General features: G+C 36.8%; 3 protein-coding genes across 3 annotated transcripts in view; 1 reads left to right on the plus strand and 2 right to left on the minus strand.

Moving 5' to 3' along the window:
* Positions 1-1,179, minus strand: part of LOC131036778 (cysteine-rich receptor-like protein kinase 2) — a 3,876-nt gene extending 2,697 nt beyond the window's left edge. Inside the window, exon 1 of the mRNA XM_059217838.1 lies at positions 1-1,179. This exon is cut by the window's left edge and continues 325 nt beyond it. Coding sequence (XP_059073821.1) covers positions 1-1,114 — 1,114 coding nt within the window. The 5' untranslated portion in view covers positions 1,115-1,179.
* A 29,459-nt stretch (positions 1,180-30,638) lies between these two features.
* Positions 30,639-32,381, plus strand: LOC131874456 (uncharacterized). Its single transcript, XM_059217839.1, has 4 exons — positions 30,639-30,743; positions 30,862-30,981; positions 31,095-31,631; positions 31,938-32,381. Exons 1-4 carry the CDS (start codon positions 30,639-30,641, stop codon positions 32,379-32,381), a joined length of 1,206 nt encoding a protein of 401 aa, XP_059073822.1.
* Positions 32,382-39,363: 6,982 nt separating this feature from the next.
* LOC131036761 (18S rRNA (guanine-N(7))-methyltransferase RID2) lies at positions 39,364-107,762 on the minus strand. Its single transcript, XM_057968744.2, has 10 exons — positions 107,455-107,762; positions 106,868-106,981; positions 106,300-106,375; positions 106,114-106,197; positions 105,921-105,976; positions 90,067-90,123; positions 87,746-87,795; positions 87,422-87,574; positions 74,412-74,544; positions 39,364-39,892 (listed from the first exon to the last, which is right to left on the minus strand). The coding sequence occupies exons 2-10, from the start codon at positions 106,964-106,966 to the stop codon at positions 39,728-39,730; spliced, it is 873 nt and encodes a 290-aa protein (XP_057824727.1). The 5' UTR covers positions 106,967-106,981; positions 107,455-107,762; the 3' UTR covers positions 39,364-39,727.
* Positions 107,763-144,179: the final 36,417 nt, after the last annotated feature.

The following is a 144,179-nucleotide window of genomic DNA, read 5'->3' on the forward strand; positions in this document are numbered from 1 at the left end:
ACTCAACTGCAGTGCCTTTCTTACAATCGAGACTAGAATAAAAATTGTAAGTCTCATACCTCACAAAACACCCGCTTAGAATATTGACTGCAGAATTTCCCCGACAAGTTTGGAGCAGGTTTTGTCCGGCAAGGAAAACACACTGGCTACATTCATCGGCGCTCATGTCTCTCCGGCACTGAGCCAGGCCATAAATTGTATCTCTGTGTGAAAAATTAGCATACCCTGTTTTAGCGACATCTCTAGCCAATGAATCGACAACTAGTTTCAAATCGCTTTTAGACGCGCTCTGCATTTGATCATTATTGCACACATTTTGAACAACTCTGGACTCTGACTGAATCGCCTGCGAGGAAGAAAGAGCTGCAAGATGAAAGAAACTGTAATTTTCGACACGTAGGAAGCAATTCAAGGTAAAAACTTGAGCTCCAGGAATTTCGCCAGGCAGCTCAGAAAAGATGGTGTCATAAAGACCTTCAAGGCACTGTTTACAGTCTTGGAATTTCAGGTCGCGCCAGCATTGTGCCAGAGAATATATTGTCAAAGCAGGAGATTCTACGACCTCTAAATTAGCACTGAAACTATTGCCCGAATTCACTGCTTGACTAACGAGGCCAGCTAAGGACTTTGCAAGTGTCGCATTAGGGATCGTTTGGTTTCCACTAGTCAAGTACTTTTGAGTGCCACTCTTTGCTAATGTTGAATAGAATCTGTAATTAGCGTATCGGAGGAAGCAACCGTCCAATAAAATGGATGCGGAAACATAGGAGAAACACTGACTGAGGAGAACCTGCTTGGCAAATGAAACGCATTCTCTGCAGTCAGAGGGATTCATGTCTCCTCGGCACTGAACAAGACCGTAAATTTCGAGCCCCTCCGATTCATCTCCATACGAGGAAAGGTTGAAGCCTGTCTCAGGAGCATTTGCAACTAATGAATCAACAACTCTCTGCCGGATTGTTTGAAAAGTGACCCCAATTCCCTTTATTTTCTCGCACACTGCTCCGCTACCAACAATCATTGTCTGTGGGTCTGCTGCTGCTAATGAAGCCAATAAAACCAAGGAAAGGAAAAAAATCTGCAGAATACCGAATTTGTATAACATATTCACCATCCCTCGGTATTTTCAATACACAGAGAGCTGAAAGGAGAGTTTTTTTTTTTGGATATGCAATTTGCACTTTGTAGATCATGGTAATTTTGTGACATAGAAAACAAGAAAAATTAAAGCGTTGAATTTTCATTGGCATGAGAGAGGGCCAGGTCCAGCCGACAAATTGACTTGACTCAAAGACTTTTTAAGAGCGTTGAATTGTCAATGGCCTTTTCGTATGAGATACGCGGCCAAGACCAAACGACAAATTGACCGAGTTAACGAACTTTTTATAATCAGAAGTGGCCAGGATCAAACCACAAATTCATTAACTTCATCGATTAAACTAAATCGCTATTCAAAAACAAAACCTGCTAGGAAACTACCAAACAAGAACAAACCCGGCTGGAAGTCAAAACAAAAAACTATGGAAATCTTGTACACGCATTTAAGCAGGCTGGTATCTACAGTAGTTGCATCCTTAAAAGTTGAGGTTGAAATGCAGCATGAATTGATTGCAGACCGACCCAAATGTATATGAGGAACGACTTTCTTAGTTTTAGGTATCAACAATTGACATGTCATAAAAGCAGGGTAAAGATTATATCAGTAGATTTTTACAATCCATTAGTCTATCTAAGTACAAGCTTTTGGATTTGGTTGTGTGAGTTTTTTTGCATCAACGTTTCTCCTTGTGCTCTCTTCAATCATCGTGATGTCACAGAGTGTGATCCGAAACGCTGATGCGAAAAAACTCACACAATCAAATCCAAAATCTCATATTTAGATTATATCAATTTCTCTTTCTAACAATTAATTTAAAGGGAAAGTTGAAAACTGACCTAGCTCGCTCATAGTCGTTGGATGGATGAGGAGATAAAAGGATTTTGATGGGGTTCATAAAATTAGAATTAGGTATTTTAGAAATCGGCATTTTAGTGACATTTTAATGATCTTATATTATAGAGGGTATTGATGGCATAGACACTCATCGTTGGTGTACAAATGTATAACATTGGCAAGTATAGGATCAATAATGGATGATGATGTTATAATTGTTGTGTGACATTTTCATACCTGCCCTTTCTCTACTAGGGGAGAGGGCCCTATACATGCACACCCTATCTTCACGCTTCTCAAAAATCATATGTGGACATTTCAAAATTTTCTCAAGTTTACACAACATCTTACTTGTCAAGTCCCCTACTTAAAACAAGATTTCAAGTCGACATGCTCAAATATGATGCCACATCAGCATGCATTTTTGTGAAGGTGTCCAAAATGGTCCCAAATTGTCATAAGACCCATAGGTGTGCACTAAGTCATGTTTACTTGTGCGCTGATGTGGCATCACATCACTCGTTATTTTTTGAATTTTAGAGGTACTTGTTTGGGGATAGGCATTGAAGTGACATTTTTAGTGCACCACTATTGGTCTCATTTTGCCTAAGTACTTTAGCATGTATTGGTACCCTATCACCTATTGGTCCATCTCCCCTAGGCGATGGTAGATAGAGACAAAATTTCATTATAGAGAAACATTTTATTCAATTTGATGGGAAAAATATTTAAAATTGTTCAAATTTATAGAGGATTTGGGAGTTCTTTTTAATTTAGGAAAATATTACAAATCGTTCAAATTTATAGAGGATTTGAGAGTTTTTAAAAATTTATAGAGGATTTGAGAGTTTTTAAAAATTTATAAAGGATTTGGGAGTTCTTTTTAATTTAGTCAAAATATTATATTAGAAATTCATTATTATTGAAGATAATTATTTAATGATGGTAAGGTAAATTATTTATTCCAACACTACCCTTAATTTCTATTGCTAATTGTTCCAACATCCACAATGTTCAAATTTTGTCTTAGATGCTCAAAATTCTCTTTTACCAATGCCTCTGTGTGTTAGTAGATGCTTAGCATGTATTACAGTGTTAGGATAGTTAGGTTGAGTGGTTGGAGATTAGTTAAATTAACTCTCCTAACTTTTCATATACATATATTAACATATATATAGATATGTATACATGTATGCATACATGTATATATGTATATATATACATGTATGCATACATGTATATATGTATATATATACATGTATATGTATATGTATGTATATATATACATACATGTATACATATACATACATGTATACATATACATATACATATACATATACATATATACATATACATACATATATACATATATATATATACATATACATATATACATATACATACATATATATATATATATATATATATATATATATATGTATGTATATGTATATGTATATGTGTGTGTGTGTGTATATATATATATATATATATGTATATGTATATGTATATGTATATGTATATGTGTGTGTGTGTGTATATATATATGTATATGTATATGTATATGTATCTGTATCTGTATCTGTATCTGTATCTGTATATGTGTATATGTGTATGTGTGTGTGTGTGTGAGCGTGTGCGTGTGTGTGTGCGCACGCGTGCACATATCAAATAAAATATATACCAAGTTTTCAGCACTCTATCTCATTTGGTATCAGAGTAGCTTAAAACAATGCAAATGTAATTTGTAATGGTTAGTGGGGATGGCATTCACTAGTTGTAACATGCAAACTAAGAATCAAACCCATTCACAACTACTTACATTTAGGAAATAACCCATAGGCCCAACTACAAACCTATGGTAGAGATGGGTGCAATGGTTGATTATTTCCTTTTCGTTGTTCATTGTTGTAATTGGATAAGATAAAATGATTAAATGCAAGAACTAGGGATAAAGATGCAAACTTGAGAATAATCAGCATAAATAGTAAACTGCGGATCAAATATGTAGACCCTAAGTTCAAATCTAGATATGGGAATCGGAAAGGTTCCTATTGTAGAAGTTGATGATCAACCACAAGAGGCAAGAATCATCTATGAGCAAAACACCTGTCACATAAAAGAGATCAAGCAAAGATTGTATGCTCTATAACAACTAGAAAATTATGTATTATTGCACAAAGAATGATTGAGATACATTACAATGAATGAATCCTTATAAAGGATGAATGAAACCCTAGGTACAAACCCTAATGCTAAAATTAGGAGAATTAAAGAAATGTAAGTATGAGTTAAATTAAGCTCAACCACATGCTAGAACTAATGCTAGAAAAGTGAACTCTAGATAATAAAAAGCACCTAAGTTTACCTTAAGTGAAAAAGTAATAAAGGACCTAATTAATAAATAATTAGATAATGTGTCCTAATTACTCCAACACCCCCCTTAAGATTAACTTAGGGATAAGCTAAAAATCTAATGATGAATGCAAAATGCATGCATAAATAAGTCCTGACAACTAGGCTTGATCTGGTATTCATGTACAAATCAATGTGAAGAACACTAATGAAGTCTCTCTAAATAGAGAAAGGGAGAAAAACAACATGGAAAAAAATCCCTAGATTCAAAAGAGAGAGATGCAATAAAAAAGGTACTACATGTGACTAAGATGAAGGACTCAAGATGCCCCCCCCCCCCAAAAAAAAGAAAAAACTGAATTGGTCATAGAAGTATGTAATGAATACCCCCTCACAGGAGAGAAAATAAGAGACAATTTATCCCCCCATAAGAGAGAATCTCTAATGCCAAAAATGTAGGCTCGAGGACGAATGCTGATGAAGATCCAAGAGCGGCAAACCAAATTCCTTCCCTTGGGAAGAAACAAATCCATGAAGGGAGATGGAAGGAAAAGTCTCATGATGTGTGTCATGGAAGACTTCTCAACTGTCCAATTGTTTGATTCAAAAGATTCCAAATCAACTTAAAGAAATCTAAACAACTGTGAAGATAGCTGTTGAGAAACCTCTAAAGGCACTAAAGATGGGATGACAGGAATTCTCAAACTGCCATCAAGGAGGAATGGAATATACGCAATCATGTCCCTAATGTCTAGAGTGTGTGAAGTATTAAACAATGTTGCAATATCTAGCAAGTACTCATACCACTCTGCTAAAACTAGAATAGAAGAATCAACCTACTAAATTAAACTAATCTCTGAAGAAGTATGAGGTGGAGGAGGATCAAAACAAGTCTCAGGAACCACTATGGGTGACTGAATATATTCAAGTGACCAAACCTCTCCTTATATTTTTGCTCCATTCTTGATGCATGAGAGGTAGGACTAGTCAATGGAGCTACATGCTCAATGCGAGCAAAATGAGGACTTATAAAACCATGATGGATGATCAACACTGCCAACTTCAACAATCTCTCTACTATGCATATCTTTGATGAGCATTGAATCAAGAGTGAACTCAACTGTCTTGCTTGTCCTACTGTGAGTAATCTAGTAGATGGAAAGAAGATTGGAAGATAATGCAAGGACACAAAGAACATTATTGAATGTGCCACCATCAACCTCAATAGAACCACTCCCATTAACACTAATGTAAGCATTATTACCCATCAAAATCTGTGGAAATGCATGATGCTCAAAATAAGAGAACATACCCTTTGATGATACCATATGAGGTGAGGCCCCTAAATTTAGAAGCCACTTAGAGGATTGAGAATGTGTCGATACAAAGAGAGAATGGTATATCATCTTGTCTTCACTACGTGCCATAGATGAAGACCTAGAATGTCCAATTCCTCAAGTGGTGGAAGAGGATGCAATAGATGAAGGTGACTAAATAATATATTATTCTGAAGAAATTATTTAAATTCATCAATTGGCTTTGCATAACACTAATTCTCATCATGTCCTATCTTGATGCAATAAGCACACTTAGGCTTGTCCTCCCTAGATGAAGACCTCTTGGAAGAGGTGGAAGAATCTGAATTATGTCCATGTGACTCTAAAGCTAGATGAGTAGATTGTGTACCTATGTTATTCTACTTATTTTGTTTCCATATAGGTGTAGGAGTCTTAGAAAAAAAAGGCTTGAGATTGAGAACTAGAAACTTAATCAAGTTGTGATAGCTTGGCTTTTTCCTATGTCAAGCTCTCACAAAACAGCTCAAATGAAGGCATAGTGAATGTGGTACCCAAATCATTTATGGTGGAACGAAATCTTGAATTAAAGAACTTAAATTGGCCTCAAACCTTGGACAAAATTAGGAAGATGCACTCCTTGCCGGTCTTCTGCTTGCCACAACCTTATAACTCTGATATGATAGATTTGAACTTCTATGAAAAGTCCTCAATGTTAGGAAATGAAGCAGGTTTCAATGATGTCAAATTTGTCTCTAACTGAAGTGCATGAAACTCATTAATACCCCTCAAAAAAATGCTCAAATTTGAGCCACGTAGCCCTAGGACTGGTGTAAGAATCAATATGAAACTAGAGACTTTATGAAATCTATAGGCCAATCAAACCCATAGCCTAATCCATCTTGTCCCTAAGCTCAAAGCTTTGAAAATCACTAGTCAAGTTGAGCCAAGTCTCATTTAAACAAGATTGTAAATCCATAGACCAAAGCAATTCAAATGGTCATTGTAGTCTTCCAACTATGATAGTTATGAGGGGTGAATTTCTCAATAGAAGGATCCACTATCAAGCTAGGGTTAGAGAAATATAGGAATTTGAAAGATGATGATTCTACCCCCCATAGCAAGAAAATGAACCCTTTTGCACTTTTATAAGCTAAAAATAAAAAAATCAAGAAATTACAAAAACTGAGATCATTGAGTACCTAGTGAATATTCTACAAAATTTGACTGCATATCTAAATAGAGGACTTTGGGAGTTTTTTGACAATATGCGAAAGTCTAAAAATGGAGTTTGTTTGCTTAAGTTATGTCTTCAGAAGTGAAAAACTAAAGGCTAACTTTGGAGGCTTGGTATGAGAAATTGGTGCAGAATCTGATCAAACCACTTCCATGAGCATATTGGTGTTGGAACCAGATTTTTAACGATATCTTGTTTTCCCAATTTTTACTCTATATGATGAAGTTATAAGCAAAAAACTAAAGGTACATTTTTGGGCAAACTAGGGCTAAAAATAGAGAAACTCTACTGAATTTAGAGGGCCACCTTTTTAGAGGTAATATGCCAAAATTAGTGGGTTGGCGCTGATGTCACATTTGTAACTACTTTTTGTAGGCCTACACATGGCGTCATGGTACAATTTTACCAAGATTTGACCTTTTTGAAGGTAGCTTTTGAAATTCTCATGCCTCCCTTTGAATTTTGATAAAAAAAATACAATTTTTTTTAAAACTAGAAAAGGCCAATGAAAGAAAAAAATTAACCAACACTAAATTTTTATAGACCATGATACACACAAGTATGGTCGTACAAATTTGTATAGAAATTAAAACCCACAAAAGAATCACAATTTTTTTTGCTTGTGGCAGATTTTCACGTTTGCATAGACATTTCTAGGGTTGTCGACTACTTTAAGTGTGATGGTAAGTTCAGTTTCGCTCCACGATGCCCATATTTTTTTATGGATGATGAATGTTTTCTTGATTTTTGTGCCCTTGACCAACTTGACCCAGCTTTTTAATTTCTTAAATTTTGATGAAACGACGATTGATCTTTGGGTTTTTTGATGCTATGAACATGATGGCAACCTCTGTTTGAGCCCAATATGCATTAAAAAGTTACCCCTAGTTGGATCCCTCAAGCACACGAACATGAACCTGGCATATTTGATGCTTTGATACCATGTATATGTTTATGAACAACCACAAGAGCCAAGAATCATTTGCAAGCAAAACACCTATCACACAAAAGCGATCAAGGAAATACGGTATACTCTATAACAACCTGAGAATTTTGTATTATTGCACAAAGAATGATTAAGATACATTACAATGAATGAATGAATCCTTACAAAGGATGAATGAAACCCTAGGTGAAAAACCTAAAGCTAAAATTAGGAGAATTAAAGAAATGCAATGTAGGAGCTAAATTAAGATCAACTACATACTAGAACTAACGCTAGAAAAGAAAACTCTAGATAATAAAAAGCACTTAAGTTTATCTTAAGTGAAAAAGTAATGAAGGACCTAATTAATAAATAATTAGATAATGTTTCCTAATTACTCCAACACCCATGTCTACAATTTGAGCTCGGAAGTGTTGGACCATGGGGCTAGGTGACCTAACCCTGAAGGTGTTAGATGCAGTTATTGGAAACAAATTGCAGATCAAAATGTCACTCAGAATATCCTCCAAAATTTTCGTCAAAGAAGCATCAGATATTGTTCAACAATTTCCATTGTCTAGGTTTTTCTGCTTCTTCAAAATCTAGTTCTCTTTGCCTCAGTCTACATTTTTGGATCTATATTCCATCTCTGCTAAATCTAAAACATGCATACACAAGAGAGAAAAAATCTTGTTGGGTTGATTGGGGTTTGCCTAAGTCAAACGTCGGGTTTGGAATTAACCCTATACTAATGAACGAATAGAAAAGAGAACTCACCCTTGTAGGGCAGATGTTAGATCTGGAAATAAATGTTGAATTGAAATGTGATACCTTCCTTTATGAATCTCCTTTGCCCTGAAGTCTTCATAAAAACTCTGATGTTGCTATGTAGAACTCATGCATGCCTTCATATTTAAATTTGAATATTTGACCTCTCCTTCATTGCCTTAATGGTTCTTGGTTGCTTCCTCAATTGAAATGATTGATGTGGAATGAATTCCTTGATTAGAGATATTTCAAATGAGGGGGTAAAGACTTGTTTTATACCTATCCTCATGAAACATTTTGAAAATTATGAAGAATGTCAACGTCAAGTTTCATTGCCCGCTCAACAATTTCTGATTGTTGAAGGATTCAAATTTTGGCCCAATTGGCTTGGATTATGCTGCCTAGCATCCTAGTCTAGGAGAAATAAATAGGGTACTAGGAACCCTAGTCTATTCCTTTTGGATTTGCCAGAGGTCAAGAAGTCAAATAAGAGAGTAGAGACCACAAATTTGGCACTAGTGTGAGTATAATCAGGCATAATCAGTGCATAGAAGGTACAAACACTAAAGATAGGAAAAGTAAGCATGGAATTGTATGAGGGTAGAATTTACAACACTACATTTAGCCTCCACTTCAGCAAGAGTATCAACTTACTCTCATACTCTTGATATAGTATAAAATAGCATCAAAAGACCTTCATCAAAATATTAAAGAGACAAGAAACACCAAAACCTCAACGACTTAGGATCTCGTCAATTAAAAACATCAAGATAAAAGGAGAAACACTTGAAGAGAAGTAAAGAACATGTGTCTTCTAGGTCTAGTAAGGAACTACTTACTATGAGCCATATACGAAGAGAGAGAGAGAGAGAGAGAGAGAGAGAGAGAGAGAGAGAGAGAGAGAGAGAGAGAGAGAGAGAGAGAGAGAGAGAGAGAGAGAGAGAGAGAGAGAGAGAGAGAGAGAGAGAGAGAGAGAGAGATGACTTCTTGGGCTAGTAAGGATCTGCTTACTATGAGTCATGTTAACACAAAGAAAGATAACAAATCAAAAACTCATTTTGCTAAATAATATGACAAAAACTCGACTGCAAAATGGGTGTTGCAACATGCACCAAGCACAAAGATTACAAAATAAAGGCTCAACTTGAAAAGTAATCCCATCATATCATGGTGTGTCACTCATCTAAGACTGTAAGAAATCTCAAGACATGCACAAAACTTGCATGTATGCAACATGTCTACATGTGAAGCACTATCATAAATTGCCATAAGAATCTTCAAACTTGGGTGACTACCTTACATGCAATTGTATTCCTCAACATGCAAGCACCCTCATGCATGCAACAACCTTTCATGCACATATGCCTATCTTTAGGTATAGCCAATTGTCATAATTTGTCATAGGTTGTTGTAATTTGTCATAAGTAGATGTGTCATATCTGTCATAGATTTTGTCATAAATTTTTCATTACATGTCACATGGCATTTACATATCAATAATCCAATATCCTCTAAGTGGGTCACCTACTTCCTCGTGTGAGGACAAAAACTCCATGTCACTTTCCCAGTAGGATGAAAAGTCATCATACCAACTCCCACAAGATAATGAAATAGTATGTGTGCAAACAAAATTATACAGTAGGCTAAGAAAATTAAATCAAATATTAAATAATGAATCCAATTATCGATGTTAGGACTTGGAAAGGTTGAGAAAACTTAATCTCAACAAATATTTCAACACCTGTACTTTCCATATATCAAATTTGCCATTTTGGGGATGGAAAGATAGTTCATTTTACTCCTTATGATGTGACTATTTGATAATTACAAGATCTTGAGAAGGTGGTTTCTACAAGGACAACAAACCAAGAGGGCTATTTGCATAGGTTTGATGGATTTGAGTCTTCATCAAGCTCATCACTTAATGATCACATGTAGATTTTATGAACAATCTTTGACATGAACAATTTGGGCACTTGAAATACATATATCTTCAATAGATAAGGACACAAAACTTGGTGAACGGTCTTCTTAGGATTCCTTATACAAAGGGAGTTTATCGAGGTTGTGTTCTTGTAAAATATCATTGGGCTCCCTTTCCTAAGGGTATGGCCACACTTGCTAATACACCCCTAGATTTGGTTCATAGTAATCTTATGCCATTCTCAACTCCTTCATTTTCAAGAGTCAAGTATGTGCTCACTTTTATTGATGAATTCTCACAACACACATGGGTGTACTTTTTAAGTACAAGAGTGAGGTTATTAACACTTTGAAGAGATTTAAATAATTTTGGAGAAGCAATTATTTATTTTCCTTTGATGGATACACTAAAATAATGGGGTGGAGTATGTCAATCAGGAATTTCAATATTTTTGTAGTGAGCATGGTATTTTTCATCAGCACATAGTTTCTTATAGTCCTAAAAAAATGATGTGGTCAATAGAAAAAAAAAAGACTTTGTGGAAGGTGGCCAATTGGATGGTTCAATCTAGGTCCATGGCTCTAGCCTTTTGGGCCAAAGCTATTAATTATGCCAACTATATTGTAAATTGCATGCTTCACAAGGCAGTGTGAAATATGATGTCCAAGGAGGCTTGGTCCCATTTCAAGTCTAATGTATACTTCTTTAGAGCATTTTTTAGTGAGGCTTGGGAATTTATTTTGGATGATTGGTGAAAAGAAATGGAGAAGAGTCAACAAGTTATTTTTGTTGGCTATTATGAGGATGTGAAGGCTTATAGATTGTTTGATCCTAATACATGAGAGGCTAACTATTATTGTGATGTTCAATTTGATAAGTTCTTCACATAGATAGATTGTACATTCATAACTACCTACTCAAACTTCATCACTTGAGGATGTCTTGCTTCTTGAGGATGATTCTAATGATAGTCTTGAACCACCTCTTCTAGATCCACAAAATAGGCCACAATGAGCTCGTACTACTTTTGAGGAGGTTGGTCCTCCTATTTGTGATCCAATAGAAACTTGTTGCACTAGTTCACAGACTTCAAGTGTTCATATTTTGAGTCATGTTGTTTTAGTAGATTCTCAAAGTTTTCAAATGCATTAAGTATTCCTAAGTAGGAGAGTCTTGTGGCTAAGGAGTATTCCTCTTTGATCATGAATCGTACTTGGGATCTTGTTCTTCTTCCTAAGGGAAGAAAGTTGGTTCGATACAAGTGGGTTTATTGTACCAAATATAGAACATATGCTTCTATTGACAAGTACAAGGCTCATCTTATTGCAATGGGGCTTATATAAGTTGAGTACATTAACTATTTTGAGACCTTTTCTCATGTTGCCAGTATGAATTCCATCATCTTATACTCTCCCTAGCTACATCTTAGGGATGGTTAGCATATAGAATGGATTTGAAGAGTGTTTTTTTTCATTGGGGTCTTCATGAGGGGATCTAAATTGAGAAACAACCTCATTTTGTGCAAGATTCTTCACTCATTTGTTAGCTTCATCGTTCATTATATGGTCTCAAACAAGCCCCCTAGGCTAGGTATGAGGAGATGGATAGTTTTATACTTGTATTTTCACATGATGCCATTTAAATCCTACCATTTATATTCATATACATGGGGAATATCTTCTAATTATTATGCTTTATATTGATGATTGGATTCTTACAAGGAGTTCTATTTCCATGATTCAGAGTACTCATAGGGAAATGATGCATCATTTGGATATTATTTACCTTTGTCTTTTCCATTATTTCCTTTGTCTTTAGGTTTAATAGACTTCTGAGGGGATTTTTCATTTTTCGACAAAAGTATGCTCTAGATTTGCTTCAAATATTTGGCATGGTTGATTGCAATCTTGTCCCCACTCCTTTTAAGTCAAGTGTTGAAATATCTAACAAATGCATTATTCCTCCAATTGATGCTACTTTATATTGATAATTGGCTGGCAATCTATTGTACTTGACACATAGTCATCTTGGTATGTCCTTTACAATTGGACTTGTCTCTCATTTCTTTAGAGATTCTCATCAAGAGCTTCTCAGTTTGTGGGTTTCTCTTACTTAAACTGGTTTGGTGATGTTAATGATCAAAAGTCCACTTTTGGCTTTTTCTTTTGCCTTGGTTATGTTCCAATGACATGGTCATGAAAGAAGAAAACTACTATTTCATTATCATCAACAAAGGTCGAGTATCAAAATGCATTATTGGCTAGTCAAGAGATACTTTGGCTTCATCAATTGATGACCAATTTTGGATTCCCTCATGATCATCCCACTACTCTTTGGTGTGATAACTTCCTATTTCACACAACTTGTGGAGCATTAACATAGTAAGAAAATTGAGATTCACATGCTCTTCATCAAGCAAATCATATAGGATGGTGTTCTCAACTTGGAGTACTTGTCTATGGAGTAACAATTTGTGGACATATTCACTAAACCTTTGGCATCACCTCATTATGTTCAATTGTGATTGATTCTTGGAGTGAAGGAATTTTTTGTGGGTGATCTTCTCGATCCCTTCACTTTTCAAATAAATTCTTTGTATGTTTTGTCTCCTCAAGTGAGGATTTTCTCCTTTTATTCATTTGTGAGAGCTTATTTGTACAAAGGTACATCATCAAGCCTTGTTATCAAGACCCGTCTTTTGCATCCTTCCATTAGTTAGTTCCTCCCTAAGTTGCACTTAAGGGGGTTGTTGCTATGAAAAGGGTTATTCACTAACCAATTTCCTTCTATGACCTACTCACACCTTATTAGTTAAGTTTGTTTAGTTAGGTTCAAGAGAAATATTTACATCCCTATCTATATTTGTCTCATTACATATGATTACGCCACTTGTCTTGATCCTATGCCTTCTTAGTTTTGACCTTGGCATTACAAGAAATGAACCTCTTTCAAATGGCAACACATATTATATCATGTTGTATTCTTATTTGGTATAATAACCTCTTCTATTATTTCTTATCTCTTGTGTGTGTAGGTTATTTGGAGTTGAAAATTGAATATCTTGGTTACTCACTTCAATATTTTCATTAATTGTCTCTAGCTTTTGTCTTATGTTCATTTATATTATTATTGATTATAAGTCTCTTGCATCATTCATCTGAAATATTCAAATATATGCTGGCACAATGCTCTCTCTTTCACTAGCTTGGTTGGTTTAATGTTATATCATATATAATGATCTTGGTGATATATTGAATCTTTTTTCATTTCTCTCCTTCCATAATATATCATTTAATAATTTGATGAACAAATCTTGTGAATTTATTACTTAATATTAGGCATATGCAATCGTTTAACAAAAACATGTGATTTTTTCTCAACAAAATTATACTTCTCATATTCCTTGAGGAGCTAGAGGAAATTGACCATTCCCCTTTTCTGATGTCATATTTTTGAAATAAAACTATTTCTATACTATGATATCTACCATAAACATGATGAGCATAAACTTATACTGAGAGGAGTTTGAATCAATATATGACAAACTTTTATTTAAAATTTAACAACCACAATAATAAACACACAAGATCCACATAATTAATAACACAAGATTTATGTGGAAACCCTTTCAGAGAAAAACCATGGAAGACTACTTGGATATATTGTTCAAATTTAGCCACAACAAATATAAAATGATTTTACATTCTTTGTAGGCACCAACCAACTAGAGACGTCAATCCTCACTTACATAATTTAAAGGCACCGACCTACTAGAGACACAAATCCCCACAACTAAGCACTAACTCAACAATAGAAACCAATCTCTTCTCTTAGGAAGCACCAATCTCTTCTACAAAATTTCACCTTTTAGATGTTGCTTCTTCAATAGATGATGAACAATTTTTTTTGCACTTTCATACTTCACAAACATTGCTCTATATTAAATATGCTCTGCATTAAATATCATATGGTCTATCTTCAAATGATAAAACACTTTCTCACACACCATATTTACATGCATCATCTTTTATACTGCAACGTCCTAAAATTGCACCCCTTGTAATTTTCGACTGCATTTAGGTCTTTGCCTTAGTGTTTGCGCCTCTCGGCCTAATTTGAGACCTGATTATGCTCACATATGTCAAAAATGTCATGAAACTCATAAATGCACCCTACCTGCACCTTGATCTTGCCCCAAATTATAGCAGGACCAGAGTAGAGTGCCCTGGTCCCCCTTAATGGGGACCTATCTTGGACCACTCTCCCTCTCCTAACTCAAATTTGTAGTGGGAAAATCCCCTCTATGTCGGCTTCAAGTCATAAAATCAGTCAATTAATCATACAAACAAGTATATAAGAGGGATTTCCCCTCTTATTTGAGGATCTAGGACATCTAAGGAAAATTCAATCAAGCATCCAAGCATTCAAGAGATCAAGCATTCAGGCATTCAAGAAAAATTGAGTATTTTAAGTCTTCCTTCAAGCTTTGGAGCAACAATAGAGTCAAGATTTAAAGCATTGAAGAGGAGATCATCATTCTACTTCATGAAATCATAATTCCATGTGGAGGAAAGAAAAAATTCACAAGGAGGTATAAGCATTGCATTTTCAATCAATTTAACATCCTCTGAAAGAGGAGGATTTCCACTTTCAGTCATTTCTTTTACATTATTTCAACCACTTGGTTATTCCAAAACCGAGGTTTGACCTAAAGGCAAGCCCCTATTCCCAACACATTTCCCTTTCCTTCTGTGTGCAGAAAGAAGGTTCGCATTTGTACTTCTGGATTTAAGCTTTATTTGCATAGATAGAAAAACCCTTTTCAACGCGCGAAAAGTTCGAAGGAACGATAGGAGGACGACCTGGTATGAACAAACGATCCCTACAACTTGACAAATTTTGTAGACCAACTTCAAATCATCTCAAACTTCTCAGATCCAGGTGCACAATTGAATCTCGAATCTATTGCTCACTATTTTCTCATACTTTGGCTTCGTTATCAGCACTTAGTCTTAATTCAACTAGACTTGCAAAAGAGGGTCAATTACATTCCAAACACAATCAATCTACTTAGTATTTTGTCCTTGCATCACTTTGGATTAGATTTAGTAGATTCATCACCCTATTTTGAATATAAAGTTTCCCCAAGTGAAAATTGAGCTTAGTGAATCCGCCTTTCCCCATGGTGGATTTACTAAGCTCTCAATTTTTCACTTTACATTTTGGCGAACCTAACTCCTTACACCCTTAATTCTGATTTTTGTTTTCAGATTTGAGTGCATGCAATTTAAAATTCAAACTTTCAATTATAAGCTTAATTTTCTTGCACTTTTCAAAAAAATTAGAGGTTAAATTCACAAAAACCCTAATTTTTAGATTCAAAATTGAGCTTGTGATTTGTCTAAATTGGATTGATTGTTTCAAATCTGAGAACTCTTCAATTTTACAACTCAAGTTTTCATTTACATATTCAATTTCGAAAATCTTTTAAAATTAAGTGGTTAAATAGAAAAACCCTAATTTTTAATTTTGAACCTATGGATTATGTAGATCTTAAATTAATTTTCAGATTTGGGTCCTTGCTTCAGTTTCAAAATTCACTTTCCCTCCTTACAACATTCAAATTTTTAAATTTAAATTTTTAAAATCAAGCGGTTTATGCAACAAACCCTAATTTTTAAAATTAAATTAATCTTGTCCAATTTCAAATTTCTTTAAGCATTTAATTGACTCAATTAAATCTAACGCCTCTTGTTGTACTTCTAAATATCATAAAATTTGGCCCTTAAGTGTGCCCTTTTTGTTATTCTTTCAATCAATCATCTTCTCAAACATCCAAAGTGTGTCCTATTTCGACCTTCAACAGTTATTTTCGCATATCTAGACATCTCCAATTTCTATATCCTTCTAGAATTCGCGTTAAAATCACAATATCTTGCTTCCCTGAAAATTTGGAAAAAAGTTGGCCAGACCAAGTGGCTACCTACTTGGTCCCGACCTTTTCTCCTCAAATTTCAAGAGTCTATTTTGACTGTATTTTACTACTCAATTCTAGAGATTTGTGAAATTTTATTGATTTTAGGTCACCCTATGGACGAAAACAAATTTGAACTTCAACATTCCAATTTTCAATTTAAATTTTAAAATTTAGTGATTAATTACATATACCCTAATTTTTAAAATTAAATTGATTTCTTCAACATTCTAGAATTTCAAAATTTTAAAATTAAGAGGTTAGATTTGGACAACCCTAATTTTAGTTTTAATCTTCCCTCCTTTCAAATTTTTAAAATTAATTGGTTATTTTCAGCCCTAATTTTAGATTTAAATTTCTATCTTCTAAGGGATAATCTCAAATTTAAATTAAGAGGTTATTTTGGCAAAGCCCTAAGTTTGAATTTTAAATTCCTAGGAGATTGCATTATTCTTTTGATCATTTGGCATTCTAAAATTCAAATTTTCAATTTCCCTCCCTTAGTGCATGAGTTTTACTACTATTAGTCCTACCTATAGTATCCTCGTAAGGAGAAGTTGTAGAATTAAGGCTGCCCAAGGTTTATTAACTGAGGAGATGGAGCCTAATTTGGCTATGTTTTTCAATGAGGATATTGGTGGTTCTTCCAATCCTACAGATATTCCCATTTATCCTCTTGATAATTCTCATAGTCAATAGGAATCACTAACTAGGGTATCCATTGACCAATTGGCGAATATGGACAATCAATTTGACAATCTTCAACAATGGATTAGTCAAGAATACCCAGAAAGTAAAGCTCTCCCATTGATTAAAGGATTAAAAAGAATGATTCAAAGTGATAAACATGGTGTTGATATCTTGCGTGATATTGCTCATATAGTTGATTCTAATATTATGCCTATGAAGAGTTGTGCTGAAAACCTAGGTTATACACAACCTCCTAGTCAAGTTAATCATTCCATTCCTTTGATAACTCCTATGACTAGTGTTCCTACCTTTACATCAAAAATCATGGCTACCTCTACACAAAATGCCATACCTACAAATTTTAGTCATGGGAGAAATACCTCTTCTTTCATTTATCCTACCATGAGTGTTACCCTTGTTACCCACTCACATTCATGACCTATAAATGTTAGTCAAGGGGGCAATTCCTTCAATCACAATTCCTTCAATCACAATTCCTTCATTCCTCCTATGAGTCTTCCATGTGTTACACAACCTTCTCCATTACCTACTTACCATAGTGTCCCACCTCCTTATTCAATCTCAATCTTTGGATAATGTTACTCCTCCATCTCAATCGCTAGTGTACCTCCTTTGTCTAAATATTTTTAAAAAGACAAAGAATTTACTCCTTTGAATGAATCTTTGCATAGCATTATGTCTTAGTTAATACAAAGGAATGTGTTAAAACTTCCCCAAATCAAACCAATTTATCCATCTAAGACAACTTCACCTTACTTTGATGCTAAATCCTTTTGTCAATACCATCATCAGCCTGGTCATGATACTGCAAAAATGTTTTTCATTGAGAAGTAAGATTCAATAAATGATTGATAAAAATACCATATATGTGGCAAGTGTGAATGATGAAGGAAACAAATTCATATCTCCCCCTAATCAAAACCTTCAAATTTTCACTGATCCTTTACCATCCCATTCCACTAATGTGATTGAGACTAATCATCTTACTTTCTCTCCCAATGATGTTGGCCTTGGATCTAATAATGTGGTGAACCTTGTGGAACAAGAAGAACCTCCTAAAGATTTCTGCATCACTTTTGATCCTAGTGAGACCATTAAAACACCTGATGGCCCATTATACATAAGTGCAAAAATCAAAGGTATACCTATTAGAGGAGTTCTTATTGATCCTTCTTGCATGGTTAATGTGATAACTAAAGAATTTATTTATACTTTGCAATTGCCTCAAATGATATATGATTATATTGATGTTTTAGTTAAAGTTCTTGATGGCTTCTCTTGTCCTACTATTGTTTATGTAACAATTCCTATTGATGTTGGCACTAAATGATTAGATGTTCAATTTGCTATCATTCCTACATCTGATCAATTTCATGTGAAGTTGGGACATCCTTGGCTCTCTTCCATGAAAGCGATCGCTTCTACTATTCATAAGTGTTTGAAATTTTCTCATAATGGTGAAATCATATCATGTATCAACCTACAATGAGGCATGGAGATGTTTGTCTTTTATTACTTTTGGTCTGAACAATTCCAGCCTCTTCAAGCTAGAAGTGATGCTCTCTTTATATCATATCAAAATTAGAAAAATAAAATGATTTTATCCTTGAGTAAACCTATAAATCCAACACTTTGCATTCCTCTTAATGATTATATACCCCTTCTTGAGTATAATATTATTCTTCCTCCTAAGGAAATAAATAATCTTCTTCCCAAAGAGGCACCTATTCCTTCTCTTAAAGAGAAGAGCATCCTTTCTCCTAAGAAAAAAGATATTCTTCTTCCTAAAGAAGAATCTATTCCTTCTCGTATGGATGATTCTACTCTTCCTCCCAAAGGTAGAGAAAATATTCCTCCTAAACATCAATATATTCCTCCTAAGGTTAGACCCATCCCTCCTCCTCATGATGGACTCGGTCTCCTTCCTACACCTCCCATTCCTCCTCCTTCATCTTATAGAGAGAAATGACTGCCCTCTCCTATTGTCCATCCTAAAAGACCTCAACCCATTCATCCTTCCCTAAATAAGAGACAAAGCCCATACCTTATGAACCTAAACCTCCTCAACTTTCAGCCAAAACTAGAAGAAACCGTTGTGCGAGAGAATGTCGACGTCGACGTCGTGCTAGAGCTCGTGAAGTTGTTTCCCAAAACATTTCTTCTCCTAAAACACCAACAATTGACATGATTCCATTTTCTTCTAAAACAAAAGTTCAACCTAATTCTCCAAGACACAAAATTCTTAAAACAAATAATGGTTTAAGTTATATTCCTAATAGAGAACCTATTCTTATAAATCTTGATGAAGAAATAGGTGAAAATATTGTTAATGATGAAATGTTGATCCTAATATTTCTGATGATGAATATGAATATGTTGATGTTGACAATGATTTATCTGCAAAATTTTCAAAAGCATTAATCCTATCTCCTAGCAACGAACAAAGTGATCAATCATTAGAGCATGGTCCTTGTTTGAACTTGTGGTAGCTCCTTCTACTTTTCTAGATGTGGTTCCTCTTGCGATTTGTCCACCTTCCCAAAATAATGATCAACAAGATCGAGGGGAGGATGATGTGCTTGATTAGATTCATTAGCACCGTAGATTATCTCTCTCTCTCTCTCCTCTTGCTTCTTTGTGACATTATTCTATTTGTTCCCCTATTCTTCTATTTGTTGTTCCTAGAGTTGTCTACTTGAGGACAATGCAAAACATTAAGATCTCTTTTGGTCTCTTCCATGTTGATGCAAAAGACACACGTGTTCCTTTCCTCCATGGTGGTTTCCTTTCTTTGGGGGATGAGGACAATTCTATTCATATATATATACATGATATACATGAGTTATCATAAAAAACATACTAACTCCAAAGTTAGGTGAAACCACCTCATGTTTTGTGTTTTGTGTTCATTATACTTTGATTTATCCTCTCTTGGGGGCTAAATTATTGCGATAACATGTTTGTCTTCTTTGGGTGTATCCTACTTAAAGCAATTGCTCCTGATAAGGCATGCATATTTGTTTTAATGTGGGGGCATACACTCCGCTAATGATTCTCTATTTTGATACTTAAAGTTACTTAGCTGACTTTGTCTTTGCTTTGTGATTTTCAGTATCTTCTTTTCATGACTCATAGTAAGAGAACCTTACTAGTTGTAGTCACGGTTCTCTCTTTCTCTTTCATGATCTTCCCTTTTACCTTATCATTGAAGTCGTAAGATCTTAAAGTCCATTGGGGGCTTGGTGAATCTTGCCTCTTTGATGTAGTAAAAGTCTTTCAATTTGAACTCCTTGTACTTTACCACGAGTATTTGCATAAGCTCATACTCCAGCTAAAGTGGGGGCTAAATGCAATGTCCTAAAATTGCAGCCCTTGCAATTTTCGACTACATTTGGGTCTTCGCCTTAGTGTTTGCGCCCCTCGGCCTGATCAAAGACCTGATTATGCTCACACGTGTAAAAATCTTCATGCAACTTAAAAATGCACCCTTCTTGCACCTTGATCATGTCCCAAATTAGGGCAGGACTAGGGCATGGCGCCCTGGTCCTTCTTAATGGCGACATATCTTGGACCCCTCTCCCTCTCCTGACTCAAATTTGCAATGGGGAAATCTCCTTTATGTTGGCTCAAGTCAAAAAATTAGTCAATTAATCCTACGGGCAAGTATATGAGAGGGATTTCCCCTCTTTTTTGAGGATGCAAGACATCTAAGGAAAATTCAATCAAGTATCCAAGCATTCAAGAACAATTGAGTATTTTAAGTCTTCCTTCAAGCTTTGGAGCAACAATAGAGTCAAGATTTCAAGCATTGAAAAGGAGATCATTATTATACTTCATGAAATCATAATTCCATGAGGAGGAAAGTAAAACTTCACAAGGAGGTATAAGCATTTCATTTTCAATCAATTCAACATCCCCTGAAAGAGGAGGATTTCCACTTTCAGTCATTTCAATTATATTATTTCAACCACTTGGTTAATTCCAAAACCAGGGTTTGACCTAAAGCCAAGCCCCTATTCCCAACACATTTCTTTTTCCTTCTGTGTGAAGAAAGCAAGTGTGCAGTTGTACTTCTGGATTTAAGTTTTATTTGCAGAGACGAAAAAACCCTTTTCGACATGCAAAAAGTTTGGAAGACTGATAGGAGGGTGACCAGGTACAAACAAACAGTCCCTACAACTTGAAATATTTTGTAGAGCAACTCTGAATCATCTCAAACTTCTCAGATCCAGGCGCATGAATAAATCCCAAATCTGTTGCTCATTGTTTTTTCATACTTTGGCTTCATTATCAGCACTTAGTCTTAATTCAACTAGTCAACTTACAAAAGAGGGTCAATTACATTCCAAACACAATCAATCTACTTAGTATTTTGTCCTCGCATCACTTTGAATTGGATCTAGTAGATTCATCCCCCTATTTTGAATATAAAGTCTCCCCAAGTGAAAATTGAGCTTAGTGAATCAGCCTTTCCCCATGGTGGATTTACTAAGCTCCCAATTTTCCACTTTACATTTTGGTGAACCCGACTCCTTACACCCTTAATTCTGATTTTTGTTTTCAGATTTGAGTGCATGCAATTTAAAATTCAAACTTTCAATTATAAGCTTAATTTCCTTGCAATTTTAAAAAAATTAGAGGTTAAATTCACAAAACCCTAATTTTTAGATTCAAAATTGAGCTTGTGATTTGTCTAAATTAGATTGATTGTCTCATATTTGAGAACTTTTCAATTTTATAACTTAAGTTTTCATTTACATGTTCAATTCCAAAATCTTTTAAATTAAGTAGTTAAATAAACAAAAACCCTAATTTTTAATCTTGAACCAATGAATTGTGTAGATCTTAAATTCATTTTCAGATTTGGGGCCTCGCTTCAATTTCAAAATTCACTTTCCCTCCTTACAACATTCAAGTTTTTAAATTAAGTGGTTTACGCAACAAACCCTAATTTTAAAAATTAAATTAATCTTGTGCAATTTCATTTTTTTCTTTAAGCATTTAATTGCCTCAATTAGATCTAACACCCCTTGTTGTACTTCTAAATATCATAAAATTTGGCCCTTAAGTGTGCCCTTTTTGTTATTCTTTCAATTAATCATCTTCTCAAACATCCTAAGTGTGTCCTATTTTGACCTTTAATGCTTGTTTTCACATATCTAGACATCTCCAATTTCTATATCCTTCTGAAATTAGCGTTAAAATCACAATATCTTACTTCCCTGAAAAATTTGGAAAAAAGTTGGCCGGACCAAGTCGCTACCTACTTGGTCCAGACTTTTTCTCCTCAAATTTCAGAAGTATATTTTGACTGTATTTTACTGCTCAATTCTAGAGATTTGTAAAATTTTATTGATTTTAGGTCACCTTAAGGATGAAAACAAATCTGAATTTCAACATTCCGTTTTTCAATAAATTTTAAAATTCAGTGATTAATTACATATAACCTAATTTTTAAAACTAAATTGATTTCTTCAACATTCCAAAAATTTAAAATTAGGTTATTTTCAGCCCTAATTTTAAATTTAAATTTCTAAGTGATAATTTCAAATTTAAATTAAGAGGTTTTTTTGGCAAAACCCTAATTTTAAATTTCAAATTCCTAGGAGATTGCATTATTCTTTCAATCATTAGGCATTCTACAATTCAAATTTCTAATTTCCCTCCCTTAGTGCATGAGTTTTACTACTATTAGTCCTACATTTAGTATCCTCGTAAGGAGAAGTTGTAGAATTAAGGTTGCCCAAGGTTTAATTACTAAGGAGATGGAGCCTAATTTAGCTAGCTTATTCAATGAGGATAATGGTTGTTCTTCCAATCCTGTAGATATTCTCGTTTATCCTCTTGATAATTCTCATAATGAGGAGGAATCACTAACTAGGGTATTCGTTGACCAATTGGTGAAGATGGATAATCAATTTGACAATCTTCAAGAATAAATGAGTCAAAAATACCCGGAAAGTGAAGCTCTCCCATTGATTGGAGGATTAAAAAGAATGATTCAAAGTGATAAACATGGTGTTGATATCTTGTGTAATATTGCTCATATAGTTGATTCTAATATCATTCCTATGAAGAGTTGTGCTGAAAACCTAAGTTATACACACCTTCCTAGTCAAGTTAATCATTTCATTCCTTTCACAACTCCTATGACTAGTGTTCCTACCTTTACATCAAACATCATGGCTACCTCTACACAAAATGTCATACCTACAAATGTTAGTCATGGGGGCAATACCTCTTCTTTCATTTATCCTACCATGAGTGCTCCCCTTGTTACCCAATCACATTTACCAACTATAAATGTTAGTGAAGGGGGAAACTCCTTCAATCAAAATTCCTTCATTCCTCCTATGAGTCTTCCATGTGTTACACCATAGTGTCCCACCTCCTTATTCTCAACCTCTTCCTTCATTCAACAATGTTATTCCTCCATCTCAATCCAACATGTATAATTTCAATCCTTCTACCGAAGCTACAATTAATAGGCTAGCCCAAACAATGTCTTCCTTACAACAACAAATAGCTTCTATGAATCAATCAAAGTATAATGTGCCCACATTTGATGTAGCGAGGCCATAATCCAATGACATTGTTACAGTCGTCTCTCCTAAACATGTAGAAGTCCTTCAATTGGAACTTTATAGTGGAAAAGGTGATCCCTTAACTCATGTTAAAACATTCCAAACTTTGTGTAGTGACTTTGCTCATGATCAAAGATTGTTAGCAAAATTATTTACTAGAACATTAAGGGATAGAGCTTTGCAATGGTATTGTTCTTTGCCTCCATATTCTATTACTTCTTTTCAACAACTGGCTAATGCTTTTATTCAACAATTTCACAATAACATTGGTCCTAAAGTTACTTTGACTAATTTGATGCATTATAAACAAGGTGTTAAAGAAAAAGTGACTGATTTTATTAGTAGATATTAGCATTTGCATTCTCATATTTATTTTTTTGTCCTTGATCAAGATATTCAAAATATTTTTATTGCTAATTTACAAAAAGATATTAGGGATAATTTCTCTTAATTGAGTTTACTTCCTTTCCACAATTGTGCACAGTACTTCACAATTATCAATTGATTGTGAGTCGATTGGAATAATCATCTCCTTCCATGGCTCTGAGTGATAAGGGTGTGTTGGCATTACACACTCCAAATTGTAGGTGATTGAAGGTGTTGTCATTGATGGAAACCTTGCAATCTTATGGCACCGGCAGGCACAGACACCGGCAGACTCTACACCGATAGATAGTACACCAGTAGCGACAATAATGTTTACCGACACCCTAACCGACAGGATTTTTATTATTGTATTTTGTATTTAATTGTAATATCTTTTGTAAGCCGACATGGCATATTGTAATAAGACTCATATATAAGTATGAGATCTTGTAGATCATTGTGTGTGAGATATATATGATAAGATGGATATGTAGAGTGAATATTAAGGCAGATTTTGTAGTAAGGTTTATGGTTATTGTATGAGCTTAAACCAGTACTGAACCTGGCATAGCAGATGCCTTTTATAACAGTACATTATATTGGATTCTCATAATCCATTTTGTAAGTCAGTGAGACTTCCTTTTGTATTTGAGCAGTGAGCTCTAGGCAGTTGGCCTTCCTGCATGTGCAGGCACATCATTGTAAGTAATATCCATTCATTGGCCAGTGAGTGAATATTGTGGGTCACAAATCCCACCGAGGTTTTTCCCACACCGGGTTTCCTCGCCAAAAATCTTGTGTTATGGTGTGCTTTCTATGTTGTCTTTATTGTTCATATTTACTGCATTAATTCTTGTTTACCGATACATTGTTTTGGAATGCAAAATACTAAATAAGTTCAGAAAATCTCACAACCGATTAGATACTGATTCACCCCCCCCCCTCTCAGTATCTTTGGGAATCCTAACAGGGGGATAGTTCTCAACAAGCATTTGCGAAGTTCAAACCAAACAAAGGATTCATCAAATTCAATGACAACAACAACAACAATCAACTGGTAGCCGTTATAGGTGTGCCTCCTTTGTCTAAATATTTTAAAAGAGAAAAAGAATTTACTCCTTTGAATGAATCTTTGCATAGCATTATGTCTGAGTTAATACAAAGGAATGTGTTAAAACTTCCCCAAATCAAACCAATTGATCCATCTAAGACAAGTTCACCTTACTTTGATGCTAAATCCTTTTGTTAATACCATCATCAACCTAGTCATGATAGTGAAAAAAAAAATCATTGAGAAGTAAGATTCAAGAATTGATTGATAACAATACCATATCTGTGGCAAGTGTGAATGATAAAGGAAACAAATTTGTAGCTCCTCCTAATCAAAACCTTTAGATTTTCATTGATCCTTTACAATCCCATTCCACTAATGTGATTGAGACTAATCATCTTACATTCTCTCCCAATGATGTTGGCCTTGGATCTAATAATGTGGTGAAACTTGTAGATCAAGAAGAACCTCCTAAGGATTTGTGCATCACTTTTGATCCTAGTGAGACCATTAAAGCACCTGATGGCTCATTAGTGCAAAAATCAAAGGTATACCCACTAGAGGAGTGCTTATTGATCCCTCTTGCATGGTTAAAGTGATAACTGAATAAATTCTTTCTATTTTGCAATTGTAACAAGTGATATATGATGATACTGATGTGGTAGTTAAACTTTCTGGTGGCTTCTTTTGCCCTGTTATTGGTTCTATAACATTTCCTATTGATGTTGGCACTATATGCTTAGATGTTCAATTTGCTATCATTCCTACATCTAATCAATTTTGTGTGAAGTTGGGACATCGTTGGCTCTCTTCCATGAAACCGATAAATTCTATTATTCATAAGTGTTTGAAATTTCCTCATAATGGTGAAATCATAGCATGTATCAACCTACAATGAAGCATGGAGAGTTTGTGTTGATTACTTTTGCTCCAAACGATTCCAACCTCTTCAAGCTAGAAGTGATTCTCTCTTTAGATCATATCAAAATTGGAAAAATGAAATGATTTTATCCTTGAGTAAACCTAGAAATCCAACACTTTTCATTCCTCTTAATGATCATATACCCCTTTTTGAGGATAATATTATTCTTCCTCCTAAGGAAAGAAATAATATTCTTCCCAAAGAGGTACCTATTCCTTCTCCTAAAGAGAAGAGTATCCTTTCTCCTAAGAAAAGAGATATTCTTCTTCCTAAAGAAGAATCTATTCCTTCTCCTATGGATGAGTCTACTCTTCCTCCCAAAGGTAGAAAAACCCTTCCTCCTAAACATCAATCTATTCCTCCTAAGGTTAGACCTATCCCTCCTCCTCATGATGGACTTGGTCTCCTTCCTACACCTTCCATTCCTTCTTTATATGAAGTGGTTCCTCCTCCTTCATCTTCTAGAGAGAAATGACTGGCTTCTTCTATTCTCCAGCCTAAAAGACCTCAACCCATTAATCCTTCCCTAAAATAAGAGACGAAGCCCATACCTGATGAACCTAAACCTCCTCAACTTTTAGCCAAAACTAGAAGAAACAGTTGTGCGAGAGAACGCCGACGGAGACGTCATGCTAGAGATCGTGAAGTTGTTTCCCAAAGCATTTATTCTCCTAGAAGACCAATAGTTGACATGATTCCATTTTCTCCTAAACAAGATGTTCAACCTAATTCTCCAAGAAACAAAATTCTTAAAATAAATAATGGTTTAAATTCTATTCCGTTTAGAGCTCCTATTCTTATAAATCTTGATGAATAAATAGGTGAAAATGTTGTTAATGATGAAAATGTTGATCCTAATATCTTTTATGATGAATATGAATATGTTGATGTTGACAATGATTTATCTACAATATTTTTAAAAGCATTAATCCTAGCTCCTAGCAACGAACAAAGTGATCCATCATTAGAGCATGGTCCTTGTTTGGAACTTGTGGTATCTCCATCTACTTTGCTCGATGTGGCTCCTCTTGTGTGTTGTCCACCTTCTCGAAATAATGATCAACAAGATCGGGGGAAGGATGACGTGCTTGATTAGCTTTATCAACACTGTAGATTCTCTCTATCTCCTCTCTTTCTTATTTGTGACATTCTTCTATTTGATCCCCCATTCTTCTATTTGTTGTCCCTAGTGTTGTCTACTTGAGGATGATGCAAAGAAGGTATATCTCTTTTGGTCTCTTCCATGTTGACTCAAAAGACATATGTGTTCCCTTCTTCCATGGTGGTTTCCTTTCTTTGGGGGATGAGGACAATTCTATTCACACACACACACACACACACACACACACACACACACACACACACACACACACACACACATATAAATGATATACATGAGTTATCATAAAAATCATACTAAACCCACAGTTAGGTGAAACCACCTTGTGTTTTGTGTTTTGTGTTCATTATCCTTTGATTTATCCTCTCTTGGGGGCTAAATTATTGTGATAACATGCTTGTCATCTTTGGGTGTATCCTACTTAAAGTAGTTGCTCCTGATAAGGTGTGCACAATCTCTTTAATGTGGGGGCATACACTCCGCTCATGATTCTCTCTTTTGATACTTAAAGTTACTTAGCGAACTTTGTCTTTGCTTTATGATTTTTAGTATCTTCTTTTCATGACTCATAGTAAGAGAACCTTACTAATTGTAGTCATGGTTCTCTCTCTCTCTCTCTCTCTCTCTCTCTCTCTCTCTCTCTCTCTCTCTCTCTCTCTCTCTCTCTCTCTCTCAAGATCTTCCCTTTTACCTTATCATTGAAGTCGTAAGATCTTAAAGTCCACTGGGGCCTTGGTGAATCTTGCCTCTTTGATGTGGTAAAGTTCTTTCAATCTGAACTTCGTGCAGTTTATAGCGAGTATTTGTGTAAGCTCATACTCCTGCTAAAGTGGGGGATAAATGTAATGTCCTAAAATTGTACCCCTCACAATTTTTGAGTACATTTGGGTGTTCACCTTAGTGTTTGTGCCCCTTAGCATGATCAAAGACCTGATTATGCTCACACATGTCAAAAACTTCATGCAACTCAGAAATGTACTCTGCCTGCACCTTGACCTGCACCAAATTAGGGTAAGACCAAGGTGTGGCACCCTGAACCCCCTTAATGGGTACCTATCTTAGACCCCTCTCCCTCTCCTAACTCAAATTTGCAGCAGGAAAATCCCCTCTATGTCGGCTCAAGTCAGAAAATCGGTCAATTAATCCTACGGGAAAGCATATAAGATGGATTTCCTCTCTCATTTGAGGATCCAGGACATCTAAGGAAATTTAAATCAAGCATCCAAGCATTCAATCATTCAGTATTCAAGAGCAATTGTGCATTTGCAGTCTTCCTTCAAGCTTTGGAGCGGCAATAGAGTCAAGATTTCAAGCATTGAAGATGAGATCATCATTCTACTTCATGAAATCATAATTCCATGTGGAGGCAAGCAAAACTTAACAAGGAGGTTTAAGAATTTCATTTTTAATCAATTCAACATCCTCTGAAAGAGGAGGATTTTCACTTTTAGTAATTTCAATTACATTATTTCAACCACTTGGTTAATTCCAAAACCGGGGTTTGACCTAAAATGCAAGTAAGCCCCTATCCAATTCATTTAAAGAAGAAGCCCAGCTTGATACACCTACAAATGACAGTTTGGATGCCAAAAGTTGGATGAATGGTTAAGACAGGTAGAAGTTTAAGCCCTGGGAAAACTTAAGGACACCAACAACAAAGGCAACATACAGATTAAAATAAGTTTATTTACATTGTTATGAGTAGGAAATAAATCTGTATTCCTAGTCCCTTTGTAGATTATTAATTCACAGAGCATGTTGGAATGTTTGTTGGCATGTAGGCTCTCATGCCGAACATTATTAAGTGAATAGGCATTTATAAGTGATCTTACCCAACCATTACTCACATACAATTGTGATCCATTATCGAATTGAATATGTTGTAATACTGAAATCCTTGAGAGATTCCTCCTCAATTCTTTGAGTTTGTGTTCTAGTTACTTCTCGAAAACTGCAATTAAACACTCACATGTGTTAGAATAATATTTTATATTATTAATGTTAATGATCAATAATGTAACTGACTGTTAGACATCTTAAATGTCTACAGTAACATGTTGTTAGAAGTAGGTAACTTCTTTAATAGCTAAGATATTTTGTAACTCTTATAAATGTATCTCTTCCCTCAGTTAATGAACTAAGTTTTTACCAGTATTATCTTTGATTTTCACATGGTATCAGAGCCTAGGGTTTTTGCGTCTGTCTAGCCCTAAAAATCGCAGACTTGTTTAAGGAAGAAATTCGAGGGTTTGAAACCTTGATTCTAGGCGTCGTTTTTTTCTTTCCTGTTGCGCAAAAATTTTGCGATTTTCACGACTAGAAAAATCGCGAACACGTGGTTTTTCTGCTCCCAATTTTTTGCGAATTTTTTTGCCCTCAATTCTGTTTTTTGGTGACGCGGAGACGCAATTTCGCGACCTCCGCGATTTATTTCACGATCTGAAACCATTTTCAGCGGCCAAAATAATTAAAAAATTATGTGTCTGCTAGGGTTTCTAGGCTGCGTCTAGGGTTTTCAAAAAATCCTCAATCTATTTTCGACACTAAGAAATATTTCCGCTCTCTGGGTATCTGTCTGTTTTTTTTGGGTGCATCATTTTTCGATGTAAAATTTTCGACTAACCCAAAAAAATCTGACAAAGACCCAAAAATCCTTGTGAAAAACCCAAAAAGAATATGCAATCAGAATTTTTTTCTGAAAATTGTCTGTTTTTTTTGGGTGCATCATTTTTTGAACCCGCAAATTTGACCCTTCATTTTCAGAAAAAAAATCCTGATTGCATATTCTTTCTGGGTTTTTCACAAGGATTTTTGGGTCTTTGTCAAATTTTTTTGGGTTAGTCGAAAATTTTACATCGAAAACTGTGCTAGGGTTTTGAGATTATCTCTTTCATTTCAAGTCAAAAAAAAAAATTATTTGCAAAATCTTTGTGGGTTTTTCGAGATCTAAACTGGGTTGTCATCAAATTTTTCGGGTCTTCCACAAAATTTCTGCCTCGAAAACCATGTCAAGGTTTCAATTTCTACCTCTGAATCCAACTTGCAGAATTTGTTTCTAAAAACCCTCTATTTTCATCCTCTGGTTTTCGTGCATTCATGCCTTCACCAGTTCGATCTTGGGGTACGTGATGGCATCACTGATGAACATTATGCTCAAAAGCAGCCAGAAGTTCAATGGTTGCAACTACAACACCTGGAAGCAGCGTATGTTGACGATTTTTGAGTACCAATGTCTTGATGCAGTTGTTCTAGGCACGTCACAACGTCCAGACATTGCCGGAAAAGATCAAGACAAATGGGATGAGCACAACCGGGAAGTCGTCATGCTCATCAAATTCTCTGTTACCGATGAGCAGCTACCTTAGGTACCGTCCGGCAAAACTGCGAAGGAAATATGGGATCATTTGAAGAGTCTTCATGAAACCTCTGACAAGAGCAGAGCGTTCTTTCTTAAGAATATGCTCTTCACGATCATGATGGACGAGAAAACATCTCTTCAGGAGCATCTGACAAAGATCAAGGATATTTGCGACCAGCTAGAAGCTATTGGTCGAAAAATGGAGGAAGAAGATATGGTGGTCATTACTCTAAAGAGTCTCCCACGCTTGTATGAGCATTTCATCGAAACACTCAATATCAGTTCCACTGAAGTTGATTTGAAGTTTTCTGATCTTTGTAACAAGCTTTTACAACAAGATCGGTAGCGACAGCAGTTTGGAAGCAGTACTAGTTCTCCCTCCACCGAGCAAGCATTCTCTGCCAAATCTTCTGCTAAGAACAAATGGAAGGCTCAATCTTCTCAGCCGAAAGGCTCTGGTTCTTCTTAGGACAGCAAGAAGAAGAAAAACGTTCAATGCAATTATTGTCACAAGTTTGGTCACATGAAGGTTGAGTGTCGAATTTGATTGGCTTATGAACAAAAGAAGCAGGGAGGGTCTCAACAGAAAGCAAATGTCGCCGAACACTTTGAGCAGAAAGAATCTGCTTTCTATGCTTTTATGGCCAAGAGAACAACAAATCCAGTACACTCATATGCTTGGTCTATTGATTTAGGAGCTTCGCGGCATTTTACTCATCGTCGAGATTGGTTCACGAAATTTGAACCATTTTCGGATTCAGTAATCTTCGGAGGAGGAGAAGAGTACACAGTTGTTGGTAAGGGCACTATCCAGATTCACTCAGGAGGTAGAAATTCAATTTTTCTTGATGTCTACTATGTTCCAGGCATGGAACATAATCTCCTCTCCGTCAGTCAGATCATGAGGCATTCTCCTCAATTAGATATTGTCTTCAGTTCGTCCATCTGCAGCATCGTTGATAAGGAGACTCGTACTACAATCGCTATGGAACTTGAAGATCATGGTTTGTATAGACTTGTTGATTCCGGTGATTCTCAAGAGCATGCTTTGGTTGCTAGGAGTACATCCATCAAAACACTTTGGCATCGGCATTATGGGCACTTAAACGTGCACTATCTCTCTCAATTATATCGGGAGGGTTTGGTTGTTGGTCTACCTGAGATCCAACCTCAAAATCATGGAGTTTGTGGAGCCTGTCAAGCTGGGAAGCAGCATCAGACACCATTATCAGATGGTGATTCTTGGCGAGCCTCCAAGGTCCTTCAGTTGGTTCACGCTAATGTATGTGGGCCAACGAACACTCCATCTGTTACTGGTTGCAGGTACTTCTTGTTATTTGTTGACGATTTCAATCTTAAAATGTGGGTGCATTTTCTGAAAAATAAATCAGATGTGTTCAGTACATTTTAGCAGTTTAAGGCCTTAGTAGAGAAAGAATTTGGTTCTCAAATTGTCACTCTAAGGTCAGATAATGGGGGGGAGTTTTGTTCCAATGACTTCTCTACATTTTGTGCTACACATGGCATTAAACGCCAACTCACCACAGCATACACCCCTCAGCAGAATGGTGTCATTGAACGTAGGAATCGCACCATTACTAAAATGGATCGTTCTATGATAGATCATAGAAATGTTCCTAAGAAATACTGGGCTGAAGCAGTTTACACTGCAATCTACCTTCTGAATCGGTCACCTCCACATGCCGTCAAGAAGATGACTCCTGAAGAAGCCTGGTCAGGACGCAAGCCTAAAGTGGGCCATTTGAAAGTCTTCGGTTCTACAGCTCATGTATGGATTCCAGAAGCTAAGCGTGCTAAGATAGATTCAAAGAGCCAAACACTTATGTTTACTGGTTAAAGCGACAACCACAAGGCCTACAGGTTGATTGATGTGGACACAGATCATCTCATTTCCAGTCGTGATGTTGTGGTTGACGAGACTACTGGTCCATTCATGCCTTCTACTACTCCTAGTCCTGCGACTCCGTCTATGAAGACTTATGATGTTGGTGTTCGTCTTCCTCTTGGTTCCCATGATGGGAGGGCTTCAGAGCATTCTAACTCTGAAGATGAGGAATCTACCGATCCAACACCACCTAATTTGTCATAGGATTTGCATCCAGATGACTTTGTTCCAGAAACTCTAGGGGATGTTGTTCCTCCAATGCCAGATGTTGGTACTTCTACCCTCAGGCCTAAATGGTGGGCCAAGACAATAGGAGATCTTCGTGATGATGAACTTCTTGAGGATAGATTAGTTCGCCACAAGAGAGAGCAGCAAAATACAATCAACTTTGCACTTATGGCCAACATCCACAGCATCCATGAGCCCAGACATATTCCGAGGCTAAAGGCATTCCTGAGTGGGAAAAGGCTATGGAGACCGACTACCATAGTCTTCTGATGAATCACACTTGGGTTCTTTCTGATTTGCCTCCTGGGAAGAAACCTTTCAGCTATAAATGGGTTTACAAAGTCAAGTATCATGCATATGGTACTTTGGATAAGTGCAAGGCCAGATTGGTTGCTCGGGGTTTTACATAGCGGGAGGGCATTGACTATGAGGAGACTTTTGCTCCTACTGCCAAGATGAGTACCATTCTTCTTCTTCTCGCCATTGCAACTCAGTTTGGATGGAAACTTCACCAAATGGATGTTAAGAGTTCATTCCTCAATGGTGAGTTGCAGGAATAAGTTTATATGACTCAACCCCCTGGCTTCAAGGTTCCTCGTAAGGAACATCAGGTTTGCAGATTGGTAAAAGCCCTCTATGGCCTGAAGCAAGCCCCTCGGGCTTGGTACTTCAAGATTGATCAGTATTTGGTTGAACATGGTTTTCAACGCAGTCCCACTGACACTAATCTGTCCATCAAAATTTCCGGTGATGAGATCCTTTTTCTTGTTGTCTACGTGGATGACTTGATCATTACTGGAAATTCAGCACATTTGATTGCCGCAATCAAACAGGACTTGTGCCAAGCTTTTGACATGACAAATTTGGGGCTTCTCCATTATTGCTTAGGTGTCGAAGTGTGGCAAACTGATGACAGTATCTTTATTTCACAGTCCAAGTATGCCCGCAATTTGCTAGATAAGTTTCGAATGCAAGATCCTAAACCTGCTTCCACACCTATGGAGAAAGGGCTGAAGTTATCAGCCAAGTCTTATTCACCTACAGTAGATGAAACAAAATTCAGACAACTAGTAGGCAACCTCATCTATCTCACTACCACTAGACCTGACATCAGTTTCGCTGTCAGCTACATCTCTCGCTTCATGACAGCTCCAAAAGTTGATAATTGGATTGCAGCGAAGCGAGTGTTACGATATGTGAAAGGCACTTCAAACTATGGCATTTTGTATACTAGGTGCAATGATCCAAAGCTGATTGGTTATACTGACTCAGATTGGGCAGGATCGGTAGATGATAGAAAATCCACTTCTAGGTACGTATTCAGTTTTGGTACTGGTGCCATCACTTGGAGCAGCAAGAAGCAACAGGCTGTGGCTCTTTCCTCGACTGAAGCCAAATATCGGGGAATAGTCAAAGCCGCATGTGAGGCAGTTAGGCTCCGAAGGATGCTCTCTGACATGCAGATGCCACAGACAAGTCCTTTTCCCTTGTATACCGATAATCAAGGGGTGCTCAAACTAGCCAAAAATCCAATCTTCCATGAATGTACCAAGAAAATCTAACTTCATTGTCACTACATCCACAAGCTGGTAGAAGACGAATCAGTTCAGTTGTAGTATGTTCCGACGGCGGATCAGACTGCGGATATTCTCACCAAGTCTTTGAGTCCGGATAAATTTGTAAAATTCAGGGGGCAACTTGGTGTTTTTGATAGATTGACCATTAAGGGAGGGTGTTAGAATAATATTTTATATTTTTAGTGTTAATGGTCAATAATGTAACTGACTGTTAGACATCTTAAATGTCTACAGCAATAGGTAGTTAGAAGTAAGTAACTTCTTTAATAGCTAAGATATTTTGTAATTCCTATAAATGTATCTCTTCCCTCAGTTAATGAACTAAGTTTTTACCAGTGAATCATCTCTGATTTTCACAACATGGTACCAAACCCTATGGTTTTTTAATCTGTACTTTCTTTGGTCCTTTGCAATGAGATTTTGTAGCAGAAGCATTTTGGCAAACAAGAGGAATTTGGTCGAGCTAGGCTATTTCATTGACGGTTGGGTTTCTGCAGTCATTAAAGGTTCTACAAAAATATGCTATAGAATCAAAGTTGTTGCACTTATAACATATGACATTGTAATTGTAATTCAACAAAGGAGCAAATGAATTGTAGTTTCTATCTAAGAACACAAAACAAATCTTTTTTTTCACCACAAAACTATTTCTTGCATTTTGCCTACACTATGTTGCATGTTGCCTACATTATGATCATGTGAAGCTATCTTGGAGAAAATGTTCTTTTAAAACCCTTGTCTTTTTTTAAGAACATCTTCTCATTTCTTCTCGTTGCTTTGATTGTTGGCAGTCCCCTTGAGTGCATTTGTATAACTTTTAGGCTTTTATGCATTTGTCCTCAATTTTCTAATTTTCTTCATAGCCAAGACCAATCATAATGAATGGTGATCTTTGGCAATTGATAATATCATCTATTTCTCCAATTCCTTCCTCATGATAATAATTTTAGACTCTTGCTTCTTGAAGTCTTCTTCCTTTTTCTTCGACATAGTTCTCATCACCCCTTCTATCCTCTTTGCCTCTTCTGGTTGAATCTTCAGGTTGATAATGATATTTTCTAATTCCTAAAGGCTTCATGACATTTTTTCTTTTCAATCAGAGGTAATTGACCCAACAATGGCACCTGAGATAGTCGATTCAACAATTGCTTCAGAGGAATAAGCTGTGAGACAATAGATGTGAAACGTCGAATCACAAAAAAATGAGATACTCTATGAGATCAAATCTCGAGTTATTGTAAAACGAAGGGAAAAACAATCATGGAAGTAAATAATCTCGCATTTATTGCTATTTCATTGTTCATTGGATTTCCTACTGCTTTTCTACTTATCATTTACGTAAAAATGGCGAGTCAAGCTGAAGTACAGTAATCTCCGATGTGGAAGTAGGTCAGCATTTTTATTGGCAAATAGGGGGGTTTCAAGTTCATGCACGGGTACTTATTCACCCCTGCGTGAGATGGGTGTTCTCAATCTCTCACCTGTGCAGGGGTGTATGGGAGGAGGACATATTTTTACAATTGCAAATTTTGTTTCGGATTCTTTTTCTTAAGCTTCACGATCTCAATTAGGGCACAAATGAGTTCTTTGAGATACACTTCTTCAATTTCGACATCTTCTTCTTCTTCCAAATCCATCTTTTCTTTCACACAATTTTCTTCACCTTTCATCACATTAACACTTGTTTTTTTTGTCATGAATAGAGTTTATTATTTATCACTATTTAAGACACTTCCATCACTCTCTTCGGATGAGCTATTGTCCCTTTTGAAGTAGATGTTTTTCTTGTATTTATGGAAGTTCTTTTTGTATTGATGATGTATGCTCCCTTTCTTCTTTTTAAGATCTCCTTCATCATTATGTCATCCTTTTCTTTGTATTTGTCATATCCTTTCTTCAACTTTCTCACAAAATGAACTTCCTCTGCATCCAACTCATTGCTTGATTTAGGCTCTTCATTCTTCACCTTGTTTGAAGTTTTGAAGGTTGCTTCTCTATTTCATGGCTTCTCATTTTCAATCCCCATTCCATATGCAGTGATGGTCCCATGCAATCCATCCCGTGTTAATGAATTCAAATCCTCCCTTTCTTCAATGGCAAAAACTTTGGCATCAAACCTTAAGGGGAGGGGCCTTAAGTAGCACATTTTGCACAATCATTGAGTCTTCACTCTTTTCACCAAGTCATGTAATGGTGTTGACAATTTCATGTACACAAAGAAGATAGGTTGCAATATTTTCTTCATCTTTCATTTTCAAGCTCTCGAATTATCTTTTTGTGGATTTGAAGTTTAGTATTCTTAATTTTTCCATCACCTTCATAGATGATTTTAAGTGTCTCAGATTTCTTTTATGGAGTCACAATGCATTACCTTGACAAATTCTGATTTGGACACACCACACAAGATAGCATTCATGGCTTTTAGATTGTTTTCACTAGCCTTCTTTGTAGCATGATTCATCAATGGAAATGATGGAGTTGTGTAACCATTCACTTTTGATTTTTAGATAAGTTTGCATCCTTATGTTCCAAATTTGATAGTTTGTTCCATCAAACAATGGAGCTCTGTTTGAGGAGAAACCTTCCTGACTAGCCATGTGTGTTCCTAATATCTAGCTTCTAGTGGTTAGACTATTTTTTAAGGAGCACACACTTATACTGAGAGGGGGTGGAATAAGTATACAACAAAACTTTTACTTATTTAAAATTTAACCATAATAATAGCAAACACACAAGATCCACAACTAATAACACTAAATTCATATGAAAACCCTTTCAAGAAAAAACAAAAAAATAAAATGATCTTACAATATTTACAAGCATCAACCCACTAGAAACACTAATTCTCACTTACAAAATTTGTAGGCACCAATCTATTGGAGACACCAATCCTTACAACCAAGCACCAACTCAACAAGAGACACCAATCTCTTCTTTTATGAGGCACAACGTCTTATACAAAATTTCACCTTTTAGATGTTGATTCTCCAATAGATGATGAACATACTTTTTTGCACTTCCTCACTTCACATAGTCTAATCTATATAAAATATTCTTTGCATTAGACTTTCTCTAATTTGTGTTTGAATGATAAAACATGTTTTCACACAACATTCTTACAAACACGCTTCACCTTTTTATATCCTTTAGAGCACCCAAATTAATTAATATAAAACACATAAGTCAGCCCCATAAAATTAAATCATAATAATAAAATTCCAAGAGTTCTCTTCCAATTACACCTCTTTCAAAATAATAAAATTTCATGAGTTGACCTCCTATTAAAGCCAATATAAATTCTCCCAAACTTTGATATCAAGAACCTTTGTCATCACTAGCAATATTTCTAACATCCATGACCATATTTCCAATAATCTCCCTCCTTGAACAAAACATGCTTTGCTATCAATGACAACATTTCCAAAAACATTAAAATATTTTGAAAAATCAAGGTTGATCATTGTTTTGAGCCATTGAGATGTCACCTTTGATCTTCTTGAAACCAACTTTTCTTTTTGCAGCCCATTTAAGCTCTCTATCTTTCTTAAGCATGTTATAGATATTACTAACCCTATTAAATAAATAAATAAAATCTCTCTACAAAGTTAATCTTCCCAGAAAAAGATTGAACTATCGTTTCAATTATTTGAAGGATAGTACTATAATAGTTCACACCCTTTCTAGATCTATTAAAATTCTCTCCTTTGATATAACATATTTGAGAAGTTTACCTTGAGGAACTCCAAAAACAAGTTTCTTTAATTTGAAAAAATAAAGACATTTTGGAAACCCACTCAAGATTCTTAAAGTGATTTTTTATTTTAATGGATATGGTGCAATCATCCAAATATATCAAAATTATTTATTTATCAATTTATGCATTTCTTCAATTTAAAAAAATACAAACTCTAACATTTTTTAAAACCCACTTAGGATGCCCAAACTGATTTTATTTTTCCTTTCAAAGGAAATGGTGCAATCATTCAAATATATCAAAATGATTTATTTATCAATTTGTTGAAGGCAATGTTGCCTTTTGAGAAATTATATCTATATTAGATAAACCAAACATATGCAAATGTTTATTTATCAATTTCTTGAAAGCAATTTACATTGTCTTTTGAAAAGTTAAATCTACACATATGCAAATGTTCTCCACTTAGAGATGAATGTTGTTTTGTACCAATTCTTCCATTACGCAAATCTGATTATGACCGAACACACCATCCAATAAAAAAGAAAAGTGTCTCAAACTAGCCAATGTTTACGACATTTGCTCCTTGACAAAAGAGGAGATCCTTTAAGCCTTATTTGTGTTTAAATTCAACACAAGGTCAAATACCATATATGTGTGTGTACAAATTCATTTTACACACGCACGCACACGGCACAAACTTATTGTATATACATTCGACACACATATTCAGATCATTTATTAACATGCATAAATATGTTAAAATATATATTTTCTTTTAAAGAGACATGACACAAATGGCTGCATATTTTAAGCCCGTGCAGACTTCTAAAATACATACTCGTAAACTATTACTTAGAACATTTTGCTTTCATCTACAATGACTTTTTCTCAAAAAGAAAAATTCAATTGATTTTTTTATATATTTTCTTTAAAAAAATATATAAAATTGAACCCTCAATACACTCTTGTTAGTATGTTGATATATGGATTTACTTTTATCTCTACATATTATATTTAATGCACGAAATAACAAATCACTTAAATCCATATAATTGAATTTTAAAATCCAAATATTTGAATTTTATTTATTCTCCTGTGAAATCCTTCCTATAGTTCAAACACAACCAGCCCATCAATCAATTCAAATGGCTCAAAATGAACTAATTTTGGGGTGTTACACACTACGAGCAAGAAACGATTTGAGTCCCCTACTATCGATAAAATTGAAGAGAAACGCACATACGCAGGCTAGTTTAAACATTTATAGTACAAATAAACCCAATTATAATTGCAGACGACGTGAATCTAAGGAACAAACATAGAGAACTTGGAACACTAGATACCAAACCAGGAACTGCCGCTGTCCTCAGTACTATACCAAGGACTAATGGTGATGGATGTGAACAAATTTCATAGATTGCGCCGAAAGAGCTCCTTGCAATTATAGTTTATTGCAATTGTATCAAATTCTTTTTCAAAGTACATCAAAGCATTTATTTTTCTCTTCTACCATAAAAAATAATTAATATATTACAGAAATTGGGTCGTTACCCTGTGTTTGAAAGATAGCGATTAACTTAATGCTATCATGCCATTCGGCCAAAAAAAAATCATCATTATGGATAAATATAAAATGAACTAATCAATACCTGTAACTTCAAATGGACACATGCATAAATAATTCAATATATAAACTCGTCTGTCTATCAAAACCCAACAAAAATAGCCGCTCACGGTTACAATTGCCTGTAGGGAAACACACTCCGCATATAAATATTTGTCTACAAAAAATGCAATCAGAATCTGGCTTTCCTCTTCCTGGCCGTATACTTTGTATCCTGGGGAACCGAATAGCCTTTTATTCTCCTATGCTCTTTCTTCTTCAGAACCCACTCACGAGCCTTGCCTTTCTTTGAAACCTTCAGCTTTTTCCTTGGTCTGCACCTCTCCGAAAAGCCTACCTGTACATTGGATGACATATTGCATTATCTCAATCTGAGCATTTCTACCATATAGATATAATCCCACATGAATCAAATGGTGTTTTGGTCCCCTTCAATATACAAGGAAACAAAATTCAACCTAAAGATGAGATATAAACCCTTAAAATGGATTACCCTGACAAAGAAATTGTAGCACTTGACCAATTTGTAATTTTAAAGCAATTGTATTCCCACAGTTTCATCAAACTTAAAAAAGCAAGTTCTTTAAGTTAGTTCCCAATAATTTTGGAGAACCAGGACAGGACGTCCAGGATGGTCTTTGGGACCAGGCACCAAATTTATAGATTGGAGAATATAATATAGTACTCGCAAAATTAGTTATAAAAAATATATATAAGAAATAACAAAAGAAAATGTAAACCACTAAACATAGCGTTTGAAAATGTGGAATATTATTATATATTAGTATATTATTATCTTCAAAATGTCAATACGATGATTACATTTAAACTTGAAATACAATTGGTCAATGCCTCTAAACATCATCTCGAAAGATTGTAGCAAACTCCTCATTGCTAAAACTGCTAGTGTTAAATTTAGGTCAAATTCCACCAAACAAAAACCAACCAACCCTTTTTGGGCCCCATCATTATCAATTTGTGTTAACTCCTCTAGCTCTACATTATATTGTGTTGTTCAACTCTCCTTGTATGTAATTGTATTGTGGTCAATCAGACACAAAGCATTATGTACAGCTGCAAACATCTTTCCCCTCCCGGAGGTAATCTTATCCCTCTTAATAGAGTGGAAGTTGTATGTAAGGCGATTCCTCTCAACAACAAAAGAATTAGAAACCTAAAACAAAAGGTGGATGCGTAGTGTGACTATTAATGAATGAAGCCTATTTATAGTCCACCATACTATTCAATCATCCCATGCCATGGTCTCCCTATCCAACCTTACCTCTTCTAAATATACCCTAAGTGTGGCAAATTTGATCCACTCGATACAAAACAGTGGTAGCATCCTCAACATCTTCATAATTGCCTTCATGAATGATTTTGTTAACTTCTACCATGTCCATGAACTTGCTAAATGTTCATTCTTGCCAAATGTTAATTCTTTCAAAAATACACTTCAAGTAAGATTCTATATTATTAATCACATGGAGAGCAAAGTCTGGATTATGATAACATCATCCTCAAGTTCCATGACCCCAGCTTCATTATGTTCATATTGTCTGTGCTTCAAGGTAGTACAAATTCATTTAAATATAATATGACAATTATATTTCACCTTTATGAGGAATATACTAGAATATAATAAATAATTATTATGGTTACTCAAAATTTTCATATAGAATCTTTTGAAAGAGACCATGATTATTTTGAGCAGGAAATGTCTTGTTAGATCTTCGAGCCCATTCCAGTTTCTTCATCATTTGCATGCTTTAACGCCTCTTAATTATCTTCCGCTCACACCATGCACTTAAAACTTCCACACTTTGTCACCTGAAACTTGTAGATAATCATTTATATCTTGGCAAGGACCATGGCAATACTTGTAAATGCTTTGACTTGGCAAACCTTTCTCAATTTTCTTCTTTTTCAATAGTGCCAATCTGTGAACACAAAGATGTTAAAAAGTTCCATTCGATTCATATTGACCCCTGTGCTCTAGGTGTTTACAATTGTGTGCATCCAATGAGGTACATATTCGAATGTAATTTCAAAATCGAGCACATGCCACCCATGATGATATTTGAAAATGATGAGAGTGAAATCCTTGGGTTCCATCACCTTTGATCTTCCACATATCAATTTTGTTCATTTATAATCCTGATGTGAAATGAAGGCATTTCATGACATGAAAGACAATTGAACAAAAAACAATGCCAATACCCACTCTGAGATCTCTTCATGTAATCCTCACTACACGGCTTTTGCAGTAATGTAACTATGTTGCAAAACATCTAGATGTTTCTGTCATATTTACCCTGAGGGATATTTTATTGGACACTTTTGCAGGGTTGTGTTGTGCTTGGCACATCATCCCTGTCTCTGACAGGGACCCCCTTTTTGAATTCCCTGCTCGCATGTGAAAAAGAAGAATGAAGTGTTTGATGTGCTAAAGGCATGAAAGAGGTCTGATTTCTGCTGGCTCAAAATCCCCTGAATAGCCTAAAGCAAACACCTAATGCCTAAGTTTATTCCATCATTTGAACAAGGTTCGGTGTTATCAGGATAAAACCTTATCATGCCCTTGCTTTCACCGAATTAAACACCGAAAATGCTAGGTGCTAAAAATCGAAACGAAATAATTTTCTTCTAAAGCACTCATTTTTGCCTTAGTCAAAGCCGATAATAGCCCCGAAAGTGTCAAGCAACGTAATAACTTGAGATAGAATAAAAAGTTCGGGTGTTTCCTTCTAAACAAGGAGAATGGTTTTGTTTTCACCCTTAATTCTCCTCAATCACTCTCCTCTCTGTGCTGATTCTCTAAGCCACCTCTTCCCTGTTTAATGTGGCCTCCTCACCTTTGTCTTCTCTGCACATCTTTCTCACAACCCACACACACTTGGCCGATATCACCAACAGTGCTCTTTATAACGTATTTTAGTAACTACCATTGTCCAATCAATTTACATCCCTCTTCCTCTATATCGTTGCCTTTACCAATTCGTTTCTCTTAACCTTTTGTCTTCCACGCTAAACCATTCCAGATCAATGGCTTGCCATTCAATGGAACCATTTTGGACTTATTCTATCATTGGTAGCTGAATTGGTTTCAAAAAGACCTGTCCAAAGTTTCTAAAGCCTTTCTAATAAATCGATTTTGGTGCTAATTCATGACATTCCATGAGAGCGCATTTCTTCAGGCGTTCAGTCAAGCCAAGTCTATGCTTTCATTTATGCACAGGCAGGGAGGATGCAAACTTAGGTCGTGGAGACTGGCTTTACACCAGCCAATTGCATTTACTTAAAGGTTTCCAATGGCATTTTCTGCATATTCATTTTGTGCATATCCTGCGATCATGGAGTTCCATGAGACCACAGTTTCATTAACCTTGTCTATGTTTCCACATTTTGCATACATGTCTGCCAGGCAATTGCAACTATACTCATGACCAAATCCGTATTTTAAACTTTCCCTTTCACCCTCCACAGTCATAGTCTGATTTTGTCATCATCTCATAGCTAGCTGAATAAGGAGAAAATGAAACTCTGCAAAGCTGAAGGAGAGATGCCAATTGAAACCCAAAACTGTCATGTCCTCTCCTTGATCATTATATATAGCATAAATGAAACAATTATTATTATTAATTAATATAATATTTATCAACGAATGATTACTTAAAATTATTAAATATTATTATTTAATTAATATTTATTTATCAACAATAATAAATTTGAAATATTTAAATTAATATTATATTACATAAATAATAAACAAATATTACAATCTGTCATGTCACCCATATAAAATTGATATAATAACATTTGACTAACAATGATATATATTTACTTATTTCATTTTTATTCTAGTAACCTAATTATCCTAAGCAGATCGATTTCTAAACTAATGCTAAGCTAATGATTACTATGAGGCACGGTATTAAGATAAAGTAGAGGCATGTTTTAAGACTTGTCTCTAACTCTCAAAGAGACACGACTACTCGGATTGGGCAATACATATTAGTATAGCCTCATACAAGGAATAGGAAGATACGGAGGTTTGGGGGAGAAAAAAGAGTCTATGTGATATTCTGGCCTGACAGTAAAACTGGTACATATACTGCCAGTTAAAAGTAATAATTTCTGATCATAATATATAAAATAAATATAAGGAACACGGTGGGGCATATGCAAGGGGGTATCGTCAGAATAAATCAGAACTGTTAATATGTTACAGGCAGTAACATCCCATATATGTTAATACAGGAAGCCCAATAACATTCTTATGCAGAATTTAATAGTGATATAAATATAGATAATAATAATAATATAATAATTATAATAATAATATAATTATAATTATTATAATGTTTCATAAGAAATGCATCTGCAGTAATATATTAATGATAATATCTGAGAATAAATAATGTATATATATAAAAAAAAAAATTAGAATATAAATAAGACAGAATCCTTACATTAATATCAGAAAGAAGAATATGTTTTTCTGTTACGTCTTCAGTATTTAAGAAGTTGGGAAATGAGATGTTTCCAAAGAGGAGCAATCTAAATCCAAACAATAGGATGATTCCCAAGAGAGGGTGGGGATCAGCGACCCATAAACCTTGAGGGTATAGACCCAAGATAGGTAAGGGCTTGGATCTGTAAACTTTGAGGGAACCTATTGTATTTTGGTCTCTAAGCGCTTTGGTAACATACACATCCTCTTCTTCCTTAAAACTGAAGTAGTAACAAAGGTTGACATTTGCATTAAGAATAATGAATGATAAAATTAATTATCTAGTATGATAGAGTTAATTATCTATTGTGGTATATGAACAATTTACTTAGTAGCATAATTGATCGATTGAACTATGGAATATCACCGATTCGATTCATGTTAAGATAGATTTGCCTCCTAATCAACCTAGTTTAATTCATAAGTATATTGAAATAACTTAATTATGGTTAAAACAAGCCTAAACCTAATAGGGGACATTACAAAAACACACAAAAACTGAAAATCAAACCTGAACATGTTTTTGGCTGACGCTGATTGCTGATCCGCCCAGATGCTCCTGTGTCACCCTTTGTTTCGTATGGCATGTTCAAGTGATGGGGATTCATGAAGTCACAGAGTCTTGCAGGCAATTTTGGAATAGAATGGTAAATGAACTAAATCTTTCCACTATACCATTTGCTATTAGTTTGACTTTGAATTTTCCATTTGGGGCATTTTATATTGGAAATGCAAGAATAGAAAAGAATGATCGAGCAGGCAAGAGTTTGTACAAGGTAAAACAGTACAAAATTAAGGGGAATTCTAATAGGACAGGTTTCAGATTGAGCGGATAGATATCATATGCCAATGAAAAGTACTCTTAGAGAGCTTTCCAAAAAGTGGTTACAATATCAAATATATTATATTTATATAGAGAAGCAAATCAATCATAGCTTTGCATTGTTAAAGAAATTCTTAGATCTATTTGCTTACATATTTTTTTATGTTCAGGTATTTGATAGGAATGGGATATACTGAAAGCGCCTCTTCTTGAAACCCTAGTTTTTCTATGAATTGTCAATCATAGAGATACCAAATTGTTTTGGAAATTATGAAATTGATGCAAATGAATGATAATTCAACTTTTAATAATTGTATTTTCAAAGCTGTCATTGGAAGCTTATTCTTTTTATTTTCACTGGAGGATAAAGAAGCTAATAGTTGGTGGTTAAACTTAAAAAGGTAAGGAACTGACCACATAAAGATGGAAATGTAATGAATATAAAGAAGAGATAATTATGGATATGCATTGAATCAAGGAAGCAAAGGCTACAAATATTATTGGCATCAAAGGGCAATGATTACAAACGTACATGGAATCATGGAATCGAAGAAAGCAAGCACTATGGATATAATTGGCAGTAAAAGACAAATAACTATGGACAGAAATGGAATCAAGGAAGTAACGACTAAAGTTATACAATGTATTATAAGAGAGGAAACTATTTTCAATTGTGCTCATAGAAGTGCACAAAAGTCTTCGCATCATCAACAATCATTATCCAACAAGAACACATACACGGTTGTCAAGAAGGAAATTGGTACTTTATCAATTAACAATAGTTTTGGGATAATATCCCTCCTCTATTAGAAGGGGAGACTTATTTATTGAAAACCAAAAACCCTAGACTAACTATTCACAATAGTTAACAAAAACTTTACAAACCATTTGGATTGGGAAGGATTAGGGTTTACAATTTGTAAAAGATAAAATGGTAAAAGCTTGAAAGAAATAAAATTTTATTAAGCTGAATAAAGAAAATCCAGCTCAATAACACACGAATAGACAACTTGAACAAGTTCTCTTAATAACTCTTAGAGTTAAGCAACTTGAACAAATTCACTTGCAAGAATGCATCAGGCTACTATGGTTTTATTTTCTTTGTTCATTCTTACATGAAATATTTCATATCCCCATGTCCCAAGTCAATGTTTGAAATTTGAGAAAACTCACTCTCTCGAGGAAGGGGAAAAGACCCCCTAGAATTCATGCCTCATCTTTGTTTCCAAATGGGAGGTAGACATCAAATGTATTGAGAGGGACATAGGAGTTCCCATCTTGTTTGCAAAGTTAAACTTATCAAATGTAGGAGGTGGCAAGCTTTTGGAGTGTATCCGATGTTTTTCTCCACTATAGAACTTAGAGGTGCATTACCAGCTGAAAATCCTACCTCTTTATGGCTAAGCAGGAATCTAGACTACATCAACAATATTACAAAAACTACAAAGTTGCACAAGATCTCAATTCTCTGCCAAGTAGTGTCTTCATTGTTCAAAGATTCAAGGGTCACAGCCACTTTTGCACAAACTATGTGATCAGAAAGAATCTTCACATCTCTACAACATAAATATTTTGGATTTCCAATTGGAATTTATTTTTTCTACCCACCAAGACTTAAAAACTTGCAAGTTCCAATATAAAGAGAATCTCTGCGATGTAAAGAAAAATGTACAACCCTCACCAACTAAACCACCGAGATTTTCAAATGCCAAAGCAAGAAACTTCTTTGCTTCCCAAGCTACAGGGGAAAATGTAATCAAATATTCCACTTGAAGAACCACAAGACTTTCCAAGGAGTAAACAAGAGGGTTTGAAAAATAAAAGTAGGGAGAAAGTATGCAACAAGCAAAATATCTACCAAGTGTGAAATGATAAGGGCAAAGGTGTTGTAAGAGCTTTGCAATATTAATGAGAAATCTTGTAGGTAACAGCAATGCAGCAGATGAGAACTAGAATTAAAACACGAGAAATTATGGCAAAATAAACCATGAAATGAGTTAAAACAAAATTTAGGGTTTGCATGCTTGGCAATTGTTGTAGAGGGTTAAGTAAACTTTTGGTGGCAGCATGGCGGTTTTGAGCAAGTTTACAAAAACTGCAAACATACTAGAAAGGTCCAAGTCTTTACAACTTAATGCTTCCTAGGGTTTCAAGTGTTATGTGCATACTTGCTAAATTTGCCAACTATGCATGGCTTTTGCATCTCCGTTTGGATTTGCAAATTAGACTTTCAAGGTTGTAGTGTAGTTGTGCAAAAATTGCAAACATGCTTGGAAAGTTCAATTCCCCATCAATATAGTGCCTATTGACCTCTCAGAACTTTTGCACTACTTGAAAGTTGAAAAGTTTGATTCTCTACCACACATGCAAATCAGGCTTCTAGACCTCCAACACAATTTTGTGAAAATTGCAAAGTTGCACGAAAATTATGCTTTTCCCTCTTGAACTTGCTTGTGCCTTTGACTTAGGAATTTTTTCACAATTTGCAATGGTCAATTTCAGACCTAAATCACATACAACCACAAACATTTTGATGCACAAATCTTCATCTTTTAAGTCCAAAATTGAGATTCGGTTAATCTTTCATATCAAAGGATTTACAAAAATGATTCAAAGTACTTGGGCAACCTTTGACAAGATCATTTAACTAACACACTTGGAGAACCCAAAGTTTTAGAAGACAAGGTCAAAATCTTAGTACCAATGCTCTCAATTTACACTCAGATTAGTTCCATTCCATTTAACTAAGCATCCCAGTATATGGGTTCTCTTAATAACTCTATTCATTGCTACGAAAAAGGGAATTACTTTAATTGTGAGATAGTAGTAGTACTAGTCAGAGCAAAGAATCTTCCTTGACATTGATGTTAGTTCTTGCTTGTTGCGTGTTTGTTTGGAGAGGTTGAGTTAATGCTTCAATATGTAGACATAAATTTGGAGTGCTTGTATGAATGAATATGAGTAAACAAAGATGAAATAGTTTAGCAACCTTGTATTATTCATTTTCCTTGCGACAGAAGAAAGAATTGACTCTTGAATCAAGCTAGAAACCTTCTATCTATTATATATTTTATAAGAAAGCAAATCATAGGAGAGTTGAGCTAGTAGTATCTACATGTTCCTAGAGCAAGACTAGGAATGGTGTATAAGGATATCACAAGTACACATTGTTGGATGTTGATTTTAAATTCATGTAAATGACTTCCAAAGATAAATGAAAGATTGTTTGTGACTGAATTTGAGAAGTGTTCAAAAAATTGTCTAAATCTTACACCCTAGTGTTAAAAAAACAAAACAAAAATCTGGCTATAGAACACAAAAATGCAATTTGTGTTCCTAGATGTCAATTTTAGCCATAAAAAAAATGTTGAAACAAGTCTTAACCCAAGCATATTGATTATGGTGAGATGGATCTTTTTGAGATCTTCAATTTAAAAGCTCACCTTCCTAAATCAAAAGTTATGGCTTTTAGAACTTGGGGCCCCCATATTGAAAATGTAAGAGCATCTATGATGTATAAGACATAAGAGAGTTGTACGAGGGAGTTACACTTGTCAAACAATTTATAACACATTAAGGCATCCTTAAATGGAGATAATGAGTGCCCAAATCTGAGAGTGGATTATAATGAACTTATAACATGTCTAAAGAGTGCTATTTTTAGCTTGTGGACTCATCTGTTTAAGTAATATTGTAATATTAGTTTATAATGGTCATTTAAGTTGTTAGGACAGACTTAAGGAATATTCTTTATTCTTTCAATTGTCACCTACTTTTCTTAGATGCTGATCTTATCCTTATTGGATAAATCATTTGTAACTCTTATTTAAAGAGACATATGCCACTTTGTTAATATCGAATATCTTGGTAATCATTCTGTGTCATTACATTTCGTAATATGGTGTCAAAGCTCGAGTTTTGAAGAAACCTATCACTCAGTGAATGTGATTGGGTGTTTGTATTTGTGGTAGAGAATTTACCAAAGGAAGTTGTACATATTCATTTTGACAAAAAAAAATGAAACAAATTCATGGATCTATTTTTTGAAAAAAATATAAAAAATGGTCAATTTTGTACAAAATTTCAAAAAACTAAAATGGTCAATTTTGTACAAAATCTGTGGGTTTCTTTTCTTGATGCAAATCATGCCAATTATTGGATTGGAAATCATGGGTTTCTTTTTGTCTGGAAATCATGACCTATTTTGGAAGGAATCAAGTGATTTTTTTGTCAAATTGTGCTGAATCACATCTTGTTTCTGCATTCTGAGGTTGCACGACGAATTCGTTGCAGACCCAATGGGATTTGAAGTGTGTTTTTGGAAATTTTTACAAAAAAAAAATGCAAGTTTTTTGGGTTATTTTGGCACAAGACTATCTTTTTCAATCAATGGAGTTGCAAAGTTTTTGATGCATTGTTATTGTGTCATGACAACTCATGCAACAGCCAATTGTAGAATCGACAGGTTTGGGGATGGATTTTGTGTCTAAAACAAGATTCTTACTATTTTTTTGCCAGCCTAGGATTTTTAACGATTTTGTCCAAAAAATCATGTGTTCTCAATCAATTTTTTTAATGTTTCTTTTCAAAAAACGTGGGGAGCTAGGGCTTTTCCAACATTTTCCAGAATTGTTGTGCAGTTTTCTGACAATTTAGAAAAAAAAGACCATGGCTTATATCTTGCTACTAGGGTTTTCAAAACAGTTTCCTAAAAATTTCAATGCTCTTCTTTAGAAGCAACAAGTTTTTCGTTTTTCATGATTTCGTATTGCGGGAGTGATTGCTTCATTGACCAACATCATGTTGCAAGGAAGCCAAAGTTTCACTGGCGAAAATTACAACACCAGGAAACAGAGGATGCTCACTATCTTTGAATACAAGTGCCTTGATCAGATCATCCTCGAGACTAACACTCAACCAACAGTTGTGGGTAAAGACCAATACAAGTTCAATGAGCGTAATCGTGAAGCCATTATGCTCATTAATTATCAGTCATAGATGAAATGCTTACAAAATACCTTTAGGAAAATCTTGTACAGAGATTTGGTAACACCTACGAGATTTGCATGAGATGTTAGATAAAGGCAAGGCCTTCCTCTTGAAGGATATGTCATTCTCGATAATGATGGACAAGAACATATCTTTGCAAGATCATTTGATTAAGATCAAACCCATTCGCGATCAATTAGCTACTATTGTGAAATATCCCCTGCTGTTATAGGACTAAAAATGCAAAGGGATATCGTCAAACACTTAGCTGGCAGCCTGCTGTTCCAAGTCTCAGTCTGTATAACCTGCGTGTTATGTTGTTTCTAAATTGCAGTATAACTTGCGTGTTATGCTGTTTCTAAATTGCAGTATAACTTACATGTTATGCTATTTTGCTGTCCGTGGAGTTTCAGACTTGTATAGGTGTTATCAACCACATATTTCCATCAATGAATGATTATCAAATGACTTCTAATGGATAGAATGAATGCCTAGGATGGTTATGCAATTGAATGTTGTGTTTTTTATGCAACGGTACCAATAGATATGCAAGAACATAAAGCTAAAGCAGGCTGTAATTTTGACAAACAGTTGACATGAAACCTTTGTAACAATGATCAAGAGATGCAACTTAATTACTCCATTTATTTAAGAGACAATAGGGTCTTTACATTACTCACACATGTTCAAATACTTAGCAACCTATTAATGAATACTCAGAATTTTCTGAGAACACAAGGCAGCCATGTTGATCAGCATACAATATGTAATTACAAAGAGAATGATACCCCAAAATAGAACCTGATTATAAATCACCTTGCTTGGTGGATGAAGAAGCAAACAATATCCGAGCTGATGAACCTTCACCAATACCCAAATCGAATAGTTCTGCAAAATCGCCCCTGCTGCTAATGGAGGTCTGGAAATAAATTATGATCAGCTACCAGCCTTCAATCTCCTCTCCTAAAATGTTCGCCTTCACTCTACAAGTATGGCACCACCTTTTGTGTTAAGATTTGATGCCAAGAAAGAGAGTTATGAGCAAATTTAATGGGAATGGAGATCTGATTCGATTTTTGTCTTCAGACCTGTTTGTCACTGATTCCTTCTCAAAATACTCCTCCAAAATGCTTTTAAAGAATCGCCCTTAACACCCAATACCAGAGCTGTCCTCTTTGCTTTGGTAAGATGCTTCAATGGTGAAGTAGAAACAAAGTCTTGGGTTTTGGATGGTGAAACCCGATCTGAAACAGACCTGCAAATCAATTCAGCTCTCACCTAATCTCACTTCCAAGTCTCTCCAAAAGCATCGCCTCCCTCCACCAATGCTATCGCTGCCTTCTTGAGGATGATTCGGGCCTTAATGATGAAACATGAGCCAAGTCGTGGGTATGGGGCAGAAAATATGATTTTGTCTCAGATCTGAAATTTGATCAGCAAACTCACAAATTCCACTTCTCATTGCCTTCAATAATCTCCAAATTGAATTCTATCAATATCGGCCCTTGGCCATCAATGAGCTCAAGTGAAAGGACTGATTTGTCCTTCCCAACCACCATGAAGATGTAGCAAACTCGTTAGGCACAATGTGGAAGACTGAGTTATCTCCCACTCTCAACTGCAACCCTCGGAAGGTCTTTCACTCCCTCAGTTATGCGAATCTATGGGAGTTTTCGTTCCCAAAGATGAAGATCTGCAGAAACCCCTCGGTTCCACACAATCCAATCAATATCCAACTCAATAAACCAAGCTGCCTTGAAGCTTCAGTTAGATCCCCCTTTATACTTTTTTCATTCCATCTCTAGAAGCTTCTAGAAGTGACTTAATGATATAATATTTAATTAGTCACTTTATTAAATTAATTAAATATAAAGTCATCTTTTAATTTTTTAATTTATTTTATAACTTTATAAATAATTAACTTAATATTATTAATTAAAATAATTAATTAAGCTATCCATGAAAAATAATAATAATTTGGACAACTTAACTAATTAAATTAATAAATCAATTCCTCTCCAAAAAAAAGGGACATTACATATTGATCATACGATGGAAGAAGACATGGTGGTTATAACATTGAAAAGCTTACCACGATCCTATGAGCATTTCATAGAAAACACTCATCATGTCTACTAGTGTTGACCTAAAGTTTGATGATTTGTGCAACAAACTCTTGCAGCAGGACAAATGGAAGAAGCGGTTTGGTAGTAGTAGTGATTTACCGAGTGTAGATCAAGCCTTTGCAGCCAAGGACAAGGGCAAAGCCAAGTGACGTCAGAAGAAAGGTCAAGAACAAATTGAAGATACTTCAAAGAACTAAAGACTATCACATGTCATTATTGTGGTAAACTTGGTCACATGAAGAAGCATTGTAGAAAGAGGTTGGTTGATTAGAAATACAATTAGGGAGGACCTATTCTAAGGAGTCAACCTTCTACATTTTTATGGCCAAACACCCAAAAAATCACTCCAAGCCTTCTATGGGGTATATCGATTTTGGAGCATCTAGACATTTTACACATAGGAAGAATCAGTTCACTAAGTATACTACTTGCTCAAATTCAAAGATCTTTGATGGTGGTGAGTATACAGTTTTTCACAAAGGAAATGTTCTAATAACCTCTGGACACAAATCTCTTATTTTCCTCAACGTATACTATGTTATGGGCATGGAGCTCAATTTTCCCTCAGTGAGTCAAATTATGTGCCACTGTCCCAAGTTGGACGTCATTTTCAGCACACACACGTGCGATATTGTTGACAAGGAGTCCAAGAAAACCATCACAACTGGCATGGAAGACCGTGGCTTGTATAGGCTTGTTGAACTAGAGAGGTTCAAGAGCATGCAATGGCTGCTAAAAGTTCTAGTAGTACTCTTTGGCATTAGCATTATGGGAATCTCGAGCTATCTTACCTCTCTCAATTGGTTCAAGAGAATATCATTGAAAATTTACCTGAGTTCCAGCAGCAAATACAGGGTGTTTGCGAAGCTTGCCAAGCAACGAAGCGGCACAAAAATCCATTTTCTAAAAGATAGGCTTGGAGAGCATAGGAGTTATTTCAACTAGTTCATGCAGATGTATGTGGAAAGTTCAACTCGTTAGTAGAAAAAGAATCTGGTTGTTCAATCATAACTCTTAGGTTTGATAATGGGGGTGAGTTCTATTCAAACAAATTCACTTCTCTTGTGCTAAACACGATATCAAACATCAATTCACAACAACCTATACTCATCAACAGAATGCATTAGTTGAGAGAAGAACCGTACACTTAAGGAGATGGCCCAAATAATGTTGGAGAACAATATGCATTGTAGCGTATCTTTTCAACAGGTCTCCGACACAGGTAGTGAAGGAGAAGACCCTAGGGGAAGCATGGTTTGGGAGGAAACCAAGCGTGATCCATATTAAGATTTTCGATTCTATTGCATACATTTGTATTCCAAATGCCAAGAGTGTAATGTCCCCATTTTGAAATAGGATTTAACTAAGTGTAATGACCCTTATATTATGCTCATTTATATATATATGCTCATTATTACTTTAATCATTTCAGTATATTTTTATTATTAAAAAGATTATTATTATTCCCAAATTACTATTAAAGAATTATCCACAATTTATTATTAACTAAATATATATTATTTTGCAAGGCTATCCACAACTATAAGAATTATCCATTTTTTATTATTATTAATATCCTCGTTTTATTAACACCCTTGTTAATTATTAATATCATTGATTATTAATATCATTAATTATTAATGTTTATTATTTTCATGTTTATTAATATTCATATTTATTATTAAGGTATGTGAGTGAATATCCACAATTTATTGAAGTTTATTATTAAATTATTCATCCCTTCCCCACATTGATCACTGTTTATTAATTTGCTATGAGCATAATCAATATTAGGAAAACACCGATCTGCCTTCTAGGAGAGACGTGACCCCAAAGGACACGCTGTCCAAAAGGAACGTGTCCCTTTGGGGAGAGGGCATAGCACTTCGGTGGATTTAAATGCCATTGATCCCTTCCTTCCTCGTGGGGGGTGGATGTAAGACAACGTACTCTCACAAGGGGTATAAGAGAAAGGGAAGGGTACGGAGGGAACATAGCAGTCACATTGACTGTAAGAAAAGCAGCCAGGTAAGATTTATATGGCCCATTACAATACTGTGTGGGATGCCTAACATTAATTCAGCACAATACTAATAACATAATTAACAATAATAATAATTCAGCAGAATACTAATAATATAATTAACAATAATAATAGGATCTGATCTTGTTAACATTGGCAGTGCTAGAATAAGTTAACATGGTTAACACAATAAATATTATTAATACAATTAATGATAATACAGTCTAACATTATTAACATAACTCAATTCTGATGGTATATAATGATACTATTAACATAAGGTTACCACATAAGATAGTAATCTAAAGCTCACATTGTTAATACAAATTGTTGTGGTTGTTGGCGGTAATATTGTACGGGAATAAACAGTAATTAATTAGGTAGTACTTTACTTTATTAGTAATGTAACCGAGGGTTGGTAGTTACGGGTGCAACGGTTGTCCCTCGCACCCCCTCAGTACCTTTATATACCATGTAAGGTAACTTGTAAGGAACACGATTATGAATGGAAATTGTATCTCTTATATTTGCTTGATCTTATCATCTGGTATCTATGGCATTATTGTTTCTCGTTAAGCATTCTATCTGTATGTTTTAAACTGTCACCTAGAGGGTAAACATCTGGCACTGTTGCCGAATTGAACTTGGAATGACGAAAACCCACTACATGGCACGACGATAATGAGGCAACCAATGAGTGAGGGAACCAACAGCAATCCCGAGGAAGAGTCGACGGAGTTGTTTGAAGGAGAGGGAGCATTAACAAGGGATTTCACCTGCACTCTCCAGGTATCCATCGAAACGTATGTACGCAGGGAGGCCACGACCGAGGACGTCCCTGAGAGCGCAGTGTGGAGTGCCCTTGGCGTAAGTCCCACCGTAAATCGGTTAATGAACAACTTGCCAAACTTGCTAGCACAAGCGTTCCTTGCTCTCCAAACTCACCGGGAAGAAACCTACCGCGAGACTCGTCGACAGCAAAGTCTGCAGCAATTTGAAGAAAGGAGTCGCCAAGAGGAGGCGGCACGTGAGAAAAGCCGTCGACGAACCTTCAACCCCACGGAAAGAAGGAATTGATGCCCGTGACGCTAAATAAGGATAGAAATCGTGTGTCGAGGGAGGAAGAAGACGCGCACGAGGTAGCAACAAGGATGCTGAGGTTAGAACAACAAGCAGAACGTCGACAACGACTGAAGAAACTTGTCGAAGAAAACACAACTAGCAATGATTGCTTGGGTGCTGAGGGCCAAGTTTTTGTACTAATAGAAACCACCAAGAAACGGTTGGGGGACCTTTCCCTAACATTGGAAGAGATTGGTGACAGGAGTACGGTAGAGCCGTACACGCCATACAGAGGTGTCGAGACCAAGAGAGAAGAGGAGACAGAGACCGAGAACAAAGAGGCAGAGGATACCGGTGCGATCGAAGGTGTCGAGAGGACACAAGGTCACAGTAGTAGAAGCAATCTGTTCGGTGCAAGCTCATCACACCTTGGTAGTCAGAGCAACTTGGTGGGACCCAACGGACCAAATCTTGGTGGAGTACCTTCGGGAGGACCAGTGCCTGGAGGATGAGTTCCTGGAGGGTCAAGTTCGAGTTCCAGAGGGCAGACTGGGCCGCCGCCAAGGAAGTGATGGCAAATCGGCAAAAATTACCGAAGTTCACCGGAGACAGGAAAAAAGACCTTGTACATCATTGTCGTACATGTGAGACAATTTGGTCGGCCAATGGCATGGCCGATAGGGCGAAATGGGTGGTGCAATTCCCTGCCACCCTATGAGGAGTAGCCATCGATTGGTACTCGGATGTTGATAAAACCAAACTGACAACATGGGATGAATTGCACAAAGCCTTCGAAACAAAGTTTCGACTCCTCAGAGATGATAATGAAATTGCGGCAGAAATCCTGAGCACCAAGCAAGGGAAAAGTGAGACCATCCGAGCATATAGCCGATGCCTGAAGGAATTGCTCGGAAGAATGGACAACCAGCTCGGCGATGGATTAAAGAAAAGGTGGTTTGTGGAGGGTTTAAAGTCGTCACTCAGAAGGAAAATGAAAATTGTACCCCCCAAATCCTACGAAGATGCCTATAACCGGGCAGTGGACCTGGAGAGTGAAGGGAAGACATCCAGGAAAAAGAAAGACAGATCCTCTGGAGAGGACTCCTCCGATGGAAGTAGCAGCGAGGAGGGGTCGAGTAAAAAGGTGCAAGCCCTTCAAAAGGATATGCATCGCATGATGAAGGAATTCAAAAGCATGAAGTGAAGCACAAGCAAAAATGAGGAAGTGTGGTGCGCAGAATGTAAGGAGGAAGGTCACACAAAAGGCTCCTGTCCAAAAAAGGCCTTCTGTGATATTTGCCAAGTGTTGGGACACTCCACCAAAGAATGTCCCTACAACATGAAGACACGGGGAAACCAAGTGCTCTTCACCTAGGAGCAGCCGTAAGCGACAACAGGCACATCGCAACCTCAAGCCAACACCACGGCATCATCTAGCGGTTACAAAGGTAACCGAAGGGGAGGAAGAGGCAACAATAATAATAGCAATAACCGGAGTCGAATGCAATATGATGCCAAGGGACAGCTGATGATTTAGTGTCGGGCATGCAACCAGTGGGGACACTTTGTGCGGGATTGCCAGAAAGAGGAGACAATGTAGAACTTGTGCAGATGGTGTGGTCCTGGAGACCACGATGAGACAAATTGCCCCAAGCTAGGGGTTAATCTCCTCAATATTGAGAAGACTGGTGATAAAGAAGTATTGGCAATCACCCATGCTCAGACCAAAAAGGCCAATTATCCCGACCCCCATACAGACGAGAGATTATGGGAGGCAAAAGCCAACATTGAGAGCGAGATGATAGCAAAACGACGGAACAATACAGAGGTGGTGAGTACATCATCCTATACTGAAGCCAAAAATAACATAATTGGGCAAGTCTTGTAGATGGAGGTGCCGATAAGGGTGAAGGACCTTCTAGACACAATACCGCAGCTGAGAACCGCCATTTTCAGTTCCGTACAAACCACTGCACACGCACCTTCAGGTGTGACACAAGTGGAAGTTTCAGTCAGCCCCTCAGCTGATCCAATGTTGTTGGCCTTAAATAGTGGTCGGCATCGTGCGGTAGTGGAGATGGGAATTCTTGGGGCTATCCTCAAAGACACCATCGTGGACGGAGGTTCGGGGGGTGAATGTGCTGCCGGAGGATACATGGAAGAAGCTCGAGAAGCCAACACTATGGCCACCCACATTCAACTTGGTGGGAGTAGACCAACACGGAATCAAGCCACTCAGCACCCTGATGGCCCAACCGGTGACTATTGGCACACAACCCTTCCTACTGGATTTTGTGGTAATCCCACTTAAGAAGAAGGGGTATGACGCCATCTTAGGGAGAGGGTGGCTGGTAACAGCAAAGGTGAACCACAATTGGAAGAAGAACACCCTTTCCATGGAGAAAGGGGGGCAGAAGTACATCATTGACCTAAGGACCCAGGTTGTCGGCGAGGAGGTTGCATCATCCGACTTGGATTCAGAGAACTCAAACAGATGGGAGTGGGATTCCTATGAAGGCAAAGACGAGAGGGAACCAAACGATGAAGGAGTGCTTGAACTCGATGGTTGCTCAGAAGATGACATTTGCTCATTGAATGGACTCTTCCACTGGCAAATGGAAGATTATGAAGTGTTTCACCTTGCTTGTCACATGCTACAAATTGAGGACGAGACAGGCGAGGAGGAGTTCCCGCCAGAGTACACGGAGTATAAGGAGGGAGACGCCAAAGTAAATAATGTTCTAGCGTACGAATTTTAAAGGACAGACCAATGTCATACGAAGACCCCACCATGAAGGAGACAAACTTAGGAGACACTGCCACCCCTCGAAATATCTGGGTAGGCGAGGATTGGAGCCCGGTGCTGAAAGCCGCAGCATTCAAAATCTTCATGGAATACAAGGACGTATTCGCTTGGTCCTACAAGGATTTGAAGGGGGTCCCGCCAGAATTGTGCGTCCATCAGATACCATTGGTCCTGAGAGCCCAACTGATACGGAAGAGGTCGTACCAAATGAATAAGAACTATGCTGCCAAGGTGAACGAAGAGATTGAACAGATGCTGGAGGCCGGCATCATATTTCGGGTGGAGAAAAGTGAGTGGGTCTTGCCGATTGTGATCTCACTGAAGAAGGAGGCCAACCAGATCCGCATCTGCGTGGATTTTCGGTGCCTCAACGCAGTCACCATCAAGGATCCGTTCCCTATACCTTTCACAAACAGCATCCTGGAGGAGATGGCTGGCCATGAAATGTACTCATTTCTGGACGGCTTTCCGGATACAATCAGATTTCGATAGTTGAGGAGGACAAGTTGAAGACCACCTTTGTGGTGGAGGACGAAGTCTATGCGTACAACCGGATGTCGTTCGGATTGTGCAATGCTCCTGCAACATTCCAGAGGATAGTCCTCCACATCTTCGATAAGATATCTGTGGTAAATTTTAAAGCCTCTTTGGATGACTGTGTAATGTCCCTACTAGTTAGAGACCACTGTCCTGCAACAGACTGTTAGAATACAACAAATATATATATATATATATATATATATATATATATATAACTAATCTAATTTGCAATTAAACTTCAATTACTTAATTAACACTAATCTCAATTCTTATTTAATAAAAAGGATACGAGTGCGGTACTGGGACATGTCCTTAGGTGGTTGTGAAGCTCGCCTTCTTGGAACCCATCTTGGTTCCAAGACATACCAAGAAATCGAAGGTTAATTCGAAAACTGTCTTGGATGTAATTTCTTACACCCAAGTCATACCAAGAAATCGAAGGTTAATTCGATTCCTGTCTTGGATGTAATTTCTTACACCCAAGCCATACCAAGGAAGACCATCATATATGATCAATTCCTTGCCTTGGATGATGCATCTCATCATCCAAGTCTACCAAAGAGGACCGGCCAGATCCGTCTCTTCTTGGATGAACTTTGTCAACCAAGCCATAACATATATGCATATAGATATTCAGTATATACTGCCTACCAAGGATTATCATAATCCCTCCATTAGGCTAAGGGAATTTCCTCCCTATAGCCTCCATCATATAGTCACATTATTCTTATTACATTTTACAATTCATTATCATTTTCCATTCCATAATTTATGTCTACATTTACATATTCTTTAATAATTTATGTCTATATTTATTACCATATAATTTATGTCTACATTTACATATTTATTTACATATTTATTTTCAGTAGCGAAGACGCTCACTTGGTGGCGTTGAGAGAGTGCATGAAGAGATGCCGAAGGGCCAGGCTCGCCTTGAATCTGCAGAAATGCAGATTTATGGTACCACAAGGAAAGTTGCTAGGCCATATCGTTTGTAAAGCTGGACTGAAAACTGACCCGGATAAGGTACGGGTAATTGTAGAAATGGAGTCGCCCATTGATGTGATGGGAGTCAAGTCCTTCTTGGGACATATAGGATACTATTGGAAGTTCATCAAGAACTTTGCCCAACTTTCATTCCCACTGGACAAACAGACAAGAAAGGGCGAACCGTACATATGGGAATCGGCACAAGGGGAAGCATTCGAGGAACTCAAGAGGAGACTGGTGGCAGCACCCATTCTGGCCTATCCAAACTGGGACCGAGAATTCCACGTACACGTGGATGCCTCGAACTATGCCATTGGGGCTACACTAGCACAAGAAGGGGGACATGGGTTGGATCATCCCATCTATTTTGCAAGTCGGTTGATGTCGAAAGCCGAGAAGAACTACAGTACCACCGAGAGGGAAGTCTTTGGAATGGTCTATGTCGTACAAAACTTTCGGCACTACTTGTTGGCGACACCCTTCACTTTCTATGTGGATCACTAGGTGTTGATGTACCTGCTAAATAAACCCATTATCCAAGGCAGGATAAGCAGGTGGCTACTGCTCCTTCAAGAGTTCACTTTCACAATAATTGTACGGCCAAGCAAGAGCCATGTCATTGCTGATCAGTTGTCCCAGATTAGATCGGGAGAGCCGCCAAAGGAGGTGAATGATGAATTTCCAGATGTTCACCTATTCAAGATCGCAGTACTGCCATTGGGGAATATCTCTCCACCTCCGTGTTCCAGCAATGTATGCCACTGGGAGAACGGAGGAAACTTGTGTTGAGAAGCCGCACATTTCAGTTGATTAATGGATTGTTGTATAAAATGGGACCCGACCGGGTGTTGCGTCGGTGTGTGATGGAGGAAGAGGTGCCAAGCATTCTAATGGAGGCACATGAGGGGCCCGTGGGAGGCCATATGGGACCAAACACTACGGCAAGAAAGGTGTTGCTAGTGGGCCTATGGTGGCCCACATTGTATAATGATGCCAGAGAATGGGTAGTAGGTTGTGATACGTGCCAGAGAGCGGGGAAGCCGCTGAAGAGGGATTTCATGCCCCTCAAGCCTTCGCATGCTCAAGAACTATTTGAGCGCTGGGGGCTGGATTTTATTGGGCCACTCAAGACCAGCCGTTCCAAGAGGTGTCGCTACATTGTGGTAGCCACAAAATATTTAACCAAATGGGTTGAAGCGCGGGCCTTGCTTGATAACTCGGTCGTAAGTACAGCAAGATTCATTTATGAGCAGATCTACACGGTATGGTATCCCTATACAGTTGACCAGTGACAAGGGTGGACATTTTGTGAACCATGCCATCAAGCTCCTCACTACTGAATTCAAAAAATTTCATTCATTGTCCAACCCCTATTACCCGCGAGCCAATGGGCAGGTAGAGGCTACCAACAAGATTCTTGTGGGAGTGATTTACAAGTCTTGCGGTGTCGAGAGAGAAGACTGGGAAGAAAAATTACCTTCGGTCTTGTGGGCCTACCACACAACCTACAAGGTGACCACCGGCTAGATTCCGTTCCAACTGATGTACGGGCAGGAAGCTGTTGTGCCAACTGAGTTCATGGTGCCAAGCCTTCGCATTGCAATCGAGAACAGACTGGGGGATATGGAGACCCTGAGCGAGAGGTTGTATGTCTTGAACAAGTTGGATGAGAAAAGAATGATGGCCCAGTGGGCTATCGAGGCAGCCCAACAAATGAGGAAGTTGTGGCACGACAAGCACTTAAAACGAATGAAGTTTGCTCCAGGACAACTAGTATTGAAATATAATGGGCGTAATGAGATTAAACTAGGCAAATTCAAGGTAAGATGGTTAGGACCATATAAAGTCCGAGAGGTGGCGAAGAATGGAGCAGTGAAGTTGTGGACACTGGATGGACGGGAGGTTGCAAGCAGCATCAATGGGTCGAAATTAAAACTATATCATAAGCAGAGGCAATCGACCGACCCCAAATCCTCCCAACGAAATACTTAGAATGAAAATAAATAAATTTTAAAAAAATAAAATTAGATATAAAAATAAATAAATAAATAAATTTAATTTAAAAAAAGGGAGAAATTGTCGTACAGTATATACCGTACGGCGAAAGGTATAAGAAAAGGAAATCACCGTACGCTATAAACTGTACGGCGAAGGAAAAGAAGGGAGACCCGTACAGCATTTATGGTATTTGCCCCGTGATTGGGAAGACACCATAAGGTGGTCAAAATAAAACGCATTGAAGAGCAACTCCGTACGGTATATGTACGGCGGGCAATTGGAGCAAGGTGGTCGTGGGAAATTTTGCAGATCGTACAGTGAAGGAAGGGAAGGACAACCGTATGACGTATATGGTATTTGCTCCTCGTACGACCAGCATACATGGTTCGCAAGGCACCATCCGACAGCCAAAATAAAACATACTAAAGAGCAATTCCGTACGGTCTATGTATGGTCGACAAGGTAGATTCACCAAAATACCGTACAGTCATTGCAGGTACTCTTGAACGGTGGAGAAAGATTGTATTGATGCCGCAGAAGCATTATCGTACGGTATAGGGTCACGGTACAGCAAAAAAATAAAATCAGCAAATCGAGGGGTAGCATTTGGAGGAAGGGTCCCACGTTTGGAGGAGAATAAGCACGTGCAAAATTTTGTTACCCTAACCCTATTTTTTTAATATTAAAAGGGCACAAAAGACAAAAGCAGAATCATTTAATTGACCCCAGCAATGGAAAGAATTGGCAAAAGTAGTTGCGGCAGTTACCTGCTACAGTGTTGTCAACCTCTGCGAACAAGCAAGCTGTTCGGATTCTGCCTTCAGGTGTGAAAGTCAGAAAGCAAAGGTAAAAAGGTGCAACCCAAAGTGCAGCAGCAAATGGCAGCAAAGAATGATGTGACCATGGACACCATTACCTTCGAGGGTTTGAGTAAAGCAGATTGTAGGAAATGGTGGAACGAGACCCTGCATGATGATCCTATGAAGACACAGCTACGACATGCACAGGTACAGTGGGCCATCCAGATGCCCATCTTTTGCATTAAGGATTTTGAGGTTGTGTTGCGAGCCATGATTGGTGCCTATGACCCACACAGGCGATAGTCGGGTATTTGATTACAAGCACCACCAAGTTATGGTGTCGTTCGCTTCCACAAAATTTACGAGAGTTTTTGGTATTCCAGGAGCGCAGGAAAAGAAAGTGGACAAGGGGCAGACAATATCCCCAAATTTAAAAGATAAACTCCTCAAATTGATGTGTCACGACGACCTCACACAAGCCGAACTAGATAGTCTCCAGCATGCCAGCAAAGGAAGAGATCTGAAGAAGTCGTTCCTGAGAGAGGCGATATGGCGATGCCTTCTGGATGTGTTGAAGAGCCGCTTGATGGGAGCAAGTAGGGCTTCAGACATTGCCATGGCGCAGGTGGTGTTGGTGAATGGCATCTGCAATGGCATGGTATAAGACAGGGCATCAATACTAGCGGATAGGATGGAGGAATTTATGACCCTCCAGCACAGAACCTTCTACATGCCCTACCATGCGATTGGACTCTTCCTGGATGCGGTACGACTTCAGGTTTCACCACACACATAGCACTTGACACCACAAGGCCATGTACACCCGGGGCAGCCGCCTATATTTTATTGGGTTCACCTAGATATCATGGCACCCAATGGAGATACATAATCAGGCAAGAAATGGAAGCGACAGGTGGTGGTGTCTAAGTTGGAGTCCGCGACTAGTGACCAGAGTGAGGAGGCCAGTGCAGAGGACTCTGGTGATACATCACAGGCCACCGAGAGTAGTTTCAGAATGGTGGGTAGAGGCGAACAACAGGTGGAGAAGGAGACGGGGGCAACATCTTTTGTAGTTGCGCAGACAGCCACACCTCCACCTCTCGTAGTTGTGCCAGCAGCAGCCACACGACCCTCGAGTGAGTTATCCCAGCAAACGATCTCAGCAAGTGCCACTTGAACCCTACCTAGAACGGCAATATTGGCAGTGCCGGTTCCTAGTTTTGGGCAGGGTCGGGCACCAGTGAATATGGTTCCTCCACACGTGGCTGCGACGTTGGTAGCCTTACTAGAGCCTCAGGTGGTCGACGATAGGAGTCCCACGACAGCAGTAGAGGCTGGGGCCAGTGGCGGGACGGTTGATAGGGAGGCTGCGATACCAGCAGAGCCTCTTGGAGGGAGTGGTACGCCTTCTCAGAGGGATATGAGTGCGTGGTTGAGTCGGTACAAAATGACACCAGTAGCCCCGGTTGGAGCAGTGGCCCTCTCCCCACGGCGTGAGCCGAGCCCTCACAAGATTGTGGACTTGGTTGGAGACAGTTCACCAAAGACTTCACGGATGGTACAGAGAGACCACTCACCCATTCATGAGTTGGTGTTGAGTCCCAAGCAGGAGGAGGAGGAATTGATCCAGAGCCCCCCTCATAACGAGCCACTGGAGAGCCCTCACGGGGATGCCCAGGAGCATGGTGTCCTAGCATCTTGGAGAGTGGAGGGTGACAGGGAATTGGAGCAGTTTCTTGCGGATATGGCTGTCGGAGCCCGGCAAATGGTGGCCTCTGCGAGGTCTCAGGGAGATGCTCGAACAGATGAAGAGTTGGAGCAGCTACTGGGGTTTATGAAGGCCAAGTGCACGACACACTTTGCGCAGTGTTTTGAGTCTGGTGGATGGCCTACTACGGAGACCTTGCAGATGTTGGAGGATTGGAGACTCCACGAGCAGGTTGGCGAGACCAGCAAACGGTCATTGTTGCGGAGGATAGAGCAGGTTTTCCGAGAGACCTACTATGAGTTGCAGAGGACACAGTATATTGCTGAGTACCGAGACCCAGTGCCAGGAGGTTGTGTTGGCATGGGAAGAGTTGGCTGCTCGACTCCAGCAGATGGAGGCGTCGCACAGAGAGCAATTGGCTCGAGAGAAGGCCTCATGGGATGCAGAACGGGCTACCTTGGACACAGTGTTAGCCGAGGAAAGTTCGACGAGGGATGCCTTGGGGGCACAGTTGGAGGAAGCTCGCGAGGACAAGGCTATGTTGGAGAGCCGCTTGGGTAGTGCCTTAGAGATGGTGGAGCAGAAAGATAAAGAGGTCTTGGAGGCGGCGATGATGGTGAAAACAGCGATGGAGCGCCAGATGGTTGCGGAGCGGGACCTCAAGCTGAGGACTGAGTAGGTCTATGAGTTACGAGCTTGCTTGACAGCCGCACCTCGCACATCGGCACCCTCCTCACCAGGGACGCTTCCTCCACCCCATTCTCAGTCCTAAATTCTATGTTGTTAATCATCCCATTTTGTTTGCCAGTCATCAAGAGACGACCTTGTTTTTGGGGGGGATGATGTTGGCGGTAATATTGTACGGGAATAAACAGTAATTAATTAGGTAGTACTTTACTTTATTAGTAATCTAACCGAGGGTTGGTAGTTACGGGTGCGACGGTTGTCCCTTGCACCCCCTCGATACCTTTATATACCATGTAAGGTAACTTGTAAGGAACACGATTATGAATGGAAATGGTATCTCTTATATTTGCTTGATATTATCATCTGGTATCTATGGCATTATTGTTTCTCGTTAAGCATTCTATTTGTATGTTTTAAACTGTTCACCTAGAGGGTAAACAGTGGTATTAAACTCGTATAATTTTGTAAATATAAATTTAATTCGAGTAATGTCATATTAAATTTAATTCTTGACCCATAGATTATAGTGATCTGATTCTTCATCTTTCTCTAGTACTTGCAAAGATAGGGAGTGTGTGGGGGAAAGGCAAAGTAAATCAGTCACATGGCGAAAATGTTCCAAGATAGGTAGGAAACCTTGAGGGAGCCACATGTAGACTGTGTCATGTGCCCTTGGCACAGTAAATCTTCCATCTTGTAAGGATTAGCAGAATAGTGGAGAGGAGTTTCATGCAATGTATGGGAAGTAAATCATATAACAAATTGATAATCTATTCATCATCTTAATTGAAAATATTTTAACATTTCATTATTGGCATAAGTAAATGATTGATTGGAATGCGTAATATTAGCTATGGTTGGATAATATGGAAAAAAGTCAATCTATATAAAGGATGAGCTCCTCTTCCTAAATCCTAAAATTATTGCTAATTTATGTTTTAGGGTGAATTTAGGAAGGGGTCACCACAAAGAGAACCAAACCAAAGTCCAATAGTCAAAAGTCAATGGCCACAGGGTACAGTGATAATCATAAAACCTATGGGCCAATTGATGTGGACATTAACTACTTGACATTCAACATGGATGTGGTGATTAATGATGAAGTTGAGTCTTTTCAACTCTCCTTTGACCTCAAGAGTACTAAAGATCAGCCTCTGGAGGTTGAAGATTTGGGTGTCTAGCTTCCATTAGCTACAATTGAGGGTGGAGACTCTGATGATTTTGAACATGTGGAATCTCTCAACCAAGTGCCAATAACTATACCAGAAGATTTTCGGATCAACATCTAGATGATATAGTACTAGGTAGCCCAAGTCATGATGTGTAATGTCCCCTTCTCAATCCTAGACTAATGGATGGAGTCTTAACCTATTTTGGAAACCCGTAGGCTAACCAGAGACTAAATTAGGGTTTTTGTCTTCAAGAAGGTTTTCGAAGAGGTGTTTGCAAAAGTTCTACTGTTTTCTCTCTAGATTCTTTCTGGGGTTTTTCGTGAGCTTCAGGATGGTATAACATGCATTCCAATCAACGAAGATTTTTGAATTTACTATTTTTATTATATTGTGATAGGCTGACGGTTGTTTGCTTTATAGGGTTTTTCTGGGTTTTTTGAGAGCTCCAATGTGGTTTGACATGCAAATTCTTCGGAGATGATTTCCGGACTCACTGTTTTTAGTAAGTCATGACTGCTACTCAGAATGTGATGAAAATGACTTTTGACACTTACTATTTTTAGCAGTGCTATTTTTGGCAGGCGTTCTACAGCTCAGCTCAGTGGCTATGTCTAGCAGTATTATTTTTGGCAAGATCCTGTGTTCAAACTCAGATGACTATTTTCTGCAATGCAGTTCAGTACCTTGGCCCCGACTCATTTTGGCAATAATCAGTATTTGAGAGGAAAGTAATTTTAATATATATTAATACCTTAGCATGAGGTTTGAATATTTGGTTGGACGACTTAGGAAGGGAGAAGTATTATTTTTTATTTACTAAGTCAAGTGGTGCCAAGGATTAGTGTATTTTATGTTTTATAATGTTATTATTTTATAACTTGGTGACCTTCAAAAAGTGTGACTGGGAGACATGGAGATGGGGCGTCAAAATTCAAATGTAATATTATTATTTTAAACACCTTAAATTATCTCCAAAAGTTCGATTTAAGGGGGAGGGTGTCATGAAATGAAATGAAAGTGAAATAAGGGGAATTTGGTGCCATTTGAATTTGAATTTGAGCCTTCAAAATCAAAGTTACCCCGAGTTTCCGGGACGGGGACGGCAGGGGACGGCGGGACGCGTTTCCGGGACGGCAAATTTTTTTGCCAAATTTGGGGACGGCGGGGGACGGCAAAGGGGACGGCTATTAAAATATAGGAAATATTTAAAATATATAGGAAAATTTCAAAATTCTAAATGTTCATATGAAAACATGGATAAAGCATGCATACATACATTATATTCATATGAAAACAATAAAACATGGAAATGGCATGTGTATGATACTATGAAAAGTTGAAGACATTTTAGAATGTAAATTCTGAACATACAACATTGTTAATACTCAATAGACAATATGCAATTATGCATTCATAAATCAGAATTTCAATTCATTCACATTGTCAATATGCATATCATAATAGATATTAAAGAAATAACATACAAAATGTCAAAACAAAGAGGTTAAATTTTCCCTACTTCTATTGACGCGGTTTCCCCCCATATTTTTCAACGGGGGTTTGGGGGCAGCGCCCCCAAGGTGGGGTCAAGGGGCATCGCCCCTTGCGCGCTCCCTGTCACGATGCAGGGCGGGGTCGAGGGGCAACACCCCGCGAGGCCAAAAAAACTTATTCTTTCATAAAGGTGTTGGGTGTTATTTTTCTATTAACTCGCCGAGTTTGGCGATTTTTGGGCGATTTTCTAATCTCTGTGTCAAAATGCCCAAAGGCTACACTGCTGCCATATAGTTTCATTGTCAAAATTATGAATTAAATTAATGTTATCTTTTAATTTTTTTATTTTTACTAACAATTTGAATTAATAAGGGGCCTATATTAGAAAAAAAATTTAAAAATTTGAAAATACAACTTTTTTTAGTTTTTTAATATTTATTAATGGCCTTAGATAAGGGGGACGTCTAGCCGTCCCCAGGACGGATTGGGGACGTCCCAGCCGTCCCCGGGACGTACGGACGTCCCCCAAGGCTAGGGCAGGCGTCCCCCCGTTTCGGGGACGTCCCCTAAAAATATAGGGCAATTTGGGGACGGGGGGAAACGTCCCCTGGCCGTCCCCAAGTCCCCGAAACGTCCCCGAGATGGGGACGGGGGTTTTCAGGTTGAGGACGCGTCCCCGGGTAACTCTGTTCAAAATCTATAAATGAGAGTGTTGGGCTTCTCATTTGGCATCCATGAAAATTTGTATAACGAAGTGCTGCCGGAATGGTGTCAGATTTGTGCTTTGAAGTTGCAAGCTTCCTAGCCTATGTCAATTCTATGCTTGAGATATAGCACCTAGCTGTGGAGAGACTATTTCTCACTCAAAGGAATAGATAGAGCTTATTGAGAATGGTTGCATCAGTTGGTTTTCTATTGTGGTGAAGATTTGTGTGGATTTCTGAGTGTTCTTGTTGCTGGTCGCGGAGTGTGCTGAAGTGGATTTTTGGTTGCAGGTCTCAGTGTGTCATTCTCCTCGTTCTGGGTATTTCATCTATCTTTCTTTATGGTTTAGGCGATTCATTTTGCAAGTTTATAGAGCTTAAAATAGTGTTTTGGATTTTATTTTTGCAAAATCGTACCTTAGCTGGCCGTACCATGTGGCTGGGCGTTTTGGAATGCATGCATAAATTATTGGGGTCGGTTTGCCATGTTTTTTTGTCCTAGGAATGATCGCCTACCTCCTAGTGATCATTTGCTTTCAGTTTCAAGTCATTTGGTTAAAAATTGGGTGAGTTGTGAGTGTTTTAGTGGGATTTGGTGTTGCTGGTCTGTGTGATTTCAGTGTGCTGGGAGTATATCAGAATTAGAGTTTTTGGTGTTTGGAGTTGGTTTTGGGGTGTGTGAGTTCATTGGTGTGAAGAGAAAGGACTTGGTTTCATTTGCAATTGTTGGTCATGTTATTGCACTTGGTTCATCACTCTTATATGCTATGATTCATATTGTAATGCTGGTAGTAGTACTAACAATAGTTTCTATTGTTCTTTCTTGTCCCACTGCATAAGTGGAAGAGGCTGGCCTTGCCGCCTATCTTTGGAATAGTGATTTCCCTTAAATTATAATCCATATTGTGCATTGCAAAACTGGTTAGTAGTACTAACAGCTATCTAATTGGATTATTGCTCTTAGTCCCACTGCATAAGTGGAAGAGGTTGTCTTTGCCACCTATTTTGAATATTGTAATACTGTCCTCCCGCTGCACAAGCGGTAGAGTTGATTGCAATTTCGTTTCTAGTCCTCTCGCTGGATAAGCGGTTGAGTGATTGCTTCTTCAGTTTCTTGGCTTGTCCTTGGCTGGTTTACCGCCAAGTGATCTTTCAGTATTCTCATTATCCTGCTGAAAAGTGTAAGGGGCTAGCTTGCTGCCCAAGTATTGTAATCAATTTCAGTTTCTTGCATCTAACAATCCCCTCAACACTATATGCTCTCACCCTCCCAAATTGGGCTCTCGGTGATCAAAAGGTGGAAAGGGTTACTTTCAGCAGTATTGGGATTTCATTTTCTAACCCAATGGGTGTTTGGTGTGCTTGTAAACTGTTAAAAAATAAAAAAAAATTAAGGGGGATATTACATGATGATCACACTAATTTGGATGAAGAAGTTTCTATAAAGAGACCTAAGTGGTGGGAAAAACTTGGTGGTGTTCAAGATGATGAAATGTTCGAAGGCAGATTATCCATAGGCAAGAGCAAAAATATATTTAACTTTGCTCTTATGGCTAACATTCAAGAAGTTTACGAGCCTCAGGGGTTTGAGGAAGGAAAATGTAAACTTGAATGAGAAAAGGCAATGGAAACCAAAAATCAAAGGCTTATGAAAAATAAGAATTGGATTCTTTCAAATCTTCCACCGAGGAAGGAACCCATTGGCTACAAATGGGTGTACAAAGATGATGGTACACTTGACAACTATAAAACACAATCAGTGGCTAAAGGATTCTCACAAAGAAAAGGTATTGATTATGAGGAGACCTTTGCTCCAACAACAAAAATGAGCACCATCCAGATAGTTCTAGCCATGGCAGCACAATTTGGCTGAGAAACACATCAAATGGACGTGAAAAGTGTCTTCCTCAATGGAGACTTGAGGAAGAAGTGTACATGACTTAGCCACAAGGATTCCAAGTTGTAGGAAAAGAGCATTAGGTATGCAGACTGACGAAATCTCTTTATGGTCTAAAGCAGGCTCCAAGGGCATGGTACATAAAGATTGACAAATATTTGGATGAACAAGGGTTTTAGAGAAGTTCTTATAATCCTAACCTGTAAATCAAAAGCATAAGCAATGGTATCATCCTTGTGGTCATTTATGTGGATGACATCATCATTACAGGTAGTGGGATACATCTGATTGAACAAATCAAATGTAATTTGGGTAAAGCTTTTGACATGACGGACTTAGGCCTCCTCCATTATTGCATAAGTGTAGAGGTTTCATAGATACATGGTGGTATTTTCATTTCTCTATCTAAATATGTTAGGAGTTTGTTAGACAAGTTCAAAATCTTGTCTACACCTATGGAGAAAGGGTTGAAGCTTTCAGCCAAAATAGGCTCAAAGGTGACTGATGAGTCAATATTCAGGTAACTATTGGGTAGCCTTATCTATCTCACAACCATTAGACCTAACTTGAGCTATGTTGTGGGTTACATTTCCAAATTCATGACAGCAACTAAGGCAAAACATTGGGTTGCAATGAAAAGGTGTAATGTCCCCAATTGGGGTATACCTGATTTTTGCCCAAAAGTAACAATTCCAACAATATAATTTGTTTGCAATAGTATTCTATAACTAATACATATAATAGCTATTGAACCTTTTAAAGTAAGTAAACAATCAACATCATCAATTTGGATCTATTCTATAGTTTTACTTCCAACAACCAACCCTAGTAGGGGATTGGAGGGGAAAGCATAATAGGGCACCCAAAAACTGTTCGCCACAACTAAGCCCAAGGGTGCAGTACATCCAACCAAAACAATTCCATGCCTTGGCCCGCAAGTGGCAGGAACTCCAATCCATTCAACTTGGGGTGGCCTACTTACATTGTGGGAACCTGTCTATTGCCTCTACCTAACATGTTTCCTTACTAATCCATATATGATTGCTTGTAGGAAAATAAATAGGTTAATTTACTAATTATAAGAATCTAAATAGATTGGCATTCCAATTAATAACTAGATCAAAGATATATAAGAGATTACATATTAAACGATATACTCAATGATGTTGTATACCAATTACTTGCTAGATCAAATGGCTGTTGTTTTCTTAATGTAGATTATACATATAAAATCTGATCTGATTCTGCTCTGGATCTGCTTGTGTATGATAGATATTCCTCCCTTCCTCACTCTTCACAAACTCTTCTTATATCTTCACCAAGGTAGGCGACCCATTGGAGGGATATAATCAGTGTTCCATGGGCGTTGGGGACGGGGGGACGCGGGGACGCGTTTCCGGGACGGGGGGACCAAGGGCCTAAGTTTGGGGACGGCGGGGGGGACGGCGGCGGGGGGGTGGTGGGGTGGTGGTGCTGATATAGTTATACACATACATATAGTACTTGAAAACTAGTTTTGAAAAGATGTATGACAGTATTACAGTGTAAGAATTATATTTCAAATGAGACTAGAGAAAATTTGAAATACTAAATCTAAATACCAAGATTTCTAAGTTGTGTTGTTATATGGAGCCTAATCAGACTCGGAGGTTAGATTTTCCCTACTTCTATCGGCGCGGTTTCCCCCTATATTTTTCAACGGGGGTTTGGGGGCAGCGCCCCCAAGTTGGGGTCAAGGGGCATCGTTGTGCGTTCCCTGTCGCAATACAGGGCGGGGTCAAGGGGCAGCGCCCCACGAGGCCAAAAATACTTTTATTATTTTCTAAAGGCATCGGGTGTTATTTTTCTTTTGGCCCACATCCAATTAGAGTTACCACTTAACCCTCAAAAAACTTAAAAAGTCACTTTTTTTTTAAATTTTAATATTAAATATTGCATATATGTGGGGGCGACAGGAGACGTCTGGGCGTCTCCCCGGCCTTGGAGAGACGTGTGCACGTCTCTCGAAGGACGGGGAGACGCCCAAACGTCTCCCAAGGAGACGTGGAGGCGTCTCCATGTCTCTCTGGGAGACGCCCAGACGTCTCCCAAGGAGATGTCTCCACGACACGAGGACGTCTCCGCGTCCCGGCGGTGCTTGGGTGGCGGTGGCGGGACGGCGGGGGATGTCGCATTCCTGTCCCCCCGTCCCCAAAGGACGGGGAGACGCCCAAACGTCTCCCAAGGAGACGTGGAGGCGTCTCCATGTCTCTCTGGGAGACGCCCAGACGTCTCCCAAGGAGATGTCTCCACGACACGAGGACGTCTCCGCATCCCGGCGGTGCTTGGGTGGCGGTGGCGGGACGGCGGGGGATGTCGCATTCCCGTCCCCCCGTCCCCAAGACGTTTATGACAGGGGGACACGTCCCCGTGGAACACTCATATAATGCTTAACAAATGAGATTACTCTTCATTATTTTATACCTTTCAGTGCATCCTTTAATTGCAAACTTGGGCACTCGAGAAGGGGTTGGCCCCATTAAATAAATAAAGATTTATTTAATTTGAGATTTAAATCCCCAAGGTGGGGCGCTAAACACCAAAGGTCGGTCAGCATTATAAACCATGGGTCGGCCCTTATAAATATATTTATTTAAAGGCAGTTTAAACTTTAATATTTGGCTCCAAAAAGGTGCAGACCGGCTGTAATTTATTACTTATTTTTGCCCTAGGTTTAGTTATTAAGGCTGCTACCTATTCTGGCTTTCTTTCTTGCCTTCGCCCATAGATAAGGTAATGATTCAAGACCTCTTTCTGCTGTGATTTCAAGCCTTTCTTTTCTGCTGTGTCTTGGTGATGTTTTTAGTCAGGGCATGACAAAAGGGTACTGAGATATGTGAAAGGGACACTAGACTTTAGCATTCTATATGGCACAAGCAAAAATTACCATCTGGTTGGGTCCGCATATTCAAATTGCGCAGGTTTTGTTGATAACAAGAAGTCCACTTCTAGATATCTTTTCAATCTTAGTACAGTGCAGTCACGTAAGCCAATAAGGAGCAATAGGAGCTAGCTCTTTCCTCAATAGAAGCATAGTATCGAGGAACAATCAAAGCAAGATATGATGCAGTATGGCTATAGAGGATGCTTCAGACATGCAAATGTCTCAAGCAAGGCCTTCCCCCTTGTTTTTTGACAATCAAGGGGTGTTAAAGTTGGCCAAGAATTAGTCTTCCACGAGTCTACAGAACATGCAGAGCTTCATTGTCATTTCATACAATTTCTAGAAGATTGATCAATGATGTTCAATACGTTCCAACTCAGGACCAGATTGAAGACATTCTCACCAAGTCCTTGAGTCTTGACAAATTTGTAAAATTTTGGGACAAACTTGGTGTAATTAGTAGATTGACCATTAAGGGAAGGTATCAAAGTAATATTGTAATGTTAGTTTGTAATGGTCAATTAAGTTGTTTGAATAGACTTTAGGAATATTCTTTATTCTTTTAGTTGTCATATGCTTTTCTTCGTTGTCGATCTTATCCTTATCAGATAAATCATTTGTAACTATTATTTAAGGAGAATTTCACTCCTTTGTTAATATCAAATATCTTGGCAATCATTCTTTGTGTCATTACTTTCCATAATATCATCTTGGGATTTGAGTATTGGATTTTAACATTTTGGGTGTTCTTAGCTCATTCATGGTTTCCTAGTAACCATTTGATAGTTTTATATGTTGCTTCTATTTATTGGGTACTTGATATGGAGTTTGTATAATTAGATTTGTAGGTACTATCATTTTGCAAGAATTGCTCTAGATCTCTTGTTGATGATACTCTTCTAAAAGCTTAGACTTTGCAAGGGTATTGTAACCACGGATTACTGAATAATACACTAGGTTGCATTAGAGTGTAGGTCTTTTCTCCCAAAAGGGTTTTCCTATGCATATCACTGTGTTATGGTATATTTCAAAGTGTTTTGTTTCTCATAACCATATAATCAATTTAATTTTTGCACAAACCTCCTTTAATAAAATAATGTGGAAAGTGTATTCTACATCTCCGCTTCCTTTCAAAAATAAAGTAGTCTTAAATTGTCATGTGATTCATGTTTTGCTCATGCACTGTATTAAGGACAGACTATCAATCCATATTAATTAGTGCTACAGGCATAGAGATCATTGGAATCATACATACTGTTAAGAAAATAGTATAACTAATCCTATTTGTTACAGATATGGCCTCTATGGAGCCCCATTACATACTTTGTTTCACATAAAATATGGCTTTTCAAAGATTCTATAATAACAAGAAGCAATTGGATACTGAGATATTTTCTGTGGAAAAGGAAGGTTTTCCACTTGATTTACAGCAAAATGGTTCTATTACCTATTATGGGAACAAGATTTGTGCTAGTACTTTGTTTAATGCATACATTAAAAATAAAAATAAAAGGAGAAAAAGAAGCATTGCTGAATTGAAGCATAAATTGTTTCAAGATTAAAAATCATAAATATATTAAGAAAAAGCTTGCACTTACAGTACTATTTTCTTCATCGTCACTATTATCATCAGTCTCACTTCCCCCCTCTTCACCTTTAGCTTTTGGAAGTGTTGTATTGACACTGGGTGGCCCACAAATCAGACACAGAAAATACTTCTTGGCTCGAGTACTGCAGTAGAAACATAAAACTCCAAATTAGCAAGTTATTTCCAGTCATTTATGGTACTATGTATTTGGATTAGGTGCTCCTTTAAACGCATTGTCAGCATTTTGATAAAATAATAAATTGCATAAAACATGAAAATGAAGCTAAAACATATTCTCAAACATGAAAATGCATTAATGTGAGTTTGAAGATTCGATAATTCTGAAAATATCAGTTTGACTGATGTATTCCCTTTGACATAGTAGTCTTGATAACTATCCTGAGCCAAAGTTTAAAATTAATTTAAATCTTTAACCAATTATAATATAATTTCTGTTTCGTTATACACAAGTCACTCAGAATGATTATTAGAGATTATACATAGCAACTACACAAACTAGAAATCAATGAAGAAGACACAGTGCTCTGTTATACAGCAAAAAATCATTAAAGAAATTTCCACGTGCTGATAAGAATTAGTTCTATATTTAATTTTGGAAATCCAAGATTCACTTGTTGGCGGCAATATTGTACACGGAAATAAAACTAGTTAATTAAGTTGTAATTGTGTTGGTTAGTTGGCAAATGATGGGTGGCAGTTGCGGTGCGACGGTTGGCGCTTGCACCCCCTCGGTATCTTTATATACTTCCAAATGTAACTTGTGACGGGGGAACGATTATGAATGGAATAACATCTCTTATATTTGACCTGATATCTATGGCATTATTATTCTGCATTACGTGCTTTATCTGTGTACTTTAAGTTATTCACCCGAAAGGGCAAACATCACCTAAGAAAAAGAACTGAACTTTCCACTACAGCTAGAAGTGTTAGACTGTAACATTTGTCAATCATCAGATTGAAATACAGAAAATTGATATAAATGTTGTCTGTGATAACACTATTGATGGTAATAACAGCTGATTATCTTTCACGTGTGCTCTGAATGTTCTGCAATAAATATGCATTCACCCAACCCCACATTTTGGATTTTCGATGTGGATTAACATTTACAAGAGAAGTCATTCATATTTAATCCTAAATGACATGTTCTACACCAGGCAAGCTTAAAACATTTGCTCCAGAGAGGCTACAATAAATCAAAGTTTGCATGTGCCTCATTCAACACCCGAGCTTGGTGTTTTAGTGTGGATATACATAAATCAATCCAATTTCACATGTCATACAGCAAGCATGCCTAAAGCCTCCTTATAAATCAAAACTTTACAAGTGCCCGACCCAACACCCTGGTTTGGTGTTTTGGTGTGGATTAAAATTTACAAAATAAGTGATCTTGTTAAAATCCCATGGTGCCGTGTTCAAAGGCTTGCAAGCTTAAAACCTTCACTCAAGAGAGGGTACAATGAACAAAAAAATGCAAGTGCTTCACCAAACGCATCAGTCTGGTGTTTTGGTGCGGATTTATATATATAACATGATGAACAAGGTTAAATAGACCGATTCAGTGACAAATTAGACATTTCAAGTAATGTTTTTTTTGCCTTTCTTTTTCGGTTTTCCCCAATCTTTTCCAGCTTTCATTTACATTTATAAATTCTTCCCTTAAATGTTCCTTTAAGTTCCACATGGCTTCAAATTAGTCTAGAGTTTTTTCCCCAAGCTTTTCCAGCTTTCATTTGCATTTATAAATTCTTCCCTTACATGTTCCTTTAAGTTCCACATGGCTTCAAATTAGTCTAGAGTTTTTGCATTTAAAAATCCATTTTTAATTCTTTTGCAGTGGTTAAATTACCTTTTCTGATTTTTTCAATTCACAGATTTGTACTCTGCATTCAATGGCATCAAGAAGTGGAAGAAAAAGCATCCACAATACAAATCCCACATTAAAGTATGTTTTACCAGAACGTATTGTAGGATCAATTATTTCTAGCTATTGTAGGTCGAAGATGAGTGGAGGTTGAAAAATAAATTGAATGAATGATTCAATAATCGGATGATTACATTGAACGATATACACACGTATATATAGAGGTTACAAGACGATGTTCTATAATTAGAACATAACGTTAAAGTAAAAGATTAAAGAGCTAAAAGCTAAATTAAGCTTAAAAGCTAATTAACTAAAAAGAAAAAGCTAAATGCTAAATAAAGTTTAAAAGCTAATTAATTAAAAAGAAAAAGCTAGATGCTAAATAAAGCTTAAAAGCTAATTAACTAAAAAGCTAAATGACCATTAAACAAGGAACTAAATATAGGTGACTAAAATATAATTAAATATTCTAATACCCTCCCTTAATGGTCATGCTATCTATCACACCAAGCTGCCCTCTAAATTTGAGAAACTTTGTCGGGCTCAAGGACTAGGTGAGGATATCTGCAGTCTGATCTTTTGAAGGAATGTACTGCAGTATCACTGATCCATCTTCAACATGCTGGCGGATGAAATGACAATGAAGCTCTACATGCTTTGTCCGCTCATGGAAGACTGGATTTTTGGCTAATTTTAGAACCCCTTGATTATCACAAAACAAGGGAGTAGGTCCTGGTTGAGACATTTGCATGTTTGCAAGCATCCTGCGTAGCCAAATTGTCTCACATGTTGCCTTAACAATTCCCCGATACTCTGCTTCGGTTGAGGAAAGAGCTATTGCCTGTTGCTTCTTGCTGGTCCATGTGACTACACCTATACCCAATCTGAAAACATACCCAGAAGTTGACTTTCTGTCATCAACACAACCTGCCCAATCTGAGTCTGTAAAACCAACCAGCCTAGGATCTTCGCTTCTGCTGTACAGAATGCCAAAATCAGGAGTGCCCTTTACATATCTAAGCACACGCTTCGCTGCAACCCAATGTTCAACTTTTGGGGCTAACATGAAGCAAGAAATATAGCTCACAACATAACTGTGAGGCCTCACCCCGACTCAGTTTGACATTTCAGTGATTTTTATATTGAGACTATTATGGATACTTTATTTTGATGCATTTTGGAATTTAGAACTTATATGATTTCAGGATTTGGATAGCATTGCTATATATTGATGATTTATTTATATGCTTTATGAGATAGAACACTACATGATTCTTGAATAAGATGAAATTTCGGTGATAAATGTTGTTATTGAATTTGCAGGACTTTAATATGATAATAGAATTATGATGTATGTTTAAGTTTAGGTGAATTAGGATGAATTGCTTATGTAAAATTGCTTGGATAAAAGATGTATTTAATTTGTTCAGATGTGAATTGTATGCAAGTGATGATGTGTATTATTATTCCTTTGAATTATATTATATGTGGATATTTGAAAGTACTAATGTGTAAATTGAGATGCGCAGGAAGTTATCCATGTGACCATGGAAAATTTACAGAGAACCAAACCTAGACCTATGTATGTTCGTAAGCCAGGGGTTGTCTATTTGGAGAGACAACACCCCGTTTGTGTTGTATTTTATTCATAACAGTATATGTTGCATGTGTTTTAAGCGTATTTAATTGGCTTGTGTAAAATCCACAAGAGACGATTTCATGTTTTAAATTGTAAAAGTGTTTTCTTTGTGTCACTTGACACGTGTGTGGATTTAAGTTTAAATTTTTATTTTTGTCTCTTGGTGGGAAAGTGTTCAACTATAGCTTTTTCAATTAATGTAACGTGATGTCATAAATACCTTGGGTAAAGAATCTTTGGGGTGGTCAACATAGGTTTGACCCGAAAATAAACTTCAGAGGGTTTTAAAATGGGTTAAATGAACACCTAGGGGTAGTTTAATAGGGTTTCCTAAAGCCCATAAGGTATACCTAAGGGATAGGGGTAATTTTAGGCAAGTTTCTACTCCTAAGTGACCTTTTAGACACCCTAAAATTTGACTTTTCTGAGTTGTGCGAAAATTGAAATTAGAAGATTGAACTTAGTTGTAAACTTTCCTTTTCAAAAGAGAGTTCCCTTTCCCATTCTGTCTTACCTTCCTCTTTAGTTTTTAGAAACTTGTGAGAACTCACAGAATGAGCTTCTTAAGCAAGAATTTGAAAATTTGAGGGTAATCACCCACTCTCCATTTTTGGAGACGAGAAATTTGAAAAAAAAAGAATAGTATAGATTTGGAATAGTGAAATTTGGCTAGGGGTAGAAGGAGAAGATCGGTGAAATTGGGCAGCTCTTCCTCAAACAATACTATCCTACCTTTGGGCAGATTAAGGTTGGTTACATTCTTCTTAAAATGACTTCTTTTGGCATGTGTTTGAAAGTATGTTGGTGTAAGAAATCTGTTTCCTTGTATGTCCTTTTTGGGAATTTCATTTGGTATTTTGTATTATGTTTTGTATGTGTTTTTGGGAGTCTTCAAGACCTCTTACTCTTGGGAGAGAGGAGGATCTTGTGGGTGGTAGCAATGACAACCCTCGAGTGAGAGACTCTCGTTATGAGAGCGATCACAAGGGATTTTTGTGTGACCCTTGCTGCATGGCCTGTTTGTGCAATGGGGGTCATAAGGAGGGATATAAGGCTAGAATGCCTTGGAGGGCATAAAGAATAAGGGGTTGAAAATTCTTGATGTATTTGTTGTGCCATGAGGTGGCTACATGTTTTTCCATACTTGCAGTTCTCCTCAAGGTATTGGTTCACTACCACCCTTAAAAAGGTCATCACCAAAGTGTGGTGCAGTGTAGCCGGGATGGGAGTGTCTAAAATCTGTGTGTATTTTGTCTTCTATGTGTTTGCATGTTTGTTTCCCGTCTAGGGCTTGGTTCTTCGAGCTCGGGGGTGGCTACCAGTTAGCCTAGGCTGGGAGGTGAGCACTCCATGGTCATAGTTGTGATTTAATATGCAGGATTGTCGGGAGAAAAGAATAGGACAAGTGGAAGGTTGCAGGAGTTATTGTTGCAGATATTTATTTGCAGTTGTAATTATTAGTTTAAAAGGAGAAATATACCCTCATTCGTTTGAAATGAGAGGCTAAATGTAAATTAGAAATAAAGACATGAGATTAGTTAATTGTTATTTAGATAAAGAAACATCTTGTAAAACTTGCAGAATACCTTTTTGAAATGAAATAAGCTAGATATACTCTTCTTTCTATTTGAAAAGAAAAGCTTTGAAATTGCATGCAATAGCTCACTGAAAAAAATAAATAAATAAATAAAATCATTTTTATTTGATTTTGTTCTTTCCTTTTTATCTGCGATTTTGTCTTCATTTTAAATGCAGAAAATATGAGTTGTAATGGTTGTTAGATTTTAATAAAAGAAATTATATTATCTATTTAGTTGTTGTAGTAATTGCAGAATCAGTAAATTTATTTATTGCAGAAAAGAAATAAGTATCCCTAAATTAGTATTTCCAAGGTAAAAAAAACATAAATCTGATGTGTTTATGATAAATTGATTAGTAGGAAATTTATTCAATTCTTAAAGCATTTAAAATAAAATAAAACAGAAAAGGCATAAGTTAGATTCGCATGCATATTGTAGATTGAAAATAAATTATATATTTTTGTTTTCTATAAAAACAATATAGTAGAATGAAGTTTGAATATTATTAATCCATCTATATCCTCTTCATCTAAATCAAAATACTAGAGCCTATTTATTTTAATTGGATGTCTCTTAGAATTTATAAATTCATACAAATATATAATTCTATTGGCAAGCAGTTTGCATGTATATCATTATAAATATGTTTAAAAGAAAATAAAATAAAATGCGTTGAATATATATATATATATATATATATAAAAATATATATATTTTAAAAAAAAAAAAAATACATAAACATAAAAATAATTTATAACTTTAAAAAAAAGGGGGTTTTTTATTTGAGTAATGCCGAAGGGCCGAAGGCCACTGTGTGGACACACAGTGGATTGGCCGTGGACCCCACTGTGTGTACACACAGTGGGCGGCCTCGCAGCTTCCACTGAGTGAACACACAGTGTGGGCCGCGGCTTCCATTGTGTGGACACACAGTGTGGGCCACTGCGGCTCCCACTGTGTGGACACACAGTGGTGTCGCGCCGCCACTGTGTGGACACATAGTGGAGCGGCGGGTTCCACTGTGTGGACACACAGTGGCGCCCTCGTCACCCTTTCTTTGACCTGCGAGCTCCACCATGGCCGTCGCTCGATGGGTTTCGGCCCTGCACAGTCCGAGCCAAAAATAAAATGAAAGGAACAAAAAAAAATATAAAATGGAATGCCCTAACCCAAAACTTGGGGTTGGGGCAAGCAAAATATGGTTAGGGTAAAATAATAAAATATCATAAGGGAAGCTTTATTTTTATAATTAAAAAAGAAAGGGGTTTTATGAAATAGGTATTTTATTAGATAGGGTTTGCATGGGTAAAACCCTAGGAAGTTTTATATACATTATATATATATATATATATATATATATATATATATATATATATAAATAAGGTTGTCTTTACATAATTATGTTTTATATAAATGTAAATAGGTAGAAATGGTTTAAGTTAAATTGTTATGGAATTAATATTTGATTTTCAAATAGTACGAAATGATTTAAAATAAATATTTGCAAAGTTAATATTTATTTTAACTTTAATAGCTTGAGAAGTTTTAAATTTAAAATTAAATATTGCTAGATTAACTATGTATGAAAACTTGAATTTAAAAGTTAGGAGGTTTAGCTCGATTGTAACTTTGGTTGTCTATGGGAACATATTTAATCTATTGACTAGGCTTCTTGAGAAAATAAATTTAAATCGTCTAGTATTCCGCAAATAAATTTTAAATTAATTTCGTTACTTGATTTAATAACAAAATTAGCTCGAATATAGTTTTGACAAAATACATTAGTGCATGTTGTGTTAGCGAACTTAATGTTATTTAGTTGTTATTTTTAAAAAAAAAAAAAATCATCCCGTTTTTGCCCTAAATTTTGGGCATGACAATAACTGATGTCAGGTCTAGTGGCGGTGAGATAGATGAGGCTGCCCACTAGTTGCCTGAATGAAGACTCATCCACTACAGGTGAATCTGATTTGGCTGATAATTTGAGCCCTATCTCCATAGGTGTAGATGCAAGTTTACAATCTTGCATTCGAAACTTATCTAGTAGGCTCTTGGCATACTTTGACTGAGAAATGAATATGTGGCTATCAGTCTGCCAAACCTCTACACCGAGACAATAATGGAGAAGTCCCAAATCTGTCATATCAAAATGCTGACACAAATTCTGTTTGACCTGCATGATTAGATGTGTTGCATTGCCAGTGATGATGAGATCATCAACATAGACTACTAGAAATAGAATATCATCACTAGTATGTTTGACATACAAATTGGGATCTGAAGGACTCCTCTGAAAGCCTTGATCAATCAAGTACTTATCAATTTTGATGTACCATGCACGAAGAGCCTGTTTGAGGCCATAGAGTGCTTTGACTAGTCTACATACCTGGTGTTCCTTACCGGCAACCTTGAAACCTGGAGGCTGCGTCATGTAGACTTCTTCCTGCAAATCACCATTGAAAAAGGCACTCTTGACGTCCATTTGATGGACTTTCCATCCAAATTGAGCTGAGAGAGCGAGGACAAGCCTAATGGTACTCATCTTGGCTGTGGGAGCAAATGTCTCTTCATAGTCGATGCCCTCCTTCTGTGAAAACCCTTTTGCCACCAATCGAGCCTTGTACTTATCAAGACTTCCATCAACTTCATACTTGACTTTAAACACCCATTTGCAGCCAATGGGCTTCTTTCCTGGAGGAAGATCAGACAATACCCAAGTGTTGTTTTTCAGAAGACTATGTTGCTCCACTGCCATAGCCTTTTCCCATTCAGGTACACCTTTAGCCTCTGTATATGTTTGAGGCTCATAAATACTATGAATGTTGGCCATAAGAGCAAAATTAACTGTGTGTTGTTGGCTCTTACTTCTAATGGATCTACCCTCAATGAGCTCATCATCATGAAGATCACCAATTGTCTTGGCCCACTACTTAGGCCGGAGAGTAGAAGTACCAACATCTACTGCAGGATGAAGAGTGCCTGGAATATCTGGAGCAAGCTCCTCTGGATGTGGATCGTGAAGATCTTGAGGAAAGTCAGGGGGTGCAATGTCATGCCTGGGAGACCCCACAACTTTAGAGTCAACTAAATCCCTCCCATCAAGTGGAGCTAAGGGAAGACGAACACCCATACTTACAGCCTTTGGAGGGTGATCCTCAGTGCTCAAATCAGGAGAGGAAGGCTGAAAAGGCCCTCTTTCTTCATCAAATACTACATCTCGACTGAATATGAGGTGATTAGTGTCTATATCAACCAGCCGATATGCCTTGTGGTTGTCACTGTAGCCAATGAACATCAATTTCTGACTCTTTGGATCCAGTTTGGTGCGCGTGGCATCTGGAATCCAAACATAAGCTATAGAGCCAAAAACTTTCAAATGACTAATTTTGGACTTCCTACCAGACCAAGCTTCCTCTGGAGTCATCTTCTTAACGGCCTTTGTGGGAGACCGGTTCAAAAGGTAGACTGCAGTGAAGACCGCTTCCGCCCAAAAGTGTTTTGGAACATTTCTATGCTCCAACATAGACCGAGCCATCTCAGTGACTATACGGTTCCTGCGCTCAACAACACCGTTCTGCTGTGGGGTGTAAGGTGTGGTAAGTTGATGCTTAATGCCATGTGATGCACAAAAGTTGGTGAACTCAATAGAACAAAATTCCCCTCCATTGTCGGACCGAAGAGTGACTATCTGACAGCTAGACTCTTTTTCCACTAAGGCCTTAAACGTTTGAAACATGGTGAACACCTCTGATTTCTGCTTAAGAAAATAAACCCACATGCGTCTGCTGAAATCATCAACAAATAATAGAAAATACCTGCATCCAGTGACTGATGGAGTGTTCATGGGACCACAGATGTCTTCATGAACGAGTTGCAAGACCTTGGATGTTCTCCAAGCGTCTCCATCTGAAAATGGAGTCCTATGCTGCTTTCCAGCTTGACACACTCCGCAAACTCCATGATTTTGAGTTTGAATCTCAGGTAATCCTACGAATAGATCCTCTCGAATCAACTGAGAGAGATAGTGGACATTGAGATGCCCATATCGCTGATGCCAAAGAGTGTTGATGGAAGTACTCCTAGCTGCCATGGCGAGCTCCTGAGAACCAGTAGAATCAACAAGTCTATAAAGACCATGATCCTCAATACCAACTGCAATTGTAGTGCGAGTCTCCCTGTCAACAATGCTGCACTTGTGCAACCCGAAGACGACATCCAACTGTGGTGAATGCTGCATAATTTGACTGACTGACAGTAGATTGAGCTTCATACCAGGTACAAAGTATACATTGAGGAATATTAAATCCCTCCCACCAGATGAAATCTGAACGTTGCCCTTGCCGACAACAGTATACTCTTCACCTCCACCAAAGATCACTGAATCAGTGAAAGGCATGTACTCTGTAAACCAATCCCGACGATATGTGAAATGTCGAGAGGCTCAAGAGTCAATGTACCAGGCTGATGATTGAACATCAGAGGAGGAGGTTTGGGCCATGAACGCATAGAAGGCAGATTCCTTCTGATCAGGATGCGTGGCAGAATTGGCTTTCTGCTTGGACCCTCCCTGTTTGGATTGCTAGGATGCTATCAATTTTCGGCAATCTTTCACCAAATGGCCATATATATGACAATAGGAACACTGTAAGCTCTTCTTTTTGGAAGACTGTTGAGGTTGACCTTGACCTTGTCCTTTCTGCTGGAAGGACGGAGCTTTACCCTTGTACTTATGTGAAGTTGAGGCTGTGAAAGCCTATTCAGTGGATGAACGAGCACTGCTTCCAAACTGCTGCTTCCATCGATCCTGTTGTAGTAGCTTGTTGCAAAGATCAGGAAACTTCAAATCAACACTAGTAGAGGAGATATTGAGTGTATCAATGAAATGCTTGTAGGATCTGGGAAGGCTTTTCAGCGTGATCACTACCATATCCTCTTCCACCATGGTTCGGCCTATAGCTTCTAACTGATCACAGATGTCCTTGATCTTCGTAAGATGTGCCTGGATAGATGACTTCTCATCTATCATGATAGAAAACAACATATTCTTCAGAAAGAAAGCTCGGCTCTTGTCGGACATTTCATGAAGATCCTTCAAAAGATCCCAGATCTCTTTTGTTGTTTTACTTGAAGGCACCTGTGGGAGTTGATCATCTGTGACGGAGAGTTTGATAAGCATAACAGCCTCTCGATTCTTCACATCATGTTTGTCTTGATCATCACCTGCTTTTGTAGGACAAGATTCCTTGCCCAAAACAAGCTGATCAAGGGAACGATACTCAAAGATGGTAAGCATACACTGTTTCCAGGTGTTGTAGTTGCGGTCGTTGAACTTCTGACTGTGTTCCAACATGATGTTGGTTAATGATGCCATCACGGAAATCGAGGTTGATCAAGGTTAACTAAGTGAAAGCAAGAGACAGAAGAATTTGATTTTAAAAAAAATCATAATAGAAACAGCTGCTGAAAAAACTGAAACCCTATAGGAGAATTCTGGCACGAATTTCGAGGTTTGGAAGAAACCCAAAAATTAAAATTTTCTGCACACTTAAAACAGCATAAATGGTGCCAAAAAAACAGCAAAAATCCCAACGTCCACAGAAATAGTAGAAATTGTGAACTGTTTTTAAATTCCAAGGCAAATTTACTGGCACAAAAATTGAGGCATGGAAAACGAGGCACCCAAAAAAATCTGAGACCAACCCAGAAAAGCTCTCGAAAAACCCACCAAGAATCTGAAAACGGAATGCAGATCCGAGGGCTCAAAAATTGAGGCATAGAAAATGATGCACCCAGAAAAATCTAACGATGATCCAGTTGAGCTCTCGAAAAACCCACCAAGAATCTGCAACCAAAATAAAATTTCGACTTGAATAGAAGGGTCAAAACCCTAGTCGAAAATTGCAGAAACCCTAGGAAAATTTTCAACCTGCAAAAAAAAAACTGCCCAGGAAGAGAAAAAAATCTGTTTTTTTTTGAAAAAAAACAGTTTTAAAAAAAATCTCTTCAATAAAAACTTCGAAAAATTTTAATAACAATAATTTTCGAAATTTTTAATTTCCATGCTCTGATACCATGAAAAATAAATTGAATGAATGATTCAATAATCGGATGATTACATTGAACGATATACACACGTATATATAGAGGTTACAAGACAATGTTCTATAATTAGAACATAACGTTAAAGTAAAAGATTAAAGAGCTAAAAGCTAAATTAAGCTTATAAGCTAATTAACTAAAAAGAAAAAGCTAAATGCTAAATAAAGCTTAAAAGCTAATTAATTAAAAAGAAAAAGCTAAATGTTAAATAAAGCTTAAAAGTTAATTAACTAAAAAGCTAAATGACCATTAAACAAGGAACTAAATATAGGTGACTAAAATATAATTAAATATTCTAATAGAGGTATCAATAGGCTCCAATATCACCTTGGACATCCCCTTCATTGAACTCCACTTGAATGTAGTCATATAGTGTTTTTATTTCATAGTACATGTCAATATTGAAACCTTTGCTTTAAGGTACAAATTGCAACTAGAAGCAGGGCATGTCCACTTCATTGAGCTTCATATAACTGCAGAGTTTTTTTGTTTGACAAAACATGTCAACATCACAATGACACACAATTTTATTTGTACTACAGCAACCTTCCTTTTAACATGGCGAGAAGCCCATAATGGAAAAAATTAGTCACAATCTGACCATTGTAAGGATACCCAGTGCCTAGTCCACATGACTTAAGTGGACCATTGCTCCAAAAAGTAGTGGCAAATATAAAGATAATTGTGGAAGAGTAAAAGAAATATTATGGATGAACCATATTATCAAATAAGTGGACAAATGGAAAGAATCACACTCATCAACTTTCTAGTGGCTTCAAATAGTCAAATGGTGTTATTGAGGTCCATTAATGCCTCGACAATAATTAAGAATGCTCAGTATCAAAGTCTAATGTTGGAGGAGGTTGTGTTAAAGGTTGGTATAGAAATTGTTGTTCAAATTGTGATAAATATTGCAGTAACATATATGGCTGCAAGAAAAACACTTGAGAGACACCCAACACTTTTTTGGATCCTTACACTGTCTATTGCCTTGATCTTTTGTTGAAGAGCATAGGCAAACATGATTAAGTAAATCCATGGAGGGCCATGTCAAAAACATCACCAAGTATATCTACAATCAATCTTGGGTGCTTACCTTGATGAGAGATCACGCCTAGGGGAACAAACTTGTGTGCCCAAGTGCCACACAATTTGCAAATAACTTCCATCACCTTGTAGAGTATTTATGATTTGCTAACACTTTTGATGCATATGTTTATGAGCCACCAATGGATGGATTCTTCTTATTCAAAAAAGACAAATTGAAAGAGAAAAATGAATTTTGTATCATATCTCCATGAAGAGCACTAATAAGATCAAGGTAACTTCAAACTTCTAATTAAATTTTAAAATTTGAATTGTATCCTTTAAATTTGCTTCCTGTCTAATTTTAATTACTAAATATTCTTCAATTATTAAAAAAATTACTTTTGCTTTCAACTTTATATGTTTATAGGTGTCAAAGCTTTTAGTCAAGGTTTTGTGATTGGTAGATGGGGAGCATAACCCAACGGAGTTCCTGTACTAGACTATGTTCAATGCCAGGGGAATCATGCATTTAAATATTGAAGTTTATGGATCAGCGAAAGTTTTAACAATCCTGGTATAATGTTCTGAATTACAGAGCGGCAACTGCAGAGACTATATATTACAATGCCATGCATAAATGTAATTTACAATTGACCAGAGTCAATCACTTAACTGAAAAGTTGACCGATACTTGTGCATTCAAAGCCTAAAGTTGAAATTATATTAAATAGATGACAAAAGCATAAGCAGAAGTCGCATTAAACAATTAGAGTCCAATGTACCTGTGAGGATAGTCCACAACCAAACCACCTGAAAAACCACAACGCATTGCAGCAGAGGTTATCATTTCAAGCTGAGCTGGATTTTCAGGATAAAACTGCAATACAGCTCGTGCACCTCTTGACAAGCATTTATAAAGCGATCCAAAGAAAGCCCTGGCCACATCACAAAAACTATTAAGAATCAGAATACCCCACACATAGAAATTATCCTGCCACATCACTTTGCAAACTATGCACAATTCAAGCAAATAATAAACTTGCCAAAGATCAATATTAATGGGGGCAGGAAATATAAGAAACAGAATTTCAAACAACAAAACTTACTTCAATCTCATTCTTGGTTCATTGCATGACTTGTCAGCATTGCAAAGCCACTGCTTCGGGAAACAGGCATTAGATGCTTAAGCATTTTTTAATAATTACAAGTAAAAGAAAAAATAAAAACAGCATGCAGGGAATATTTTGGACATGAACTTACAGAAACATGTCACCATAAGGAAATAAAATAAAGAATACACAAAGCGGAGCAGGGTACATATCTACACTTCCAAAAGTCTATCACCATAAAATGATATAAAATTGCACCAATCAAACAAAACTTAAATTGCTAACCAGTATGCATAATTTTCTTATTACACCCAAGAATGGAAAACCATGGTGACTAGCAAGCATGTGTTGGAAATGGAAAGATAGCACAGATAAACATCATCTACATAGTAATAAGTTCTATGCATTCAATTGCCTTTGGTGTTACTCAGCATTAAGGAAAGCAAGTGCACCGCTGACTACTGCTTTCTGGAGCCAATGTTAGTATCCTTAATTTAACATGGACAGTTCCCTTTCTAATTCTCATAATTTTAGCAAGGCATATTTTTCTTTCCAAATATGCTGACGCACTTACTCATCAAATATCATCCACATGCTGTGTTGCATACATATTGTAAATTCACATCTTTCATTCCTCGAAAGATATTCCACCTTCGTGGTTGTGTTATTTACCAGAAAAGATGATATGACTGACAAGGAAAATTTGAGAATTCTTTTAATGAATTAACGCTTTTAAGGATATTAATTTAAATTCCATGCACCTATCATATCTCAAAAACAACTTTTTAATAAAGAAATTCTATGTGCTCTATTTGAAAAACAAAATACTTTATTGACTTTGTGAAGAAGCACAACAAAAAACAATAAAGCCTCAAATTTTGAATCACAGGATAAAGAAATGATAATAGAATTTAAGGTCCCAGACTACAACAATATATTCGCTATTCAACTAGTGAAAAATGAATTAATTCAATATTAACTCATAAGATTTTAATGAATGTAACTGGCAAAACCCTTACCGTAGTTTCTGTGTGATTATAGACCACAAAAGGTAACCAGGGAAATGGAGTTTGTATGATTATAGACCAGAAAAGGTAACCAGGGAAATGAAGTTTCATTCGTGACCTTTTCTATGTTTAGGATTCTCAAGTTCAAGTGGATAGCTAATCATCATCAATTAAATTATGAACGAGATGGTTATCAACTAAAAAAATAAGGAACAAGGATGAAATATAATTTGCTTCTGCTACAATTGAGCCTTCTTGATCATTCCATTTTTGGCAGGGCAAAATCATCAAAATAACAAGAAGCATGGCACATTCTACAAATAGTGATCTGCACTCAACAAGACCCAAGACAATAACATGGAGGACAACACAATATATTAGCTAATAGTCTGTTATGTTATACTTTATAATGAATGTGTGAGAGAGTATAGTGTAAGAGTTGTTGATCAACTCGACAAGAGTCAAGGATTTCTTGCAACTAAAACAAACTTCTACACAAGAGAGAAGCAATGGAAATGCAACAGAACCAAAGAATTCATTAAATGCAAAAATCAAATTGGTACAATATACAATAGACAAGGATGAAACCCTATGACAAACTAAGATCATGACAAGTGTCTTAATCCTGTGAGATGAGACATAAAAAGGAAAAAAACCTAAGTAAACTTAAGTATGTAAATGTGAAAAGGACCTAATAGTAAACTAAGTAGGCATTAATGGTGCTCATCTTTGTTGTCAGAGAAAAGGTCTCCTTGTAATCAATTCCTTGATGCTGAGAGAAGCCTTTGGCAACAAGACGAGCCTTGTACTTATCTAAAGTGCCATCAGCCTTGTATTTGACCTTATAGACCCATTTGCATCCAATGGGTTTTTCCCTGGAGGAAGATCTGATAACAAACAATAGAAAGATGTCTCTTATTCAAAAGACAACTTGTGGGCATTCTCACCCTTAAAAACTTCCTTGTGACCAAATATATACAAGAGTATATCTTAAATTTTGATTTTTATGCACATAAATGAATATAAACAATCTGACACGATCCTAATCAAATCTTGTATAACTCTTTAAACATAATTCATTTGCTGCATATACAAATGAAAACCAAGTTTCTTGTAAATAGGCCTCAGAATGCAATGTGCTTCCACATAGAAAACACAAAGTATAATCCCTTTTTCTCAAGATTACAAAGTTTCCTTAAATATTTAACACATAGAACCAGCAAGCAGATATAAGTTTCAAGTTCATGGCAAATTTCTCCCACAGAAATTGTGGTTGTGCTTAGAATCGAATTTACTTAATAGTATGTGTACCTGAACAGCTGATATACTAATGGCACCATCCACAGTTCCAGGCCGCAAGCACAAACCCTAATGAAGATGAACAGAGTCTTTGTCAGATGTACAGCATATAAACTAAAGAAAAACAACTCTACATAAACAGACACATGGTTTTAGCATACATCCATAAGAATCAACCATTTGCTTCCAGGATACTATTGCTTTTAGGATACTTTTCTTTGTGATATGAAAATCATGTTTCATGAAGGTTACATGTATCTCCTAACAAGCCATAATTAAGGATTAAAACTAGTTACTACAGTATAAATATAATAGTACCCAACTTCAAATACAAAGACAAGCTCTATTATTATCACAAAAAACAGAATATACAAAAATTAAAACAGGTAACCAAATTCTATTAGTATAAGTTTATCCTGATAACTAAAAACATTTGTAAAGACTCTTCTCAGCTCCAGGCGCTTGCAAACATGAAAACTTGTTTGTATCTCTAATGTCCCCACTTTGAAATATAATTTAATAATAAACAATAATAATATCAAAATACAAAAGAATAAAAATAAAAATAAAAATAAAATATAAAAGAATATAATTAAACAAAATTAAAATTTGATTAAAGTTAATGAATGGTCAAAAGGCATGAAATGATAAGTTGTGACTCCCCCAATATAAAGTATAAAAGGGAGAAGAGAACTCATTTGAGGGGGAGATAATTTAGGAATCAGAAGTGCAGATCTGATTTAAATAAGAAGTGCAGATCTGATTGTAAAAGGTTGTGTCCCTTTCAAAGGGCAGAAATAATGAAGAGTTGCACTCTTTCAAAGGGTGCCAACGGTGAAAGGGTGTGTCTCTTGCCAAAGGGCATACATGATGAAGAGGTGTGACATCTCCCTCACATTGAGAGATATAAAGGAAAGGAATCAAAAGCATCCAGGGGGATCACCATCGATCAGATCAGATCAGAACTGTTATTAAGTTACAGGCAGTGATATGCCTTGTTCTTGGTGGTATGCATGGAGATGCGCTTAATATGTATGCTTAATATATGAAGCCTGAAAATGTTCTTATGCAGAATTTAATAATAATATTAATATAGAATGCAATATTTATGACAGTCATACTTAAATTTCATATACATTCATAGTACATGAAAGACTATTATATTAATAGCTTAATTCTTAATCTTTACCTATTGCCCCACATGGAGGACTGGATGTGGAATTGTTAGGGAAAGGCAGTATTAATACCTCGCAAGGTTGATAAGACCTGCGGTGGAATGGACATGTGCTACATCATACAAAGGCAATGGATAGGGCCTGCGGTAGAATGGGCATATGTTACATCATACAAAGGCACTACTTGTGGAGGATGGTTTTCTGGCGCCCTAACAAAGATACTTCCCAATCTCCGCTAAGATTGATCATTAGGATTGATTAGGGATTAGACCTGGCTATGTTGATTATCCCTTGTATAATGTATGCCAATTGTTCCCTAGAGCTAACAAATGCATAATAAAATATAATATGTATGATGAGATGTGTTTAATTATTCGAAAATAGGCTATCTCCTAATAGGGGACATTACAGTATCTTCCACTGAAATATCCATTAAATTTATTCCCAATCCCAAACTTCTCAAGTTCAAAAAATATGATTCAATACTATCTAGATAGCCTAAGCTGCAGATTTTGTAGCTTGTATTATACTTCACACAGTTCATAAACATTGTCAAATTTTCTCATCACTACAAGACAAAGTTGGTCAATCTTGAAAAATCCAAATGCAGTGTAGTCCTAACTCAAAACTTAGGGAACAAATCAACCCCCTTCAACATTAAGATATCTCACATTCCCATACAAGTTGTCACAAACATGATGAGTTTAATTCTTATCATTGAAAATGTGAAGTATTTGAAAGACAGCTTGTGTTCCATATTTTGACCTCAAAATCTGTGAAGCGAACAGTTGAAGCCACATAGCAGTCTGTTGTGGCCATTTCACACATCGCCCCATCAAGATGAGGACCCTCTTTTTTTTAAGTCCTAGCCTCTTAGTCTAGTCTCTCCCTCTCGCAGGTGAAATGAGTAAGTTCATAGGGTCTGGATTTCACGTGAGTCAGTCATGAGTTCAACCAAAAAGTCTAGAGAGCTGCTAGTTAGCAACACCTCCAAGTGCTCGAGGTTAAAGGCGAAAGCTTCAAATGCTTCTCATGAGGAGCGAAATTCATCTCAAATACCCTTGATTGAGACCTAAGTTGTTCCAAGAACTTTTTCTTGTAAGTTTGAAGGGAGAGAATGAAGCAAGGTGATGAGCAAATATGAAATATTCAATTTCAATTCGCTTCATTCTCCAAGCCCCCAAAGCCTTAGCTTCATGTTCAAGCTTAAGTGAGCGCAATTCAGGTTTGGCTAGAGGTGAGCGAACTTCAAGAATTAGGTTAGATGAGCAAACTTCATGTTTTGAGGTAGGAGAGCGAATTTCCCTTGAGTGCCTTGTATGAGTATATTTGTGAGTATGAGTTCAAGCATTCGAATGAGATAGTCCAAGGATTGAATCAATATGCAACAAAATAATTGAAGACAAGCTCATTTGAAATCTACTTCATCTCCAAATCTTCAAGAGGTTTACTTCATGAATCCAAGGAAGTAAGCGAACTTCACAATTTGAGGGAAGATGAGCAAACTTCACAAGTTGGAGAGGATGAGCGAACTTCACAATTTGAGAAAGATGAGCGAATTTCACCTTGAGCAACATAGAAGTAAACTACGCGTAGTTTCAAGAGCAAGATCAAAAGGCAAAGTTCAAGAATCACTTCATGTGATGAATGATAGAATTTAACTTCATGTACTTGGAGAGAGAAGCGAACTTCAAAAATCAAGACACATGAGCGAACTTCATGTTTCAAGGTAGATGAGCGAACTTCTCAAATCAAGTGAACTGAGCGAATTTCAAGATTTGAGGGAGATGAGCGAGTGGAGTATAAGACTGAACTTCATGTTCTCAAGAGGATGAGCAAACTTTACCAATTAGCCTAGATGAGCGAACTTCATAAATTGGACAACATGAGCGAATTTCATAAATTGGACCACATGAGCGAACTTTATAATTGAGGGTATATGAGCGAACTTCTCAAATCAAGACACAAGGGCGAACTTCAAGAATGAAGGGAGATGAGCGAATTTCATGTTTGAGGGCATATGAGCGAACTTCATGACTTGAGGTGGAAGAGCGAAATTCATGATGGAAGAGCGAAGGAGATCTGAAAGTATTTGCCTTGAGTTGATTCAATTTGAAACAAAATTCATGAGCTCAATGACATGAGCGAACTTCATGATTAAAGGGAGATGAGCGAACTTCAAGGATTTAGATGGATGAGCGAATTTCAAGATTCAACACACATGAGCGAATTTCATGTTTCAAGCTACAAGAGCGAACTTCTCAAATCAAGCTAGATGAGCGAACTTCCAAATTTAAGTGACATGAGCGAACTTCCAAATTTAAGTGACATGAGCGAACTTCAAAAATGAAGACACGTGGGCGAACTTCATGATGGAATGGAGATGAGCGAATTTCATGTTCAAGCACTTCAGAGCAATCTTCACAACTTGAGCTATATGAGTGAACTTCACAATTTGAAGGACATGAGCGAATTTCACAAAATGAACTAGATGAGCGAACTTCAAGGTTTGATGCACATGAACGAACTTCATAAACTCAATGAGATGAGCAAACTTCAAGAATGAAGATGGATGAGCGAACTTCATAAACTCAATGAGATGAGCAAACTTCAAGAATGAAGATGGATGAGCGAACTTCAAGATTTGATATAGATGAGCGAACTTCTCAAATCAAGCTATATAGGTGAACTTGAAAGATCAAGCTACATCAGCGAACATCACAAATTAAAGTATATGAGCGAACTTCAAGAAATGAGGGAGATGAGCGAATCTTTCTTTTGATTTAGTGCACTAATCAAACATTGTTTTAGCGCCCCCTTAACAAAATTTAAAATTCAAACAAGGAGAGGTAAGTCGGCCAGCTTGAGGTAATTTGTTGTTTTAATTTAATTAAGCTAGGTCGGCCTATATGGGAAAAGACGCAACTTTCTCCTAATCGCCTATAAGAGAAAGAGAGAGAGCAAACATCCATTTCTAACATCAATCAAATTGAATTCCTCTCTCTAAGTAGCGAAATTCAGGAGCAGATTGGCGAACTTTATCAGCAAGAAGGCGAATTCATCATCATCAACAGTGAATTCATCCCAAATAAGCAGTGACTTCATCATCATAAAGGCGAATTTTAGCAGATTGAAGGGCGAATTTCATCCTTCAAATAGCAAGGAATTAAGGCCAATTTTAAAGACAGTGAACCTTTGGACATTAACAGTCATATCATAGATCATATTTTGAATTCAAATCAGAAGTAAGTGCATTATTTAGACTGATACAAAATCGGGTACAGGTCTGATTGAGGTCTGAAAGTGATTTTGTCTAAGGCAAATTAGACCTCCCTAATTTATCTAGAAGAGTAAATCAGTCTTATCTAGCAATTGATTTCACATCTATTAAGATCTAAGAGTGATTGGGATTAATTTCATAACTAGTTTATAGGCTTCTTTACATCAATATTTCACCACTACCCTAACTTACATATCTTTCACAGGTGAAAGATGGCACAGCTCCTAAACCGAACAAAACCATGACTCGTCATGCACTCATCAAGGAAGATTCGAAGAGTGGTGCATTTGAAAGTAGAATCACTTCACATTGGAGCAAAATAGGAGATACCAATCTCGGGAAGTTCGACACCAAGAAGTTCCAGCACCCATCATACACAAGTGAACCTACCACTACAGGCAAGAAGATGATTGAAAGTGGGATCATAAATGCAGCTGGCTTTCCTCACGTGGTGCAATGCTACGAGCTGATTGTGGAATGTGCTCAACATTATGATTCTACCTCAAGAAGAATAGTAGCAAAGGATGGAACAGTGCTCGCATATCTCTCGTAGACAGCAATCAGTGAAACATTTCATCTACCTAAGCCTAAGAACATGGTTTACATAAGCCCGCCTACGATGATGATCCAGATGCTTGTGCAAAGATCATCGACAAGTTTTGGTTGAAGAAGAGTAGAGGTGGTAGGAGCAGATGGCCCAATAAACTACATAGGGTGGACTTCAATGATGAATTCAGAGACTTCATCACCCTACTCCATCCATTGGTTGGTACACCTGAGGCTTCATATTTCGAGGACTGGATGTTCTACTTCATGGAGATTGTCATTCATGGCAAGGATGCAATCAATTGGGCAAGACTCATCAACCTAAGCATTGATCTACAGTTAAGGAGGCTGATGCGCACCATTCTATATGAACTCCTACATCATATACTCCATTGCAAGAAACTACGAGTATCCAGGACTAATGTACACAAGCGTAGTAGGAAGGAGACCTAGAGAGATAAAGGTGCATGAGTGTTATCCACAACTTAATCATCCACCAAAACAGCACTATAGGAGAGTGAATGATGCATTCACTATGCATATCACAAGGACGCTTCGAGGTGGATTGCAGCGAAGACTCTCTCCAGAGGCACAAGCGTTGATAGAACAACATGGTGCATGGTTCATTCAATTCCCGAAATTCACCTCTATCAGAGTTCAAGGATGTCTTGTTCCTCCCTACATGTTGCCGCGCTACCCAACAAATAGAGTGGTGTTACTTGAAGTGGTGAGACAATTGGTGGCATATGTCAAGGCATATAGACATAAGCATGGAACCAGCGTTTCTTTTCCTATCACGCTTGGAGATTCTATCGAAGCATTCCCTTCCATTCATGTAGCTGAGGATGCCGAGAGAGAGTTAACACTCCATTCACTCAGCCATTCACGCCTAAAGATTGCTTCGATCCATATGATAATGTGAAAGAAATTTTGGGGAAGAAGTATGGACACTAGTGGCAGCTAGAAGACTATTGGATGAACGTTCAAGATGATATAGAAGTAAAGAGGAAGATGTATTCTAGACTACCTCTAGACTTAATCAGAAAACGCAAGTTGTTTCACGTTGATGATCAAGTTCAAGATAGCGGCAAATATCTCCAAGCAGCCTACGCCAAAGAAGACAAAGAGATCAAATTCAAATGGGTTGATATGGAGGTTGTTGATTTGAATGAATTGATGAAACCAGTTTTGGAATACACTCGCATATGGATAGACATACAGCACTAGAAGTTGAAAGAACAGAACATAGCAATGACATTCCACTCAGAGGAAAGAGCAGATGGTGAAGATGAAGCAAGCGCAAGTGGGAGTGCACCTCAACCATCTCACTCAAGAGGTTCAAAGAGAAAGGAAGATTGTGGAGAAAAAGAGCCCTCAAGGAAGAAACATAAATCAAGTTCAAGTCATCCTTCCTCTAGACGTAAGAAAAATTGAATCAGGGAGAAAGATATGAAGAAACAAGGATAGAAAAAGAGTTGAATCAAGGAGCTAATGAATCAGCGGAATCCACAATTCACAATGATAAAGGAAAGGAGAAATTATCACAGGGGCAGGAAGATCTCTCATCACACCCGAGAGATTCAAGGAGGTGAAGAAGAGGATAATGATGAGACTACCTCACCACCTAGAGATGAGCAAATGCATGAAGAAACACAAATTCAAGAAGGAAGATCTTCTATCCCGGAATGGCTAAAAGAAAGACTAGTCCAAGAGGTGATAGTAGTTGATGAAGAACCAACATACGACATAACAAGCCTTCTAAGCTACACTCGAGAGGTCACCGAGAAAAAGAAAGCTACAAAGATGTCCAAGGTGATTAGAGATGATTCGGGATCAAGGAAGTTGCAAATAGCTACTCCAAAGGTTGATAAGTTTAAAGGTGAGGATGAGTATGACATGGAAACTATTGATTTGGGTCCACTCACCTCCGAGCAAGCCATAGGGGATGCTACTGATTCATTGAAGGCAGTTAATGATATGTTGATAGTCGAAATAGAAAAGAATAGAAGATTAGAAAAGGAGATAAGTGCATAGAGAAACTATGTCCAGCAATTTCAGCAACCATTGAGACATTAGAGTCCAACAGCTACACCGCCTCCTTTGCTTCCTCCGGAATCAATTGATCATATGGAGAAGATGAGGAATTCAGCACAATTGATGGATACATGGATAGAAGATTCATATACTAGAGTTAGCAAGTTCATGAAGGGCATAATGAAGACACTCAACACAGTGATAAAAGTTCTTGCGAGAACTCATGTCCTCATAGAAGCCTTTGAAGCATTTGCTCGTGCTAGAGATGTCATCATTCTAGTACTTCAAGTAATAAGGAAAACACCCAGAGAAGTCTTATCAAGAGAGAAGATAAGAAGAGAAGGATCGACACCCAGCTTTCTACAATGGAGTAGTCTTCGCACACAAAAAGATCATTTTTGAGAAGATTGGAAACGGATGCAGCCAAGTTCAAGATGATATGCATCGTATCCATGATAAGATAGTGGAAGTAGCATAGATTGTTTTGGAAAGGAAAATTGATCTTGGAACGATTATCGAAGCTAGAGAGTCGGAGGAAAGAATAAGAGTTATCTTCCATGGGAATGATAGAATGATCACCAAAGGACAATTGGGTGATATGCTTGAGTTCATGGTATTAACCATCAAGACTCAAGAACACAAACCTGAATACGAGAATGCCATCGTCAAAGCTTTCAATGAGGTCATGCACATGGAAGAGAAGTTGAAGTCTCTACCTGAGATCCCGATGACGGAGATAGAGGGAATAGTGACTAGATTCATTGAATATGCCAGAAAGGAACCCAAGAAAGGGAACCAAATTCTAGAAGATAGTTTGTTATGATCCACTTGGCAATTCATTTTCTCATTGGAGGATGCTTCCTCGATTTTTGTGCCAACACATGCTATTTTCTCATTGATTGATTCCATGATGATATTTATCTAGATAGGGTTTCATTTGTATCAAACCCTAATTAGGATTTAGGTGGCAAAATCTTGGCCCTCGATCTCGGCCCTTCATTGTATTTGGGAGTGTTATATAAACTCCACTCATTTCATTTGTAATGGGTTAATAGGGATTTTGATTAAAGATTTGTAGGCAAGAGAGAGATTAGATATTAGAAATAGAATTCAAGAGTGATAAGAGAAGGACTTGAAGAATTGTTGTCGTTTGGCTTTTGGATTAATAAAACATTGAAGTCATGGTGTTTCTATTCAATCTTTGAAGCTTATCGCATGGTTCTTTACCCTCTCAAGTCAATCTTTGATATTAGTTTAAGTATTTAAATTGAATGATGGAATGTTGTACTTGATATTTTGTGAAACTCGTAATCCATACCACTAGCCTCCTGCTGATTGTAAGTGTGCCTTGTGTGGTCAACTGGAATCATTGAAAGTGCTTAAGTTCAATTGTTGCTCAGTCATTGATATGCATTCAAGTGATGGTGTCTATGCTTAGTAATGATTTGAAAATCTCTAAATATCCTTAGAAGATTGCATTAGTTTTAGTGGAGTTGTTCTTGTATGGCGAAGCTAAGACTAGTAGAGTTTCACTAGTATCATCCTTCATCCATTCATTCCTATGATAGCTTAGAACTCCTCGGACCCTCATCTTTTGCCCTTTTTTTGATAAACATCTTGCATTAGTAGAAAAGAACTTCACTGCATATCATCCGCAAAGTGCTTCATGAATCCTTCCTTAACCTAAAAGGCCCCTTGATGAAACAGCAATCACAGCGACCACTTGTGCTTATCCACATGTCAAGACCTGACATTTATAAACCTTGGAGTTGTCTCAACTGAACCTTAAGCCAATCTTCAGTATTTGGGAAGCTTTGTTCAAGAGAGGATAAGATACTTTTGGGTATTTTATTCTGTGTTCGCATGTGCATAAAAACACATCAACACAGTCCAACTGCCAAAATGTGGCAACTACAGTAAATTAGCTACATAGAAAAGACATTGATGTAATGACTCACAAAAGCCTGACAACCTTGGTACTTCTGTTTTTGTTTATCAGGGAAGGATAGAAACAAAAGAATGGGAAAAAAGCTCTTTTTTGTTTTTGATATGGTATGTATCAAAAGTCAGAGTGATGATAGATTTCTTTTCTGGCAACTTTTTCACTGTATGGATGCTTTTCCAGCTGCTTTCTTTTATAGAGAATTCCTCTATTTCACCTGTTTGTTGGATGGAACCTAGGATCATACATGTGATTATTGTACCCATTGCCCTGCATAAGGCTTACACAGAGACTCCAAAATCAATCCCAACAATTGGCTGATCCACTAAACAATGAACTGAACATCACTTAGGGAACCAACCAGTTCATTATTACAGTAGCAAGCCTGGCTAACCCACCTGGCTGAGCATAAAAGCAAAGAAGCCTAAAAAGAATCTAAAAACAGCCATGAGAAAACAAAAGTTTTGGGCATGGAAGCTAGGTAAAGCCTATTAATGTCAAAGATTAACTATTCCCATCATGAACCTAAGGATGGATCATATAGAAGAATGGAGATAAGAAAACAGTAGGAACAGTTGAGACAAGGCTTGCAAGCTGGAGTTGAATACCAAGTATCTGCAGCAACTGATGCCTCATTTGGTACCCTTATCCTGGTGTCAAAGCAAAGGAAAATTGCTCTAGAAGAGTAGCCAATGACCCAAAAGATGAATTCTAAATAAAGGAAAAAATGCAAGTAAGCCCCTATCCAATTCATTTAAAGAAGAAGCCCAGCTTGATACACCTACAAATGACAGTTTGGATGCCAAAAGTTGGATGAATGGTTAAGACAGGTAGAAGTTTAAGCCCTGGGAAAACTTAAGGACACCAACAACAAAGGCAACATACAGATTAAAATAAGTTTATTTACATTGTTATGAGTAGGAAATAAATCTGTATTCCTAGTCCCTTTGTAGATTATTAATTCACAGAGCATGTTGGAATGTTTGTTGGCATGTAGGCTCTCATGCCGAACATTATTAAGTGAATAGGCATTTATAAGTGATCTTACCCAACCATTACTCACATACAATTGTGATCCATTATCGAATTGAATATGTTGTAATACTGAAATCCTTGAGAGATTCCTCCTCAATTCTTTGAGTTTGTGTTCTAGTTACTTCTCGAAAACTGCAATTAAACACTCACATGTGTTAGAATAATATTTTATATTATTAATGTTAATGATCAATAATGTAACTGACTGTTAGACATCTTAAATGTCTACAGTAACATGTTGTTAGAAGTAGGTAACTTCTTTAATAGCTAAGATATTTTGTAACTCTTATAAATGTATCTCTTCCCTCAGTTAATGAACTAAGTTTTTACCAGTATTATCTCTGATTTTCACATGGTATCAGAGCCTAGGGTTTTTGCGTTTGTCTAGCCCTAAAAATCGCAGACTTGTTTAAGGAAGAAATTCGAGGGTTTGAAACCTTGATTCTAGGCGTCGTTTTTTTCTTTCCTGTTGCGCAAAAATTTTGCGATTTTCACGACTAGAAAAATCGCGAACACGTGGTTTTTCTGCTCCCAATTTTTTGCGAATTTTCTTGCCCTCGATTCTGTTTTTTGGTGACGCGGAGACGCAATTTCGCGACCTCCGCGATTTATTTCACGATCTGAAACCATTTTCAGCGGCCAAAATAATTAAAAAATTATGTGTCTGCTAGGGTTTCTAGGCTGCGTCTAGGGTTTTCAAAAAATCCTCAATCTATTTTCGACACTAAGAAATATTTCCGCTCTCTGGGTATCTGTCTGTTTTTTTTGGGTGCATCATTTTTCGATGTAAAATTTTCGACTAACCCAAAAAAATCTGACAAAGACCCAAAAATCCTTGTGAAAAACCCAAAAAGAATATGCAATCAGAATTTTTTTCTGAAAATTGTCTGTTTTTTTTGGGTGCATCATTTTTTGAACCCGCAAATTTGACCCTTCATTTTCAGAAAAAAAATCCTGATTGCATATTCTTTCTGGGTTTTTCACAAGGATTTTTGGGTCTTTGTCAAATTTTTTTGGGTTAGTCGAAAATTTTACATCGAAAACTGTGCTAGGGTTTTGAGATTATCTCTTTCATTTCAAGTCAAAAAAAAAAATTATTTGCAAAATCTTTGTGGGTTTTTCGAGATCTAAACTGGGTTGTCATCAAATTTTTCGGGTCTTCCACAAAATTTCTGCCTCGAAAACCATGTCAAGGTTTCAATTTCTACCTCTGAATCCAACTTGCAGAATTTGTTTCTAAAAACCCTCTATTTTCATCCTCTGGTTTTCGTGCATTCATGCCTTCACCAGTTCGATCTTGGGGTACGTGATGGCATCACTGATGAACATTATGCTCAAAAGCAGCCAGAAGTTCAATGGTTGCAACTACAACACCTGGAAGCAGCGTATGTTGACGATTTTTGAGTACCAATGTCTTGATGCAGTTGTTCTAGGCACGTCACAACGTCCAGACATTGCCGGAAAAGATCAAGACAAATGGGATGAGCACAACCGGGAAGTCGTCATGCTCATCAAATTCTCTGTTACCGATGAGCAGCTACCTTAGGTACCGTCCGGCAAAACTGCGAAGGAAATATGGGATCATTTGAAGAGTCTTCATGAAACCTCTGACAAGAGCAGAGCGTTCTTTCTTAAGAATATGCTCTTCACGATCATGATGGACGAGAAAACATCTCTTCAGGAGCATCTGACAAAGATCAAGGATATTTGCGACCAGCTAGAAGCTATTGGTCGAAAAATGGAGGAAGAAGATATGGTGGTCATTACTCTAAAGAGTCTCCCACGCTTGTATGAGCATTTCATCGAAACACTCAATATCAGTTCCACTGAAGTTGATTTGAAGTTTTCTGATCTTTGTAACAAGCTTTTACAACAAGATCGGTAGCGACAGCAGTTTGGAAGCAGTACTAGTTCTCCCTCCACCGAGCAAGCATTCTCTGCCAAATCTTCTGCTAAGAACAAATGAAAGGCTCAATCTTCTCAGCCGAAAGGCTCTGGTTCTTCTTAGGACAGCAAGAAGAAGAAAAACGTTCAATGCAATTATTGTCACAAGTTTGGTCACATGAAGGTTGAGTGTCGAATTCGATTGGCTTATGAACAAAAGAAGCAGGGAGGGTCTCAACAGAAAGCAAATGTCGCCGAACACTCTGAGCAGAAAGAATCTGCTTTCTATGCTTTTATGGCCAAGAGAACAACAAATCCAGTACACTCATATGCTTGGTCTATTGATTTAGGAGCTTCGCGGCATTTTACTCATCGTCGAGATTGGTTCACGAAATTTGAACCATTTTCGGATTCAGTAATCTTCGGAGGAGGAGAAGAGTACACAGTTGTTGGTAAGGGCACTATCCAGATTCACTCAGGAGGTAGAAATTCAATTTTTCTTGATGTCTACTATGTTCCAGGCATGGAACATAATCTCCTCTCCGTCAGTCAGATCATGAGGCATTCTCCTCAATTAGATATTGTCTTCAGTTCGTCCATCTGCAGCATCGTTGATAAGGAGACTCGTACTACAATCGCTATGGAACTTGAAGATCATGGTTTGTATAGACTTGTTGATTCCGGTGATTCTCAAGAGCATGCTTTGGTTGCTAGGAGTACATCCATCAAAACATTTTGGCATCGGCATTATGGGCACTTAAACGTGCACTATCTCTCTCAATTATATCGGGAGGGTTTGGTTGTTGGTCTACCTGAGATCCAACCTCAAAATCATGGAGTTTGTGGAGCCTGTCAAGCTGGGAAGCAGCATCAGACACCATTATCAGATGGTGATTCTTGGCGAGCCTCCAAGGTCCTTCAGTTGGTTCACGCTAATGTATGTGGGCCAACGAACACTCCATCTGTTACTGGTTGCAGGTACTTCTTGTTATTTGTTGACGATTTCAATCTTAAAATGTGGGTGCATTTTCTGAAAAATAAATCAGATGTGTTCAGTACATTTCAGCAGTTTAAGGCCTTAGTAGAGAAAGAATTTGGTTCTCAAATTGTCACTCTAAGGTCAGATAATGGGGGGGAGTTTTGTTCCAATGACTTCTCTACATTTTGTGCTACACATGGCATTAAACGCCAACTCACCACAGCATACACCCCTCAGCAGAATGGTGTCATTGAACGTAGGAATCGCACCATTACTAAAATGGATCGTTCTATGATAGATCATAGAAATGTTCCTAAGAAATACTGGGCTGAAGCAGTTTACACTGCAATCTACCTTCTGAATCGGTCACCTCCACATGCCGTCAAGAAGATGACTCCTGAAGAAGCCTGGTCAGGACGCAAGCCTAAAGTGGGCCATTTGAAAGTCTTCGGTTCTACAGCTCATGTATGGATTCCAGAAGCTAAGCGTGCTAAGCTAGATTCAAAGAGCCAAACACTTATGTTTACTGGTTAAAGCGACAACCACAAGGCCTACAGGTTGATTGATGTGGACACAGATCATCTCATTTCCAGTCGTGATGTTGTGGTTGACGAGACTACTGGTCCATTCATGCCTTCTACTACTCCTAGTCCTGCGACTCCGTCTATGAAGACTTATGATGTTGGTGTTCGTCTTCCTCTTGGTTCCCATGATGGGAGGGCTTCAGAGCATTCTAACTCTGAAGATGAGGAATCTACCGATCCAACACCACCTAATTTGTCACAGGATTTGCATCCAGATGACTTTGTTCCAGAAACTCTAGGGGATGTTGTTCCTCCAATGCCAGATGTTGGTACTTCTACCCTCAGGCCTAAATGGTGGGCCAAGACAATAGGAGATCTTCGTGATGATGAACTTCTTGAGGATAGATTAGTTCGCCACAAGAGAGAGCAGCAAAATACAATCAACTTTGCACTTATGGCCAACATCCACAGCATCCATGAGCCCCAGACATATTCCGAGGCTAAAGGCATTCCTGAGTGGGAAAAGGCTATGGAGACCGACTACCATAGTCTTCTGATGAATCACACTTGGGTTCTTTCTGATTTGCCTCCTGGGAAGAAACCTTTCAGCTATAAATGGGTTTACAAAGTCAAGTATCATGCATATGGTACTTTGGATAAGTGCAAGGCCAGATTGGTTGCTCGGGGTTTTACATAGCGGGAGGGCATTGACTATGAGGAGACTTTTGCTCCTACTGCCAAGATGAGTACCATTCTTCTTCTTCTCGCCATTGCAACTCAGTTTGGATGGAAACTTCACCAAATGGATGTTAAGAGTTCATTCCTCAATGGTGAGTTGCAGGAATAAGTTTATATGACTCAACCCCCTGGCTTCAAGGTTCCTCGTAAGGAACATCAGGTTTACAGATTGGTAAAAGCCCTCTATGGCCTGAAGCAAGCCCCTCGGGCTTGGTACTTCAAGATTGATCAGTATTTGGTTGAACATGGTTTTCAACGCAGTCCCACTGACACTAATCTGTCCATCAAAATTTCCGGTGATGAGATCCTTTTTCTTGTTGTCTACGTGGATGACTTGATCATTACTGGAAATTCAGCACATTTGATTGCCGCAATCAAACAGGACTTGTGCCAAGCTTTTGACATGACAAATTTGGGGCTTCTCCATTATTGCTTAGGTGTCGAAGTGTGGCAAACTGATGACAGTATCTTTATTTCACAGTCCAAGTATGCCCGCAATTTGCTAGATAAGTTTCGAATGCAGGATCCTAAACCTGCTTCCACACCTATGGAGAAAGGGCTGAAGTTATCAGCCAAGTCTGATTCACCTACAGTAGATGAAACAAAATTCAGACAACTAGTAGGCAACCTCATCTATCTCACTACCACTAGACCTGACATCAGTTTCGCTGTCAGCTACATCTCTCGCTTCATGACAGCTCCAAAAGTTGATAATTGGATTGCAGCGAAGCGAGTGTTACGATATGTGAAAGGCACTTCAAACTATGGCATTTTGTATACTAGGTGCAATGATCCAAAGCTGATTGGTTATACTGACTCAGATTGGGCAGGATCGGTAGATGATAGAAAATCCACTTCTAGGTACGTATTCAGTTTTGGTACTGGTGCCATCACTTGGAGCAGCAAGAAGCAACAGGCTGTGGCTCTTTCCTCGACTGAAGCCAAATATCGGGGAATAGTCAAAGCCGCATGTGAGGCAGTTAGGCTCCGAAGGATGCTCTCTGACATGCAGATGCCACAGACAAGTCCTTTTCCCTTGTATACCGATAATCAAGGGGTGCTCAAACTAGCCAAAAATCCAATCTTCCATGAATGTACCAAGAAAATCTAACTTCATTGTCACTACATCCGCAAGCTGGTAGAAGACGAATCAGTTCAGTTGTAGTATGTTCCGACGGCGGATCAGACTGCGGATATTCTCACCAAGTCTTTGAGTCCGGATAAATTTGTAAAATTCAGGGGGCAACTTGGTGTTTTTGATAGATTGACCATTAAGGGAGGGTGTTAGAATAATATTTTATATTTTTAGTGTTAATGGTCAATAATGTAACTGACTGTTAGACATCTTAAATGTCTACAGCAATAGGTAGTTAGAAGTAAGTAACTTCTTTAATAGCTAAGATATTTTGTAATTCCTATAAATGTATCTCTTCCCTCAGTTAATGAACTAAGTTTTTACCAGTGAATCATCTCTGATTTTCACAACATGGTACCAAACCCTATGGTTTTTTAATCTGTACTTTCTTTGGTCCTTTGCAATGAGATTTTGTAGCAGAAGCATTTTGGCAAACAAGAGGAATTTGGTCGAGCTAGGCTATTTCATTGACGGTTGGGTTTCTGAGAAGCAACTCATAATTCAGGGTATGGATGGTTTCCAGGTGTTAAGAATTGATCCAAAGAATAATAAATTAAATTGAAAACTATACAAATCATAACATAAAACATATACCTGTCCAATGTCAGACAGTAATAGATCATCCTCAACTTCACGCTCCAACGCAACATCTATTAATAAAGTACTGAAATCAGTAAAAGCCCAAAACACAAAATTAACATCCTATAAATTCCTATAAACATATGTTCTCAGACAAAGCATGGACAAATTAAGATTCTAGAACTTCCTAGCATATAAGCTCTCTGACCAAGCATGGATGGAGAAATATCAAATCCAATCCAGTGATGTCCATTCTCTGATATAGTTTCCCCACTGAGTCCTGACCCACACCCTGCAAATAAGATATAAATTATTAGCCATGCATTCTCGAGATATCAACCAAGACTCTACATCAGTTTAGTAGTTGGAAAAACGGACTTAGAAGTTAACTTGCCAATATCAAGTAGAACTTTAGGTATTCCATCATCCGGTAGAGCAAGAAGCTCCAGAGCTCTCTCTGTCAACTTTGCCTTGAAAACAAAAATATGAATTATTTGAAGAAGCGCAATGTATGTCGACTATGGTATTAATAGAAATCAACTTCAAAAAAAATTGCAGTATATGATAATCGATAATATCAAGCGGTTACTACTTAAGTATGGTAAATCCTCCTTGTGCTTGACATAGAATAATCCTAGCATAAAATTCAAACTTGCGAAGCATTTTCAAAAGAGTTAGAAGAAAGAAAAGAGGTATTAAAATAAACTAAATAATAAAATATCAAACACTTTTTGTTCTGAATTCGATTCTTGATATATAGAAAAAAATTAGAAATTTTATTTTTTATTATGAAAATGCGGAAATAATTGAATAAGGATTCGCCCTAGAGCACCGAATTTCAACAGGAAGAATCCTAGAGATAGTCCCAAGACTAGTGAAATTAATGGATATGCAATTATGCGTATGCCCCAAATCCAACTGAAATTTTGTTTGAATCCATACAAAGAATAAACATCACATACCTGTATTTCAATAATACGAGAGGATGTGGTATACTTGCGAGCCTCCGTCTCATTGTAGAAAATATCAGGTGGCGCCTGCTTCTCCGGCCTAGCAGACATGCTTACTCTTCTTCTCTGCATCAATCAATCAAAAGTGTGTTTACATCTTTACCTGTTCTCTATACTAAGAATACTTTATTGTATTTTTATTTCATTTTACTCTATTAAATAATATTCATAGTTCAATTTGAAAGTTTGCTTAAGTCGTGCAACACGGCAATTTTCTGTCAAATTGGGGATAATTTTGAGTGTAACGTTCACGAGTAATCATGCAATGTAGTTTATGTTTTATGTCAAAAAATCGAAAGAGATGCTAAAGAGACAACTCGCAACACTACCAAAAAAAAAAGAGACTGGTAAAAGCATTTACTTTGCTTATAGAAATATCATGTTAGTTCTTGTTCATTATATTCGACATAACAAATTATGCTAAATGACTTCTTTTAGGTTATCAGTTATATCGCTAAGTGCATGCTAAATAAGCCTCAAAAATTATCTTTCATGGCTTCAAAGCTATGCTGCCGAAACTGCAGAAAAACCCTGCGTACCCGGGTATGATTCGTCTCTGTGTCGGATTCGGGGACCAAACGCTTGTGAAATCGAGCAGATACTTTTGTTTCGGGGTGAATTTGTTTAGATTCGTCAAGGAGCGTACACAAGCGATTCAAACTCGTACGAGGTGTTCCCACAGCGATTCCAGTGGTGGACGAAAATTTCAGTGCATTTCATTTAACATTTTTACCACAAAACATGTGACAAAAAACCCTAAATGTCAGTATTTTTCACTGCATTTTCCCTAGCAGCAGCAGACGTGAAAGAAAAGGTTTTTTATCCTGACTCTGATAACGTTGTTAACCCCTTTCAAGTTGCATTCGCCTCTTGTTTTTATCGCTGTGAATTTTTAATTTTCGTTTAATAGAATTTAAGTTGCCTAGCTTTAATTTTAAGTTTTTTTATTATGTGGAGAGGTAATAGGTATATTTCAAAGTATTTATTTTTTTGTTTTTTAGTGTCAATGAAATTAAACTAGTATATTTAATTTTGAAAATATATGTAAAATATGTCCAGAGATATCTTGTTATAGAAGAGAAGTGGCGAGGGTTCTATTTTATTTGGATTAATAAAATAATACCTCCACAAAAGCTTAAACATGACATATTTCATGCATACATTTACCTGTCAAAATGCATGTCAAATTGTTTCAAAAATGGATTTTGTTTACGGACATTTTGATGTCATTGTAGATGTCTCTCGGTATAATTAAACTAGCATACCTATATTTTAAATAAGTAAAGTACGCCGAGAGGTATCATATTTAAAAATATTTAGCATTCATAAATAATAGTGAAGAGTTTATTGTAATAAAATTGACGTGAAATTGTTCAATAAATCACGTAGACTACTTGAAGGAAAATCCAAAATATAAATATTTAACATTTGATTTACAATTATCTACTTATATAAAAATATTAAATTTAATATTTTTTAAATGTTTATTGAAACCTAACTCTAATCATATATCTAATTCTAAGTCTAACCCTAACCTTAATCCTTATCTAATATTAAATCTAACCCCAATTGAGTCTAGACACTAACCCTATTTAAACCCTAATGTAACATTGATCCTAATGTTAATTCATCTAACCCTAATCCTATCTTTAATTCTAATTCTAAACCTAACCATAAACCTAATCTAACTTTAAATCTAACCGACCAATAACTTCAAATCTAACCCTCATTGATCCCTAATGCTAAACCTGTTTAAGCCCTAATATAACATTAACCCTAACCATAATTAATCTCTAACCTTAACCCTATTTAAACCTTAACCATATATTAACCCCAACTCAAATATTTTTCTTATATAACCATAATTTTACCTCACCCCTAATTGAGCCCTAGCCCTGACTCTTATTTAACCCTAATCTAACATTAACCCTAACCCTAACCTCACTAACCTAATATTAACCCTAATAAAATTTAAACCATAATCATAATTAAACTATAATCCTAACCTTATTTTAACCCTAACCCTAACTTGAAGATTTATCTTAAAACCCTAATTGAACCTCTTATTTCTAACTCTAATTCTAACCTTAACCATAATTTAACTATAACATCAAGTCTTTTTGAACCCTAACCATAATTTTACCCTAACCCTAACTAAATCCTAACTTAATTGAATCATAGTCCTAACTCTAACACTACTTAAATCCTAACCATAAATAAACTCTATTGATAACATTAATTGAATGTTAATCCTAATTTAAATGAATCCTAACTTTTAACACTTATTAAGCCACAACTCAAGTTGAACACTAACCTTAATCCATTGAAACCTCACCCTAGTTTAATCATAATCCAAATCCTCTCTAATTCTTATTCTAACCCTAACTTTAACCCTAGTTCAACATCGAATATAACCCTAATTTAACTCTAATGCTAACATAGTTTAAATCCTATATTGGCATTAATCATAACCCCAATTTAATCCTAACTCTAATTTTAGCTATAGCCCAAATTAAACCCCAACCATAACCCTAATTTAAGCCTTATCATAAATAAAATATTTTGCCCTTATTGAATCCTAATCTGACATTTACCTCAATCATAATTGAATCCTAACTTTAACCTTAACCCTAGTCCAATATTAACCTTAATTCTATTAAACCTTTATTTGTAATATAACCCTAACCCTAGTCTCAACCCTAAGTCAAATATTTCTTCTATAATCATCCTAATTGATACCTAATCCTATTTAACCCTATCCTAGCCTAACATTAACCCTAATACTAACCTTAATTATAATGACAATCCTTATTCTAGTTTTAATCTTAATCAAACCTGAACCTAAACCCTAATGCAACCTTAATGCTAATTGTAACCTTGATACCAAAGTTTATTCTATAAATTTAACAATAACCCTAACCTAACGATGTAAGGTATTAATTATAACAATTTTAACAAATGTATTGCTAACCATAACCCTAATTGAACCCTGACTGTAACCTTGACCCTAAATGAACCATCACACCAACCCCTAGCCTAAACTTGACCTTGACCCAAGATTTCTCCTAGAGCCTTAATCCTAACGCTAATAACTATGACACAAACTCTAATTAAACCTCAACCACAACCATAACCACAACCTTGACCTCAAGATCTATCTTAGAACCTTAACACTAAATAAAGACTAACCATAACCTTAATCAAAACCCCTAATTAAACCCTATCTCTAACTTAAACCCTAACCGTAATTTAACTCAAAACTCTAATCTTAACCCAACACATGAAGACTTAAAAATAATGAGGGTTGGAGTTAGTGTTAGGATTGGGGATATAACATTATGATTAAGGCCATAACTCTAATTTTATTTATCCTAACATTAACACTAACCCCAATTCTAATAGGTTAAATATGACCCTAATATTATTAACACTGATACTAACAAGGTAACCTAAATTAAAATCCAACCTTAATCTTAACTCCAACCTTAAGTAACGTTAATTTATTTTATTTAAAAAAAAAATCATTTTTCATTTATAGAAAGTTATTGAAGATAGCCATCAAACTTAAAATTTAAAATTGAATTGAAATTATATTTTATCAAATTATCTAAAATTAAAGATAATATCTCTATGAATGTTCCAATTTAATTAGAAAGTATAATTTTAAAGTTTAACAAAATCAGTTAATAATCTATTTTTATAGCATTATCATTAATTGAATAGTATAGTGAATAACTAACCAATGTCTCCTCAATGAAAAACTATTTTCTTTTGAAGAAAAACCAATTGTCTCTATAAAAAGTTATTAAAGGTAGCCATCAAACATAAAATTTAAAATTGAATTAAAAATATGTTCTTTTAGAATATCTAAAAAAATATATATAATATCTTTAGGCATGTTTCAATTAAATTAGATAGTATATTTTTTAAGTTCAAACAGCTTAGTTAATAATCTATAACTAACTTATGTGTTTTCAATGATTTTCTATTTTTTTAAAATAAAATTGATTGAGGTAGTATAATTTTGAAATTCAAAAAAATCTATTAATAATCTATTTTTTAGGCAACTAATATAAATTGAATGACATAATTTATAACTAACTAATGTGTACTCAATGAAAAATTAGTTTCCTCTATAGAAAGTTACTAAAGCAACCATCAAACATAAAATTTAAAACTAAATTAAAAATGTATTTTAAAAAAATATATAATATCTCTATGCATGTGATAATTAAATTAGATAGTATAATTTTGAAGTTAAACAAAATCAATTTACAATCTATTTTGAAAGATTTTTTTATAAATTGAATATTATAATGAATAACTAACTAAATTGTACTCAAACATAAAATTTAAACTTGTATAATTTTGAAGTTAAGAAAAATCAAATTTTCAATTTTAATTTCTATTAATTGAATAGTATAATGAATAACTAACTAATGCACGTAGTCAATGAAAATCTATTTTCTTTTAAACAAAAATAGTTTTCTTTAGAGATATTTATTAAAGATATCCATCAAACATAAAATTTAAAATTGAATTAAAGATGATATCTCTATGTATATCCTAATTAACTTAAATAGTAATTTTGTAGCTCAACAAAATCAATTAAAAAATTGTTTTTAAAATAATTTCTATTAATTGAATAGTACAATAAATAACTAACTAATATGTACTAGTAAAAAATTATTTTGTTTTGAGAAAAAAAAGATTTCTTTTTTAGAAATCTATAATGAAGTTATTAAAGGTGGCCATCAAATATAAAAATTAAATTGAATTAAATATATATTTTATTTAAAATTAAAGATAATATAAGTAACGATGAACCGATTGCAAACGGAGATGGCGTTCACGCGGGTCTGCGCAGGAGGCCGAGCTAGGGTTTCGTGGCCCTAGCTGCAGGCGGTGCTGGCGTGGGTTCGCGCAGGGGGGAAGTGCTGGGTATCGGGGGAAGACGAAGGAGGAAGGAGGTGCGAGGGATCGGTGGTGGCTATGGGGGTGATCGTTGAGAGGTGGGAGGGTTGTGCGAGGGTGGGGTTCTGCTGCTACAGCCGAAGCTTTCCCGGGGGTTTGGGGTTTGAGGTGGGTCGTTCCTTGGTGGTGCGGGTGAGGGGAGGGGCCTTGGGTGCTGAGCCCCGTGGGGAGACCTTGGGGTGTGGGCCCTCGACCGTATCCTTGGTTTTTTAAATTTTTGTGCGCCCCGATGGTGACTTTGGGTGGGGAAGCCTCGCAGACGGTTCCAGCTATGGATTTTCGTGCTGCAGTGGGCTCAAAACCCCCATTTTAGAATGTAAAGACATTTAACAATAACCTATTCTCTTCTGATTTGGGCTCTGGGAGTGCTGGTAGCTCACACATGGTGAAAATTAATGGTTGCTTGGAGAGATGCAGTGAGAGGTCGAAGTTGATCATCCCTCCGAAGATCATAGCTAATGACATTGAATACTTTTCAAATCACTCACTACACTGCAAGTTCTTGGGAATGAGGGTTTCATTGCAGTTTTTGGAAAACTGGGCGCAGCAGACATGGGCATCGGAAGGGGAAATGGAGATTATGCTGCTGGCAAATTACTATTTCATGGTTACGTTCAACTGCATGGAGGATCGCAATAGGGTCTTTGAAGGAGGTCTGTATTTTTACAACCAGGTGGGATTATTCATCAAACCTTGGCATGCGGGGTTTAATCCTTCAGAGGAGCTCCCAAATAGAGTTCCAGTGTGGGTTCGGTTACCACGTCTTCCAGTGGAATGCTGTCGAGGGGATGTGCTACGGATGCCTGCGGCTCTGCTTGGGAGGCCAGTGGGATCCTCGTCGCAAACTTTGGGGAGAAAGGTAATGACCTATGCACGTATCTATGTTGAAATAGATCTTAGTAAACCCTTGCCAGATGCTATAGATATGTGTGTAGGATCTTATTCATGGGTTCAACAACTTGATTACGAGACTTTACCATTTCGCTGCCGACTGTGTCATGAGTATGGTCATTTATAGCGTAAGTGCCCTAGATACAAACCGGTAGTGAGACAACCTCAATAGTCAAAACCGAGCCTTGATAGGGCTGAGAAAGGGAAAGTTGTCATGTCGGGTGTGGTAGAGGGTGTTGATGGTTTTGTCCCAGTTAAGACAAAGAACAGGAATAGAGGACAAAAGAGACCCTTACAGGAGAGACGTGAGGAGGATACCTTTAATAGATTTGAGGCCCTAGATGACCTGAGCCATCAAGAATTTAACCCAGGGTTTACCCCTCTAGATCAGGATGCATCGGGAGGGGTGTTGGAAAGTGTGATGGAGGAATCTTCCCGGGCCTTACTAGTGGTTGGAAGCCAGTAGATGGAGATGGAACAGACAGTTGGGGCTCAGTTGGGCCTGGCTCCTGTTATTGAGGGGAACTTAGCTGAGGGGGAGGGTTCTCTGATAGCTTCAAAATTGGAACTGGTTGGGGCTAAAAGTAATAAGTCAGTCGTTCACTTGGGTCTATATCAAAGAGATATTAAGAAAAGTGCTTCAGAGAAGAGCTCAAAGGTTGGCAGAAAGAAGGATTTGGAGAAGATCAAATTGATGGGTGAGAATTTGGTTGAGTCAGGGTCAGTGAAGACTTTAGACTTACACTTTTCCAACCCTCCTAAATGATTGTGCTCTCATGGAATGTAAGGGGCTTGAACAACGGGCCTAGACAAAAATTTGTTCGGGATATGATTAGGAATCACTCACCTGATGTCCTTTTCTTGCAAGAAACTAAACTTACTGTGGATAGTATGATGGGTCTCATACCAAAGCTGTGGGGGTGAGGCGAGTGTCAGTGTGTTGGGGCAGCTGGTTCCTCGAGAGGGGTGGCCTGTCTTTGGAACCCTTTAAGGTTCCACCCTATCTGGTGGGTTGCTTCTAGATCCTCTTTATCCGGGGTGCTGGCTAGTCTTGAGACTGGGGAATTCATCTTGTTTTCGAATAACTATGCTCCCACTAATTTTCAGGGTAAGCAAAGCTTATGGTCACATGTGTCAGGTATGCGAAGGTTGGCCCCTCTTCATCCTTGGATTATGGCAGGAGACTTCAATGCCATCCTGGAGTTGAGTGAAAAGAAGGGGGGCATAATGCGGTTGGAACCTTCTTCTTTCCTTTTCCAGGATAGTATTTCCTTGCTGTAGCTTGTTGACGTCAAGCTTAGCAATGGTTTGTTCACTTGGAATAACAGAAGGGTGGGAGAGAATTGGATTGTTGAATGATTGGATCATTTTCTGGTTTCATGTTTTTGGATCGGCGGGGGGTGGTCCACAAGTTTTGAGATTCTTGACCGGAGAGGGTCGGATCACGGGCCCATCAAGCTGGTTTCATCTTCGGCTCAGGTTGCCCATTCGCCTTCATTCAAATTCCAACTTATGTGGCTTTGAGACCCGTCGTTGTAGGTTCTTGTTGCAAACTGGTGGAGGAAAGGGAGACCGGCCTTTGGCACTACCATGTACTCTTTTGCCAAGTAGCTGCAATTTGTTAAGCTTCAGCTTAAACAGTGGAACCGTCAAGGTTTCGGGAACATTTTTCATGAGAAGAAAGTTGCTCAAGTTGTGCTGAATGAGATCACCAGTAAAATTAGGGAGCATGGGTTGTCTGAGGAACTGCTTAGAGAGGAAGACAGGGCTATCAAGGTGGTTGAGGAATGGGAGCTTCGGGAAGAAATATATTGGAAGCAAAGAGCTCATATTGACTGGCTAAAGGAGCGGGACAAGAACACTGCTTTCTTCTTCAACTCAATGAAAGCAAGAAGACATAGAAATTCCATTCCTGTACTGGTTAATGACAGAGGTGAGCAATGCTTATCCTTGCAGGAGATGTCGAGGGAGTCTCTCCAGTTTTTCCAGTCCCTCCTTAGGGAGGACTCTCAGGGGGAAACAGTGGAGGAGAATCAGGTTCTGGATTATATCCCTTCTCTTGTCTCAAGGGAGATGAATGAGCAGCTTTTGTGTCCTATTTTACTAGAAGAACTTGAGAGGATTGTATTCCACATGAGGAAAGGAAAGGCTTCTGGACCGGATGGGTTCCCGGTTGAGTTCTTTCAAGAGTTCTAGGATATAATTAAGCTGGATTTATTGGAAGTAGTCCAGGAGTCCCAAAGGAATAAACAAATGCTTAGGGCATTGAATGCGACATTCATTGCCCTAATCCCCAAGTGCGAAGGGGCCGATCAGTTAGGCCAGTTCCGCCCGATCTCCCTCTGCAATGTGATTTATAAGATCATCTCTAAGCTGATAGCGGATAGATTGAAGAAGTGCTTGGGGAAGGTTATTTCTGAGGAGCAGAGTGGGTTTGTGGAAGGGCACCAAATTCTAGATGGGGTGGTCATTGCTATGGAGACCATTCATTCTATGGCAACTTCCAAGGAAAAAGTTGTGTTTATCAAGCTGGATATGGCTAAGGTGTATGATAGAGTTTGGTGGTCCTTCCTTCAGAAGATCCTCAGGGCTTTTGGTTTTGCGGACAAATGGATCCAGTGGGTATTGAGTTGTGTTATGTCCACCTCTTTCTCTGTGCTCATCAATGGAGACCATACTGAGTTGTTTGGTGCTTCTAGGGGTCTCCGCTAGGGAGATCCTCTCTCCCCTTATTTATTCATTCTTCTTGCTGAGGGTCTGGGGAGGCTGATTAAGCATAATGTGGGTTGGGGTCTATTCAGGGTTGGAGATGGGGGAATGACTTGCAGTCGTAGTCTCACCTGCAGTTTGTGGATGATACAACCCTGATGGGGCTTGCTCGGATCAACGAAGCTTCGAATCTGCATAAGGTCCTGGATGTTTATCTTGCAGCATCTGGCCAGATGATCAATGAGGATAAATCTTCCATCCTCTTTTTTAACACTCCTGAGTCTATTCAGAGGAGGATTTCTCTTATCTTGAGATTCCAAATTGGCTTCCTGCCCCTAACGTATTTGGGTATTCCTATTTCTCTTGGCAAACCCCCTAGGGAGTCGTGGCAGGGGATCTTGGACAAATTTCACTCCAAGGTTGAACACTAGACTCATAGATGGTTATCCTTTGTGGGCAGGGTTCTTCTGATTCAGTCGGTTGTTCAGGCTTTGCCGACCTATCGATGTATGCTTCAAGTGGCTCCTAAGTAGTTCTTGAAGGGTTTGGACTCTTTGGCTAGGAAACTCTTGTGGGCTAGTAATCTCACCTCCTCCAAATGGAGTCTGGTCAATTGGGACCTGGTGCGTAGGCCGAAGTAGTCTAGGGGGCTCAGGTTAAGGCAGTCTATTCTTTTTGGGGAAGCACTTGTTGCTAAATTATACTGGAGGTGGTGTGTTGAGCAGGACTGAGGCTGGGCCAGGATTTTGGCCAACAAATATATGTAGAGGATTCCAATGGAGGAAATCCCTAGATATCCTCTTGAAGGAAAGGGCTCATCGATCTGGTACACTCTCAAGAGGGGGGCTTCTCTCATTAAGACAGGGTTGTTCTGGATCTGCAGAAGGGGGGAAGAGGTTCTTTTCTGGAATGATTCATGGGATGGATACCCTCCCATTCTTGATTAGTTTCCTAATCTTGGAAACCTAGGCCAGAGGTTCTTGGAAGTTGGATGGTCAAGGGTGAGTGACTTTAAGGCTATCTATAGGTGTGGTCGGCTGAAATTGGAGCGATGGAAGACTCCTAATGAATGGCCGGTGGTTGGGATGAAGGAAGAGTGTGCAGATTTGTAGGGCATTTGGCAAATAGACATTGTAGCTCCCTGAAGGGTAGGGATGGGCTTGCTTGGTCTCCAAATCCTAAGGGTGTTTTTTTTGTGGCTAGTGGTTACTGGGAATTGTTGAGTCAAAGACTGGAGGGAGGAGAAGTGAACTGGTGGAAACAGGTGTGGAATAATGCTTCTTGGTTGAAGTGTAACTGCTTTGCCTGGACTTTGGCTTGGAATAGATGTCTAACTTGGGACAATATCTGTAAGCGGGGATTCTCGGGGCCTTCTATCTGTGTTTTATGTGGTAACGGAGAGGAAGATTCCTCACACCTATTTTTCAGATGCCCCTTCTCTATGCTGATCTGGCACTATTGGTGGGGGTGTGGAAGCATCCTTGTGTCCATGCGGATTCTCTGGTGGAGTTTTGGAGCAGTTTGGGCAGACCTCCTATTTCGTCCTCCTTCCTCTAGAAGGTTTGGTATATTGGGCCCATTTTCATTCTGTGGCAGATTTGGCTTGAAAGGAATAAGAGGATCTTTCGGGAGGCCAAATTGTTTGTTCAACAAGTTTGGAATAGGATCATTGTTATGATTCAGGAGACAGTGGAAGCTAAATGTGAGGTGAATTTCTCATTGGGTAGAGATGAGGCGGATATTGTGAGTAGGCTTGGATTGTAGGAGTTGTCTCCTGACTTTGCTTCTGTCAGGAAAGGTAGAGGGGCTACGAGGAAGGTGCGAAGGGTTGGAAGGTGGACACCCCCTCAAGATGAGTATATCAAGATCAACACTGACAGCTCATCTAGGGGCAACCCAGGCCCTGCTGGTGTTGGGGGTGTTGGCAAGAATAGCAGGGGGGAGGTTGTTTTCCTCTTTTCGATGCATAAAGGCTATTAGTCTAATAATCTTATGGAGGGTTTTGCGATTCTTCATGCACTTGAGCGGGCTTTGGTGAGGGGTTTTAGGAAGGTGATTTGTGAATCAGATTCACAAATTATTGTTAACTTGTTGTCTGATCAGAAGGTGAGTGGGATACAGTGGCAGTTGGCAGGGATTGCTCAACAGATTCTTCAAATTAGCTCTTTAATGGAGCAGGTGTCCTTCATCCATATTCCCCATGAATGGAATGGTGTGGCGGACTATTTGGACAAGTGGGCATCGGAACATGATAAGGAGTGGAAAGTGGAAGGCTGGGAGCAACTCTCTGGGGATTACTGTCAGGAATTGCAGATGATTCTCACTAAGGACATGGGTGGCCTTGAAGCTGGTTGATTTGTGATTGGGCTGGTTGTCCTACTCGGGGGCCTCGGGGCTCTGATTCTTTTTGTAATGCTTATTTCTGATTCTCAATAAAGTTTTTACCCTTTTGCCAAAAAAAGAAGAAGATAATATAAGTAACATATACGGGACATCCAACTCTGTAATTTTGTGATTCAGCCGCAACTTGTGTATAATGCTCACATGATATGGCCCGTTGACCTTCCTTCCATGGTTGTTTTTGTCACTATGAGATCTATCTGCTAGTTGGTTGTGTGTTTTCCAGCCTAGTCTGCTAAATTTTGTAATGATATTTTATGATACTTAATACTATATATATATAAGTAACATTTATTCCAAATATGACATTTCCCCAAAATTGAACCCATATTTTTGAAAAAAAAAATCCTTTTTAGACTACAAGTAATTTATCCAATTTATTCATTGAGATTGTCCCCCACAATTCAATTAATAATATAAATGTATGCATAATTATTTAAGTTTAATTGATTAATATGCTCATTAATAATGATATTTATTTATTTCCTATTCAAATATCAAACTACAATAGATTTTTAAGTATTCCAAAGCCACAATTAAAAAATAGTCTTTTAAATTAAAATCAATAAAAATTACAAAATTTGGTTTAAGAGTAATTCACCACTTTCATTTCTACCTCTTCATATGCCCATTTCAGATCTAGTAATTCATACATTTTTGAACTCTAGCACATCAAAATCTTCAAATAAATATGACAAATTTACTGTTGAAGTATTCAATGAAGGAGAATTTGTTAGAACAAAACCCAACATGACTAATTTTCTTTACTCTGATGTGGCCCTGCCATAAAAAAAGTGACCAATTGATGGGCCAAATCGAACATCTTGCTTGAAAAAGCATTTCCCCTAAAATGAGTAAAAGAAGAGAAATGTTACCATCATGGATTGAATTATTTGATTTCTTCAAGGTCATGAAAGATGCTAAGGAGATTTGGAGGAGAAGCCACAAAATATTGATGATGTGCATCCAATGGTGGGGAAGGTTAGATTTTACCTAAAAAAAATTTAGACGTTATCCTAATTTACAATGTGCTATATATATAAATTTTTGTGATGACCAAATAGGAGAATTGAATTATGAAAATAAAAATCCAAATCTACAAGCTTTAAAGGAAAACAACCCTATCACATTAAAATGGAAAGTTGCCTAATATTACATGGATGATGTGCTATATATAAAGTTTTGAGATGGCCAAATAAAAGAATTGAAATATAAAAATAAAAATAAAAATCTTCAAGCTATAAAGGAAAACATCCATATCACATTAAAATAGAAAGTTGCTTAATATTACATAGATGGATGTCAATTTTAATCACCAAGAGTTTTTGTAGACTAATTTTTCTTCAATCCATTATGTGAGTATATATTTATGCATGTTCCAATTAAAATAGATAGTATGATTTTTTAAATTCAAAAAAATCAGTTAATTTAATCTATTTTTAAAGCAATTTCTATTAATTGAATAGTATAATGAAGAACTACCTAATGTGTACTCAATGATTTTTTTTTTCTTTTAAAGAAATATTAATTTCCTTTATAAAAGTTATTAAAGAAAGTCATGAAATATAAATTAAAAAATATATATTTTTAAATATATCTAAAAATGAAAGATAATCTCTCTATGCATGTTCCAATTAAATTAAACAATATAATTTTCAAGTTCAACAAAATTGGTTTCTTTAAAAAAAATTCTATTAATTTAATTGCATTCACTTATAAAGACGTCAAATTAAATACCTTTAAATTTTTTTAATTTACACATGTTTTAATCACATGGAGTTTTTATTAACATTTAATCCATTATGTGAGTTTAATAAAAGATCTTGAGATGATTTTTTTAAAATAAAAGGGTGAAAATTTAGAAACTTCTAAAGTCTCCATTCTTTATCTTTTTGTTTTATGATATGAAAAGAAAGCATGATTTTGATTAGTAATATTGTAAAACCAATTTTAAAACAAAATTTGAATTTAAATAATAGAGATAATATTTTTTTTAATTGACAAATTGGTTGATGGTCAAATGCACGTCAACTTAAATGACTTTTATTTTTATTGACGGGGAATCTTACATCTGTTTGCGAGCCTAATACGGCTCTCGGCGTAATAATTAAAATTTAATTATTAAATTAAATAATTTAAATTAAGTGAAGTCATTGTTATTTAAATTCGAGTTGACATATCATGAATTTAAGTTTGTTGATTTCATGGTTGGATATATTAAAAGAAATATTATAATTTTATTTTTAATACAATTTTTTTAAAAAAATCTAATTTAAATTTATGAATTATTTAAAAATTAAATAATATAACTTAAATAAATTAAATTAAATAATTTAAATGTTTGTTATTTAAATTTAAGTTGAAATATCAAGACTCTAAGTTTGTTGTTTTCATGGTTTGATACATTAAAAGGAATATCATAGTTTTATTTTTAATACAAAATTAAGAGAAAAAAAATAAGTTAATTAAAATTTAAGAATTATTTAAGAATTAAAAAATTAAATTAAATCATTTAAATTAATTAAATTAAATAGCTTGATTAAAATTAAATTAAATAACCTAAATGAAATAGCTTAGATATTTTAATATATCTATCTAAAATACGTCGAGAGATATCAATTTCAAGGTACCTTGCAACAATCCCCCCCTTGACACAAGCAAGGGGGTTTGAACCTATGACCCAAGCTCTAATACTACTTGTTAAAATTATGGTTGTTGTTGCACCAAAAAATCAACCTATTAATGCTTGATACAACCACTAGACTTACAGAATCCACAGGAGGTGGTTAAGCCAATGTTAAAAGTTGCAACTCCGATTGGTGCTAGTAATAATAGGGGAGAACGTTGTGGTGTTGATGCATCATTAAGAGATTGATGAACAACATGAATTACGTATGATTTACCTATGGGTGAACTCACAATGTTGGTTCCCACTTTTTCATACATCTTGATTTTTGCTGAAATCATACATTTTTTAGAAAATATAATGATTTAAGCTTTAAGAGGTCCCATTTGAAGTAGTTAATTGAAGAGAGTTAGATCAAATGCTCTTATATCAAAATTTCTTGGATAGAACCTCTCTACTTCTAAATCATACTTGCAATGGAGTCTCCTTTGCATCTATCAAATGCTGATAAAAAATGAATTTTACATTAGCTTTTGGGGGGTCAAATGAATTCATTTAAAAAAATTATTTTTTAAAGTATTTATCCCTTATTATAAGCTTTCCAAATAGTATATTTTTTTATATATTTAATTTCATTTATATATTTTTATTTTATTTCTTATGAATGTAGGGTTTTCACCGAACATGAACTTCTTTGTTCAATGCTAATGGAAAAATAGTAAACGTCACCCAAAAAATTCTTAAAAATATTTACGCACTAGGTATTGAAGTCCTCTTTCCAACAAAAAAAAATGATTTTCGTTACATGTACAACAAGTTATGTAATCTCAAATGAACATATGTCAAAATTACATTTAACTCGACTTCAAATCTTAATAAAATATAAAATATTGAAGATAATGTTACAAAACCAATTGAAAACACTAGATATGGATGCTACAAAACCAAATTCGAAATAATCATGTTCATATCTATTATAGAAAAAAAAAACGTTATGCTAGTCTCACTCTTTAAAAATGTTGTTTTTTAAAAAAAACTAGTTTTCGAGGGAGATAGAAAAATGGAAGGAAATTGATTCCAAAAATTATCAAAAAAATATTTTTAGAATCTACATACAAAATGACACAAATCACTAGTTCACATCATCTACAAATTCCTTATGGTTTAGAAGTAATAGGTGTCTGAATCTGAATTTTTTTTTTTTTCTGAAAATGAATATTGCAGTGTCAAAGTTGGCAAAAAAGTGTAACCCACTATTGTGGGTTCACCCCTATACCAGTTGTTCCTTGAATTATTTTGATGATAAGTTTTTGAACTCTTTCAGTTTTTATTGCATACTTTGCAATATAATCCATTTCAACATGTCTTGAAAGAACTGGTTGTCAATCTACATTTGCTATCCATAACTAAAGTATGTTATGATTATGTGTGTTTACTCGATCATCATTTCTTTTAGGTTCATATACTTTATCTCTTGTGGTCAGGTCTTCAAATAATTTTTATCCATTCAAATGTAATGACCATAGTGCATTGTACCTACAAACAAAAAGTAAATTGTTAGCTTATATAAACATTTTAATTATTTCTTAGTATAAAATACTTAAATCTGTAAATATCTTACCTACAAACTAGTTTTCCTCTTTTTTACAAAGGTAAACACCCTCTTTACACATTGTATGGAGTTTAACACAATTGAGGAACTCTTCATAGTCATGTGCCAAGTCTATCTGGTTTAGTTGTTATGTATTTTGAAGGCATGGATGTTGTGTAAAATTTTGTAGGACATATGATGTTGTAAGGTGTGCACCCTTGGTCTCCTTGTGTTGTGTAGCGCAACGCTTAGGTTTGTGGGATGGCTTAACCATCTGCTATGGATTTTATAAGTCTAGTGGTTGCATCTAGCATTAATAGGTTGATCTTTTGGTCCAACAACCATACTTATAACAAGTAACTAGTATTAGAGTGTGGGTCATAGGTTCAAACCCCCTCGCTTGTGTTGGGGAGGGGGGGGGATTGTTGCAAAGAGTGTACCCTCGGTCTCCTTGTGTTGTCCAGCACAACGCTTGGGTTTATGACATGGCTTAACCACCTCCTTTGGATTCTATAAGTTTAGTGGTTCTATCAAGCATTAATAGGTTGATCATTTGGTGCAATGACCATCGTACTTCTAACATATAATTGATGATATAACATGTTTTATTTTTATTTATTTATTTTTTATCGATAAGGGGTACTTTTTCAGGTGTCGAACACTATTGCTTTTCAAATCCGCAAGCTCACCAGCCCAGCGAAAGTTCCAAGCCTGTGAGCATAGCGGCCCAATGGGGATTTGAACCTTGGTGGCAACATCACCAAGCAAGTGTTTTAATCGCTAAACTACATGGGTCACCCTGATATAACATGTTTTATTAATTGAAATACAAATTTTTAATTATAATATTTTTAAAATAAATATACAATTGTTAATTAATATGATACCTATATGTTTCATTGATGTGAATCTCCTTATGGATTCCATGCATGGACAATAGAATCAAAATATTTTTGAACATTTTTTATTTCATTATCATTTCTCCAATTAAGGTTGTCTATGTTAGGTGCTCCCTCTAACCATATGAATCTATGCACATGTGGTATTCCTCTATGTTTCCATTCATATCTTGACCAATAATCTTTCACCTTCATTTCCCTTTGAAGTATTTCATTTCGAAACATTATATATCGCAGGTGCATGTAATATGCCACAATATGTGGATAGTCAATAATATTTTGTCATCACCATTGTTGTGCTTCTTGCAGATTAGTTGATAGTGTCTCGGGCATTAATGCATGTAAATCTGGCCAATACATATCTATTACACTCAAAGTAAAGAAAATTGTTTGTGTTCCAATTTGATGCAAGAGGTAAGTTAATTCAACTTGACATTTTTCCCAATAAGACCTTGTACTCCTTAGTGTTGTACCAAAACACATCAAATGATCAACTAGATGCGAATGAGGGATATTTTTCATATGCTCTCGTAGCTCATTAATTGTGATTGGCATGTCTTACAAGCTCTTTTTGACAAACATTATAGATGAATGTTGTGCACGATGTCACATGATCATATTCATCATATAATATCTAAATTATGGGTGTCATCTAAAATGACTTATTCAAAATTATTTTCAAATAATTATTTTCTATACAATTCCGAGAATCAACATTCATTACTTATTGTACTCTATTATTTGGTGTATAACACACGGTCTATTGTAATAGAATTCATCTCTTTAGAACTAACCTCAACATTCTCATGAGATTGACATTGTCTTTGAACCGATTCACGTTTGTGCACTTGTTTTGTTGTATCTCTATCTCATTCAATTGATCTAAATGCATAGCTCTTTGCATTCTTCTTCTCGATATATATTTCTCATCTTGAGATGTTCATGTATGATTTGTTATCATCACAATTGCATGTTGTTTCATTTCTGCTTCAATCTCAATCTCTTCCATTTTCATATCTACCCTACATTTAACACGTCATTCTCTATTATTTTGGTTTTCATGATCTCTTTCTTCCCGTCTTTTTTATCAGTCATTTATTCATATAGTTGTCTCATATAATTTTGAGCATATTCTCTTTGTTGTTCTCTTCGTTGCTTTTCATTTTCAAGACTTCTTACTTGCTCTCTTTTGCATTATCCATTTGTTCACGTTGTTGTCTCATATAATTTCAAGCATATTCTCTTCGACGTTGTCTTCATTGCTCTTCAATTTCAAAGTTTATGCTTAGGCGAGGCACCCTACAAAATAAATGTATAAATAATTCTAAGGGTGCCTGTGTAGCTGAGTTGGTGTGAAGGTGAGTTGTGAGGTGTAGTGTCAAGCTAATGATCCCGGTGCTACACATCAACTTTGGTTCGATTCTCACTAGGATTACCACAAACCCTTTTAGGCCCATTCATGGGCCAAGACGGGATGATATGTCTTTAGGGACTACACATATGCATCTAAATTGTCAATGGATTCCACCATAAGAAGGGTGGATCAAGGTCAATTTTGACGAAGTGGCAAAAGGAAATACGGGAAAATCTGGTGCAGGGGTTGTGTTTTAGGATTCGAAGGGCAACATTGTTGCATGGGGTGCCAAACTATTGCAGAAGGGCACAAACAATGAGGCTGAGGTGAAAGCAACACTCTTGGCGGTTGAGTGGGGATTAAAATTAGGTTTCACAAGGTTGCATTTGGAAGGTGACTCATTGATCACAATAAATGCAATTATCAAGGGGGAAATGTAGGCTTGGTTGCTAAATAAGTATGTTCAGAAAATCAAAGGTGACTTGAGTTGTTTTAATGACTTCAAAGTCACTCATGTGTGTAGAGAAGGAAACAAGGTGGTTGATGTTTTATCTAAATGGGCTAGCTCATTTGAAGCAATACAAGAATATCAATTGGAAGATATATACAATCTGTTGAATGACGACATGGGTGAAGTCATAATGTCTATGGAAACCCCAATAATGGTGGAAGGACGAAATAATAGAAGAAGGAAAAGGTAATTGGCATGATTTAGAGGTGCCTTTAACGTCAAACAGTGTGGGCAGAATGGAAGGGAAAGCTCGAACAAAGTATTTATAGAAAAGCATTGATGATCCCATCCTATGGCGGTGGTATAGGACATTGGTGTCGGGCGTAGTGTATGGTATTGATTGTTTTATCAATTTTTGGTAGCTCTTCTTTTTCACTTTGGCATATTAGTTTCTCTAAGAGAGATTTGCAGAGAGTGGAGAAAACGTTCTCAGAGGTGACGGTGGAGAAAACGTTCTCAAAGGTGATGACGAAGAAAGCATTCTCAAAGGTGACAACATTGTAGCAGGAAGAACATGGAAGCAAGTTTCACCTTCATAACGGTGAAGAAATTAGTGTCGTTTGTGGGTAAATTATCGAACGGGCATATACAAAGCCTTTTCCTCTACAAGGATGAAAGACTCTGGGAGGCGGTTAAACTAATGTTGCGAGAAGATATTGTGTACATTAGTCACAGATACAATCCACTAATATGGAGGTCTACTCTTTAATTGTTGATTGGGGCTTAGAATTTGAAGATGTTGTAGACAAAGTAAAACAAGTGTTGAAGGAGTTAATTGTAGAAGTTTTTTTGGGAAACATGGACTCAATTTTTGAATGGGTTGTCCCAGGTGTTGGCATTGATACTTCGGAAGGGATGGAGGAACTTGTGAACCCCATTCCTTTTGTTTGCTGGCAAGAGGATGACTTAAAAGCAAGGTGCAAAGCTTCAACATGGTGTGGTTGGGAGGCATTTAATACATTTGCAGAGCTAATGCGGGTTGAAGAGGCTCTTAGGGCAGCGCATGAAGTGGCACGGGTGGAGATGGGTCATGAACTGAGATCGAGAGTGTGCACAGAGGAGGCGATGAGAATCCTAGCTAGGTTCAATGAGGAGCATGAAATGCTAGTTAGTAGCTTAGTTTATGATAACCCGTGTCTATTTTAGAAGTTTATAGATTTTGTCTATATTATTTTTTTATCATTGTTGAGCTGAAAATGTGCCCATTACACTGCTTCATTTCGTACTTTTTTTTTGTGGTGGTTACTGGGTTGCTACAAGGGTCTCATTATATTTAGATCTGGTAGGTGGCATGCTATGCAGATATTTGGGATGGAGGCTTTCCGAATTATGTACTTTTTTGATGAATTATATCAATAAAAACATTATTACCGACCAAAAAAATATATACATAAATAATTAAAATTAAATGTATCACTTGGCAAGAAATTCTTGCTAGGTATAGGTATATTTTGGATTATATTATAATTTAGTACAAATATGATAAAGATACTTAAAAACTAAATACTAAAACAAACCATTTATGATTCCAAATCACTTACTACTAAATTTATTCTTACTTATAAAATTAGCATGAATAATACAAACAAAAAGTTCATAAAGAGTGAATAAAATTGCTAATTAAAAACATATTAAAAAGAAATGAAATAAATTAGCAAGAAAGAAATATATTAGAATTTTGCCAGAAAAAAGTGGGAGTGGAACCCAAAACCTTTTGATAGTAAATCAAACATATGAATCCAATACATTGTGTGATCAACTACTTCTTTAAAGTAATAATTAAAATCATATTAAAAAGAAATACAAAAGAATTAGAAATGAAGTAATAGATTGGAAAACACATTAATTTTAGCAACCACGAGTAGAGCTAAACCTGCAACCTCTCAATTACATATCATATACACCAATCCATTGTACTATATATTTGTTTTGGTTGTTTAAATTAAATAATTATATTAGAATATATTTGACATAAGAAAACTAAGATTACATAAAAGCATATCTTTCATGAAATAAAATTATTTAACGAATTTAAATACACAAATAATAAATATAAAATTATAGACATGGATAGATAAATTTTATTTATTATTTACATTCTTTTCTAATTACTATTTTATTCACTATTTTTTTTTAACCAATGTGTTACCTAATAACTATTTAATTTATATTCTATACCTATTTATTTTTAACTTTCACTAATAATTATTTTATTTAATGTTTACATTCTATAAATAATGACTATTTATTTACTCTTTTTTTACCATTTTATTTATTACTTTTTTTAAACTTTTTTTTCACCATTTTATTTCATTCAAAAAAAAAACATCTTTTATGAAATAAAATTATTTAACAAACTTAGATACAAATATATATATATAAAATTATAGACATGGGTAGATAAATTTTATTTACTATATATTTACTAATAACTATTTTGTTTACTATTTACATTCTTTTCTAATTACTATTTTGTTCACTATTTTTTTATATATTGAAAAAATGCAAAAGTTACAATAGAAAGATAGTCAAAAGATTGTCAATGTAAACTACAATAAGCATAACAACAACTAAAAGTGCAGTAAAACAAAACAACAAATTTGTAACAATAGGTACAATACAATGACAACATAAAAGTTGGAACAACAAGAACATAATCAACATAGAAGCTAAAACAACAATAACATAATCTGCCAACAAAAACATTATCAATCCTTGTGAAAGGAAGACCTTAGGCCCGGTGTCATGATAACCTTCCTTGTATTGAGCAAATTTTTGACTTGAAGTTTTGATTTGTTGAATTTGGAATTCAATTCTTAAATTCCTCTCAGCCTCAACCCGTTGTTGAGAAAAAAGAGATGTCAGACAATAAAAAATCTCTGAGTAAAGCCCTAGAAAGACAACTTCCTAGTGAATACTTCGATTATTAAAAATAGTTTTACACTTGTATTTTCACATATGAAAAAATATAACATGTCTGACAACATCAACAATAGTATTAGTATAAAGCCCCATACCAAGAAGATCTTTCCAATTTAGTTTATGATTGAAAATTCTTGGTAGTCCTTAAAAAAGTATGTTGGACATTGTTTTTAAACAAACTGACATAACCAAAATACATGTCTTACATTCTCTTGCTTTTGACAGAAAAGGACAATTAACTATTTGGACCATCATATATTTCAATTTGTCTGCAATAGGCAGTTTGCAATGTAAAATCTTCCAAGCAATTAATTGAGCATCTGAATGGGCTTTTGATTTCCATATCTGTGCAGATAATTTAGACCAAAACTTTTCATTTAACCTACAACTTCATTTGGAATTCAATCAAAACTTTAAGGCCAAATTAGGAAGAAATTGCAAGTAAACCTTCTTTAGAGAAAAAAAAAAAGAGGAAAGGACAAGATGACATCCATAACCAATCTTTGTAAAAGTTGCAATGAATAGGGGTGCATAATTTCATAGTCAGCTCCAACGAAACCAAGAACTACACAAAAATCAAGAAAACCTTGTATTTATTGCTGAGATTGTATTGATCTTTAACAAAGTACAATGATAACCATGTCATAGTATGGAAATCCCAAGATCTCCAACATTACGAACACCTTTTTTAAAGAGGGCATAAGACTATTTTGGAAAGCATAAAGGGACTGATTCTGATAAAGAATGTACTTACTCCACCAAATAGATGAAGTGGAGGAACTAAATCCATGTTGAAGTGAGTTATTCCTCCATTTTAAAAGATGACAAGTATGTTGCCAAGCCCTCCAAATAGATTGGAGGAAAGGAGAGGCCTTAATTGAGAAAAAAGAGGCATGAAGGACTTTGTCTAACCATCCCACATGCTACCATTTGCCCTTACTAGAAGCAAGATTAATGCAGTTCTATATAAGAATATTTCATGGTTCATCCCCATGGAAAGCTCTAATAATCCATTTGGTAGCCAAACAAAACCCTAACGTTCTTGGATCTATGAGCCCCAAACCACCTTTGCATTTAGGTTGGATACAATGAGTCCATGAAGTGGATATAAAACCTTTGTTACCATCCCATTTAGCCCATAAATTGATGTATAATTTAAAAAAAATTCTCATAGCCCTTTTTTGAGGGCATCTAACATGAAGAGTAGTAAACTTGTGTTGCAAGAAAATTTTTATTGACCACTTGTATTTTTTCAGCCAAAGATAGAAATCTATTTCCCCAATTGAAAAGCTTATTTCTAAGCCTCTCAAGGTACCAATTCCACATGTCTAAGAGAGACACCCCAATACCAAATGGTATACCAAGGTACCTCATAATTTACCCATGTTTAATTTTCTTCCATTCTCGGGGGATCCAATGAGCAATAGGGCCATTTTGAACCATTAGAAATTATGTTTTTTTCATGTGCAAGTTTAGAACCTGAAACAACGCAATACAACTCTAATATATCCATCAAATATGAAATACTTTTTTCAGAAATTTGTAAAAATAATAGGATATCATTAACATAATGAGAATTAGTAACAACCGCATTATCTGAAATAGAGATTCTTGAGATCAGCTTCATGTTATTATCACTTTGAAGTAAATATCCCAAAGCATCAGTTGTAAGGATATAGAGGTATGGGGCTAGAGGACAACCTTGCTAGATAGATCTTTGTAAAGGAAATGGATTTATCATAATATTATTGATGATAATTTGAGTATTAGTATCTTGAAAGAGCATTTGAATATGAGCTCAAAATTTAGGACCAAAACCCAACCATTGAAGCATTTTAAGAATGAAGCTCCAACGAATTCTATCATAAGCTTTATCATAATCAAGTTTTATTAGGATGACATTTTGTCCTATTTGTTGAGCCCATTCACAAGTCTCTTATGCTAACATAAGATTATCAAGAATGAATCTACCAGCAATAAATTTGTTTGTTCAGCTCTAACAATTTCTTGGACCACCGGTTTGATCTTGATAATATGATGAAACTACAAAGCTCTAGTCAACCACTGAGAGGGGGGAGGGGTGAATCAGTAGTTGGAAAATAAACTAAATTTTCACCAAACTTATTTTCAACTCAGAATCAACTCATAAAGTATACCAGTTCAGACACTTAACAAATATGTTGTCGCACTATTAAACCTTACCGGTTGACCTAATACTTCAGTGATATAATGCAATAGATCTGAAACTTAAATACCATTTGAACAAAACCTTAAACCACTTCACTAATACCAGTAATAACATATTTCAGATCATTTCCAATCATTTAAATATATCTATTTAAATTTACCAGTCATTCATATCAACCATACCAAAAACACATCCACAAAACCATTCACCACTTGACACAATGATTTTTCACTTGGAAACCCAAATGGGAAAAACCACGGTGGGGATGAATACCCACAAGTATTTTGAACTCTTCTGAAGTTCGCCCTGTTAGGAGCCAAGCCCAATTAGAAGCTTATACAATAATGTTCTGTTAGGAACAGATTTGATTAAGGACCACCCGGTTAAGGGATTGACTACAAATACCTTGTTAAAGGTAACCTCAGTGGAGGATTTAAATCCAAGTTAATGGATCACCTAGTTAGAGGATTTCAACAACAAGCCTGTTAGAGCTTACCCGATTAAGGGATTTTACTGTTGTAATGGTTAGAGAACAACAGGTTCTTTAACCGATCTGGAAATAGAACTTCCTTGCTGAATCAAATCTTTTACTACTCCTATCTACCTTCATATCATTCTGTAGACACACCTCCTGGTTTGGCAACAATCACTTTCACGCTTAACCAAATTTTCCAACCACGCGTTCATTCAATCCATTGACCTTAAAAATAAATACATTAGGTCGGTAACACAACACAAACCCTAAAAAACTCATAGAGATTACAAACACATTGGTTCAATCTTGACCGTTAGATTACATGCAATCAACTTCACATTCTTCTAGGCATCTACAACTGCTCCTGAATCATAGCACTTTGAATCTTGTAACACATCAAGCGTTTGTCACTTCATACTATGAATTTTATCATTCCCAAGATAAATGGTTATTTTTACGCACCAAAACCTTTTTGAAGCTCATCACGTGCAACATTCTTACGTGGCATCTTCATCACCGATCATCATTTGGTCATAGATCACCACAACCAATCTCCAAGCTCCATCGATTAGGGTTCTGCTTCTCAACTGGTTAGGGTTACCGGTTGATCTTCACTGCTTCATTACCGGTTGCTATAATGCTTCATTACCGGTTGCTTTACTGCTTCATTACCGATTTCTATATTGCTTCATGACAGGTTGCAATTGACATCAATGACAACACTATACTTCTTCAATGCAATCTTCATGCAATGCCAATAGATCTTAATGGCCAAGGCTTTTGTTATAATTTTATAAGAAGTGTTGAGAAAGGTTATGGGGTGCTAGCTAAAAATAGAGTCATCATGTTTTTCTTTAGGAAGGAGCTTGATTATACCACCATTGATAATAGGGCCCAACGATCCATTTTTAAAAGCCTCTAGGTATAAACAATAAAAGTCTTCCTTAACATGTTGCCAAATGGCTTGATAGAACTCTATTGGGAGCCCATCACTGCCTGGACTTTTGTTTGGGGCCATAGAGAAAAGAGCCTTTTCCAACTCTTCCAATGTCAATATTATATCCATATACTGACTATAATCAACATCTATTCTATTAGGGACACAATTTTTAACCATATCCTCTAGGACTTGCTGAATACCTTGCCATTGATCATCTATAAAAGGATTTTTATAGAAACATTTAAAAGCATTGTATATGTCTGAAGAATTAGTCTGAAAAGTATCAAATTCATCCCTTATCCCTCCAATTCTTTCTTTTTGTGTTTATAATTGAGATAATTAAAAAAGTATTTAGTGCCTTTGTTCCCTTTCTTTATCTAGTGAAGTCTAGATCTGATTTTAGCCCCTTGTCCTTTATAATGGTCAAGTTTATGCAATTGAGCTTTTGTAGCAACAATAGTAGTTTGAATTATAATGTTGCAATGATAATCACCAAGGAGTTTTCTAGCATGGACAAGCTTTTGTTGAAGAGATTTCTCCTCATGGTTACATTGCCAAGCCATTTTTTTACCAAATGAACGTAAAATGTTTGTGCATTGAGTAATGGTTGCACACCACTAGTCAATCCAAGTCTTCCCTTATGTTGCATTAGGAAAGGAATTCCAAATCCCCTCAAGAGTTCAAGCTAAACAATTAGGGTTTTTTAAATGGGAAACATTTAGTTTGAAAGGAAGAGACTGGTTATTATTGTTGGGAAAATGGTGTTTCAACCTTGCATTTACACGAGGTTACTATTTATAGTAAGTTTTTGTTTGAGCATGAAATGGTGTGAAATTCTCCTCGAAGCTTCTGGTTGGCTAGATAAGCATGTCGGTAATTTTTTGTTGTAAGATCATAGCTAGTTTTGAAGATATTAAAGTTTCTATTTTTGGAGGGTGCGATGAAAGGTTTAAAATTACTTTTGAGGACTTTAGAGGCTCTAAAATGCCCTGAAAAGTTGGCATAAATGGCATAGCAGTTTATGAGGTGATAGAGCACTTCATGAGATTTATGACGCTTCAAATAGTTCATCAATTGGACACACGGTTCACAAGTTATGGCCTCTGGAAGTTTGGACTCTTGAAATAGGAAATATAAATTGCATTAGACACATATGAGGTGTAAATGAGAGGAACACGTCTTGATGTGTGTTTTGACATGCCATAGGGTATCTAGAAAGGAGATAAGGCCAACTCTACTTTATTGGGTGGTTTTAGCCCATGGTTTTGTGATACCGTTTGACGGTTTCTTGTATTGTATCTCCTATATATGAGGTGTGTGAGATAGAGGTTGTGTGTAAGAGTCTTATGGCTATTGAGTTACTCCGAGTATCTAATTAATGGTACTCATGTGAAGAGATTTCTTTGCAAGTATATTGTAATTTGTTATTGATCGTTGAATAATATATTGAGCTACTTTTGGAGTGTGGGGTTTTTCTCTCGAAAGGGTTTTCCCCACGTAAATCATTGTGTTGTTGTGTTATGGTATGCATGATATTTTGTTTATTTCTGTTAAGTTTCTATAACTGTGTAATGATCTATAAAAGTTTTTGCATTACCCTCCTCTCAAGGTTAGTGTAGGAAGTTGTTTTGCTACTTAACTTCCTTACAATTATGCGAGGTTTGAGAGGAACAAATGTTACATATTATAAGATAATGATAAAAAAGAGTAACAGAATGGTCCACTTGAACACATAACCTCTCTAAATCTTGAACCAATGGTAAGGTAGGGGAAATGTAAAATCTATCCAACCTCCTCAATTTTTTGTCCTCTCCCATTCTACAATTAGACCAGGTAAACTAGTTTCTTGATTGATTAGTAAACTTTGCTAGACACAATGCACCACTAAGAGGGGGGTGAATCAGTGGTTCTCAAACTTTTCCCTTTTGCTATCCTATGTGAGTATACCGGTTAACAGTTCTAACTGAATACAAACTTACTGGTTAGAAGGGAAACTAACACAAATGCACTCACACATAAGAGGGACATGACATAACACCAACATATACCAGGAAAACCCAAGATGGAGATTACTGCTCCTATTCAGACTCACAATGAATCTCTAATTACAATGTTTAGGGCACCAACCCCTGATTTAGGGCACCAACCCAAGGAGCTACAACCCCTGCACCGAGCTACAAATAAGTGAATACAAAAACATATTTTGATACCAAAGTTATCTTCTTGTTACAAATGGATTTTGTAACTCTTCTGCAAATCTCTCAGTTGGATCTTCTATCCAGTTCATTATCAGTTCTACTCTCTGTCGGTTCTGCACTTTACCAATTTTCTCTTCTCTCTGCTACACCACTGCTTTCCTTTTCTTTGCTACACTTTTTCTCTCCACCAGTACTATATTCTATTGGTTCTATGCCTTCCTTCTCTGCAGTCTCCTTCACTTCTTCTCTGCTAGTATGGTCACTGTTAGTTCTGCACTTCTCTGTCAGACTCAGCGGCTGACTGTTGGTCGCTTCACTGATGTCGGTTGAATACTTCAACCTTTTTCTTCCTCACATTCAGTCTCTTCTTCTTCTTGATGAGCACTTGACTGATTTCTCATTACATGCAACACCACTCTCTCATCCAGTGACACCCTTCAATGATTTTGGCTTGCGTATTTATAACCTGGTTTTCCCACCAAAAGCCAATTCAAATTTCGGGTGGTTAGGGTTTCCTCATTGACCTCGAGGCAAACCAAATCCAATCAGATCTTGTCCGATCTAATCGCCTGGATTGATGAACTGTAACTCATCAATCAATCCCGCTATTTTCGTGCCTTTCTGATCACGCCTTCTATTTTTGGCAATATGCTTTTTACCTGTTGATCGATTTCTTGGTCGATCACCAAGATTGGTTTTGTGATTTCCTTCACCTGCCTCAAACTCCTCAATCAGTCTGAGATGGATCTCTATTGTCCTACTGACCTCGAGCTGCAAACCTCTGTAGTGCATCCTATGAATCTCGTAGTAGACATAAATATCGACCTGCCACCATCTACCTCGCCGCCTGGCACTTCACCGACTCAACACACAAACCTGTGCATGCATGCCACTTCATCTCCATGTGGCAACTGTGTCGACATCCACCTTTGTGTCAGCATGGATTAGATCACTAACCAACTCCATTACCGGGTTCATCTACCAGCTTGCTAACCCTGTCGATTAAACCCTTAACCGGTTTGTCATCAACCTTGCACCTCTCTTCTCTTCCAGTGGAACACTCAATCGGTTAGCACTCTTGCTAACCTACCTTATGTACATCTTCATCAGATGGGAGTCTTATGCATTTGTACTTTGTCTATATTACTGGTGAACATTCATATCGGTAAACACTCTTGATGACATCATGTCATCAACCTTCAACTGTTTCCAGCTGAGGCATCTACATGCTAGTTGCATTCTCTTATATGTAGTTGCTCAGTCTTGCCTTTGTCATCATCAGACCAAACATCATCTCAATCGGTTTGTCAAAGTGACAAACCCATTACCCTTCATCTATCCCGACAACTCAACATGCCTTCTCTATCGGTATAGTGCATAATCCTGATTTCATGCATTTGAGGCATTCCTTTGATTCACCAGTAGATCCAGTGTGAGCCTTCAAAAACTTGCCTTTACCTTTTCTACCTTATCTCATAGAACTATGATGCACACTTTGCATAGTAGGAGATAAACTCCACTTACCGGCGGTCTTGAATCCTTATCATTTGCATCCTGCAATGCACTCATGTGGCTTTCCTGTTTGTGCAACATACTTTCAAACAAGCACATGTGATCCAGTGTGGGCATATTCATTGTCAGTCATCTCTTCACATAGTGACTACATCTTCATCCGATGGGAGTCATGTTGTTCTACATCCACACAGCATACTGGTGACCTATACATTCTCCTCCTCCTCATGTGTTGATGTGATTTAGGTAACATTCTGCCTCTTCATCACAAACAACAGCTCAACATCTTGCCCACTCTACTTGTACATTGGTCATAAGCTTGCCGGTTGGAAACTACTCATTGTCAACACAACACTTACCAGTTGACATCCTTTCCTTATCGATGATAGACTGTACCAGTAACTTATCCATTTCATCCACACAAGTCAAACACTAACCTGTGTACCGATGACTCAACTGTGACTCCACTGGTCATTCCTTTAAATGAAATTCTTCTTCTTTATCAGTGACCTGCAACACTTAGTTGACATCAATGAACTCATGTCAACAATACTCCCATACCGGTTGTCCTTCTATACCGGTTGACATCAATGACAACACAATGCCAACAAACTTATCATGGATAGGGTCTACTACCCCCAATGAATTATGACAAAATAATCAGCTATCAAATTCTTCATGACTGAGATTGTGCTGTTTAGACCAGCTATGATCATGGGAGTGTTCAACCATATTGAAATCTCCCCCCTCCCCAAATCCAATTAGCATTAGGAAGATTACTAGCCATCAAGTTCTATGATTCAACACAGTCCTTAGCTAGACTATGGCCATAAATTGAACAAAAGCCTATGAGCTGATCATTAATAAAGGCGAGGACCCAAATACAACTATGAGAAGGGTCCTCACATTTTTTAATGATGTGGTTTGCAACCCATGGAGCAAAATTGATAACAACCCCACCTCCGCCATCATTATGGGACGTGTGCAAAAAACTAGCATCTTTCCACATGTTGCATAACGAAGCATCGAGCTTTACATTGTAGAATTTAACTTCTCAGAGAAAAAGAACATTTTAATTCCATTTTGTAACCATATCCTTCACTTTATACTTATGAGGAGGGAGTGAAATTCCTCGAACATTCCAAGAAAGGATCTTAAATTTCATGATAGGAATGAGAAGAGTCATTATCTTGGCCCAACACATTGAAACTATTATCAAGATTCAATTCTAAGAGCTTGGTTGTACGATCATTAGAAGAAGATCTAGAACTTTGGCGAGAGCAAGAGGAAGGGGTGGAGTCGAGAGAGCATGGCTGAGGGGATGAAAAGAGAGGAGAAGGAGAACATGGTTGGGGAGGATGAGTGACTTGAGCGTTAGGAAAAGAAGGAGAAGGTAAGGGAGTGGAAGAGATGGGTGACTTTTTTCTCTTCCTAACAAAGGTCTATTCGTCAAGCATGACCACATCCTTGAAGGAAGGGGTAGAATTTGTAAGAGCACCGGAAGAAATGTTAGGAGGGTAAGAGGAGATAGGAGATTTTGCAACAACTAGAGATGGGGAGGAAGTAGGATGAATAGATGGCTACACAACAAACTAAGCATTGTTGGAGGATAAATGACCACTAGACGAAACAAAGTTAGAGGGAAAGTGAGCTAACTTTTTCTTCCTAATAAGACGTTTGTAGATCAAATGGCCTTCCTTTCGATAGTATAAAAAAGCTTTTGGCTTGTTCAAGTATACTAGTGGCTAATTTAATTCAAAACCTAGGCCAAAAATTTTTATGTTCTCTAGAAAAAGTTTGTTTAAATCTACCTCTAAGGCTCTAAAATTTATCAACATTGTGTTTGCACTAGATTACCCTCCCTAATTGGGCTAAAATATCTTTTAAAAATGGCCTGAGAGATAGATTGAGGAAAGGCAACTCAATCCACACAGGAAAATGAGAATGGGAGGGACCTTTGGGGTGAAAATTGAAGGTCCAAGCTTGTAAGTAGCAAATTTGCCCGCAAATGACCCAAGTGCCATATTGCAAGACAACTTGAGTATGGTCGACTGACTTAAACATGCATGACACATACCCTTTCTCCAAGACCTCATAGTGTTTCAATATCCCATCCCCTACTTTCCCAGTTTTGTCAAACCCATTTGTAAAATTTGTTTTCAAAGGGGACTCCCCGTAGAAAAAAAAAAACAACAACTTTACTTTGATATTTTGAAATAACCTCAATAATGTCATTAGGGAGTTGAATTTCTAGGGTTTTACCTAAAGGATCATCTGACATTGTTTCATTTGAATGAGCACATGTTGTAGAATTTTCTTTCTCCATATTCATGTCAACAGGGGCACCAATGTCTGGATCGTTAGGTTTTATATTACAATCTTGGGGTTTTCCTTTAGCTACTACAAAAGAAATCCCTTCACCTTACCTAGTCGCAGACCCCTCGTCCTTAGCAGTCATCTTAGCTTTGAGCTCCATCGCTTGACTCTTATTTGCTAACCTTTCCTCAGAATTTAATCTTGTTTGCTTTTGTCACCCATTATCTTTCTGAATTACAGATTTGGAGATCGATTCATTTGATGTCATAGTAGAGGAAAGAGGCACCAAATTCAGCTATTCCCTGCAAGCAACAGAATCACGATTTTTCATATACCCTATTTTTCTTAAATTAGTTTAACAAAGTTCTCTTGAAGCAATGCCATCCACTTGAAATACTCCTTTAAGATCAAGAATTTTAGCAGAGACTGCCAGATTGGCAGTCGTTTCTGCCTACAAGGGTTCCAAAAAGTCTAGGGTTTGTTCACTCACAGAAATCGCTGATGTGTCACACTTTTATAAAGGAAGTGGCAACACAACTAAAACTATTTAACTTAGACCACATAAAAGTGACATTTCTAAATTGAATTTCAAAATGATGTAAACTGATCAAATATAGAAATATTAATGAAATTTATGTCTGTTATTTATTAAAAAATATTGACATTTGTTTTATATATTCAAAGATATTTTTTATTGCTGAAAAATGCTGAAATTCAGGGGTTCTAGTCGGCGTCACCAAACAAAATGAAAACGAACTTATTTTTTGCTGATTTTAATTTTCCAAATAGAGGACATATATATGCAGTCTTAATTTTTTTTCAAATATTTTGATGTTTATTTTTCTCGTAATAATATTTTAAAGTTCAACATAGTTGAATTTGGTAGTTTTCATTCGGCGTCACCTTTTGTCCACTAAATTTATGATTATCAAAAATAAATTATACCCTTTTAGAGAAGATTCTCTCATCTAGTGAAAAATATATTTTTAAATTTTTTTAATATCATTTAATATTTTTTTAAATTTATAATCAACTTCTTTTTGAACTTAAAAAACCTACTTGCAATGTTAATTAATAAAAAATATTAAAATTAATCAAAATATTTAAAAAAATATATGTCTAGATTCGTGACTTCGAGCTCTACAAAAGAGTATTTTTTTATTTTTGTAAAAAAATGTTCTACTTGAAGAAAAATTGACCAGAAGTGAAAAGTTTCAAAAATACAGACAAAATAGGTGATTTGGGTGCCACATAGGTGAGTCTGGCCGAACTCAGTCCGGCCAGACTGAGTTTGGCTAAACTATTTTGTTTTTTTTTTGAAAAATTCTAAGCTCAAGCACTTATAAAAAGCACCTAAATAGTGCCAAGAGTCCAACCAAACTTTTGGCACCATTTAGGCACCACGTGGCAGCATGGTAGTCCAGCTGGACTACCCCTAGTTATCCCCAAGTGCGACACATCTTCATGCTTTTTCCCCTCTTGTCCCAAAGAAAAATAAAAGTTGTAAAACGTCTATTCTCAATGGTGTCTATTCACTATTTTTTTTTACCAATGTATTACCTAATAACTATTCAATTTACATTTTATACCTATTTATTTTTAACTTTCACTAATAACTATTTTATTTTGTATTTACATTCTATTTTTATTTACTATTTTTTTTTGTTGGTCCAGAGTATCCCCACAACCTAGCTCGATGCCCGTTTGGGGCATGCTGAGGCAAGACTAGTCCCTGGAGATGTACCAAGCCGCCCATAAGTTAGGTGCTTCGGTTATTCCAGGCCTTAGAGTCGAACATAAATAATTACTATTTTATTTTGACCACTTTATTGTGTAATAAATTTTTAATTTGTATTCTATAATGTAGTTTTGTTTCATTCAAAAAAAAAAAAAAACATCAAAACTAAATAAAATATTACTTACTTATGCAATTCACTGAGCAAACCTTTCTCCTCTTTAATTTAATTTACCATGTGGTAATATATTCTCTCCTCTTCGCACCTTTTTTCTTGCTCTCAAGAATAATTATTTTGAAATTTATGCATTTACCTTGATTTTAGCTTGCTATTTATATATAATTTTTGAATGAAACATGACAGTTCAAAAAGTTATCGCTTTTAATTAAATACTTTATGTTGTTAGCTTATTATTATTTTATTTAACACACTCACGCCATTCTGCTCCACCCCGTGCTGCCACTTTGGTTACACCTTTTGGCATAATTAAATTAAATAACTAAAATAAAAATCAAATTAAATAGCTAAAATATTGGTCATTTAAACTCAAGTTGATATTTCAAGACTCTAAGTTTGTTGATTTCATAGTTTGATACATTAAAAAGAAATATCATAATTTTATTTTCATATAAAATAAAAATAAAAAATAAGTTAATTAAAATTTAATAATAAAATAAATTAAATTCAAGTATATAACTTCAATTAAATTAAATTAAATGACTTAAATTAAATAACCAAAATATTGATCATTTGAACTCGAGTTGAAATATCAAGACTCTAAGTTGGTTGATTTCATAGTTTGATACATTAAGAGGAATATTGTAATTTTATTTTTATTATATAATTAAGAGAAAAAATAATCTAGTTAAAATTTAAGAATTATTTAAGAAATAAAAAATTAAATATATTTTTAATTTAAATAAAATAAAATAATGTAAATTAAATTAAATTAAATAACAAATGAATTAAATTAAATATATTTTTTAATTAATAAAAGGCCTAAGCCAAGGATTATATTAATATTTAAAAGGTATTACAAACTTCTGACATTTGTCAAAATCCGGTTCTGTCATTCCTAGCTATAACTAATTCGACCACCACAAAACCATATAGACCACAAAAAACATACCATCTTCCTGCATCCATAGGACCCCATTTTCCCTACTGGACTAAAAATATCACCTATCAATGACTAAAATTACACAACCATCTTCTACAAAATTCCCATAAGCTTTGGGAACCATACACCACCGGCAATAAACTAAAATACTATAAACCCGATTACAATACCATAAACCTGATTACAATACCAAAATGTGGTCACAGACCCATAATATACTATGACAAAGATTGAGAAAACCTTTCAGAAGACCATCGTCTATTATGAGGGTGAACTCCTTTTTGTAGTCTTTCACCCACCCCTCCTGCTCATCAATTGCATCACCAATCGGAGCCCGTAGCAACCCATCCTCGGCAAACCCCATAAGTCGTTTCAGGAAGTCCAAATTTATTTTAATGTGAGGTTTTCTAACTTCCCAAAAGTTGGCATTTGTAATGACTAAAATCGGAAGGCGAATCACCGACTTCCCATCTCATTCCATTACGCCATAGTCTTTTGGGCACGAGATTGTGTTGTTGATGTTAATTTCTTGCAGATCTGTCTCCTTGTCTCCTAGAAACTCTTCATAGAAAATTCTCTTACAAAGAATATAGCTTTCTATCTTTGGCTCCGCTACCCTAATATTGTCGCTAGAAAATGAGCTGGGATATCAATATTAAGCCAATATTGGTAATGTGGCAACGAGAAATTCAATACCCAAAATCTCCTGCAGAGCATGTGAAAATTTGGTGACTCCAAGTAGCCTTTTGTCTATTATGACCCCTAGAAAGACAATTTGCCTTTTATCCGCCACAAGTCTAATATTGGATTCCATTTTCTGCCAAAAATTTCGCTACCACCTACAAACTAGAGAGCAGAATTAATGTCGAAAAAGACGGAAGTGAAGAATGTTATTTAGATATGCCAGGTATATAATCCAAAGCCTAGCTTATTCAAGAAGTTTTCACCGAGCCATAAATGCTCCATACACCTTCTACAAGTAAAATCTGACAATGTTTGTTGATCTAGTTGTAACTCCACTTTGACGTCATCACTGAAAGAGGCATTAGTTCCTTCCTACCCTGCTCGCTTTGAATTGCTCCATCCCACCAACCAACTCATCTCATGTGGATTTTGAAATGTATGTCCATCTCATCTCGCATGGGCCATTCCATTCCATCACTTGTCAACGACTTCATATTTTTTAAATTATCCCGCCTAATCAGGCAGACTGTATTTGTGTAGCTTGGGAGTGCCTCTTGCCAATTCCCTGAGCTCTTATACATCTAGACCCTAAAACAAATGTTCAATGCTAATAGATTCATCTATTTTTATCCCGTCAGCTACCTTATTGGTGAGTTCATCTGCCATCTAATTGCCCTCTCTATATGTATGATTAAAGGTGACGACTTCAAAAGATTTTAAAATTTCTAGTGCTCTTCCAAGTAATGCATTTAGCTTCCAGTTAGGTGTTTCCTCTTGCCTCAAAGCGTTGATTGTAATAGCTGAATCCCCATGAATTTCCAATTTTCAAATGCCAAGATCCTTACTTTTTATCAGACCAATTAGTAATGCTTGGAATTTTGCTTGATTATTAGAACCAATGACCAATGGAGCTGCCATACTGGCAATCTTTCTACCCTTTGGAATCTGAAGAGTGTTGGTAGTTTTGATCCCAAACAAAACAAAAGATTAGAAGCTAGATGGCAAACTCCCCCAAATGGTTGGCTCAAAGTCAATTTCGATGGTGCTGCAAAAGGTAATCCTGGCCCTGCGAGATGTGGTGCAATTCTCAGAGATGAAAATGGTAACTGTAAGGAAATTATTGTTGTTCCTATAGGGAGTCAAACAAACCACAAAGCAGAAGCAATGGTTGCACTCCAAGGTATTCTCCTGGCCAAAAGATGGAATTGTCCCTACCTATGGATTGAAGGGGATTCTAACAACATCATCAAATGCCTAAAGGGAACCTCTAAGCCTTCATGGACTATCAATAACATAATAAAGGTAGCTAGAGACCTCATCAGCACCTTTGAAAAAGCTTCATATCTCATATTTATCGTGAAGCTAATTGTTCAGTTGACTGGGCTGCCAACGTGGCGGTTAATCAAGAAAAAATTGTCACATGGAAGGGAGAAGAGGGCCTCCTTGAGGATGTCAGATCATTCATTTTTAAGGATCAATATGATAGTACCCCAAAGATCATAAATGGAAAAAATAATAATGAAACAGATTAATAGGAACAATCAGAAGAGACAGGAAGACAATGTTAAGAAACTGGAGGAACAAATACAAAGAAAGATTTCAGAAGTTGACCAGAATGTGGAGGAGGTGACCACTGGAATGGCGGAAATTGACAGTAAAGTCAACAAAATTGAGGAATGCCTTAAAAGTATTGCATAGCAAAGATTAAGCATTCTGAAGGCCTCTGCTAGCAATACAAAAATCCTCATCAGCAAACTGGAGGAGGAGAAGGACTCCCTGGAGATTGAACCTGACATTGAAGGCACGAGAGAAGTGCAAGGACCTAGAATAAGGACTAGAGGTAAAAAGAAGGAGAAGAAGCCAAACAAGGACCTGGAAAAACTCAAAGCTATTGCGGTAAACTATGACTAGCTGGTCAATAAGGCGGCGGATCTCCTTAAGTCTTTATAGTTGTGATGTGTTTTTCCTGGTTTTTCTGCTTTAATGTTCCTTTCTTTTGTTGACCTTTCGGTTAATTGGCCTCTTTGCCAGTCATCTTGTAAGTTTTTCTTAGTTGGTCTGGATGCTTTTTGATGATCTATTATATGCTCCTATGTTAAAGGTTTTAGGTCCTTAAAACTTGTTTTTCATATTAATCAGAACACATCCTGCTCCCAATATTCCTGGGTTCCCCTTTGCAGCTCCATCAAAGTTTAGTTTAAACTAGCCCTCTTGAGGAGGTGCCCAAAAACATCCAAGTCTTGCTTGCACACTATCTTCTCCACCTATTCCCATGAATTTTAGAGTTTTTAGGCCCCTCCACTTTCCTCTCACATGCCCATCCCAACTAGAGAGGCTCTTTTTCTTAATATTTTATTTTTCATTCTTGCTATTCACAATTTCCACAATGGTTGCTTCGATCTTATTGAGGAGGACATCTTCATTCATTCTTACCTCTTTGAAGATTCGTCTATTTCTTTCTTTCCATACCTCTCATGCTAGAAGTGAAGGGCTAACTATCCATAAGCCATTGAAGATTCCCTTCCTATTCAAGATAGGCCAACTCTTAAAAAGACTTAAAATATCAGTTGGGAGGGAAGTTGACCACCCTAACTCTGCACATAACCATTGCCAACATTTGATGGTATATGGGCATTGTAAGAATAAATGATCAATGGTTTCCTCTTCTTTCTCACAGAGCACACATTTTGAGGGTCGACTAAACCCAATTTTCTTGAACCAAGTTGTTGAAAGGACTCTTCCCTTTAGAGTTGCCCATGAAAAGATACCAACTTTCGGTAGATAGGCTCTGTTCTAGCAAAGTTTCAGAGGAAGGTCTGAGATTCTCTAGTCTCGTTGCACTAATGCTCTATAACCCTCTTTAGCCAAGTATACACCTGAATTAGCTCTATTCCACACCAATCTATCCCGTGAAGCTTTGAATGCCACAATTATTCCCATCAAAATATCATTCAGTTGATTAATGTTAGCTCTAAGATCATCCCTATCTTGTAGGACATTCCAAACCCATCCAACTACTTGTCCTTCCACATCAAGAGTCACATAGTTCCTAACATAGAGACCCCACCTTTGTTCCCAGGTTTCCTGGAGTCTTTCAAAGTTTATCATGGATTTTATTGGGGGATATCTGCCCCAGGAGTCATCCTAGAATTGAGCCTTAGCTCCATCGGCTATGTCCCAAGTGACATTTTCAATAATTATATCCATACAAGAGAGGA

The sequence above is a fragment of the Cryptomeria japonica genome, chromosome 3 (genome assembly GCF_030272615.1).
Source record: "Cryptomeria japonica chromosome 3, Sugi_1.0, whole genome shotgun sequence".
Lineage (NCBI taxonomy): Eukaryota > Viridiplantae > Streptophyta > Pinopsida > Cupressales > Cupressaceae > Cryptomeria > Cryptomeria japonica.

Coding starts and splice junctions, on each gene's coding strand:
- LOC131874456 (XM_059217839.1), top strand. CDS start 30,639: ATGATGGACGAGAAAACATCTCTTCAGGAGCATCTGACAAAGATCAAG. Junction 30,982..31,094: donor TTCTCAGCCGAAAGGCTCTG/GTTCTTCTTAGG, acceptor CAAAAGAAGCAG/GGAGGGTCTCAACAGAAAGC. Junction 31,632..31,937: donor GGCATTATGGGCACTTAAAC/GTGCACTATCTC, acceptor ACATTTTAGCAG/TTTAAGGCCTTAGTAGAGAA.
- LOC131036761 (XM_057968744.2), bottom strand. CDS start 106,966: ATGTCTGCTAGGCCGGAGAAGCAGGCGCCACCTGATATTTTCTACAAT. Junction 106,198..106,299: donor TAAAGTTCTACTTGATATTG/GCAAGTTAACTT, acceptor TCTTATTTGCAG/GGTGTGGGTCAGGACTCAGT. Junction 105,977..106,113: donor TATTTCTCCATCCATGCTTG/GTCAGAGAGCTT, acceptor CTTTATTAATAG/ATGTTGCGTTGGAGCGTGAA.